Consider the following 144,179-nt stretch of genomic DNA (forward strand, 5'->3'; position numbering starts at 1 on the left):
ACACACACGTACGTACGTACGTACATACATACATACATACATACATACATACATACATACATACATACATACATGATCATTTATTCATTCAGTAACACAGACTCACACTTATACTTCTGGGGCAATTCCCAAGCCACCTTCTGGCATGTTTCTGGGAGGTTGGAGAAGATCAAAGAAGTCAAAGTAAAAGGGAGTAACCCTGTACCACCAGTAACTGAAGTATGGAGTGAATCAAGCTGGATGCAAAACACTGCACTGTCCTCTTATTGCACAAAATCACATGCTACTCAGCCACATTTTTCACAATTCTATTCATGTTTAATGTGAACATTAGATCTGAACCTTTAGATCTGTAGCTGCATAATATTATGTACAATATAATGTGCTGCTGCCACATCATTGGATGACTGGATATCTGAATGATTAAGCAGGTGAACCGGTACATTTACAGCAAGTTATTACATAAAATTAATACTCAGTTATTACTCAAACTTTCAGTGTTACATCATCATTAAAACATTAGACGACTTGATTTTGTGAATATATTGCTTATCTATTTGCATTACATGGTTATGGTGTCTTTATTTCAGGAGCTAATATTTTTAATCATTCAAAAATTAACTTCACCTTTCAAATTGTGATGGTGGTGAATCTCATTATTCATGCAGACTATATATATTGCACACTAATTTTTTGGAAAATCATTCAAGTGACAAAATACAAAAATACAAAAGATGCAGGTAGATTGGTATTTCATGCCAATCTAGAAATGTAATATACCTGTATCGTGCTGTGGTTTTTGTTGTGCTGAGAATGAAAAATACATTATGACATCAAAGTTGTATGATGAATGTAACTCTGACTAACAAGCTATGCGAGGAGTTTGACATTTCTATAGCATAGGAAGAACTGAGAAACAGACCTATTTGCCAGAGGCATGGAGTGCTATCTCAATAAACTCAACAATGTGCATGCTTTATCTGTGATGTGATCTTTGAAGAAAGTGAATAACATTATCTAGTAGAAACTGTAACATATACAAATGGAACATGACAATAACCATTAACAAACCGCAGTGCTTCAAGGAAAGGCTAGCTATGACACAGAATCCATTCTGATCAAAAGCGCTTTTGTCATAACTGTAGACAACAGTGGGCAGACTGCAATCATGACAGCTACAGCTCAGCCAGCTGGGTATCGAAAGAATTAAAAGAGCTTCAATTCTCAGAATACTCGAATTGGTTTTAGATTCAGAGCGTCTGTCTAGGGACCACCATTCTTGGTTTTTCCCCCAACACATCAGATTGGAAGCAATCCAAAATCAAATCTCTGATTACTTGAGCAAGCAAGAGTCAGCATAAGCTTAAGTGTGGGTGTGGAGCGCATGCCTGCACTAGCTTTTGCCATGTGTGTGTTCAAACTCTGATCACCTCTTGTTCAGCCGCAAATGTTTGATTTCCTGTCATAATTTTTAATATGACTCATGTTTATCACTCAAATCTATTTACACAACAAACGTCTTATTTCGAAGATGGGGCTTTTTCCCATATCTTCTACCTAGCAGTTCCAGTCAAGTAGGAAGCCACAGAATGATCATTCTCATCCTTTATAAGCGTTCATGATGTCAACATACAGCACTTTCCACTCTACCATTCCACTGACTTGCAGGATAAGCTTCCACTTAACACATCTTAAATAGGTGAAAACCATGGAGTAACCCTAATTAGTTCTTGGATCTGGGGAAATATTTTTCAAAGAGAATTTATCTATCAGCCATTCATCATGGAACTGAAACCATGATCACATAGTCACATTATATCGGTACACTATCAATTTGACTCCATAAGATCTACATTTTATTTAAACTCATTTTCATACTAAACTGTATATATTTGTTGTTAGGTCTAATACTAAGTGCTAGCGTTTTGTGCACGGTGTTGAATGTCACATATCAGAGTTAGTCGTTGTTAGTCGTCTTGTATTTTTTAAGTATGTGTAGTTTCATGGGACTTTATGGAGCAGCAAACTTCTTCCCAGGACAATATCGGTGCTTCAAGATACAATTATGAGAAAATGATCACATTTAAGATAACTAAAGCATGGATTACTTGACTAATTTGGTTAGTCTCGAACCAACCATTAGAACCACACAGTCCCTTTGGGATGCAGAATCCATTGACAGACAACATCAGAAAATCTTCCTATGTGTCATGCTAGCAGAGTTTCACAAGAAGCTGAGAGAGACAGGAAAGCCTTTTTCTCAGTTTCCACTCGGTGCTCTCCATTATCGAAATGGAAAACTAGTACAAACTGGGGCAGGGTATGAAAGATTAATATCAGCAAGTGTCAGCTTTCTCATTCTTTGACATACAACATGAGGCAGGTAATTAGAGCAAGTTACATTAAACTTTAACTGTAAAACAACAGCATTTGCTATTAGTCATATAGAGCTCATCTGGGACACCAACACAATTCTGAAATGTGGTTAGCTCCATGTTTACTTGCCCACACTTTTAAATACAACATCTTAATTTCTCAGACTGAAAGGTCACCCGGGTTACACCAGCGATCTTAAAGCAGAACTCAACCTGAATGAATACTGACTGACTGAGGATAGATACATTGACCCGCACCGTAAAATGCCGTACTCAAGCTCTAGAATGCACCTGCAACAGCTTAGCATTCATACTTAGCATTGTATGAGATGCACTGAAGTGGAAAGCTGGTCTGTTTGAACAGAGTGTGTAGATGAGGAAGTAAGAGAGCTGCAGAGACTAAAGCAATAGAAACACTGCTACATCACTATTAAGTAGAAATGACGCAAGTGCTAAATCAGCAGGTCGTCTAACAGCATTTTGTGTCTTACAGCATTGTGTTTGAGAAGCTGTTAAACAAATAAAATATACTTAGCTTCAGTTCTAATCTAAATCTTGTTAATCATCAAATGTACTGTGTAGTCATTCAGGGTGGACTTTTAGATGTATACCAGCTCCTCGTACAGGAATGCGCTAACCACGTGCAGGTTAAAGTGCTAGTTGCAATGGAATCTTGAATATTTGATCTCACATGTCAGGGCTGAGATTCTGGCTGGGAGATTATTGTGCTCAGCTCAGAAGGCATTCATGCACTTGCTTGTTCCACTGCACAGTGATTCATGGAAAATATTTATTCAACTCTCTGAACATTATACACTCCTACAGTGGATTAATGTTGTGCATGAGAATATAAAACATTTCACATTTATGTGACACTTCACAATAACTCTTAAATAACTTTATTTACTGTATCAGCAACCCACAAATAAAACGGAAGTAGAAAAAGAATTAACAAGAATTTGTTTTTATTATAACATAGTTATATGTTTGCCATATTTCTCACATCTGAAATATGGCAAACTAAAAGTGAAAATCATCCTATTTTTGAAACAGATGGTTTAGTAGAGTTGCTAGCACTAAAAATACATTGTGTGGTGTTTAGAGAACCTCCGGCAGTGTCAGGAGAAGACCTGGAAGTGCACAAACATTCCAGTGAGGGTCCCTCTAGTGGTCTGGGGGGCACCTCCAGGTGTTCTCTTGTGGGGTTTTCTACAGGGTCTTGGGGCTGTTTTGTCTGGATGTGCTCTATGAAAGTCTTAAATCTGTGTGGAGACAAGAATGCCATTGGAGTTTGCCCAAGATTGTTCATCTTGGCCGTCCCCCTCCCAGCTCACAAGGTATTGGAGGTGGTCACCTCTGTGGTGAGTCGAGCGGACAACATGTACCCATCAATTTCAAGTGGAGGTGGTGGATCAGAGTAAATAATGGTACCAGCTGTCAGGGTTTAGAGAGTCTGTCTCTGGTGACTATTATAGTGGTGTGGTCATGGGTGTTAGCAACGTCTGTTATAAAGTCTATGACCAGATGGGACCATGGGCGTTGTGGTATGGAAAGTGGTTCTAGAAGCCCCACAGATAGTTGGTGGCGTGTCTTGGTTTGTGCACATACAGTGCAGGCTTGACATATCTTTCCACATCCTGGGCTACGGTGGCCCACCAAAAGGTGTTCTGCATGAGGGTGAGAGTTTTATGAATACCTGTATGTCCTGAGTTGGGGACAGGTGAACCCACTGCATTGTATTGGTTCAGAGGTTGGTGGGTACAAACAGCCTATTGGAGTGGCACTCTGGCAGAGGGTTTTAGGTTTGAAGTTCTCTTTGGATTTCTTCCATGATGTCCCAGCACACTGGTACCACGATTATGGAGGACAGAAGGATGGGCAAGGGGTTTAGTGGCTTCAGAGTAGGTTTGTGTAGAAGAAACAGGGCATCGGCTTTACTACTTTTTGTTCCATGCAGGTAGGTTACAGTAAATTTGATGTGAGTGAAAAACAATGCCCAGCGAGCTTGGCGAGGATTAAGGTGTTCAGTGTTTTTAAGGTATTCTAGATTTTTATGGTCCATGAGTACCTGGAATAAAAATTGGGCCCCCTCCAGCCAGTGCCTTCTTTTATGGACAACAGTTCTTGATTACCTACAGCATTGTTGATTTGGGTAGGGGTTAGTTTCCATGAAAAGAATGACTTGAATATAGTTTAACAAGAGTACCATGTTGTTGAAATAGCAATGCCCCATTTCCACAGTTGGAGGCATCTACCTCTACCACAAACAAGAGGCTGGGATCCGGATGGTATAGAATGGGAGCAGTGATGAACTAATGGAAGCGGCTAGGTGTAGCGTACAGTGATGGCATTGAGTCCTCTGTGATCTATGCAAGGTCTAAATCCTCATCATTGAGCATCAAGGCAGGATACACCCTGGACAGAGTGCCAAACCATCGCAGGGCACACACACACTCTCATTCACTCACACACTCACACACTATGGACAATTATCCAGAGATACCAATTAACCTACCATGCATGTCTTTGGACCGGGGGAGGAAACCGGAGTATCCACACACACAAGGCGGAGGCGGGAATTGAAAACCCAACCCTGGAGGTGTGAGGCAAATGTGCCCCCTTCCTCTGTCTTTTTTTTTTTTTTTTTACAAAAAAGAAACCTTCAGCGATTGGTGAAGTTGATGGTTGAATTCTAGTCTACAGAAAGAATTCTACAGTGTCCTGCCTCAATGACTATCTTCCCATCACACTCACACCCATTGTAATGAAGTGCTTTGAAAGGCTTGTCATGAGGCACAAGACCCAGTTACCACCCTCTCTGGACCCCCCTGCAGTTTGCATATCATCTAAACCACTTCACGGACGATGACATTGCCACAACCCTTTAGTTGGCCCTCACCCACATGGACAATAACCAAAGACACTTACGTACGAATGCTGTTCATAGACTTCAGTTCAGTATTCAACACAATCATCCCTCAGCACCTGATTGAGAAGCTGAGCCTTCCTGGACTGAACACCTCCCTCTGCAACTGGCTCCTGGACTTCCTGATTGGGAGACCTCAGTCAGTCCGGATCGGGGACAGCATCTCCAGCACCAACATACAGGAGCCTCTCAGGGCTGTGTGCTCAGCCCACTGCTGTTTACTTTGCTGATCCACGATTGTGAAGCAATGCACAGCTTGAACCATATCACCAAGTTTGTCAATGACAAAACTGTGGTGGTTCTCATCAGCAAGAACAAGGAGTCAGCATACAGAGAGGAGGTGCAACATCTAACTGCCTGGTGTAGAGCCAACAACCTGTCTCTGAATGTTGATTAAACTAAACAGATGTTTGTTGACTTCAGGAGAGTTGACTTCCACTCTCCACTGAACATTGACGGATCCTCTGTAGAGATGTCAAGAGGACCAAATTCTCAGGTGTTCATCTGCCGGAGAACCTCACCTGGTTTCTCAAAATCAGCTCCATCACCAAGAAAACTCTGCAGCGTCTTTACTTCTTATGAAGGCTGAGGAAAGCACATCTCCCTCCCCCAATATACCTACGTTTTACAGAGAGACCACTGAGAACATCCTGAGCAGCTGCATGACTGTCTGGTTTGGGAACTGCACCATCTTGGATGCAAGACCCTGCAGCAGATAGTGAGGACAGCTGAGATGTTCATTGGAGTCTCTTTTCCCTTCATCATGGATATTTAGACAACATACTGCATCTGCAAAGCCAACAGCATTGTGGATGTCCCCACACACTCTTCTCCCTTCTGCCGTCTGGAAAAAGGTACCAAAGCAATCAGTGCCTTCACGACCAGACTGTTACAGTTTCTTTCCACAAGCCATCAGAGACCTCCCTAACTGAACTGAACTGTACTGAGCATAATACACACATAAGCACACTCAAATGTATGGATTGCACTGATCTGCACCAAATACACACTCTTCCAATATACATCCATGTACACCACCCATATCAAACTGTTTACATGCTGTTTTGCACACGCTGACTTGCATGATTCATTACAATACCTCTTATAACTGCTGCTATTATATTAAGTGTTTATTCCAGCATTTTGGAACATGTTCTATAGAATATACAGTATGACTCTGGTCGGCATTGCTTTTGTGTATTGATTACAGTGTCTTTTGTCTTGCACTGTTTGCACCAGGATGCACAATGGCCCCGGAGAAACGTTGTCTTATTGCATCACGTTCTGCGTCAGTAAGTATGAAATGAAAATAAAAGCTACTTGACTTGACATGCTGTGGATGCGGCCACCCGGAGACTATCAAGCCTTCTTTGAACCTCTGTTGCATAAATTAGCTTTGTGGTCATGTCTTCATCAGTGATCATTTGAAGACTTCCGCTCGAAGGAATTAGAGTTGGGTCTGAGGTGAACTCAGAAGTTCACTGACTTATTAGTTCCTAAGGAGCTCTTGGTTGCTTAACTCACTCAACTACAAACTGTTGTAGAAAGGACATTATTTACTGTCAACTGTCACCCAAATGAGAATGGGTTCCCATCTGAGTCTGGTTTCTCTCAAGGTTTCTCTTATATATAAGCTCAGGGAGTTTTTCCTTGCCACCGTCACCTCCAGCTTGCTCATTATTGATAGATGTTAAAGATATATAGTAACATAATTTTAATTTAAACCTTAATTAAAAAAAAATATATTTCTGTACTTCTGTAAAGTTGCTTTGAAACAATGTGAAGTGTTAAAAGTGCTATACAAATAAAGTGGGAAACAAATAAAAGTAAAGTAAAGGGAAATGTCTTAACTTGCCTCAACATGTCTCAAGGAAATTACCACAACTAGTGATTAACAAAGATCACAATCACACATGTACAGAAAAAAAAAGATACAATCCCACTCAATACAAATCCTATGATGAATGATGACATATAATGTACTACCTACAGAAAGGGCAGGTGTTGTTATAATTCATAGACAGCTTTCTTCATTTACTGCATCAGCAACCCACAAATGGAACATAAATATGTAAAAAATTACCAAGAGTTTGTTTTCCTTAAACAACAGTGAGTCTGAAGTCTGAAATATGCAAAGCTGTGCTTATTGAGTAAAATAGCTATAAAGTGTGACGTGTCATTCCTTGATAGATGAATAATTATAATAGTTGTCACATACCTGTGGTAAGAAAAGTAGAATAACAAATATAAAAATAGATTTAAATAATATGCTCTGATTATGCATGAATTATTTTTGTACAACAGCACAATTTTATATCCCAGTATTATTTGGAATCTTGAATCTATTTGGTCAGGAGGCAGATTCATATTAAGTTTAATGTGCTTCTTATTTTCTATGGCAACATATGGCCCAAGACTAAAATTAAACTAATTACAAACATGTTGTTTACCTCTGTGAAATGTACAGTCATGTGCTCTATGAAAGTCTTAAATTTGTGTGGAGACAAGAATGTTATTGGAGTTTGCCCAAGATTGTTCATCAGGGCCGTACCCATCCCAGTTCACAATTGGAGGTATTGGAGGTGGTCACCTCTGCGGTGAGTTGAGTCGAACGTGTACCAATCAATTGCAAGTGGAGGTGGTGGATCAGAGTAAATAATGGCACCAGCTGTCAGGGTTTAGAGAATCTGTCTCTGGTGACTATTATAGTGGTGTGGTCATGGGTGTTAGCAAGGTCTGTTATAAAGTCTATGACCAGATGGGACCATGGGCGTTGTGGTATGGAAAGTGTTTCTAGAAGCCCCACAGATAGTTGGTGGGGTGTCTTGGTTTGTGCACATACAGTGCAGGCTTGACATATCTTTCCACATCCTGGGCTACGGTGGCCCACCAAAAGGTGTTCTGCATGAGGGTGAGAGTTTTATGAATACCTGTATGTCCTGAGTTGGGGACAGGTGAACCCACTGCATTGTATTGGTTCAGAGGTTGGTGGGTACAAACAGCCTATTGGAGTGGCACTCTGGCAGAGGGTTTTAGGTTTGAAGTTCTCTTTGGATTTCTTCCATGATGTCCCAGCACACTGGTACCACGATTATGGAGCACAGAAGGATGGGTAAGGGGTTTAGTGGCTTCAGAGTAGGGTTGTGTAGGGTTATAACAACACCTGCCCCTTCGGTAGGTACAGTAATGCCGATGCTCTGTTATAATTCATAGACAGCTTTCAGCTTTCTTCATTTACTGCATCAGCAACCCACAAGTGGAACATAAATATGTAAAGAATTACCAAGAGTTTGTTTTCCTTACACAACAGTGAGTCTGAAGTCTTGTGTATGAAATATTATTTGGAATCTTGAATCTATTTGGTCAGGAGGCAGATTCATATTATGTTTATTGTGCTTCTTATTTTCTATGGCAACATATGGCCCAAGACTAAAATTAAACTAATTATAAACTTGTTGTTTAGCTCTGTGAAACGTACAGTCATTTTGGGGAAGACGTTTTTCTTAAGAGGTATTTAGTTAACCTTTATGGGAAGAAGTATCGGTTGTAAGCACTTTATAATAGTCCAAATTTCCCCGAGCAGGAAAGTCACAAGACAGAGATTAGACTTAGAGAGAGAGAGAGAGAGAGAGAGAGAGACAGAGAGAGAGAGAGAGAGAGAGAGAGAGAGAGAGAGAGAGAGAGAGCGCAGCAGGAAAGAGAAGAGACAGTCAAAGAGAACCAGACAATAACAGAGGAGAGAGAGAGAGAGAGAGAGAGAGAGAGAGAGAGAGAGAGAGAGAGAGAGAGGAAAAGCTTATGCAGCTAAAACAGTTAAATTAAGAAATAACTTGCATCTTAGATGTTGCACAACATTAACCACAAACTGATGAAATGTATGAGGTTGTATTAATTATAAAATTCTAATTAAAGAAATTATTAGATGAAATATAATAGTTGGCAAATTGCTGATGTATAAGCGGAATTACACGCTCCAAAAAACCATAAACTCTGTGTGTTCTTATAATGTGTTCGAGTTCACCACAAAACTGGACCACACTCCTGTTATACTAACTTACCCAAGTTATCATCAGCAGTTGTGTCTAAAATGTGTGTCAAATTTGTGTTAAAATTCCTTTCCTATTTCACTCCATAACTCTATCGATGAATGCAAAGAGTTAAATATAGCTCCTAATTTTTTAAATAATCATTTATAATTCACAATTAATTAAATACCTTGTGAGTTTGGTCCAAAAGTGACAAATCAGCCTATTTTTTTATTTTTATTGTAACATGACAAACAATTTTATGTATTTAACGGGGAAAAAAATTGAACATGACATCGAGAGACTATAGAATTTAACACAGTAACACAAAGTTTGGATTAAATAACAAACACAAACATTCAATCTGCAAGGAAAAGATGGGGATAGAATCATATCACCTACCATGAGAACTACAGAAACAATTAAGTGTGGATGTGAATCACGCTTCACATGAATGCAATTGGGCATCACTGAGATGTTTGCACTTCCACCAAAGGTGAATATTTAATATCATATTAAGCAACTGAAGCTGAAAACGAATAAGCGCAAGTGTTAATGTAAAGGGCAAAGGGTTTTGTCTTAACTTGCCTCAACATGCCTTAACATGTCTCAAGGAAATGACAAGTGTTTAAAAAGGTCACAATCACAGATGCACAGACACAGTGCCACTCAATGTAAATCCTATGATGACAGATGACATATAACGTACGTGTACAGAAAGAGCAGGTGCTATTATGATTCATGGACTGCTTTCAGGTAACTTCAGGCACCTACAGTTTCATTTTTAATCGGAAGAAAAAAAAAAGAGCAGGGTGTTGGGTGATTTTCTGCTGAAATAAGTAACTCAAGCTGCATCTTTTCCACTTCATCTGTTAGTGCATAATACAAAATGGCTCTCATTCAATAGTTCATTCAATATTCAAATTTAATCCATGAGCCGTGCAGTTTCAGTTTGTTTCGATGAACGAAGAAAAACGTATTTACATGAACATCAAAGAAAATACAGATCATTTTGAAGGGCCTTAGAAATGTCAAGTATAATAGCAGGGATAACACCAAGCCGAATTAACGGTCCACTGACATTAAACAGCAGTTGCGATGACAATCGTCATCTGAATCAGATTTCTATTTCTTGTGATGGCTTACGTTAAGTCACATTAAGTACAGAAAAATATACTTCAGATATTTATAGCAGATTTTGCATACTATTGTTTGTTTCAACAAACATATTGTATGATATTGCTGATATGATATCTGCCTCAAAGCTTTCCATATTCTCGTTTACGAATGACGACATTGTGGCTTTCTGTTGCACACCACAGTGTCTATATCACAACACGTACAGAATCACATCACCATGCGGAGCTCGATGCATGGTTCCGGCTTACCCAAGTTACATAAACAAAGAGACCCATTTATTATATACAGACTGCTAATTTTATGAGGTAGCTTTACTAGAATCACAGTTCAGAGAGCAGCTTTTTCTTCTTCTTATTATTATTTTATTAGGTGTTAGTATTATGATATTCAATGTTATCTTATAAGGCGCTACACATACAACAAAACTAAAGAAAGTAGTTTTGTCAATTTCATGAAATTTCCAGTATACCGACTTTAGTCGATTTCGAATAAAGTATTATTTGGATTAAAAAAAACCCAAATATCTTCGCTGACACTCACACACAGACATGAGACATACAGGACATTTTTTTCTAAGCTGCCTTAAAATAAAAGCATCTCAGAGAGCAGAATACGGCGTGAATATTTCAGATGTGACTAGATGCCTTCCAACACGACCTGAATAGACAGACAGCATGAATTATGTTTGTGAGACACCCTCCATTGTTCCTTTAGTGCTAATTTCCCTCACCAGCCAGGTCTCCATTATCACACGATGGCTAACAAACAATCACACGCTTTAACTGAGAAAGTGCTTTCTGCCCTCTTCCTCATACATGAGATCACAACTGGTGTTGCTGTGATTGACAGGTGAGGGAGAGCACAGACAATTTTGCTTACTTGACTCTTCAGACGATTGTATGGCAAATGGCAATTATATTATATGGCAAATAGCTTAAAATATGAACAGAGGCTATTGTTGTCTGTTCCACAGCTTTATAAACTAGACTATTACTTGTAATATTTAGATACTTGGGAGAAGAAAAAAACATTTTTTTCTTTGAGGCATACATTACAGGTTACATAAAATACGTTTTAGCCCCACAACATTGACTTAACTCCGTTACTTGAACACATTCACCCCTATTTAAAAGCCACCTGCTCAACAGTTTTATTTTAGTAATGTTGTGATATTGTGATACTGATAAAGTCAATTTGATTAAGTCCTAATTGACCTCATGAAATCATTTTGATGTATAGTGTGACAGAAAAGCTAATGCTAATTCTAGGCTATACAAATCAAACCTGTTACAAGAACACAATGCAGCCATTATCAGTATGAAATCAAAGCAAAAATGTTTTTTTTTTTAATTTTATATAAATGGTGAAATGCTGAAAACATTTATATGGCACCTCGGTTGTGAAGTCAGCCGTGTAACTGCATGCCCGCTAAGTCATTACCAAACACAGAGAATCTGATCAAAACAAATTTTATTATTGAAATCATTCACAGAGTTAGTTGTGTGGTTGTTTGCACGGTCTGCACTTTAAGACAAAGCCATAAGAACAGATAAATTTAGCCATCTTTCAGTGGTCACTGTGAGACGGTCTGAAGTCTACTGTGTGTGTGAATATATATATATATATATATATATATATATATATATATATATATATATATATATATATATATATATATATGGTGTCTCCCCATCGTACCAATACAATACAATAGCAGCATCTTTATTTACAACATAACATCTCTGTACAACATGTATTTACAGAATGACCACACCCCAGGTATGGGGGAGAACCTGAATGTGAGGAGCGAGACTGAATGTAGAGGATAATGCAAGATGGGACATGGGTTCATGTACACACTGCTCAGTGCTTCAGTGCTTTAAAGCTGCCTAAACCCAACAGTTTACTTGTTCTGTGATGACTGACTTTTTTTAAAAATAAAATTCACAAACCTATTTTTTTAATAGCTCTAGCTCATCTTATTTCCTCATTCCTTTAACTGACACAAAAACATGCCCCCTTTGGCATTTCTGACACTCTTCCCATCCACCACTCCCCCTACTCACTAAGAATATGTTTATTTCTTCACTTACTCGTTCTATTAGGAGCATAAAAGCTGGAAAGTTGCTTTAGCCAAACAAGCCTGACTCATTACATAACACTTTTTCCATGAGAGTGCTTCCACGGCTATGCTCTGAAAACAATTTTTAAGTAGTCAATTCTAGACTTTAGTGATTAACAATAGGAAAGTGAGGTGTCACTCATTAAAAAAATAAAACAAATCCCATCAAGCTGAACCTAACTTACTGCAAGACAATCATTTTGATGTATAGTGTGACAGAAAAGCTAATGCTCTGTAAAACAAATGCTCACTGGCCAGCCATGAGGGTCACTGATCCGCTGGTAGGGCCCCAGAGAAACAGTACCTGTTCTTTCTCTGTAAGGAAATAGAGTATGTAGTGCATGTCTGAGAGATTAGAGGGTAAGACGTGGCATGCGCGTTGCCCAGAAGCGATGGAAAGCTTTTCAGCTCTTGATTAAATACCTCCCTCTACAGTCACACCTATGGAATTGCAGCGATGAAGATTGATTCGAAACGAATTCGACTCGACTAAAATAGACTCGACAGCTCTTGCATATTCTTATATACACTACTTTTTTATATTATTATTAAAATTTATGTAATGTAGCTCATGTAGACATGCCATGTGTTTCTGTTTCACCCCATAGGGCAGTGCTCCAGCCCCAAACATCACCGCAGTATGGATGGAAATGGATGCCTGAGTACCGTCGTCAGTGTTAACACGTGGCTTTTGTACCTGCAACCACATGGCACAATAACTCATCTTTTCCTCCTTTGTGCAATTATTTTAAGCATCTCCCTTATCATAAGGTGTATATTTACGTGCGTAGCTTTTTCAGGACAATCTAAAGCATCAGTGCATGTCCGGTCCCACAACACCTTGGTTAAAGTTAAATAAAAAAATAAAATAAAATTTGCCGGGTGCTACAGACACACCCTGTAAAACCTGGCTGAGCTGCTGAGACTGGCCGATGGAGGCTGTCTCGCTTTCCACATCCTCCATTGTGCATTTCTTCACACATATGTGTGTCTACACTTCCTGTAAAACCAGAAGCATCAAATCATGTCCTTTTTCTCAACCATAAGCTGAACGTTAAACGAATAAAACCCTTCCTTATGGCAGTGTAATCCAGACTTGATTCAGTTTTACTATGCTAATTAGAAAATAGAAATTCCAACACGTATTTGTGATGTCATTTCCTGTGTGGGTGTGCATGAACGTTGGAACTGTAAAACATGTGACTTGCTAAATGTCACCATCGTTCCTGACCCAATTAAATATTAAGAGCCAGATTTTTCCTCGATACTCAAATACTCAATGCACACTCACAAAGAGAAATGCAATTCCAAATACAGGAGTGAATTATAATATTTTAATCAGCATCTCAAATTGATAAGTCGATATTATGCTACCATAATTCACTGAAGGTTATGTCACGGCATGTATAAACTCCCCGGGCTGTTGAGGGTCAGCTGCCCGTTGGAGGCCGCCTCGCACGCCTCATCATCCAACAGGCCTGAGGCGTCCGCGTTGGTCAGGCTGTCGTGGTAGCTGCTGAAGCTGATATTGTCCTCCTTCAGCTCGATTGTCCAGAAGGGTGCGTTGATCTTACGATTCTGGTACTGGCGGTAGGTGTAGATGCCACCTGCTGCTCCCAGAGATGCAAGGATCAGTGTGATGATGATGGCTAGAACGATTACATTGAACTGAGCCCAGGAAATCTGTTCATTGGAAGATGTGCTATTGGCAGAAGGGCTTGTCAGGCTGGAGAGGAGTGTCGTGGATGAGGTGGGGAGCCGATCAGTTACATTAGGGCTGGGGGTCATAGTGGAATAGAACACCGGTATAGTGGGCACTGAGGAGAGAGGGAGAAAAACAAAGATTAAATTGCCTTGTAAATACAGTAATAAATAAATAAACAAATGAACAATAAATAAATTAATGTAAGTTACTCTGGATGGGGGCATCTAGAATATGCTGTAAATGTTTAACCACAGCATTACCTAACACAGTCATTTTGGGTTGAGGGAAGAAGGGAGATAAAACAGAGAAGCCACCAGAGACTGTAAGTAAAGTGACAGAGGAGCACCTGTACAAAAAATGGACTCAATATCCGGCACTTTGTTTACTGTGTAAACAAATTGCCTCTGAATATTACATAAGTTTACCAGGCTGGAAGAATCGGGGTATTATGTATATAGAAACAAAGTAGGGATGTTTAATACTGGTAGGTCACCTCATTTCAGATCCTTATTCTAAACCTTGTTGTAAACTTTTTCCAGAGAAGACCAGGAGACTTGGATGTCCTTGTGCAGTAGTCTTTATTGTAGATACACGATGAAACGAGTCTGCAAGTCAGAGCGTACTGGCACGGGCGCTGCAGTCATCAAGTCTGACTTACAGTTGTAATACATGGTAAATATACACATTTTAGGGGGCAGTCCAATCAGATAGCGACAAAACACTCGGGTGACAATCAAAACATGAAAGGATGTAACAGCCCCCACACCAGATCCTGGACTTTCACCCTTAATCCCATTAACATAACAGTCTTTCTCAGACCCCTTCATTAACATAGAAACGAGTTCACCTCTAATGCTTGGCATTCCTTCTTGACTCGGACCTTGAATCAAATGGCCACCTTAAACAACGGGACAAATGGCACAAAGACACAAATGATAACCTGAGTTACCTTGCCCCTTTTCCTTTCATATTAATGAAATACAGGAACCACAAGTCTAATGTAAAGTTTGAATTTAACTAGCATTGTAACTTGATTGGGCTTCTATATTATCCACAGACATATGCTAGAACTAAAAGGAAATAAAACAATGACTTAAAAATTATTTTCCCACAACCTTCTCTCAGTTTCAGTCTTATGTGAATGGTATGTTGTATAATTATATTACATATAATGGTGAATTTCTCAGTTCAGATGTCTTGATTGCTGTGATTAATACAATATAATAGTGAAGCGGTTATTAGTAGCAATAACAGCACTGTTGGCGTCAGTGGTAATGAAGTTTTAAAATCAGACAGACTGATTTCACATGCATCATACAGGTTTCTTACAGTACTTATTAGAGCCGTCACATCAAATTGTTGGGTGTGTGTGTGTGTGTGTGTGTGTGTGTGTGTGTGTGTGTGTGTGTAAGAACACCCCACAGGCTTTTACTCCAAAACAGAGTGAGCAATTACAAACGCAATGATAATGTAAAAACATTAAAAAAAATTTAAGAACCTTCTCTTTTACTAAACACAATTTCTTACGCAAGGCCACTGTTTTGCTTTGGATCCATTAGCAGCTCATCTCGGTCAGTCCGCTCTTGAGGACTCAATTAGCATAAAAGCACCTGACAGCTGAATAAAAGCGTTTGTCAGATTCGTCTTATCATAAAGGCCAAGAGGGTTTTCTGACTCACACTAGAATGTCTATTATTTCCTGCAATCTGTTTTGTTTCTGTGGATTAGATAGCAGTTCGATATGTAATTGTTTTGAACCCCCGGTGGCTTACCGATGGCTGTGCAGTTCCTGGCAAGTGCGTCTCCGGTGAAACCACGAGCGCAGTGCTGGCAGTGAGTCCCGTTGGTGTTGTAGCTGCAGTTCAGGCAGTCTCCAGTGTCTGGGTGACAGATGCGGGGTGCGCTGCTTGGCTCGGCGTTCCCATGGCACTCGCATGGCACACAGATACTGTCGGCGTTGTAGTATCCATCCCGACAGTCCTCGCAGGTGAAGCCCTTGTACTCAGGTTTACACTGGTCACACACCGGTTGGCCCGTTTCATCTGTCAGAGCAAGAGGAAAATAAAGCAAGCAATTTTCTGTTCTTCTGATAATAATGTTCTGTGCCTAATGAAATGTTTTAATGATGTTTTCAATATTGTATACTGTAATCAACAATAAACTATGCATCCATACATATAATTTCAGTATAATTAAAAGTTCTGTGCAATGAGCTGTAAAATTATACCATGTTCCAGTACAACTTGCCTTGGCTTGAAATAAACAGAGGACTAAAACTGTTCTTTTTTCCTGTCAGTGTTAAATTTACCAAAGTATACCAGAAACAGTAAGAAGCTCATTTTGAAAATAAATTGGTGAGGCATTACAGATTATAGTCAATGCGTTTTTCTTCATTAAACATGATCTTTAATAAGTCATTTGTTTGGGCTTGCATAATGCATACATACAATCAATGCTATTGTGCATCTATTAACAGGGTAAAAGGAAAACCAACCAAATCGTTTTCTTCTTGAAGAATTTTCACATTTCAACTCACAGTAGTGAATTTCATTACAATCTTGAATTAATTCTACAGACATGATGTTTTATTTGTTTCAGAGCTTCAGACATAAGTTGACAGCTCAAAGCTGAACTGCTTTCCAATGACTTCCTTGATGTTGTCTTGAGAATAAGACACACTACATTGCACACTTTGTTAAAAGTGGATCATGACACCATTAGCTTGTTTAATTATCTAACCATCTTGACTTAATAAATACCTCCAGTTCCTGTGTTTTAGTTTGCTGGATGCTTACTCATGGATGCAGAAAACCAACATCTAATGTAAAGTAATACAACTTTTTTTAAAATAATGTACAGGTAAGAATGCAGGCAACTAAAAGGCAGGACTTGGAGGTATTTCCATGGTGGGATACCTAATATATTTCATAGCTGTCCATCCTTTGTAAGAACATTATAAACTCAGTCAGGTACAAAAGTCAGGGACCACAAATGAAAATTATTATATTTTGTGTTCTTTTGTTGTTTCGTTTAAAACAAATAAATCAATTTAGAAAATGTAGAAATTTCCTGATTTAATTTTATTATCATCTGTAATAGAAAGGAGATTCAGAATTTCAGTATTTGGAACATGGCCATTATTTTACTACAGTATAATGACAGCACATTTGATCTAGCATGCACTTCACTAGTTTGCAAATCCTGATGATTCATGTTGAGACATCTGAAAATGTGCTTTGATGGAACGGACTTGACCTTTTGTGCAAACCGGTAAGCAAGCTAAAGCTCACAACTATGCTTACATTATATCCGATACCTAGGAATAGTGCAGACGTTTGAATATATTCAGGAAACCATTTTATATCTATATGGTGAATAGTGTGAAATTTTACAAAATTCAAAAAATGAGTTTATTTTGAATTTAAGCCCCTGATTTTCAATCTTTTGGCCCTTTATGTGTAAAATAATAATAATAATAATAATCATATTTAAATGCCTTTGTTTGCTAGAACATTTTTCCCTACAGTGCTTTGTTTAAATGTTTTTCTTCATATCATCAGACAAAAAAACAAAACAAAAACCTTCCACTTTTGTCAAATCCGTTCACATTATTTCCAGTGACAGCATTTAAATTGGTATGCGACAGGAAATCTCTGAGAAAGCCTGGCAGGCTAAACCGAGATGATCTGGCCTAAGCGCTGCAGAATAACGATGTTACTTTGTGTTCTCTAAGGTAGCTGTAGTGCTGAAAACATGGCGCTGAACAAAGATGATAATCTTCCCTGAGCTGTCTGTATTGCATGAATTCAATGTTACAGTCTAGTATAATCTCTGCAGACAGCAGAAACGGGGCGAGAGCCATCCAGGTTTGCATTTCAAAACATTTCCCTTCACAACAGTAAAGGCAGTTCACAATGAATAATAAGGGCAGTAGACGGCTGGAGGGATTCCCCCGAGGCATACCGCACAGCTTGCTATCTCTGTCAGTGAAACTCTGTTTTCATGGAGCAGTACTTTTCTAAGAAAGCCACATTCATTGGCAAAACTTTAAAGAAATAGAGAAAGGAATAGAGGAATAGAGAGATAATAGTCATTGTGTAGCGGGTAGATTTGTTGGTATAATCATCTAATCGTTTCATTGTCATGCATAGGAACTTTTTAATGACAGTAAATAAATCAAGTGTTTTTGTAGTTCTGTTATGAATGGACAATTCACACGTGCTATTGGACCTCAGGCTTAGCGCTCATCCTTTTGCATGGCGGTCTAGGAAGTTTTATAAATCATCAGGGCCATTGGTCAATTGATTCCTGCTTCTCTCCTTGTGCTGCTGTGGATTTGCTGCAGTAGCTCTGACGGATAAGCGTGGACATCGTAACGGGATTGCTTCCAAATTGATTAGACTTCACTTTACTTCCTGCACAGTTTGAGGTTGTGTGTGCCATTTAAAAAAATAATAATAAAAAAAAAAAAAAAAAAAAAAAAGATTAGCAGCTTCTGGCCTAAATATAAAGGTGAACATATTATTGTGGACAAATTATTATTACTGGATATATTCTTTCTATAGTACAAACACGTTTAACGATACGTGTTCGTTTAAGAAAAAGTACAAATAAAATCAAAAGCCAGAAAAATGAGGAGAGCTAGCAAGAAAATGAGATATGAACAGGAGTAGAACAAACCCTCAGGTATAATAATAAAAAATAGATACAGTCACAACAGAGCATTTTTATTTATTAGTTTATTCTAAATATATTTACTGGATTATTTTTAGATATAGAGTCTGAGCTGAGTTAAAGCTGAGTATGCAGTGAGGATATTATACCTAATCATGCCACTATGGTGCTGAAGTATAACAAAGGTGTGTCGTAGTTACGTCTGATTTTCTTACACAAAATTGACACAATATTGATCTTTATTTTTCATTTTAAGTCCACATTTTCTATTCCTGACTTTTTTTTTTGGGTTTAAAACTGAGCATTTATTTAAGAAAAATAAAAACTGATGCAAATCTAAATGGAGAGAGCATTTAATCAGTCATGTAACCATGGAAACAAACTCTGAACACAGATAACTTTTCCCATATAAATATTTATTTGTTAAGTTTTTAAGACTCGCTGACTCTGAATATGACTCTGTGAGCACTCATGAAACTAAGCTGCAGAATTTCAGGATAGAAAATTGACGAAAACAAAGTTTGCCATTTTAATTCCTCATTAATTAGCCTCAAATAAGTCTAAAGCACAGTCTTCTGCTTGTATAGATTCCAGTCTTTTTTTTTTTTTTTTTTAACCAGGGCTACAAAAACTGCAAATCTCTATGGCTTTATTCTCTCTTCCCTGGCAATCATACTTACTAAATTAACATTGAACTGTGAGCTCATGTATGTGGAAGAGAGCAGAATGAACTTTCCTGCAGCAGTTTGAAAAGATACGATTGGCTGTATTTGTGTTTCTTGTAAGAAGCCTGTAGTAGCCTTTGCTCTCCCTGGTTGCTAGGTGTTGGGTGATATTAGAAAAACGGATGATGGGGAGCAATTAGTGACCAAACTATATAGAAGTTTAAATCTATAACTGTATAACAAAGCACTGGAAGTGAATATGCAACATGTCAAGGAAAAACGACATGTAGGTTGATATTAAAATAACAAAATCCCTAAAAACATTACTACTGTGAAAATGCGGAAGCAAGAACTTTTGGTAGTTTCAATATGCACCATTTTGGTTACACAATGACCTGAAGTAATCTTACACATGGCTTGTGTACAAACACACCCATAACTCTTAGTTCATACTCGGTTTACCTCGAACAAGGCTGTGTTATGTTAGCTCTCCTCCTCTGCACCGATCAGCTATGGAGGATTTCCTGACTTGCTTCATAACAGTGCTTTAGGGATTCAGGCCAGTCAATCATTAACCTTTGGAAATAGCTACTGGCAAAGTCTGCTGAATTTCCCCATGTGTCACTCACACGCGTATGCGCTGTCAGAACCCTTAACATGTTGTTCGCTTTACACTCGCACCTGCTGAGCAAAACGAAGGATTGCAAGCAGACCACATATCACTAATATTCTTCATTTCTTACTTTAAGTTCAGTCACACATCACCTAGCCGCTCTGTGGTTTTGGCTGTGTTACTGTAGAATGTATTGTATGGCAGCGTGACTGATGAGGAGATGAGTGTAGTAAGAAAACCAAGCGCTGATCGTGAACTAAACCTTACATAGCGAATCATAAAGGCTCATCTCAGCTCAACGCCAATAGACAAGTCTGAATGTTTACATCAACATGGCAGCTACAGAAAGAAAGAAGAGAATCCCAGTCGACTTCTACTGAACCGAGCGATGATTTGCCATGTTGTTTTACTAAACCAGCTGATTTGTAATGAACGGAAAATACTAATCAGATATCCCACTGAGTAAAATACTGTTTACTTTTATTTGTTTCCTAGTAACAATAAGGTTTCAGCCTCTGCTACAAATGTGTGGTTGTGTTACTCATCTCCATGACAGCCATCGCACTGTGGTCACATTAAAGCTGGTGTATGCAGTTTGAACAACAAACGATGGAAAACGTTATCTCCAATCAGTTTTGCTGACAAAGAAAAATCTAACTGACACCATGGATTAAAAATAAAAAAATGTTCACATTAAGGCGACGGATCAAAGTATCAGTCGATCAAAGTTTATCAATACTACAGTACCATAAAATAAAAAAAAGGTTGCAACCTACTTCCAGTACAACTGCGCTAATCTCTTTCTTTTAAAATCTAAAACTGTGATCAAAAATTGCTGCATCTCTGCTGTATAAGAGAGGAAGCCGATGAAAATAATAAAGAGGCGAGGCTTATCGTGCCATCAGTTAAACAACAAAACATAAGAAATCTCCTGCTTTGTGTAAGTAGGAGATATTTTCTCATGTGGAAACAACAGTATGTTGATACTGTGATAAATTAGGTCACTGTTTCAAGATATATTTAGCACCATGAAAGTTATTTATTTATTTATTAAATTAATTTCTGAATGTAAAAAAAAAAAAAAACTAGTTATATACAACTTTTTCTAGACTTTAAATAAAAGTACCCTCAAAAATCAGCATTTCAGTTTGCTGTCAGTTTTTTTAGCAAACAATTCAATCATATTCTAATGTACATTTATAGTGAGACATTAAAAAGACTACTGCAGACTAGATGAAGCCAATTCTACGGTCAACAGCACAAGATGGTATAAAAGACGTGTCTTTTGTTATTTACATTTACCTTCACCTTCAATAAAGCACTGGAATATTTTGTATGAAATGTACAATGTTGTTCATTCTAGTCCCATCTGTTCCTGAAGGAACTCTCAACATTGGTTGATTCAAACATCTTGATTGATAGATAGATAGATAGATAGATAGATAGATAGATAGATAGATAGATAGATAGATAGATAGATAGATAGATAGATAGATAGATAGATAGATAGATAGATAGATAGATAGATAGATAGATAGATCTATCTATCTATCTATCTATCTATCTATCTATATATATATATATATATATATATATATATATATATATATATATATATATATATATATATATATATATATATATATATATATCCAAATATGTTCATGTTTACACTTTCTAACTACCGGATTACTGAATAGAAGTAAAATCCTCCCTGATGCTCCTGATCCTCCCAAACAGACTGAATTATAATGGCTGCTTCGCCTGAATTATAAATCCAAACTAGTCGATTACCTTTTTGACTGAAAGGTAAACTAATAAAAATGTACAGATTCCTTTTTTTTTTTTTTTTTTACATCAAATATGCAAAACTTTACAATGTCATAGCATTTAAGACGCTCTATTTTGCAAAGTCTGGCAACATGGTTAAGCAAATCTGCTTGTAATTCAGAGAACGTGTCCAACAATGAGACCATGTGACTTAGAGAATTCTTAATATCTGTGAAAGCTTTGTCCGCTCGATTAGTGTGCATTTGTGAATGTGTGTCTGTATAGATGAAGCAGCTTCTTTCTTGTGTCGTTGCAAAATTACGGCCCGGAACAGAAGTGATAGAATTGTTTTGTGTGGCAAAATGGCACACATTAACATAACAATAGTTGGACAATTATCCGTCCTACATAATCAACTCGAGCTCATTTGCAGGAAATAATTTATTAAGGCATTACCACAAGCAACCATGAATTATTCACACAAAAACAAATCAGCTTTGTTACAAGCAAGCAAATAGCAGATATAAAGGAGAGTTGTCCAGAGAAGCTAATCAACAAAATGTCATAAAAACACTCTGGAAAATTTATTTCACAAACACATACTTAATACTTTAATACACACAACCTGGCCACAGGAACAACCCGAAAGGCAGAAACTTCTCTCTTAAACTCAATTCAAGAGAGGGAGAGAGAGAGTAATTACTGAATAAGTCATATGTACTGTATTATATCTAATATATAGTACATAATATATAAATTTTATATATAAATGCATTTATATTACATTAATATGGTATCTGTTATTTTAAAATATAAAAAAAGATAACAATAATAATATTATTATTAGTAATTATTATTATTATTATTATTATTATTATTATTATTATTATTATTATTATTATTATTATTATTAATACACCACGCTAATAAAATGTTTTAAAGTACATTTTTACAGAACCCTTTCACAGTCTTAATCAACCCGTCTGAAAAATATCTACTTCTGGTTAAATATTGCAGAAGTTTCTGTGTTTTCTATTGTGAAGAAAAATGGAAGCTTTTGGGGAGAAAATTTGATCATTGTGAAAAACACAATAACAATACAATGGAATGCGTAGAGGAGCCATAATGATCAGAGCTGCTTAATCATCTCCAAGAGTTCTGCTTCCTCATTAACATCACTGTACGGCATGTTTTGTTAGTTAGCATGCAGCACTAATACTTGTAGTTCTCTCCAAAATAGCACAGGCAGGAGTTCTATCCTAAATACAGCTTAATTCAAATCTATAAGCCACAAGAGGGCAGGCGTTAGTGATTTTATCAACTTTTCTTTTTTTAATATTTATAATGAACATCACTACAAAAACAGGTGCTGCTTGAAAAAACGGCTTTGATAAAAGAAAAAAGGATTCCGTTACTCAATGAATGGTAAGGTTTGTTATTAATATTAATAATTCTTAGATCTGATTGGTCAGTCGATGTGCATTACTCTGTACAGCAGCTCGGCCTGGACACTAGTTCCTGCTAGCTGTCCACTAGCTCTTAATTGAATGACAGGATAATTTGCTCATCCTATTGTTTGTTTCTATGGAATAATCGAAGACTGATAATAATAACACCGTGCTATTGTGAGCGCAAATCCCAAGACCACCAAGCTGCCACTGCTGGGCTCTTGAGCAAGACCTTTGACCCTCAACTATTCAGTTGTATTATAGAAATATTAGTCTATAAAATGACTGACAGGAGGCCCATCTAATAACAAACAAGCATTCCAGAGCAGGAATGAGGGTTTTTCTCGCTCGGACACTTAACTCACCTGTTCTGGGGTCATTTAACCATTCTCCAGCTTATTTAAAAAAGTAAGTAATCTAAAAAATAGACTGCTGAGCAAGGCTCTCACGCCTCAAATGCTTAACTGTATTAAAGAAATAAATGTTACTCGCTCTGTTACATCCTAAGTGTCTGAAGGAGCGATAGAGACGCTCTTTTCTCCCTGCTTCTATTAGAATGTACAATCAAAGCTGCTCTCAGTAAACCAGTCACCATAATACACACTGGTATTACTGTTTAACGTTAACAATAACAATAACAAAGTTATTTTAAACAACATGTGCAATAACAGAAATTTTGAAAAACGTGCAATATTACCGGTGTGCAATATGTCTGTTAGTGTAACTACTACTTGTGGTCTCTTTTTTCTTCTATGCATTTATACATTGTGTTGTGTGTATACTGTATACACATATATACTGTATATACATATATTATATTATGTCTCTATTCTTTTATATATTTGCATTTCTTTCTATTTGCTGCTGTAACAGAGAAATTTCCCCATTGTGGGACGAATAAAGGTATATCTTATCTTATCTTATCACTGCCTCCTGCCAAATGCTGTTAATGTAAAATAATAAAATAATCCACACCTCGATATGAAATACTTTCACATAACCTCACTGTATGGTATTCTACTTATAACTGATATTACCAATACCAACAGAACTCATTCACCAAACAAAGTAGTTGGTCATTAAGTAACCTAACAAGCAAATACAGGCCAGTGGTCCTTCATTAAGCATAATCATTTATTGGTTTATATCTGTTCAGTTACTGTGGTTTCTTCAATCTCTTATCTAATTTGATCTCAAATCAGTAAAAGTTTTCCTTTTCCTATAAACTAATTTAAAGTCAGACAGAAACACAGCTATTGCAGGAGAGCTGTACAATATTACTCTCTCGTCCTTAACTCTCAGTGATTTCTCCAGAGGACAGAATGAGCTCTACTGTTCAACTGCTGCTTCTGCTTCTCCCAAACAAGACTCGCTAATGAAGAGACAGGAGCTTATGGGAAAACAGGGATTAGCTCTTCTGCACCTGATCAGACCGCATCATTAGTGATTCACCTATACTGTGATCAGGCCTGCTTAATGCTAATTACTGGCTGTCCTGTGGGTGTAGGCTGTTAGCATACAATGAGTCCACAACTTACAGAAGTGGCGAACATGCAGTCATAGTAAATAGTAAGACACACGGACTACAGACATGAATCATTTCCGTGTCTATTTGGGTGCAATGAGAAATGTTTTTGTTACAGTTGTGACCTTTCATGTGAAGTAGCTAAATAACTAGCCAACAAACCTATTGTTCAAATTTATAATCACGTCAATGTCCCTTCTTAACAGATTTCTATTTTACAGCACAAAAACACATCATTTTGTACATTTATATATTTTAGCTAATAAAGACTTGCGCATTGGTACATTTTGTTAGTAGATGAGTCCATGGTCTTGTGTTTGTTACTCTCTCTCTCTCCCGAGTGGAATAACACACTAGACAAACTATTTATTTAATTACACTCCACAAGAAGATTTATATTTAGAATTCAGTCTCTAAATTCATTGTGTGCACCAGAGAGGAAATGTTATAGAAGGACTAAAAAAACAAAAACACTTGGAATTCTGTAGTAACCAAGGAAAGCAATAAACAAAAAGAAACTACATATTCACATATTCTAACCTCTGCAACTTTTGGGTTTAATATGTGGAAACTCTATTGAACATTTTAGGTAGTCTTTATATAGCTACAGATAAATCCACTTGCGCACACATCACCTGGATGTGTTATATTCTGACACAAGAAAGTCATACAGCGCCTCCTGGAACCTGTCTACAGGCACTTGGCTCTTCCCTTTGTTAGAACAGTGCACGGTTTCGGTATGACTGAGTGTGAAAATGAACACACTGTACAAGCCCCTGCCCTTTTCACCGGCTTGTGGGGTTTCCGCTCGTGGGTCCGTACCTGTACGAGGCTGCTTGGGAACGCTGCTGTCAGCACAAAGTACACCCACTCAAGAGGAGGGGTGGGGGTGGGGGGTGGCTAAGAGTTTGGGTGGGGGGATGGAGGAGGAAGATAAAAACCACAAGCGTGCACAATTTGACAAAAACAATAACCCCAAATGTACACACAGGGGTAAAATGAAACGAGAGAGAGAGAGAGAGAGAGAGAGAGAGAGAGAGAGAGAGAGAGAGAGAGAGAGAGAGATATTCAGAAACATAAAGTAAAAGTGAAGTAGTGAACAAATACAAAAAAAAAATGAAAAAGGTCAGGTGAGTCTAAACATATACACACCGCAGCCTCTACCTTCCTGCTTTCATAATTCATCAACAAACCTGAAGGCGCTTCTTCCACCCAAAGAGAAAAAAAAACAATCCTCTACTCAGTGTAATGGAAATACACAGCTTTTCGAAGCGCGAAATGAAAATCCACTGCATTAGCAGAAAACAAACCAGAATGACATCACACACATGTAATCAGGGGCAGACACAGAGATGATGTTAGATCTCAGAGCCTGGGTTCACAGAGAAGTCCTCCAGAGAATGATGGAAACTAGCAGGCTATGCTAGGCTATGCTAGGCAATGCTAGGTTAATGTGAGGAGGTAGAACAGGGACTCACTGAGTGTGCAGCTGCCTGAAGAGGTGACGCTGGAGCAGGGACAAGTTTCACATGACTTGCTCGGGCTAGAGCCACGCTCCCGGTAGAAGTTTGGCTTGCACTCGTTGCAGCTGGGACCTCTGGTGTTTCCCTGGCAGTTCAAACAGATGCCTGGGAGAAAAAGGAAGGACAGACAGAGAGAGAAGGAAGTGGGGGAGAGAGAGAGAGAGAGAACAGGAAGGGGAGAGAATGGGAGTTAAGTAAACAGCCTGAGAGATCTGACTGACAGGACTTTGGTCCAGTGATGTGCTTGCACACAGATGTGAAAGTTCAGCAGCGCAGAAGCGAACAAACGAAAAAAGGAAATTCATATATGTGCAACTGCAAGATTTTAAAGCAGGAACTTTAAGAGAGAGGAAGGTGGTTCTGAGAAAGCACATTCTGTAAATCGGCATGAAGCAGGACTGGCAAGGTTTCTTAACAAATTCAACTGCTGGAAAGTCATGTGATATTGATAGAAGTTGATGCATACTCTGTGAAATTCTTAGCATTGTTAAAGAGTACTTTCTGCAAAGTATACACATGCTGATGAATTCTTCACGGTGTAAAAGATGGAAAAAGCAAAGACATCTTGCATAACTGGATAGTATGCTGTAATGGGGGACAAATACAAACATGCGGTCAATGAAGACACAGACTTCTTGTCATCATGAATCTAACACTTCTTAGTTTATGGAGGAAAAGGACATGTTTATTTTTATTGCCAGGGAAGGTAGCAGGTTACCTAATGACTTTTGACTCTACAGATAGAGAAATGTGTGAGTTTCTTTTACTTTTTATGTTAATGTACAGTTCAAAACAGCGGTTTTGAGATCATGAAAAACAGAAGCATCTTCTGTCAAGAGAACTAACTAATGTTTTATCCAGAGTTGCCAGATCTATGAAAGGAACAGCAGCTTAATATCGAATCAAAATCAGTGAAAAAGCAAGTACAAATACCAAAACCTTTATATTCACTGATTTTATATACTTTTATTGTGAAATGTTTATTTAAAGAGAAGCAAGATATTAAAAAGTATTTCTAAAATGTATCATTTATATATATATGTATGTGTGTGTGTGTGTGTGTGTGCGCGTGAGACTTTCACTTAGTAAGAATAAGCTTAATATTTGAACTTCAATTGCATTTACTGTAATTCTTTATTATTGCTACTGATATGTCTGCTAATTCCCTTCAATTATCATTCAAAAAATGTAATGAATGAATGAAAAAGTTGGTAATTTGTTCAAGTGATACAGACAATAGGTTATACAGAAAGATGCACTGCATGGCTAAAAGTTAGTGGACTCCTGACCATCACACCCTCATGTGCTTGTTGAACATCCTGTTCCAGCTTTTTTTTCTCCTTTTGCAGTATATAATACTAAGCTCCACTCTTTGGGAAGACTTTCTACAAGATTTTGGAGCATGGCTGTGAGGATGTCTTCATTTATCCACAAGGGCATTAGAATAATAATAATAATAAAACGGCCCCCCCCCCCCCCCCAGAGGATTTGGAAACTCTGTCTCTGTTTTACATTAAAAATATTTCTAGAAAAGTGAGAAAAATGAAGAATGAGGACCTTATTCCAGACAGTAAGGGTGGAATTGATGAAATTACAGAAAAAAAAAGGACAATAATTTTGCTGAAAGAGAAAATGAGAAAAAGCAGGAAGGCAAAGAGATGACTGGTATCAAAGCATACAGACAGGATGCGACAGATACTTCAGCTATTCACATGCTGATGAACACCTGTGATAGGGATGTCTAAGTATATCCATGCAGCAGGTCACACTCTTTTCAAGCAGATGCTCATAATGAACAATTACTGAGAGAGAGGGAAAGAGACGGAGAGAGAGAGAGAGAGAGAGAGAGAGAGAGAGAGAGAGAGAGGGAGAGGTGAGAGTAAGAGAGAGAGAGAGATGGGGGGAGAGAGAGAGAGGGAGAGGGGGGAGAGGGGGAAAGGGAGAGGGGGGAAAGGGAGAGAGTGGGAGAAAGAAAAAGAGAGGGAAAGAGAGAGAGCGTTACAGGCACATAGGCAGGTAAACTCAAAAGCAGAAGAGAAACAAAAAATAAGGAAAAAGGAAACTAAATGAGTTAATTGGAAACACAAATACTCACTGACTCATAATTCAAAAATACAAAAATGTATGAACTCTAAAAATAAGTAATGACTTTCTATTGACCAATTTTAAGGGACTGATTCTCCTTCCCTAACCTGTTTGTTTCAGCAATGTATCAGATGAAAATGGGCAAGAGTTCACTTCTGAGGGCTTCTGTCATGCTGTAGAATAATCCTCTCTCAGATGAATCCTGAATTCATCTCCAGCAGACAGATGGCAGGCAGTGTGTGGGTCAATGTTTTGAACTGAGTGACCCACGGTACTGATGGGGACATCCTGTCAGCTCAAAATGGCCAGGGTCTTTCAATGGTCTATATACTCACCAGATATGTCACCCACTGATCATCTTTTAATATTTGCTTCTGCCCAGTAGGGTGTGAGTTCAAAGCCCAGCCCTGCCAAGCCGCTGTTAACACTCAATACTCAGTAACATCTGGTCTCAAGTGCATGTGACTTTGGATAAAAGGTCAACCAAATGTAAATAAAATTCGAGCCAGAGCATGCTGCTTCAGTGGGTCTACAGTCAACCTATTATTCCACTCCTATTATAATAAACACTAGTAATGTATTTAATTATGGAAATCTTTGCATTGGTCTGGATCAGCACATATGATAACATTTTCCTGCACCTACCAATCTCTGATACACCAGATATGAATATGAATATAGATATCTGACCAAAAGCGGTATTGAAATGAATAAAAGAGTATTTCAGCTGTCAGATTTCAATTTATCGATTTATTCCGAATATAAAACAGGTTGCTTGTTGTATTTAGATTTGTATCCCCCCTTTACTGCAAAGCTGTTAAATGTAGGTGCAGGATCATTACTGTTCAAAAGCATGTCTCTTGTGTGTGAGAATAAATGGTGTCCGCAGTGTGCAGCGTGTATAAACACTGACGGCGAGTCAACACACACTGGCAGCAGACAGGCCGGAAACCAGAGGAAGGCATTAGTAATCAATCTAGCGTGATGTGTGCATGCATAGTCAATGACAAGATGTGTGTGTGTGTGTGTGTGTGTGTGTGTGAGAGAGAGAGTGTGTGCGCAAATGAATAAATGTGCATCTCCTATGCTCCATTAGCCAAATGAGGTCTCTAAATCAAACTTCCTGAGACTCTTGCAAAAGTGTCACTCACTCTGAGGAAATGAACAGGGTTGGAGTGTGAACTGCACCTGATCTGAAATCCGTTTTAAGACGGTGTTTTTGTGCAAATAACACTCAGAATATCCAGTAGGTGGCGCTGCTGTGTGTGTGTTCATCTCGTGAGTGAGACTGCAGGGATGATAATGCAGCACAGCGTGCGTTAAAGCAGAGAGCTGTTGTGGGGTCCAATACATCAGGGGCCAGACACAAAGCTATTAATATTCTCAATGTGAGATCATGAGGCTCGTTTTAAGGCTTTTGTACATGTGAGGTTTGATTTATTTAGCAAATAGGGAAAACAGAACATACAATTTAGAATGCAAAAGAGACTCTTTTTGTTGAAAACAACTTTAAATATACGTCATTGAAAGATCAGTAAATATGACACGTCAGTGTACAGGTGATTGAGCAGTTGTTTGAAAATCAGAGAAAGACAAACAAATATCTGCAAATATCCATGATGTCTATTAGACTAACAACTATATCCATACATTACCAGTGATATTCAATTTATTCATGTGTCCATTTAGACATCTTTCAGCTGTGGCAGAAAGCAATTAGACTGAGTGACTGAATGACTGCCGTTGGTTCTTAGCAGTACCATAGGGAGTGCACTGAGTACAACAGAGGACACCCACAGACACTAATGAGAATCATCTGGCCACAAAAATATGCAGAGCTTATTACCGAAGCAGGCAGTTTTTGCAATTTCAGTTCATCAACTTGCTTTGGCTCAGATGAACAGCAAGGCGGAGATCCTATATCAGGCTTCTGTGGAATCAAAAATTGATGAAATGGCCATAACATTATTCATTCATTCATTCATTCATTTTCTACCGCTTATCCAAACTTCTCGGGTCACGGGGAGCCTGTGCCTATCTCAGGTGTCATCGGGCATCAAGGCAGGATACACCCTGGATGGAGTGCCAACACATCGCAGGGCACACACACACACTCATTCATTCACTCACACACTACGGACAATTTTCCAGAGATACCAATCAACCTACCATGCATGTCTTTGGACCGGGGGAGGAAACCGGAGTATGCGAAGGAAACCCCCGAGGCACTGGGAGAACATGCAAACTCCACACACACAAGGCAGAGGCGGGAATCGAACCCCCAACCCTGGAGGTGTGAGGCGAACGTGCTAATCACTAAGCCACCGTGCCCCCTGCCATAACATTATGATCCTCCAAAAAGCCACTGTGCTGTGATGCGCCACGTGCCCAAACGTTTGTGGACGCCTGACCGTCACCACCATATGTGCATTTTGAACATCTCAAATCTTCTGGGAGGGCTTTCAACAAGATTTTTTAAGATGATGTAAAGCAATCAGGCCTGCAGAGGTTCATGGTTATGTTCCCCAAAAACCTTTAGTGGTGCAGGGGGTGCTATTTGGGCTCAGACTTTTATCCACAAGACAGACTGTCTAACCAACACTGCCAAGATAAATGAGTGGGTTGATTGATAAAGGTCTGGCAGAGGAGATTACAACAAGTAATTAGTTTAGCCTGTGGCAATTTGGTCAGAATCAAAATCGGAATAAAAGTCTAATCTGGCCGGAGTTCAAGGCCACACAGTCAGTGCAGGTGATGGCTGAAGCAGAAGATGCCTGTTTTGAGCATTTAAACTGAGAACAGCGCTGAAGAAGAAAACTCAATGAAGGTTTCAAAGAAGAATCTGACTGGCAGAAGAATGAGAGGGAAATGGAGGAAAAGATATTCCTGTCTGGTACTTGGTGTATTACTAATCCATCTGATGTCTGTAGTGTGCAGTAGGTGAGAGAGTATGAAGTAAACCAAAAAAAAGTGGGGGGAAAGCTGAGCAAAATTAAACAGGGTGAATAAAGGGTAAATGTTGGGAGACTTAAAATCCAGCTCCAGTGCTGTGTACCAAATATTTCTACATGGTCAAAATTCTTAGGTATTTATGTCGTTATTAGGACATTTGTTCCTCACAAAGGGCTAAAAACATGCACACAAACTACATACGCATATACTTTTACCCACAAAGTCCTTAGATAAAAGCTGAAATTGTGCATGAGTGGTGAAACACTATCTATCCTACCCTCACAAGGGTGATCAGTGAGAATGGAGCACAGCACAAGTGTGTTCCATTGGGTCCACAGCATCGACCCAGACAGTGTGACTTCACGCTGTGTCACTCTAATCACAAATGCTGGCAATCAGAGTGCATCTGTATGGAACCGTGTATCCGTGTACTGGCAGTAACTGACACTGAGACATACTCAACTTTGCTTGACAATTCATCTCCTCACTTGGTGGTGGAAAATGCATTGTAAAAATAGATGGGTAATGTTAGGGAAAACACTGTAGGAGGTACATACATGGGGGAAAATGGATATGCACAAGAGCAAATGAAAAACATTATTGCAAGACCATCTACAATTCCTCATCTATAAAGATAAATTTAAAAGGGAGTTGTTTTCAAGGGCAAAGGCACAAAATGGCTCAATTATGACAATGAGCACAGCAGCTATAAATACGTTCATTCCCACTATTTCAGAGAAAGTGTGTGATAAGAGGCTTCATGATGATGTATCATTCTGAAGGGACAGAAGGAAGAGTGCAAATGATAGATAAAAATGTAAGTAAAGTTAAAGGAATACTGTATAATCTTTTACAATGCTTATAGACAGGAGCAGAATAAAGTAGATGAAATTCTTTCATTTGTTCTTCTGGATGATCTGCATGACAGCCATTACGTATTTAGTGCATGTTAGTACTTTGGTGACATAGGATTGCTTTGGATGGTTCTCCAAAATGACTGGTGGTTTAAAGAACCGCAATTTTATCCTCTTGATTACGGTCTATGATGCAAATTCTCCAGATTTTAAACCCTTGCTGAAGTAGCACTGTTACTAGGTTGGAAAAAACAACAGATTTGAAGAATAAGAATTGAAAGAATAATATGGCTGACATATATGCAGTAAACCAGGACAAGAGAGGACAGGAAGTCTGAGTGAAGATGTAGACATGAACAATATTGTGCATAAAAGACATTGTGTCTTTTGTTTACATAAGAATGGAATTAAAACTAGATTTGTAAAGTTCGCCGTGACAAACTTTGATGTTGGCATTGATGATGCAAGTATTCGCAAAGGCCGGTGCTGTTTGGAGGCGAGTGGACATAAGGGTCAGTGTTTCTTTTGGAAGCAAGTAGACAGAAAGCTAGGGTGCCAAAACATTTGGAGGTAAGTGGAAATGAGCATGTGACGTCATCTGAATACTCAAGTAAGTTCCCCTCATTGTGCTGAGTGTTTTGATATGTCACATGTCCATGTTGTGCCATATATTTTTATTCATGTGACGTCATGTGACGTGACCAGAAAACACGTGAGGCAGTTCTCCTCATTGTTCTGAGTGTTTTTGATACGTCACATATCAAAAAGTTTTTTGATTTTGCATATTTTGGGGGCGAAGCTGCAGCACAACCGGAAAGCCAGTCGGTATACCAGTTTAAAACTTTGTTCAGAGTATCACCCTAAAGGAGCTTGAAAGCTTGCCGAGTTATAAACCGCCAAATTTTATAATGGGAGTCTATGGGGGGAAAAAAAGCCACTTTGAGACCCGGTACAGGAAGTACCGCTACTCAGATCGCTTAGAGAAAAGTAAATCTTCAGACCAGGGTCTACAACATATCCAAATTTGGTGCATGTGGCTCGAAAACCCTAGGAGGAGTTACTCTGGATACATTTTTGTCTAAGCTTAAATAGGAAAACAAAGCCAACATAATAAAATTAGCCCTGAATATGCCTTAGTGAAACCAATGTTCAAGCATGCAATGATCTGCATTTCTATTTTTTTTTTTCTTTTCAGAACCTTTAAAAAGTGTATGAGGCTCTACAGAGGAAAACATTTGCTTTTCCTGCCACACTGAGAATTCAATTAAGTTGGACAGACCCTCACAGCAGGCTGTTCTCTATGAGGAACTCATAAAGATGCTGAAAAATAACACTATTCATCATCTGTCACTGACTTCAAAACTACAGAGTGCTACGTGTGTGCTTCACGTGCATTTGTGCACGCTATGTTGCTAAAAACATTACATCTGCATTAAGCAGCGAGCAAACAGGAGACCTGATTCAAACATTCACCCAAAACGATTTACTAGCTCACATAAAACCTCTTGAAGTGCAGCATTGTGTTGCAAAACAGCTAAGAGGCAAACGGCACAAAATTAGGCTTCATCTAAGTCGCGCTACAATAAATCGACTCATAAACTTCCATCATACACTGTCATGAGGGAATGATTTTGGCAGAGTCGTCAGCAATCTGCAGCAAATGTCAAAGAAATGTAGTGGTATAGATGAATTCATTTGTTACTCTTGATTGCAGTCAGGTGAAATTAGCACAATCTGTGTAATATATGACTGCAGCTGCTCAGAGAGAGCTGCCAGCCTGGGTGCGGAAAGAAAGAGAGAGAGAGAGAGAGAGAGAGAGAGAGAGAGAGAGAGAGAGAGAGAGAGAGAGAGAGAGAGAGAGAGAGAGAGAGAGAAGGAGTGGGGGTTGTTGTTGTGCAGAAGGTATTATAACACAACACCTTGAGAGAAATATTTTAACAGCACAGAGTCCTATAATACATAAAGGTTGGATGACATGGTGGAAAAGAAACTACTGGTTTGATAAAAACGACTCAAACAAAGTTTCAACAAAAAGCTTTTTTTACTGACCATTTTACTGAAACCCACCAAATAAAACCATTTATTGGTAAACAGTCAGGTCCAGAACAATTTGGACAGTGACGTGATTTTCCATTACTTTTCGTCTGCACACCAGCGCAATGAATTTGAAACGAAGCAACTTTCGGCTTTAATTCTAGAGTTGCGTCTCTAGTACAAGAGACACTGCCTTAACCATTTAGGAATTACAGCCATTTTTTTTTCACAGGCTAAAAAGTTGGACAAGCTAACAATTGTAAATATAAGGATTATTAAGTCTGCACTCCATGGATATCACCAAAAGCTGAGCTTCCTTCCCTGAGATGCTTGGTGGTCTTTACTGTAACTACTGTATCTTCAGTTGCTGCTTTTTTGTGGGACTTTATGCCTTCAGTTTCATCTTCTGTAAGGGAACTGGGCTTCTATTGCTGGATGCTTTGCAGTTCTTAAGCACGTGACTAAATCTGAGCAGAAAGTTTCTCTCTATATAGAATTCATCCTGTGCCTGCTATCAGAAGCCACATCATCAATAAACACCAGTGACCCAGTTCCTTTGGCATCTGTACAGTACACGCCCCTGCCGTAATACTGCCTTAATGTTTGACAGAGAATGCGGCACGCTTTGGATCATGAGCCCTTTTTTCCCATATTCTTCTTTTCCCATTATTCCCATTATTCCCAGAAACCTGAACATTTGTGAACTGCAATATTGGCCGAATAGCAGTTAAAGTTATAATCATCAGCAATAGCAAGGAGCTTGCAATTCCCTTCAATCTGTAACTGCTTTTATTAACGCATTCTGTTTAGTAATATAGTTCGCCGATTTTCACTCACTACTTAGTTCTATCCTATCGCATGACACCTAACAGCCATGAAGGTAAGTGCTAACACATGTGCAGCTCCACCACCACATCATGCTGCACAAGATGCAATTCAAATCACTCTAATCAACAGGGAAGATGGCTTCCATCTCTCGCACCCAGTCAGCAGGGACAATTTAGCTCTATTGAACTGCCTCTGGCTGAGGGATCATTGCAATTCAAACACACAATTAACAAATAATAGGATGAATGCTTTTCTGTTGAACCACTCAAAAAGTCTAACGATTCTTTATTTCAAGCACGGCAAAACGCCCTTCAAACGTCCTTATTAAACAGAAGGCGAGGGAAAGGGTTCAAGTCCTGCAACATTCGGCTTTTGAAACGAGTTGGATGCCTTTCAACCCTGCATGACTTTAAATAAATTTGTTTTTCTCACTGAACTGCAGACTGTGATTTGAGTAAGACATGAAATAAAAATGGTAAGTGTTCTATTTTACAGTAAATATACTTTCCATCATCGTTTAAAATTTCACCGTTAGTTTATGCAAATATTTATTAAAAAAAAAAAAAAAAAGAGCCAACTAAACTTTGTTCTCTATATATACACACCGATCAGGCATAACGTTATGACCACTGACCGGTGAAGTGAAGAACACTGATAATATTCTTCATCATGCACCTCTTAGTCGGTGTGATATGTTAGGCAAAAAGTAAACATTTTGTCCCCAAGGTTTGTGTGTTAGAAGCAGGAAATATGGGCAAGTGTAAGGATTCGAGCGAGTTTTACAAGGGCCAAATTGTAATGGCTAGACAATTGGGTGTGCCATGTATATCCTTTCATGGAAACGGTATTCCCTGATGGCTGAGGCCTCTTTTAGCAGGATAACGCGCCCTGCCACAAAGCATAACTGGTTCAGGAATAGATTGAGGAGCACAACAAGTTTGATGTATTGACTTTGCCTCCAAATTGCTTAGATCTCAATCCAATCGAGCATCTGTGGGATGTGCTGAACAAACAAGTCCGATCCATAAAGGCCCTACTTTGAAACTTACAGGAATTTAAAGGATCTGCTGCTAAACTCTTGGTGCCAGATACCACAGCACACTTCCATGGGTCTAGTAGAGTCCATGCCTCGACAGGACAGGGCTGTTTCGGCAGCAAAACGGGGACCAACACAATATTAGGAAGGTGGTAAAAATTATGTTATGCTTGATCAGTATAGATACTCCAAGTACACTTTTGCTTATAGTTGTTCAGAGTTTTGAAAAAAAAGTGTGTATGTGTGTGTACAGTATGTGTGAACATTCTCACCTGATAGTTTGTCACAGGTGTTGGAATGATTGTTGCATTGACACGCTTGGCACCCTGCGCTGCTGAAGTTAAAGAAGCCTGGAAGGCAGTCGTCACACTTGTCGCCGTACACTCCCGTTTTACACTCGCACACTCCTGAGCTGAGAAACACAACAAGAAATCACAGAAAATTTAGGCTATTAATACAAAACACAAGACGTTTGCTGTTGAAAAAGTACCATATGGCCGGAATTCATCTCCTACACATGATTAACTAGGATGATGGAGTTACACTGGTGAGGGTCTAGCACATCAGACTCGGAGAAGATGGCCCACTGCCTCGTTTCAGTCAGAAAAGTAGAGGTCAAATCACAACTGCAATATGTTGACCATAAAAGAAATCTGACAAAATCTGAGGTGACTAGATATTGTGGAACAAAAATTCCTAAAACGTGAAATAAGATGAATTTCCCATTTAAAGATTAGGACTTAAGATATAAATCTTAAATCAGTTATTATTTTTAATGTGAATTTATTTAAAAAATCCTTATCTTTAACTTGTCTTGTTATTGTGACAAGTAAGAGGCATTCGATTCTTTAGGGTTCTGGAGAAAAAATTCAATAGAGTAAAAAGATGTCACCAAGACAAGATTGTGTTTGATTTTTTAAAAATAATTTTATATATATAAATTTATTTAAAAAAAATCAAAAACACTCTATAAAGAGTCTACCAACGGTCTCCCCAAACAAGTCAGCTCTGCTAATGAGGTGCACACTTTAAAACACACACAGACACACAGTCAAAGCCAAGACAGCAAAAGCTTTATTTAGCTTTCAGGCTCAAAAAAAAAAAAAAAAAAAAACAAAGCTGGACGTTTTACCCTGAGCTGTCAAACTGAATGCTCGCTAAATCCCCAGACAATTTTAGTTGAACTTTTACTCGCTTCAGACCTGGCTGTAGTTAGTCTGTTTCACTGATCTGGGATCAGTTTCACATTTTCCCCCCTGCAGCAGATAGGACTGCTCCGAGGGACGCATGTAAATGCAAACAGCTTACCAGTTAGCCCTTTCACTTTTAGAACATCAAACAGCCATGACTTGAAAAAGAAACCCCATTTTCTCTCTCTGGCGGCTTGATTTTTCCCCCCTTTCTCCTAACAAGAAAAGCCGCTTTCATCTTGCTCGGAGTGTGGGAAGAGCATGGGAAAAATTCAGGTCTTGTTCCTGAACCTGAACATCTGTCACTGATAATGCTCTACACTCAGAGTCACACGAGGAAGCGTTATATCACAGCCAGGTTTCTTTGATAGGATCGTCATCCAGTCTCTAGAAGATTTTTTTCCCTGACACTTTGTACTTTCTGCAAATAAAAAAGATATTTTCTTTCTGAAGTCTTGATCTGGCCCAGAGGATGTTGCACCACAGCATTAAACATGCATTACACAATGAGTTTAGAGTGGTCTTGATTTCTATGGGGGAAACACTAAACATCTTGTTGAGTGTGTATGCATCTAAAATTACACCAAGGAATACACAGTACAGAAATCAGTCTTTATCATGGAAGCCCTTGCACTCCGTCTAAAAGCTTTTATGAGTTTCTCAGTAGGGCCACTCAGTAACGATAGACTGGTGAAAGGTACGTACTATTAAAAACTAGTTCTGTTTAAAACTATTTGAATAAAGTCTGAAAATGGAGAGTGAATGTTCATGCTCTGTAAGCAGTGTGATCAGTGAAACAACCCTGATCAAAAATGTACATATCCTTGAATGTTTGGCCCCATTATAAACACACCGGTTGACACACAAAGGTTTAAATGGCTATTAAAGGGAAGCTTCCACACCTGTGACTCATTGTTATTGTAATTAGTGAATGTATATATATAGTCAGTGAGTTTCTCGGCTCAGGAGGTGATGCACTGACTTGGCTGCATACTGTGATATGGGGAAGACAAAAGAACTGCCAATGGACCTGCGTGATAAGGTAGTTAGACTTTATAAAGCAGGAAAAAATGCCAGTCGGTGCTGTTCAAACTCTGATAAAAAGGTGGAAAATAAGAGGTTCTGTTGATACTGACATACTACTACCAGAAGTATTGTTCGAGAAGCAAAGAAAATAGTGATGTTTCAAGGAGCACAATAAAGAGGTACTTGAACACAAATGACCTGCATGTTCGGGGTATTAGAGAGAGAGAGAGAACCCACAACGTTAAAATCCAATTTCGTTCTTTTGTATTTGGACGTATACATTTTTTCCAGCACCTAGACAAGCCTCACAGTTTCTGGAGTCATTTGGAGAGATGAGACCAAATTGAACGCTATAATCACAATTATAAACTATGTTTTGAGAGGAGTCAGGAAGGCCTACGGTGAAATGTCAAAATCGTATAGTCATATATTGTACAGTAAAAATTGATGGCAGGATGAATGCAGCATGTTATCAGAAAATCTTCATTCTACAGCGCGAAAGCTGCACGTGGGACGATCTCGGATGATTCAAAGCACAAGGCAAGGTTGACCCTGCAATGGCTACAGCGAAAAAAGCTGAATGTTTACAGTCTCCTGACCTCAACATCATTGAGCCACTTTTGGGGAGATCATAAACGTGCAGTTTGTGGAAGACAACCAAAACATTTACAGGAAATGGAGGCATTTTGTAAAGAAGAATGGCCAGCTATACCAACTGAGAGAATTAAAGACCTCATGAAGAATTATTACAAAAGACTGCATGCCATCATTGACGCTAAAGAGTGCAATACACGATATTAAGAACTAAAAACATGCAAACTTTTGGACAGGGATTAACAGGGTTTGATGATTGTACCATTGTGTTATGCCTTACATATTAACTAGAGTCCTATGAGAAATATAACATTTGTTTTGCCTTCTCACTCGGGTTGTCTTTAAAAAAAACAAAATGGTACACGTTAACGTTTGTGGGACGGACAAAACAACTTGCTAACGTTTACAGCAGCTGTAAAGTAAGCCATAGCAAGAACTAACTTCTCATAAAAGTTCCACAAGATTAAATACAACACATTATACAGTTAAAACTCACAAGTTGCCAAACTTCTGTGTGGAATAAAACTCTTTATTATGTGTTCTGTTATAGGGAAATAATGAACTTTAGGCATCACAGCACTCTGTCATACTTTAATTCTTTTGTGTTTTTAACATGGAAAAAAAATGGGCTTGTTTTCTGTTTGTCTGAAGAGTTTGGCAGAGACCAAATGTTCAGAGTATTTCTACCTAGACGGTCATTAATGACATGTCAATTTAAAGAAGAAGAAGAAAAGGACAGATCTGATCCTGGAGCAACAAGCAAACCTATGATTAACGTAAGACACTTCGGTTATTAGAAGCAGAACACTGTAGTGGTTTCTCTACAAGACTAAGAGGCTCATAAAACTGTGCAACATCTGCAATTATTTCTCTCGCTCACACACACAAATAACTTTAATTTAGTTCCCTTTAATGCACCTCCTGTAAACCCCCCCACTCCCCACCCGTCACCCCCACCCGCCCTTGGGTCCAATCATAACCGTGCATTCCCAAAACCCCTATAATTGGCCTACCTACTGTTGTGCTGAATAAGTTTGATCTTTTCTCTCTGATTATAACCTTGAGACTAAGAAAAAACATTCAAAAACATGGAGGAGAAAATTAACCACAGAGCAAGATGGAATGCGCAGCGGCTCCTGAACTCGTCAGCAACATCTTCATTCAAACGTGTACACATGCAAAATTACTTCCTGTGCTTAGAGAATATTAACAAAAATCAATAAATTAATAAATATAGATAAAATAAAAGGAAAGAAAACAAACAAAAAAAAGCTTAGTTTATTTAAGATTAGCAGTTTGGGAAACAAAATAAGTGATTCCTGCATGTGCCATAATTCGGCCGTTTGTTTTTCCTCCATAGACATAACTTTCTTTTTTTTTAATAGAAAAACATGACAGAAAGAAATTCTAATGGAAATACACATCACATGATAGGGCTGTTAGTTTCATTTTCAAAACAGGATCTGAATATTAATGATCTTAATGATTTTGTATTGCACTGCACTTGAATCCTTAAAATGGGGGGGGGACCCAAAACCCACAACGTTAAAATCCAATTTCGTTCTTTTGTATACGGACGTATACATTTTTTCCACCACTTTGGTATCCAATCAACTATTTTCTGTGTTTTTTTCTCCATGGTATCAGATCAGTGCCATCACTAATAGAAATAAAAAACCCAGATGCATCACCATGAATAAACAATGACTTTATAATCACACTGTGGCACCGTGAATCAACATCAAATCAGTCGGTTGAGATTCTTATCTCTATATAATAACTACGCTATCGGCTTATAAACCTCTAATCGTTTGAACACAGTTAATCTGCTTTATTTTTAAGACTACATAAATCCTGGGTAAAAAGCTTTAAAAGTGTGAAATTCATCTTTCTGAACTGATGCCAAAGAGTCTAAGAAAGCTGACTCCCTGCTCGAGGCTGGCTTCTGTGCCACAGCTGATGACTGACACTATAATCCTCTACAGCAACAATCTGAAGCTTTGAAGCATCACTGCGTGGTCTCGCGGTCAGAAGAAATATATTAAGACGCAGATACAGAAAAGGGGATTGGGACAAAGATGGCTGTGGTTCATAATTTGTATAAAGTGTATACACAGAGAGAAACAAATCCCAACATGTAAAGAAGCCAAGAAGCTTTGTGTGAATCAGTGTTTGTCTATAAAGACCTTTTTTCCGACTCGATAATCTGCGTCACTGCTTAAACGGTATTCTCTGTGTTAAGTAACGTTGTAATGGCAAAACAAAACACTTCGAGTGATTAAATACCATAACACTCAGATACCGTGTGCCTCTAAATATACACAGTTTGACAAAGCTCTGGATAAGCGACACCTGAACATGACCGAATGGCAACAGTCTCTTATTAGTTATATTTGTGATCAAATTTTGTTTCACAGTGGTGCTTTATGTTAGCACTGTTAACTAGAAACATGGGGAAGAATACACAAAATACTTCTCTATTGTTTTCAAATTGTATCAGAGAGATTACATAAAAGGAAATAGTATGAAAATCTGGGCTAATGTCTGCAGCCCTGCAGCTCGTCTCTGTTCTGATCAGCTGCCTTCAGTAAATTTGCACAATTGCATGTAATTGCCCACAACAGGCAGCAATGTTTCACAGTTAAAACTGTGAGTCACTGAACTGCAGCTTCAACTACAGCATATCTTCCAGCTAATACAGTATGTTGCTGGATCTGCATTCAGACTGTGAATAATGCTCCCTTTAGTCAGTACTGCTGATATTATACCTAAATTATAATTGTATATAACTGTACATTAATCACTCACACTGGTTTATACTGGTTTATGTGTATTATATGCACATACACTGTATATTTCTTGGTTACTGTTGTACATACAGTAACATTGCATATTATATTTTTACACATATTGTACTGTCTATACAACTTGCACAGATACCTATTTTATTTGATTGTTGTACATATATTTACATATTTAATCACACTTGCTCCATTTTTTACTATTTGCACTTCGGGTAGATTCTAAACAGCATTTTGTTGCAATGTACCTGTACTATACAATGACAAAGATCCATCCATCTATCTATACATACTATGCAATGACAAAGATCCATCCATCCATCCATCTATCCATCTATCTATCTATCTATCTATCTATCTATCCATACTATGCAATGACAAAGATCCATCCATCTATCTATCCATACTATGCAATGACAAAGATCCATCCATCCATCTATCCATCTATCTATACTATGCAATGACAAAGATCCATCCATCCATCTATCCATACTATGCAATGACAAAGATCCATCCATCCATCTATCTATACTATGCAATGACAAAGATCCATCCATCTATCCATCTATTTGTCTATACTATGCAATGACAAAGATCCACCTATCCATTCATCCATACTATGCAATGACAAAGGAGAGAGGGGGAAAAACAAACAAACAAAAAAAACAACTAAAAATGTAATCAAAAAATACTTTTCTCTGGACTTCACAGAAATAAAATGATTAATTAATAGCATCATATTTACATGTATATATCTAACTGAAATTTTCCCAGTGTATTTACAATGTATAAAGCATGGATGGATGCTGTGGTCAGTATTTCCAATGTCACAAAGTTCACAATAATACATCACTCAGTTTTACTCACACACCTCATATTTGTAACTCTCATGCAACATCTGAATAACACAAAAGGCTGGAGTTACCCGTTAAGCTAGAATATATTATAGTTGCGTTCAATCTCGATTCAAGTGTAGAGATACAGAAATTAAAACTTGTTCTAACAATGGATATGAAAGCTTAACTCACGATATATCATGGAAACTTTTACGAGTATGTGGAAAGACAAAAGCAAACCACGAAACAACACATGAAAGGATGAAAAGAACCCAATGAGCAATGGCAGACAGAGTGGAAAAAACACACACAAGGCCAGAAGGGAGACAAAACACAGCATTACTGTAGACATCACTGACACTGTGATATTATCCAGCTCCGTTTATCCAAAAGACTTAACTGATTTGATCTAAAAACTCTTAAGCTTACCACATTACCCCACAAAAAGCCCTGCGGAGGCATGTTTCCATGGCAACAACCCCGAGAAATGCAAGCGTCTATGATCAGAGTGAAAGTCTGATGTAATCACAACAACATAAAAAAAAGGGAAACGAGGAATGCCACATGAGTCAGAGCTGAAGCACCTTTTGCTCAAACAGAAACAAAATTGCTGTAAAGTTGTGGTGCCTCCTCTTCGGAAATGACAAAGCGCTTCACTGGCCTCGAACGCCTTCACAATAATGAACACATCTGCAAAAATGGATCCAGTGTCTCCAGAAACAATTAGGCATAATTAGTGGATAAAGACTGCTGATTGGTCTTACTGCCACCAGAGAAAAAGCTCTCAGAAGTTGGAAAAGGTTAGCGCTGTAAGAAACAGGCCTGCTGTGAGCGCTGAAATTAGGCCATTTTTTGCTTTTACAGCTTTTTGCTGGCGTTTGGGTCTTTTCCAGATCATTAAGAAATAGGCACACGCCCCCTGAGTCTTGCATCCAACTCACTCAGTTCCTGGGTATTTCCTAAGCATTTTTTTTATTTGAACAGGAATGTGTAGAACAGGAATATACATATATATGAAGATAAAATGATTTATGATAATTACAGATACAGTTATAGAGACAGATATAATGTACAGTAAGTATATAGCAGACTGATATTGGTTGGCAAAGCATATTTGTCAGCCAAAAAATTCCTCTGCATTTTAAAATGATTTCCATCACAGGAAAACAAACAAACAAACAAACAAACAACCAAAACAACCAAAAACAAAGCTTCTCTTCCCAGAAGCAAATAGTGCCAACAAATGGCAGTCCATGCCAACCACCTCCTAAGCCCTGATACCCATGGAGAACGCATCTGCTGCATCCTTATCACCTTCTTAGAGCAAAACCAGCAGGACTGGGATGAAGATCAGGGAGTACGAGTTGCCAGCAGAGGCCCATCCTATAAGCTACCCATGTCTGCACATTGAGCAGGATAATTCGCATCCTTATTATCATGCTGTAATGCTATTATGTCGACAAGATTACATCACTTGAAACATCAGTCCCACAAAACTGAATAATGTTGATTAAACAGTGGAGTCTTTTTAAATACACTGTAAGCAGAAAGATCAGACAAATTGGGATTGAGTGGCAAATATCAGCAACACAAATATTAGCTTTATTAACAAACTGTGGAAGTGAAGCAGCACTTACCGTGTTACTCTCTGTATCAAAGCTTAATACACCAATCAGCCAAAACATTGAAATAACTAACAAGTAAAGTGTTAAAAGGTGAAGCAGAAATAAATCTTGGGAAATGGGTTATTTTGACAAGGACTATACTGTGATGGCTACACAGCAGGTTTTGTGGGATGTATCCAGTATACAGTGTTTGGTACCTACTAAAAGTAGAAGGACAACGACAGCCACTGTGGGACTGTGACAGGGACATGAACATCTGTCCAGCTCCTATAATGTGCATGTGAGCTTCAGAACAGGAAAATGGAGCAATAGAAGAAAGTAGCCTTGTCTGATGAATCCTGTGGTTTGTTGTTTTTGGTTTTTTCACCTGGGGAAGAGATGGCACCAGGATGAACTATGGGACAATATCTGCCAGATGCAGTGTGATACTTTGGGCAATGTTCTGCTGAGAAACCTTGGGTCACCACCACCTACCTAAACATTGCTGTAGATGACGTACACTCTTTCATGGTAACAGTATTCCAATGACAATACAGAAAGTGTTTTAAGTTATCAGTGAAAGGTGGTTATTACATTTCTGAAAAATTTGGGGAGATTAATCCACATAGATACAAGAGTCACACAGACGAGACAGTCTTATTCATCTCGTAATGCATCAAAGACTGAATAATTACTGGAATCTGCTGAATAATGAATGTAGACAGGTTTGCCTTTAAATGTTTGCCATTTATGTTAAAAATAGCCACAAAAAACGAACAGTGAAAAACATTGTTTTTTTTCGAAAACTGTCAAGTGAGCATCAAGCTACATTAGAAGAATGTGTCAATCCAAAAAAAGAAAGAAAGAAAAAAAAAGAAAGAAGCTTCAAACAGAGGTGGCTGAAAGTGTTGGGTAAGGCAGTGGGCACGATAAACAAAGAAGCTCTGTACTGAGAGCTGAGCTGGAAAGAACCAACAGCCCCTCCGTCTGCATGCCAGGACTGGTCTGAGTGAATGCAGAGGACTGACCGAGAGAAAAAGAAATGGAAGGAATGAGGGAGGAGAGCAAAAGTGCTCAAAAAAAAATATGACTCAATTTGCATCTGTATGATCATTCATCCCGAGAGAATTTACAGGACAGTGTTGTATCGGCCGCCTCAAGCATCACTCAATATGATGACTTAGACTAAAAAATATCATGGTATCATGGGTAATATCATGGTATCATGGCTATGATCATGGCTGGCATCATGGCTAATATCATGGCTATTATCATGGCTATTATCATGGCTATTATCATGGCTAATATCATGGCTAATATCATGGCTAATATCATGGCTAATATCATGGCTAATATCATGGCTAATATCATGGCTGGCCTCATGGCTAATATCAAGGTATCATGGCTAATATCATGGCTGGCATCATGGCTAATATCATGGCTATTATCATGGTATTATGGCTAATATCATAGCTGGCATCATGGCTAATATCATGGTATCATGGCTAATATCATGGTATCATGGCTAATATCATGGCTGACATCATGGCTAATATGGCTATTATCATGGTATTATGGCTAATATCATAGCTGGCATCATGGCTAATATCATGGTATCATGGCTAATATCATGGCTGGCATCATGGCTAATATCATGGCTGGCATCATGGCTAATATCATGGCTGGCATCATGGCTAATATCATGGTATTATGGCTAATATTATGGCTGGCATAATGGCTAATATCATGGCTGGCATCATGGCTAATATCATGGCTATTATCATGGTATTATGGCTAATATTATGGCTGGCATAATGGCTAATATCATGGCTAATATCATGGCTATTATCATGGCTATTATCATGGCTAATATCATGGCTAATATCATGGCTAATATCATGGCTAATATCATGGCTAATATCATGGCTAATATCATGGTATCATGGCTAATATCATGGCTGGCATCATGGCTATTATCATGGCTAATATCATGGCTATTATCATGGCTAATCAACCGTAAAATAAAATCCATTTACCACAAGTAAAAATGTGCCGTTAAGGAAACAATATAAATTTCAAACAATCTCTGCAAACCATCAAACCTTAATTGTTTCGTTCAGTTTGGGTGAGTAATGTCAGGTTGAAGTAGTGTAACATTCTTACAACAGTAGCTGATTATACAGACGAAGGGTTTTCAGTGCCGCCGTGTCCCCTGTGCAGAAAAACAGAGGTTGCTACAGAAGCTTTTTGTGAAATGCAGCTAAAGGTAGAAAAACACTTAAGTGAAGTCTTGATTGGATAAAAATAATAGATAATTGACATAATACATGAAAAACAAATACATTTTACTTGGTTTTTTTTTTTTGGTTTTTTTTTTAAATCAAAGGTTAATGGTGAGAAAACCAGCTGATTACACAGTGTAACAACCCCAGTGGCCATAAACACTCAGAAATCTGTAATGTATGCAAACTGAAATCGCAAGCCATTTATTTTCCAATGCTGAACAAGAATAGACCTTGGAGGGTCACTTGGCTGGGGTTTAAGAGATGCCAACTCTTCTGATGGATGAACCTGAGTACACTTGTTAAAGCTTTTTTGGATGCACAACAAAAAAAGGTGACATTTTTTAACACAATGTCACATCTCATTACTGCTTCGGGACCACAACGCAAGGCCATGTACCAATCGAGGGCTTTCAACAGCTCTAGGAAATGAGAGTTTGATTGAGTGCAGTCACAAAAAAAAAAAGTCTACAGATGAATGCATCCATGTCGCAATGTTATTGATCAGGACTGTCGTTATACTTTTGAGCTGAGGAATGGCCTAGATCTCCTATCATAAGCTAATTGAAAATAATCCAGACCGTGTATAAATCTTATGTATAAATAAATGTATGTGGGTTCAAAAATTCAACAGAAATTTGTTTTGCAATGCCGTTTCAGAATTCACAAACCAATCTGATTGTACATAGCAAATAAAATACTCTCTAAATGAAGATACTCAAAACATTATATAAAACTATTTCATATTTTTACACATCTGGAACATTCATGTACTAGCTGAAATGTTTTTAACCCTGTTTCTTTTCTCAGTAACACCTCAAACACATTAAACATCTGTTCTCACTGGGTGAAGTAGCAGGAAACACGTATCATAATAATTGAATAGCAGCAACATCCTTTCAGTGTACCTCCTCCATTAATCGCCTTGTCATAAGGACACAGGGAAAAAGGTTTTCAGGTGTCCATGCATGGCAGTGTTTCAGTGTTGATGGAGATGGGTCAGGGTAAAGGTCATGACAAACAGTCATGGACAGTGGATGAGTTTGTAGAGATAGGAAGTTACAGCATGGATCGCTGGAGATCTAAAGAACCATCTGGTTCTCAGCATGGACCGTGTATGAGGAAAAATGTTTTAGCAGAGACAGACGGTCAGTCGTCACCGGTAACCTAGACACACTGAATCCACTTCATCTGATGGTTTTAAAAAAAAAATGCACTTTTCTCTAACTAGAGTTTTATAACAAATCAATCATTAAATAAATTTTAAATCTCGGACAACAAAACTACACAATATGCACAAAAGTATGCAGATGCCTGACCATCACATCCATATAAGCGCCTTCCTCTAGTTAAAGGTGTGGGGTCTCCGTTGTTTGAAAGCATTGTTGACATTTGAAATTACAAAAACAAACATGCCCCTAACCCAAATGGGTCGCACCCCTGTATTGATATCTCCGCCCACACATACACCAGACAAGTATAACCCAAGTATAACCCAGACAAGTATTATGGCGGAACCTGTTGGGGCAGCTGACTGAGGATATATTTTTATCAATAAATGAACTTAATGAATAATAGTATGGTAACACAGATGTGTTTTTGTAGTACTGTGTGTTGTACCGTGTAAGGTTTATCTCTGTTTCACACGAAAGACGTTCAGTTCTCCTCAGCGCTGGAAAGCTGATCCTATATTAAACACGTCCTACTTCTTGCCTTATTGTAAGCCTTTCTTCGCATTCTTTCTTTGTTTTTATCCTCCATGTCAATGTTAAAACCGCTTTCTTCTAATGTCACACATGCGCACTGAACACTCTCTCCACCCATATGGGATGTGGTAGCCTAGTGGATAAGGTGCTGGGCTACCAATCGGAAGGTTGTGAGTTCCATTCCTACGTCCAACAAGCTGCCACTGCTGGGCCCCTGAGCAAGGCCCTTAACCCCTAATTGCTCAGTTGTATAAAAATGAGATAAAAATGTAAGTCGCTCTGGATAAGGGCATCTGCTAAATGCTGTAAATGTAAATATTGACAAGACCTGCCCCTTTCTGCTCATTGGCTACTCATTAGTTTTGTTTTTGTTTTGCTTGGTGGCCCGATGCAGTTTTCTGAAGCATTTCTCAAACAACGGAGACCCCACCTTTAAAGTTGAAAGCACAGAATTGTACAGAATGTCTCTGTATACTGCAGCGTTATGATTTACCTTGACCAGAACTAACAGGAACAAATCTGTTCCAGCATGGTAATGTGCATGTGCACAAACCCAGCTTCATAAAAACATGGACAGAGCACTGACATTTCACACATGTAGGTGTACTAGTGAGATGTCCACATTCTTTTAACCATATAGAATGGTTGGAGTCCCTGCATGGTAAGCCTCTTAAAGTTTCCATTTTAATTTATCTTTTAAATTATCTATAGAACTGTAATGCAGGAAGGAGAAATAATGTTAGGGTTAGATTGTGGTCAGTGCTATGACAAAAATAAGCGGAAAGGAACTTTTTAAATGCTCTGGAAAAAACAAGTGATAATGACGAGGGAACAGCAACAGAGCCAAATTAGCAAATGCATTGCATCATTTGTAGGAAACACCAAAAAATTCCCTGTTTTAAAGTGGATCCAGTTTTAGGATAGAAACAGAAAACACAATGAGAGCAAAAGAATATCAAAAGAAAGGCCAATTATTATTAAGGTATTATTGCTATCACCAAAAGGACTTGGTTACTTTAAAAAAGAAAAAAAAAAAAAAGAAAAGAAAAAAAAAAAAAAGATAGTTGCCTTGATGAAGATTATATTCGTCTACAATCTGTCCACCCCTGATATTTATAAAGTAGAGGTAATTAGATGCAATAATTCTTTAATAGTACCCAGAACATGAAAGCCCCGTGTACTTTCTATAATAAGACAGACGCTCTTTCTTTCCGAGACATTTTTCTGCAGGAATGCGAATAAATTTCTCATCTAGGATTTATTTTAATAGCAATGTATGCCTTGGGGTTCTGCTCTCTGAAGTCAATTTTGTTTAAATGTTTAATTTACCTGAGATTAAAAATCTGGATATTGCTTTGCATAGGTAACGACACAGTAGGGGCAGTGAGCCCGAGGCTGAAGCTGAATTACAGACGAGCTGCTAGAGGAGAGTTTTAGTGTCCCGTGAATGCCCGCCCTACATTTATCAGCGGCTGGCCTGCCGATAGGATTAGAAGCTCATTCTGTCAGCCCACGGCTTCTGGCGACTGGTTACTTCTGAGCAGTCTTGTCACAGCGAGGGGCGGAAGAAGGAAGTCCAACACAGGGGAAAAGAGAATTATCCTTGTTTTGGATTGTGGTTCTGAAAGCACTGTTCGTTTCAATAAAAAAAACGTGGGCACATCAGCAGGTGGTGTGCTGACTACTAAAACCATGTGTTTACATTTACAGTTTGACGCACACTTCATCCTAAAGAGCTGACGTTTGACACGATTAGAAACCAAGCTTTCTTGAACAGCTCAGGCTTATGGGTCCAGTTCAAGTGCAGTTCGCTTGCAGCCTTAGGATTTGAACTCATAACTTGCTAATCACTACAGCAGCTTATCATATTAAGCATGGAGTATTCTTTATACCAGAAGCACTTGTTTACACTTTAAATGGTGAAGAACTAAATTTCTCGAGTACGCTTCGGTATAAAATATTTATTGTCACAGAAGGCGGGTGCTTAAGTGTTCCACACAGATGATCCCTCAGAGGGGTTTCTGTCGTTTTGGTGCCAGTAGTGAAAGCGTTATGCAAAATTTTGTCTCATAGAATGATTTAAACGTGTTTAAAAATGTTTAAGTGTTTAAAATTCCACACAGTTTTACACTGCCGTGGCATCCAGTGGAATTACTTTAATTATACTGTTTTACTAGATCTACATTTACATGTCCTTGACTGGTCCCATGTTTGCTTTTCTGTCACAGTAAATGAGTGTTTCATACATGAACGTGAAATAAAACCTAATATTGGATGTTTGACTTGGCTAACATCAGAGTAGCCGATAGTTATATAGTTAGGGAATAAAAAAAAAAAGATTTTTTTGTGTAAGCAAAAGCGAAAGAAAAAAAAGGAAAGAAAGGAAAACAAGGAACAAAGATTCAAAGGTGATTAGATGCCATAAATAACACTCAGTACTCAGACACATTCAAACGCTTACAGAAGGTGAAGAGTGAAAATGTTGAGCATTTGAAAAGGGTTACGCTGAGTAACATACTGTGGTGGTGGTTTTTTCCACTGTTTACTGCTAAAGCGCACAAAAATTGTGATTATTTTTGGGTATAATATTACACTCTTCCCATTTTCCTTTTATTATTATTATTATTATAATTTTTATTAAATGATTAAATCAAGGAGGTAAAAGAATTGCACAAGCCTAGTACGTAAAACTACTAATGCCTCTGAAATAAACTTTTCTGTATCTGTATAGTGTAGTGTATAATGACGAGTGAATCTAATGTGTACACAGTGATCACCCTTTTCTAGTCCTTAAGACTAAATATAACCCGATAAGCCAGAACAACAGAAGTGATGTTTCCCTGAATTATTTTCAGTCAGTTGAAGGTTAGTGACACCCTGCTTATGTTTCTAAAATAACAGTGCAGTCAATGTTTGCTCTGCTTAGGACTGAAAGAAAAAAGGAAACTAGGCCTAAGATATTAGACACGTTATATTTTCCCTACAACCTTTTTTCATTGCACGCCTGGAGAATGTTCTAGAGCTGCATCTGGAGCAGGTCTCGCTATGACAGGTTTAAAGAACTTTTCTTTCCACACACACACACACACAAGTAAAGGACGTGTTTTAACTTGTTCAGACTGACAGATGATGACTATGATGAAGCACCTCTAAGTGTTCGTTCCTAATTAAATGCTCCAGGACAGATTTAGAGTAAAGCATGTGCATGGCTTCCAAGGCATGTGCGAGTGACATACCGTTCATTTTTGCTGACTCTTATCGTGCCTGGTAGGTCGTATACACAGCCGAGGAGGAGGAAGAGGAGGAGGAGGACGAGGAGGAGAAGAAGGCTGTTTGCAAGATTTGTTTTAAGATGCAAGATTTGTTTTCAGAAGTAGTTTTTAACAGAGTCAAGTCGTGAAATGTTCACATGCTTCTACACTGATGTAGTGCTGAAGAAACATGATGAAGCAAATCAGCAGAAGGCTACATAAAAATTCAGGGCTGATGATACTAAAGATTTTTCCTTTTTTTTCCCTTCTTCTTGTGAATGTACATTTTTATCCCCAAAAGATATAGCTATAGATTGTTTAAAAAAAATTACATTAAAAGACAGGATAAATAAGACATCATTCAGAGTAAAAAGTGGTTATGTGTACATTATTTTCTGTACCAGGCTTCATACAAGCCTCATTAGCAGATTCACACAGCAATCTGTTTATTTCCTTCTAAGCTTAAATGGATACAAGTTTCTCTTCCTTTTTTTTTTTTTTTGCTAAACATGTAAAGCAATAGAACTAACCGAAGATAGGAAGTGGGGAAATATTAACATGTCAGACCACATTTGCCATATATGGCACAGAATTTGTCACTTCCATGCGTCATAAATAACTGTCATAGAATAGTAAAAAAAAAACAACAACTCGATTATAGAGATTCTGAGAGGCAGAACAAACTGATCATTCTATAATTTGAAGCCTGCAAGATTAAATCCTGATGAAGTCACGTGTGTTCGTGTCTGAGAGTCGTAAAAAGCACAAATAGCATGTTCACTGTTAGGAGGGATGGCATTCTCTCTCTCATGTCAATCACGTATGTGGAAGAGGTCTGAGAGCACTTCTCTTTCACTGAGATATTTCTGCTGCCTTGTGATGCAGCAAGAGTAGCATTTCCAAAAATAAAAAATAAAAACCATGACGGTGACTTCACAGGTCTCGAATAAAGCACATGCTAGACATCACCTTCCTAACATTTTAAGTAGCTCCTGTGAGATAGGAAAGCAAGCTAGCAGTTGGGAATTGAGAAATAAGCAAGGAATAAAAAAAAAATTCAATCACGTTCTGATTTACTCCCACTGCAAAATACGATAAAAAAAAAACAAAAAAACATTTGTCGCAGATTCGAGCCCAATCTGGTAACCCTGTATGGATTGTAGCTAGCACTAAGGGTTAGTTTAATTCTGCTTTCTTTGGAAACGATTACAGCATCATCAATGGGTCCAGTGGTAGTGTGAAGAGCGAGTAAATCAGAACGTGATTGGTTGGAGGTAGACCGTGCCACGATTGGTCAGCGCCACGAGACCGTTGTCCGATTGGCTGGAGTAGACGGTGGGCGGAGTCCACCTATTTGTGGATTCTGGCGCACATCTTGATGTTAGAAATGTTTCAAATCCACAAATGCACAGAACGCAATCCACAAATGCGTGCGGTGATTCACAATTGCACCGAACGGGATTCACAAATGAGCAAGAAGCCATTCACAAATAAATACAATTAAATATATATTTATAAAAAAATTTTATTTGCAAATCCCATTTTATTTATTTGAGAATTTCATTTCTTTTTGTGAAATTTGTAACATGTTTATGGTTTGCTTATTGTGCATTTGTTGATTTAAAAAATATTTGTGAAACTCTTTATATTTATTTGTGGATCATAGTATATTTATTCAGAATAACGAAACAATTCTGACCCCATATGTATTAATCAGCAGAAATAACTGGTACTAAATGAGTGTGTGAATAAGAGTTGCATCAGTGGTGAGGATGCTTGGGAAAATCTGGCCCATCTGGCCCATTACCCATGGTTGGATCCATGGTTTACTCTGTCAGAACCTGGGGCAGGAGAAGAAGAAAGCTTCCCAGAATGAACCAGTGTGCCTCATGATGATTACTGCTTCATGACATCATCAGGCCTTCAACCTCCTGCACTATACAGCAAGCTCCAAGCCCTAATTTCCACACACAGATCCTTGAATGACTGCAGATCGACTTTCCTAACCCGTATCCTTTAGTAGCGACAGTGATAACAGTGCACCGTTATCTACGTTTCATTTCTGAACACTGTGGTTGTGGGCTGCTTTGTGGTGGTGTTGTTTACAAGCCCAGTTATCTCTATCTCTCTCTCGGTCTCTCTGTGTGTCTCTCGGTCTCTCTGTGTGTGTCTCTCGGTCGGTCTGTCCGCGTGTCTCTCGGTCTCTCTCTCTCTCTCTCTAGGTCTGTCCGCGTGTCTCTCTCTCTCTCTCTCTCTCTCTCTCTCTCGGTCTGTCCGCGTGTCTCTCTCTCTCTCTCGGTCTGTCCGCGTGTCTCTCTCTCTCTCTCTCTGTCTGTCCGCGTGTCTCTCTCTCTCTCTCTCTCTCTGTCCGCGTGTCTCTCTCTCTCTCTCTCGGTCTGTCCGCGTGTCTCTCTCTCTCTCTCTCTCTCTCTGTCTGTCCGCGTGTCTCTCTCTCTCTCTCTCTCGGTCTGTCCGCGTGTCTCTCTCTCTCTCGGTCTGTCCGCGTGTCTCTCTCTCTCTCTCTCGGTCTGTCCGCGTGTCTCTCTCTCTCTCTGTCTGTCCGCGTGTCTCTCTCTCTCTCTCTCTCTCTGTCTGTCCGCGTGTCTCTCTCTCTCTCTCTCTCTCGGTCTGTCCGCGTGTCTCTCTCTCTCTCGGTCTGTCCGCGTGTCTCTCTCTCTCTCGGTCTGTCCGCGTGTCTCTCTCTCTCTCTCTCTCTGTCTGTCCGCGTGTCTCTCTCTCTCTCTCTCTCTCTCGGTCTGTCCGCGTGTCTCTCTCTCTCTCTCTCTCGGTCTGTCCGCGTGTCTCTCTCTCTCTCTCTCTCGGTCTGTCCGCGTGTCTCTCTCTCTCTCTCTCTCGGTCTGTCCGCGTGTCTCTCTCTCTCTCTCTCTCGGTCTGTCCGCGTGTCTCTCTCTCTCTCTCGGTCTGTCCGCGTGTCTCTCTCTCTCTCTCTCTCTCTCTCTCGGTCTGTCCGCGTGTCTCTCTCTCTCTCTCGGTCTGTCCGCGTGTCTCTCTCTCTCTCTCTCTCTCTCTCGGTCTGTCCGCGTGTCTCTCTCTCTCTCTCTCTCTCGGTCTGTCCGCGTGTCTCTCTCTCTCTCTCTCTCTCGGTCTGTCCGCGTGTCTCTCTCTCTCTCTCTCTCGGTCTGTCCGCGTGTCTCTCTCTCTCTCTCTCTCGGTCTGTCCGCGTGTCTCTCTCTCTCTCTCTCTCGGTCTGTCCGCGTGTCTCTCTCTCTCTCTCTCGGTCTGTCCGCGTGTCTCTCTCTCTCTCTCTCTGTCAGAGAGTCTCTCTCTCTCTCTCTCGGTCTGTCCGCGTGTCTCTCTCTCTCTCTCTCGGTCTGTCCGCGTGTCTCTCTCTCTCTCTCTCGGTCTGTCCGCGTGTCTCTCTCTCTCTCTCTCGGTCTGTCCGCGTGTCTCTCTCTCTCTCTCTCGGTCTGTCCGCGTGTCTCTCTCTCTCTCTCGGTCTGTCCGCGTGTCTCTCTCTCTCTCTCTCGGTCTGTCCGCGTGTCTCTCTCTCTCTCTCCTCTCTCTCTCTCTCGGTTTCTCTGTCCGCGTGTTCTCTCTCTCCTCTCTCTCTTTCTTTTTTCTGTCCGCGTGTCTCTCTCTCTCTCTCTCCGGTCTCTGTCCCGCGTCTCTCTCTCTCTCTCTTCTCAGGTCTGTCCGTCGTGTCTCTTCTCTCTCTATCTCGGTCTTTCCACACAAGTCCGCGTGTTCTCTCTCTCCCTCACACCCTACTCCCACGGTATCGTAGTCACAACCCAAGCGCCCATCGTCTCTCTCTCTCTCTCTCTGTCTCTCCGTGTCTCTCTCTCTCTCTCTCTCGGTCTGTCCGCGTGTCTCTCTCTCTCTCTCTCGGTCTGTCCGCGTGTCTCTCTCTCTCTCTCTCGGTTCTTTTGTCCCCGCGTGTTTGTCTCCTCTCTCCTCTCGGTCTCTGTCCGGTGTTATCTCTCTCTCTCTCTCTGTCTGTCAGCCGGCTCTCTCTCTCTCTCTCGGTCTGTCCTCGTGTCTCTCTCTCTCTTCTCGGTCTGTCCGCGGGTCTCTTCTCTCTCTCTCTCGGTCTGGTCCGCGTTTTGTTTCTTCTCTCTCTTCTATCTCGGTCTGTCCGCGTTGTCTCTCTCTCTCTCTCGGTCTGTTTGCGTGTCTCTCTCTCTCTCTCTCTCGGTCTGTCCGCGTGTCTCTCTCTCTCTCTCTCTCGGTCTGTCCGCGTGTCTCTCTCTCTCTCTCGGTCTGTCCGCGTGTCTCTCTCTCTCTCTCGGTCTGTCCGCGTGTCTCTCTCTCTCTCTCGGTCTGTCCGCGTGTCTCTCTCTCTCTCTCTCTCTCTCTCTCGGTCTGTCCGCGTGTCTCTCTCTCTCTCTCTCTCTCTCGGTCTGTCCGCGTGTCTCTCTCTCTCTCTCTCTCTCGGTCTGTCCGCGTGTCTCTCTCTCTCTCTCTCGGTCTGTCCGCGTGTCTCTCTCTCTCGGTCTGTCCGCGTGTCTCTCTCTCTCTCGGTCTGTCCGCGTGTCTCTCTCTCTCTCGGTCTGTCCGCATGTCTCTCTCTCTCGGTCTGTCCGCGTGTCTCTCTCTCTCTCTCGGTCTGTCCGCGTGTCTCTCTCTCTCTCTCGGTCTGTCCGCGTGTCTCTCTCTCTCTCTCTCGGTCTGTCCGCGTGTCTCTCTCTCTCGGTCTGTCCGCGTGTCTCTCTCTCTCGGTCTGTCCGCGTGTCTCTCTCTCTCTCTCTCGGTCTGTCCGTGTCTCTCTCTCTCTCTGTCTGTCCGTGTCTCTCCCGGTCTGTCTGTGTCTCTCTCTCTCATTGGTACACAACCCATTGCCAAGCCTGCTTCACCCTTGTTATATGATATAAAACCAAACATTTGTTCCAACCAACATCTATTTTCTTGAACAGTTAAGCGACCATTCCTCATATTTGTAACGTACTTGGTAAAATAAGATTATGATACGGATAATATGATATTAATGTATGATATGGAGTCAGTAATTATAAAAGTAACATATTATAGAAAATATCTAACAACAGCAATAGTAACCCTTCTAACGCCAACTCGCGCAGAGCTGCTCAATCGAACCGAGTTAAGTGATCCTGAGCCTCTAGGCTTTCACTCCTACAGACCTGGCCAAGTGTGTGAAAATCTGAATAATCAAATCCCATTTCACTCAGCCGTTATCAAATATGTGACTGTAATGAGACACTGGAGAATTGTAAAGCCTTCAGTCAAACTTAATTCCACTCTTCTGATTTCATTTATTTTTCCCTTCGTCTGCATTTCACAGCTCCAGCTTCTTTTGCTAATCATCTGGAAAACCAACCGCCTCATATTAAGCAATTAAAATCCTGTAAAAGTGTGCAAGAGGCTGAAGTTAACATTTGGCTGCATTATCCACGAAGAATAATCTTTTTTTAATGATTTTTTGTACTGCTTTAAATAGAACAAAAATAAAGATTAACCAAAGCAGTTTGTTGAAAACATGGCAGGGAAAAAAAAACAATGCTCTAAAATACTTTTAAAATGTATATACACATTTAAAATTGAATCCAAATCAGGTCTGGGGAAATTTCATATAGAGAATTTCAGAGTTCTGCATCATTCCAAACATTGTGTTATATAATATCAATATTAGGTAGTGAGTGTTAAATCTCACGTCAGAATGCAACAATGCATTGCCCCAAGGACTGCTGCTGTCAGCCAGATTAAACATCACCGAGCTGGAGAAAAAGAGCTCAAGTGTTTCTCAAGTGATTCGCACAACAGGAAAATATTCTTACAAAATGTCAGGATATATGATTCATCCTGCTGGAACTTGAGTAATGCAGGACCACAATGGACAAGTACTGGAGCAGCTTGCTGGTGATATTATCCCTGTGGGTGTGGAAGGAGGGTTGCCTGGCTGGAGGGTGACTCCAAAAGGTCAGATATTGACCAGTCTTTTTTTTCTGGTCAGACATGAATAAGGCCTTTTTCGACGATCTCAAATAAGGCCTGTGTTTGCATGCAGCCGTAACGGGCGTGGGCCGCTTAAAGACATGGGTAGGGTCACCGCCTTTGCCAACATTTAGTCCAATGAAAAGAGCTTTTAGAGCTCAATGATGAATAGATCATATGAAGACAAGGGTGGGGCAGAGGGTGGAAGGGGGAAAAGGGATTGGAGAAACAAAGAAAGGCAAAGAAACACACATTAGGGCTTTTAGTGGTAGGCTGCATTAGCTGATTAAAGGGAAAGATGACAAACATCTGGCCTGCCTCTCAGCCAAATAGACAGATAGTGTTATTAAGCTTGTGCCATATTGTTTCCCAGCTTGCGATCTAGCATTCGAAGAAACACAGTAAACTTATTAACCGTCCAAAACCAACAGCCTTTATTACGAAAAAAAAAAGAAAAGTAAAGCGATTATTTCTACAACTTTACATACAACCAGAGTATGTGGTAAGGATCTTAACAGCTGTGTAGTTGGGAACTGCTTGTTGACATTTATGAAAATTCAGCTGATTCTTCTTCCGATTCTTAAAGCTTAAAGTGCCTGGACATGTCTGAGTACTGACCATTTCATTGGGTTATAATCATTACCGTGAATTATGAATCACCTCAGATTTGACAAAATTCACTGTACACCTGGCTGATACATTCTTTTTTCTAGAATATTTCAGTTGTGTCCCTAATAATATAATTCTGGTGATATAATCGGTTAAACCCACGTTTACAGCAACAAACGTTTCGTGCACAGCCAGGCAGTGATTTGGTCTGCAGGACTGACCGGTTTAACAGATGCTGCTGAAATAGCATTCTTGGGAATTTCTTTCTCTATTTCTAAGGAACTGTTTCATGTTTTATGGGACTAACAGAGACTTGGGTGAACTTTCATCATGTTTTCTAATCGTTTTAATCCTAAAATTGGTTGAAGCTAAGAAAGATATTCTAGATGTTTCCTCCAGACAACATAACATTTTCTTCTTTCTCTCTGGTTCTTTACCAGCTTGTGTAATAACCCTTCTAGAGTTCTTCCAGTGTACGTGGAAAATTCTTCTCTGCTTATTTTCATCTTTGTATTGATCGTAATTCTGATTTATTCCAGTCATTTCACCTTGCATCGAAGCTGTACTGGAGCTGTTTGGTCCTCTGGTGTTTTTTTTTTTTTTTTTGAACAGACAAATGTGTTCATTCTACCTTCATAACCATATTATTCATAACCATAACTTCTTCACAGGAATATAGCTGATGCTGTACATGAAAACAAGTTTAGGCATTTGCTGTTTGCCAGGGTATATTTACCTCCTCTCTCTGAAACGGACATTTCTGTCAAAAACACCAGAAAAAAAACTGAAGAAACGACTTGAAGTTTGGTCATTTTAACTCGTTTGAAGCCCATGGTATATAAAGCCATCATCAAGCAAGTTTAACAAGCTTGGTAAATACTTGAAGAATCGTAAGCACCTTTTTTCTTCACCTATCTATCATTAGTCATGTATGTGTAAATGTTTGGTCTGTTTTGGTAATTAATAAATGCAAGTTTCTTAGCATTACTGCCTTTTTTCACTATTCCCAGCAGGGAATTAATTTACATGTGCTAATAGGTTTAGTACATCACCTCCTATGAGTGTCATGGCATCTGCATGTGTGTTAAAATGTCAACACTTGACAAGTCACAGAAGCAGAAGCTAACAGCTGGCATGGGACCAAGAGGCGGGTGTAGAGCACAGGGCAAGAACTACGTCCCTGTGCAATCATGGGCCTGCTAAACTCATCTTCGTGATGGTTCATGGAGGACACTTAAAGAAAGAAAGAGATAGAGGGAGAAAGAGATATGCAAAAAGACAGAGAGGGAACAACTGCATTCGAGAGAAAGAGAGAGAGAGAGAGAGAGAGAGAGAGAGAGAGAGGGGTAAAATTAACAAATGTCAGAGCTTGGACTTCATATGAGGTGATAACTCTGCACTTGGCTGCTTGCCATTGCTCAAGAAGCATAATCGTCAGCAATGCTACAATAAAACTGCACCAATAGCACAATAGAGGAGAACAGAACAGTCCATCATTCCCCTCACCTAAACCTTGAACCTGCAATAAGATGAGATGCAGAAGACGACGACTGGTAAGGCAAATCTATACACATCATGTGAAGTGCACTCACAAACAGAAAGAGCTTCTTCTTTCCCTTCCCTTCATTTCTTCACTTCTCCCTCAGCCCTGTAAATTCAATTTCAGTGATTAAAAAAAAGAAAAAAAAGAAGTGTGTATGTGTGTGCATGCGCGTGTGCGTGTGTGTGCGTGTGCATACTTGGAATGAGTACTCAGTGTTCTGGAGTGCAGTGGGTCTCTGCTGTACCTGAGAAACCCGGTGACCTCTGTATGACGGCGCATCACAGAATCACAACACAAGGATTAATACTAACTCTGTTTCCCGATTAAAATACTAATGACCCCTAAACACCAATCACGTTTGTTCAAATCTGCGTAATGTACAAAGCATACAATAAGATTTCAGTAAAAATAATAATTGGTGCTGTGATTAGTCACCTTTCTTAATTTGCTTCACACCACTTTGCGTGAATCACTTTTATAAAATAACCGTCACTGAGCCGCCAAACGAATCGCTGACGATCGGTCTGAACATGCTTCTAATAAGCACCAATTTCCATTCCATGCTTGATGCTGGCTTGATATCAGACCAACATTACATTTACTTATCCTTTTCAGTTCTAAACTCTACCTGTTGCATAGACATGACAAAAAAATAAAAAATAAAAGCAAGACAGAGCACTGAAAGCATAATTAGCTCATAATTGAAGCTCTCTCAGGTCAATGAAAGCAGTTAAACTCTCTGCATGTGTGTCTGGAGAATCTCAATCATTTCATTACTTCTAGCTGAAGACTTCAGGTCACAGTGGTCCGTCATCTCGGTGTGTGCTGATGAATGAGCAGAGGTGTGTGAGAACAAGAATACACCCTATAGACGGCACCATACACATTGTCAGCTTGAACATATTATAGCTAGTAAACAAACTACACTAAAAAAACACTTGCTTATCCAAATCAGCCAATCGTGTGCATTCACAGAAGCATAAAATCCTGCAGATACAAGTCAAGAGCTTCAGTTAATATTCATATTAAATATCAGAATGCGGGAAAGTGCCAGATCAGCCACAGTAGTTTGAGTATTTCAGAAAATGAACACCTGAGAGTGAGAGTGATCGGTCTCTGGGGTTTTCACAGGAAAGCAAACCAACAAACCAAAACCATCCAATGAGCATTAGTTCTACTTGGGTAAAAGGACTTGATGTGCAAGAAGAGAAGATTTAGACGGATTCAAACTGTCATAAAAGTTAAGGTGACTTAAATAACCACTTATTACAACCATGGTGAGTAAAAAAGCATTTCAGAAAGCAGCAAAGCATATGTGAAAGCATTAACTAACAGACATAGTTGTAGGTGTTAATAAACAGACATCTAACAGAGTGGTGCACAGGGTAGCACTGTCTCCTCACATCGCCAGGGTCCCCGGTTCAATCCATAGCTCTCGTTACGGTTTGTGTATGTGTGGAGTTTCACATGGTATCCCTGTATCCGTTTGGGTTTGAACTGGGTTCTCTCCTTACAGAACCACTACAGTACAGTAGGTGGACCGACTATGCTAGATTTCCCCTAGGTATAACGGAGTGGAAAATTGGGTCTGCATTGTGTGTGAAATCTCCAGTATTGCACCTAAGGATTCCAGGACAGGCTGCGGATCGAGGAGAAAGTGTTTAACGAAAACCACGTTCGTTATAACATTCTTGTTTACGTGGCTGAAAAAACTGCAACAAATGACGACAAAAGTAAGAAAATAAAATGTCTACATTTTTGGGAGACATTTCCAAGTTCTGTCCTGCTACAACAACACTGTAACTCACACAAGGAATTACCAAAAGGAGATCAATTCCCACTGAATAAACATCTGCAGGGTGGTCTATAGGCATTCAAAGGCCACTGCACTGTTTAGCTAAAACAGAACTCTAAGCTTTAATCAGTATGCCTTTCGAACCTAAAGTACAGGCACAAGACTTTGTTTTTAACGTGTTCTTCACAACAGACTTGAGAAATGGAGAAGTGTTATGTATTATGTTTGGTCATAAACAGCACAAGTTTCTCACACAAGTAGTAAAACTCGTACGTATAAACTACTAGTTTTATTTGGCTATAAACTGTTTTATTGGTCCTGTTATTCATTGCAGTTTTTTTTTTCGTTTAGCATGTTTTTCTTGACTATGCAGTAAAAATCTACAACAAAAATGTCTATTTATTATAGATTATATGTTTATTACATATAAATGTATAAAATTCACACGGAACACTTAGTTCAAAGTTAAATGTGTGCTGAGGATGCAGAAAATATAATTAACGTAGCCGATCTGGAAACTGCACCATATCTCTAACGTTCACATGTCTGCGTACTGCTTTCACAAATACAGACATTTTGACACTCTCCAAGACTAATTCCAGGAAAATGCTCTTACTACATGGAAAGTTATCCAGCATTATTGTGTTTGGCTCAATCCATTAAACCCTGTTACACTTTCCTTTCATATACAAATGTTTTTCGCCTTCGAGTCCAATCAATTTTTAGGTTATGTTTAAGTTTTAAAACTGAACGAGGGTTGATCGCGCCACCGACGTCTCAACTTGTGGGCTGTTGATATTAGCTGATGTATAATATTAGCAGATGGCCAACTGCTGAAAAAAAAAAGCAGAAGGAAATCATTTTGCAGTTCTCCTTTAAGATCCTCTAATGCCTTCTCCTCTGAAGTACATCAAGTGAAGGAGGAGGAAATGAGCTCATCTGTTCTGTGAAAGAGTCTGTAGTGCTCAGTAACTATGCACAAATAACGTGCGAGTATCTGCCAGCCTCGTAGTCAACATACACAGTTTACATAGTTAGTATGTAGCATGTCTGGGACTACAAGGTGAACGTGTATTTGGAAACACACCATGCATTGGTATGCGTTTTGTTGTTTTGTCTGTTCAGGAAACTAATTTTTTTCAATACAAGATTTCTTCACCAATTCCTTTGTTAAGCATTAGTCTTTGCCCCATTACCCCCACCAACCCGCCCTGGGGGAAGCTCTTTCATTAGAGGTCCTCTAATGATGCCTTTGGACATAAGCCAGTGCATGCCGACTGATTAGAGATCTTTTTCTGATTTCCGACCCCCAAACTCGATCAATGCAGCAATCGATGCAGTCTGTCAAGGCTCGGACTTACGAGGTCGGAAAACCAGAATAAACAAATAAAGTGTGTATTGACAATCACATCAGAGCCATTTTGTTCTTTACAATCGAAACCATTAGGCTGGAGTCCAATGACCACTGTAATGCTTTGATGATTTGATATTACTGTTATGACGAGCAACGTGGAGATCGACCAAATGCTTCCTCCTGACGAGGTCAGAATGTGTTACGTCTCCGACAACGTGATTCACACCTTCTACAGTGAACCACCAGAATAAACCACTCAACAAGGAGTCTCTAAAGTGAAGGGCTTCCAATCTTGTTGTATCCAGACACCAACATTATGCACTAATAACCATTTGATTCAGCACTGCAGAGGCTAATTACCTCCAGTGTAGCAGTGCTGCTGATGGCTCACTGAGTGTGGAAGACGGAGTGGAAAGCACCAGGCTGGCTGTCTACCGATTCATACACCAGAGGCTTATAATGAATTTCTAATCTGCACCCCAGGTAGGTGATATACATCAAGCTAGTCCTCATTTCATGCTTGGCATGTACCCAGGAGCAAGAGAATGAATAGAGTAGGCTAAGAAATAAAGGTGGTGGAAACAATTGTTTTGTGCATGTTGTTATTATAAGAGCCTTAAAACACTGAATTGGTTCCCACAACAGGATACTCAGGTGGGGAGTAATGTATGACTTTTGACTACGGTTTGCTTGGTTTCTTAGCTGGATTGGATTTGATGGAAATATGGTTTTCGGACACAGGGACTATAGAGTAGAGAAGGCAGGAGAGAGGGGAACGTCATCGCTCCCATACCCCCCAAACCCCCCCGCTCCCCCGCCCGCAAGAGTACGGGGGCTGTTTGACTTCTGCGCACAGATTTCATCGTTGTGCTGCTGTTCTGACAGGGTTTTGTGCAAGTTTGGGAATTTTAGCACTTGTATAAAGTTTTTGTCTTGTCTACAGCCCATGTTTTTACTTACTGGAGTCTTCTGTTAAATCAATGTGACGCTGACATCTTGATCATTCACAGTAGCTGTGAAGCTGTTAACAGAGGCAGGTTACTTGTCGTAAGTAGTAGAGTCTGCAAGCTTTGGAAAGCTTGGGTGTCATTCCAGATCAGGGTGATGTGTCCACGGTTTGCGTGTGTGTGTGTGCGCGCACACATTTGTAGGCTTTCATATCTTGGAAAGCATCTTTCATTTAAAAGAGTTAAAAGGTTTGCATTTGGTTACTGAGGTTGAGGTTAAGGTTAGGGTGTGTATGAGTGTGAAAGAATAAGCGAGAGCAAGAGAGCGGGAGCGAGAGAGAGAGCGAGAGCGAGAGAGAGATAGACCAGTGACACTCTGCAGAGAGCCTATTGCACGAATCTTGCTTCTCTGCAGCAACCTGACTAACATTTTTTCACATACTCCAGCACCACCCACCACAACCCCACCACAAACCTTGTTATTGCCACAAACTTCCGTATTCCTTGATCAGAAATAGCACAGCTCGTTTTCTTTTCAAGCATTCGGTCACACGATACCACAGTAAATCATACAAAAACATACAAACAAATAAAAAAAACAAAACACTTGTCCACAATTTTTCATAATGGTAAAAATTGGTATTATAGGTTGCACAGCTTTGTTTTATTGTTTGCTTTTTTTCCTGCTGAAAGTGTTATGAAAGGCATGGTGCAAGACAGAGACCAAGGCTGTTAGGTGGCTAATCAGGAAATTGCCAAAGGCATCAGACATCCAACAACAGCAGCAGTTCACAATGAAAAATGAAAAGGCACTCCCACGACACGACACGCAGCACAGAGACGTGCCTGCTGATTCATGTAGTGAAGTAAAGGTGAACTAATAAATTACAAAGGTATGAATAAGCTAAACATACTTTTCAGCTCGGAGCTGATAGAATCAATGCACTTACAGTACAAACTAAAAAATGAAAATACAGGACTGTAACTGTGACTGCCATTTATATTGAGCACACCTGTTCTCAGAGCACATGAATGGTGTCCCGGGCAGGTAACAAAAGACATGTATACACATCTATTCAATTTCTGTACATAATACTGTTCTATTGAATGCCCATGTACAGTCTCAGTGACACCAGTGCAGGTGTCACTATTTCTTCCTCTGAACTGCCACGGGCTTTGGGAAACACCTGGAAACCAACATGCAAACAGAACCCGAGACCTTATACGAAGATGCATTTGTAAACAGATGTAGGTCAAGACGTGCAGACACAGGACTGGTCCATGTACTTATTGTCAGGTTGCCACAAACAAACAAACAAACAAATAAATAAATAATCATTTGCTTCACCAAGAGTGCCACTTCAGATTTCTGGGCATCACGACACGCTTTGTTCAGATTAACATCAAGCTGTCTAGTGCTGTCTAGTACATCTGGCAGCAATCATTGAGCAGGTGAATCCTGCTCCACATGACATGTTGGTATAGGTTATCCAGGGATTATGCACCGCTGGAACTCAGGAGCCAGGTTACATCAGAACCTGCCTTGGCTTGAACAGAAAGGTTCTAAGGAATAAGTGCCATATTATGGGAGTATTTGTTGCAAATACCGCATCAGATCAGATCTTGGCATTTGTGTAAATACGCACAAGATGTTTCTCAAAGTGTTTCGTACTGTCCTTGACAGTTCTCCAGTGTTCATGAAACTGCAGTATATGCCAACCTGGGCCAGATTGGACTGAACCAGTGTGTAAATCTGCCAGCTGAGCGTGTTGTGGCAACACTGGCATTTCCACACAGTCAGACACAGTGTCCTTTAGAAGGTCACATAACTGACGTCCATTTCTAGCTTCCTAGAGATACACACACCGACTGCATACGTATATGTTTTGCAGCATGGTCAGCTTTGGTTATCCATTCGGTACAAAGTGATCTATTGGGGAAATCTGACCCAAGTGAAAGGAAAAAGCGGTGCATTTTGTTGAGGAAAAAAATAACAACAACAACAAAAAAAAAGAAACCAACCCCATAGCCCCAGGATTAGCGGAAACCCAGCTAATTTCGCACAGTCGGCATACTATGTCGAGGGAAAACCACTCAACCATGCTAGCAAAATATATTAGCCCCATATGGATCTTTAAATCTGTGCTTTCACTGAACCATTGGGAGCAAAAAAAATATCTCTGCACAGTGGATTCTCTCAGTCAAAGAAATGGCTACACATCTACAAGTCATGTGTTCATCTCCAAATAGCAGATTTTGTAATTTGACTGATAATAAAATTTAAAAATGGATGAAAATTAAAAAAATTCTGTTGCACAGACAAAGACCAAGACAAAATCCATATCAGTTCCCCTGAAACCTTACATTATGAAAGCAACCATGAAAATGTCAGGGTAAGAGGAGTTCAACCTGCTTTTGACAACAGTTTTTAAAAAGCATGTAATCAGCAGAAGAAATGTCTTGGCCTTTAAATGACTGTCTTACTGACAGCGAAGCTCCTCGTTCATTATACTTTTCACCAAGAAAGCGACACTTATTTCTGAACTTGAATTTCTAAAGCCTAGTATCATCAATGTAACATGGCTTTGGTAAGATACACGCTAATTCTAAACCTGCTTTCCCGAGCTTTGTGTTCTTGCCGTTAGCTACGATGTTTAAAGTTGAATAATAGCTTGGTCCTACCAGAAATAAAAGTTTTTAATTTGAACTTTGATTGGTTGCCAATCTACACCACCAGGGTTAAATCTGTAGTAATAAATATAGAAATGTACAGAGTAGGCAAGAAAAATATGAACTTGAAGTGTTGAATCCGTCAGCAATTTTCGCTTTTTCCCCTTTTCCTGCTATTGTAGGTATTTTTCTTTATTATATAAGAATGACATTATATTCATTATATAAAATTAATCTCTTGTCTTCCTAAAGAACTGCTGCGGGCTTTTAATCATTTCTACGTTTTTCTATGTTATGGCTTTGAGAATTGGGAAGAACATCATAACACAATAGTAGAAAACATTTTACGATGCAGGATAACGTACCACATTGTGTAGCTTTGCTAAACCTAGCCAGTTTATGGAAAAACGAGACAGAAAATATATATAAGGAGGAAACAGAACGCACGTGGAATAGATTTTAACCCCTTCAGCCAAACTGTGCTGAAGTTTCTCTCGCCGATACTGGAGTTGGATACAGGTACAACAGAATTTATTAAACAGTTGTGTGTGCCATCTAAAAGATCATTAAACTGTCAAACAATTGAGCTTTCGGATGCTATGGATAAGCTCTTCTAATAAGTCAAGAGGATGCTGCATTTATACAAATAAATAACAAAACTACATGATAAATAAAGGACGTTTAAAACACTTAACATGAAGATTTATTTTCCTGTGTAGAACAAACCGTGTGATAACAGTGTGTCAGGCTGTCAGGAGTTTCACAAACTGCACTGCCACTGCAAATCATCCAGCAATGTAATCAAGATTGAAAGTCATAGGCTAGGTCAAAGATCTAATGATAGCCCCTGAGACAATATAATCTAGTAGGGCTCAGGAAAATTTGAGACGTGTAACCGTCAGGTTGTACTTGAATGCGATCTTTCTATTAGTGGCCATTTTCCTGTGCTGCTACTGATGAAGAATGAAAGCAAAAGTAATTTGTCGATCTGGTTTCACAACCCCAAAGTGGTATTAAGGGTACTTTTCCATGACTAATCTGCGGGGCAAGTCAATAAGCAATGCTTCATAAGTCTGGTCTAAACAGCAACATACAGTTCATTTTTACAGTTCTAGTCAAACATACAAACACACACAGGCACGTGAATGCGCACACACACACACACGCCAGTAGTTTAACACATAGCCAGGGGAAGGATTAATGTGGGTGACTAATGTATGACAATACACACACACACACACACACACACACACACACACACACACACACAGAAGGCCTTGAACCCTTTTGACTTCATTTGTGTGTGTGTGTGAAGCATTATTATTGAGAGGAACAGTTTAATGTCTAGTGTTGATTTACTCTTTATGTATATAAATAAATATATTTATAAACTCAAACAGTCTGAATGGCCTCTATGTCTGTTACGGAATGTCAACTTTTTAAGCGTTAGCAGTCAAAAAATCGTAACCGCAACTGAATTAAATTTAAATGTATTTCTGATTATTTCTAGGGATGCACCGATCCAATATTTTGGATCGGTATCAACACCGATCCAAGCATTTTGAGTGGATCGGGTATAGGTGGTGTGTGACTGATCCAAATGCAATACCCGTGGTGGTTGATTAAAGAACAGCAAACATCATAGACTATTGCTTGAACTTATAAGAAAAATATACTTATATATTAAATTGCAGTAATGAAAATAAATTTAATACATTTTATAGGAAATATGTTACACAACCGCCTCAGTGTCTTAAACATGTCGCTCATTTGGAAGTATTTTACGCTTGATTCAGCAGAGAGTAGCGCTGCAAATTGTAATGTCTGTAAAGCCAAAGTTTCAAGAGGTGGATGTAGTATTTCGAATTACAATACGACAAATTTAATCCAGCATTTTCAGAAGCATCATGCAAAAGAACACATGGAGTTCGCGCAAGTTAAGCGGAAAAAGGATGATCCGTCAAAGCAGATGACCCTGACGGATGCTTCTCAGAGTCAAAAACAAATGGCACAACAGAGCACAAAAGCTATAAAAATAACAGAAAAGCTCTTGGAACTCATTGTTCTCGACTACTAGCAGAGAGCAGAAATGCTAATATTCCTAAAAAAAAACCCTGACAATAATGTTTATCAAATGAATCCTGAAACAGGTTTATGTCATTGGTGACGTCTATATACCGTACTTAGACATGGTTGTTCCATTGGCTGTTGCAATGTTGCATTGCACTATTTTTTTGGATGAGTGCAAGGTTTACTGTTTAATACATTTTGCATTGTGTTTCAAGAGTTCTAATTTAAGATTCACTTTAAAATATTGCCTTTTCTTCAGTAAATCATTTAATTTAATAATTGCAGTACATATGGTTTAGATTGTAGGGGTATAAGAAAATATCGATACACTTGAGTATCGTAATATTTTGTTTGGCGATCTTATATCGATTCTCAAAAACAAAATATCGATATTTAGAAAAAAAAATTTAACATTAAAAAATGTATACAGATTCATGGCAGTTTCATTTTGTTCCGTTTATATCCCAACCGCTAGATCGCAGTCTTCTTATCTCTGAACTTCCAGTGACAGGAAGTAACACGTTAATGGAGATTTAGGGATAGCTCCTCAAGGTTAGGCCCGCGAAAATAAGGATGGAGAACTCACAAACGTTTCACTCAACGGTTTATTCCTCCGTACACAGGAAAAACCTCCGTAATAACATGTTACTAAAACAAAAATACTCATTAGTATGAGAAAATGAAAATAAAAGAGAATATCGGTTGCAGCATCAGACTTCCACACACATGTGGTGTTATAACTGAAGCGTGCACACTTTTGCGCATGCGCACATCCAACTAGTATAACAGTAATAAAGCAACGGCGCATTGCTCTTAAAGGGGTAGCACCACTCCACTCGTTACAAAGTACTAGCATAACGGCGCGCTACTAATGTTAACGGTAAAATAGTTCGCTATATATGAAGATGCGCATAGAAGTGCCCTGACATCTGAGCATATTGACCAGCATATCTTTCTTCAGAAAAACCTCGACATTAAATAAAAAGATAAATATAAATACAAATGAAAGAAACCTGTAAAATCCAAGTTTAAAGGTTCTGAGAATGTTCAACATCTGTAAATATTTTATTGTTTATATTTGTTTTGTTTTCTTTAGGAATCCTGCAAGCACTTTATTTTTTCATTGATATTAAGCAGATATAATTCTTTTGTTCAGATCAAAATGTTAGGACACGGCATGCTACAATTGTAAACTGAAACTGTGAAGCTTTAAAGGCAGGGTCTAAAAATATATAGTCTGTTTATAACAGCTAACATTTAATACATTTAAGAAATCCTGCAAGCACTTTAATTTCCCCCCTTTATTCATACTGCACATAAAGTGGTTCATTCAAATGTTACAGGGGCTAATTACTGCAAATGCTGTGTGTTCCCAATGTGTTCTGGTTAAATAAGAATTTTTTTTTTTGCTAAGGTTTGCATATGGTGGTGTTCTTCACAGCTTCCCTAAAACTTTATCCTATAATTAAAATAAGAAATATCCCAATATATCGCCTTGCTTACAATATCGCAATGTATCGCAACATATCGTATCGCAACCCCGTATCGTGATACGTATCGTATCGCCAGATTCTTGCCAATACACAGCCCTATTAGATTGTTATACCACTAACTGTTAAAAGTACTGTTTGCTACTGCATTAATACCTTTTTTAAGGTTTCTTGTGTTTTCATTTTTTATACAGTAATGGGCATTTTTGTATTTCTTTGCCAGAAAAAAATAAATCTTAATAACTAAGCAAGTTGTATACTGCTATTGTCTTTAGCTTTAAAGGTAGAAAAGAACACAGACGTCGGATCGGTATTGGTATCGGCCGATACAGGCAAACTCTGGTATCAGAATTGGATCGGAAGAGAAAAAGTGGTATCAGTGCATCCCTAATTATTTCACAATTTCCCAAGAAAAACAATAAATAAATATTAAAAATAAATAAATAAATGAATGAATGAATGAATGAATGAATGAATGAATTAAAAAAAGGCCATCAGGCTTACTGGGAAACAGCATATAAAATAAAAATGAGACTTACTGGTTAAATATTATGTCAAACTACGAGATATTATGTGGAAATAATGATCTGATCATGCAAAAGAAGTAATTATTAAATTGCAACTATGACAATGCATTGAAATAACAGGTTATTAACTGGAAATCATGATGTAATTTCTGTGGCTTCTGTGTGCAAAGCACTTGGTGGTTTAGAAAACTGGAAAGCTTTAAAGTGCTGTTGGAGGTCGGGGGGTGTGAGATGGCTGAGGGATTATTCGGTCATATGCCTCAGTCTGTTAATCAACTGTAGTAAAGCCAATAATGTTAAACAGATTTGAACCTCTAAAAGAGTTTATGTTAATAGCATCAGGACCGCATATCTCACCTTACTTGAAAATTGGGTTCTTAGGTAACCAAAGCTCCAAGGGGCTTGTCTGCAAGCAAAGATCTCTAAAAACTGCCAACGGTTTGTACCCAAGATGGAAATAGAAATTTCCATGTCATGTCATTCATGACCGAGCACATTTCAGAAAAAAATTGGATACAGCAGGCCTTTAAAAGTCATCACTCGCTATGCTAACATGCTAAAATTTGTCTTTTAAATTATGCCTTTTAACAGAACGATCAAAAATGCTAAAGCTTTGAAGAGAATCTATTAAATAGGTGTTACAATTATGACTTTGAGCAGCCTAAATATACATCATCGGGTATTCGTGGGTATGCGTACAGTATTTGTTTAAAAAGTGACGGCAGTGACAGGGACGGCAGTGACAGGGACAGCAGGACGGTGATTTGTAACTCTGGCATGAAAGTTTAACTCACACTGATGTCTCACCATATAAGGCTCACATATGAAGGTCATACACTATCACGTCGTCTCTGTAAGATGACCCAGCACAGGAAGCAGCAGAGAATTACTGCAGATGATCTACAGAGCACTAAATAATACCATGCTTATGGAAAAACCCAACAATTTGCGGCAACTTCTCAGCTATTCTGATGTCTGAGCTGAGCAATAAGGAGGGTAAGAGGCAACATGTCTGTTTCTGAATCATAAACTCCTTTACATCTGTTTCTCACTAATTTTGTTGCAGGTTCTTATTATGGAGCCCCAAATACTACCAAACCCTAAACACGCAAAATCTGTGGTGAGAGGGGAAGCTGTTAGGATTACTTTCACAGATGGTGGTCCTGCATATTCTACACTTTATCCTTTGTCTCTCAGAATCTTTTTCACTGCTGTGTCCCAATAACAGCTGCTAAAAAATTATAAGTAAGAAATAATTCTAATACTCAAAAAAGTACTGAAACTGAAAGCACGATTACTTCCTGCGTGGTCTTTTTTGCACTAGTTTCTCTTTTTGTCTCAAAAAAAAAAAAAAAAACGGTCATGGTACTAAGAAAAAAGGTATGTGGATATCAGTTCATCACACTTTTACTGTATATGTGCCTCTTACCCCAGTCTGTAGCCACAAAGACGGAAGCACACAACTGCACAGAATATATGTTGTAGCGTTATGATGATTTCCCTTCACTGAAGCGAAGAGGCCCAAACCTGTTCCAGCATGACAATATGAGCTCCATGAAGACATACTGTAGTTTGCCAAAGTTGGAGTGGGAGAATTTAAGAATCCTGACCTCCTAACCCCACACCTGATCTCACTAATACACTTGTGGCCACAGCCACACTCCAACATGTTTACTTTCAGAAAAGTAGAGGTTATTATACCTGTTCGGAACAACTAAATCTAAGTTGTTTGATTGGAAGATCATGGTTTAGGGCTCAGCATTACCAAGCTGCTACTGTTGGGCCCTTGAGTAAGGCACTTGACCCTCTATGCTCCAGGGATGCTGTATCATGGCTAACTCTATGCGCTGACCCCAACCTCAAAAGATATGCAAAGAAAGTATTTCACTGTGCTGTAATATATGTAAAAAAAAAAGGCTTCTAAACATGGAATAAGATCCTCAAAAAGTGCATAAATAAGGGTCGTCAGACATCCACAAATGTTTGGCCATATAGCAGAGAAAGTGTGAAAGTCCTGTGGTAGAACCTTGGTGCCTGTTACAAACCACTGACACCAGAGTCTAGTTTCATAAATGGTAAATAATCAATAACAGGTGAATTGATTGTTCACGACTGGAAATGTTTTTTCAATGTTATATTAAAACATTTTTGTAAACATTTCCTTCCTGTGATCTGAATTACAGTGGGTACGACATTCAGAGCAGCTGTTGTAGAAAAGTAACCAACATCTTTGTCCAATCAGATCTGAGAATTCAGCAGTGTTGAGTAATATGAATTTGTGCACAAATTGGTGCCCTTTCTTTAAACCCCCCAATAAATCTCAACTTCCTTTTTATAAAAACCAGTCAAACATTCACACACTAAAACAGACGCACGCACACACACACACACGTCTTGCTGTGTGTTGCTTTTCATTGGCCATTCTTCTGACCCATGTGGTCTGACCACATCCAAGTTGTGTCTAGGTTTGCTGCTATATTCATGATGAGTGACCGAGTGTGTGTTTTTGGCGCAATTGTGAAAATCTCATTATGGCTACTGTGGCTGACCGGCTCAAGGCTTGGCCCTCAGCTTTATTTATATCCAAGTCTGACAGACAGATCAGGTCTAATCAAATCAGGACTCAATTATTACTTTAGAGATCATGGTTTGAATGCTGATGTATTGTAGTATTGATGTATTATGTGTGTGTGTGTGTGTGTGTGTGTGTGTGTGTGTGTGGGTGGGTGTGTTACAGAGACTAATGGACACTGGAATGGTTCTGGCTGTTTTTAGCATGTGGGTTTCTGCAGTATGTGGTGCAGCATGATGTAAGTAAGTAAACACATCCATCCGGAACCATGAATGCATCAGTCCTTAAGGTCATCTAAGCCATATACAAGACCATAATTCGTTTTCTGTATTAAAAAGAAAACTGTTCAGGATGCCTTTTCAATATATACCGTGTCATTAGACCACACAGCAACCGAAACATACTTTTAAATAAACATGGAACATATGAGCACCCGTTCATCGTCCCCTGATAAAGACAAATGGCATTTTGCCTACAGGCTGGTTTCCTTCAGCTTCATATTAAATGGGGTGCAAGCGGCACAACTACATCTATATTCAATACAGTTTTCCATACATCATTTACTACCAGGTAAACACATGATACCTGAGAACACTGGTCTTCCTGAATTTCCATGGATGTGTGTTTCATAAAGCTAAAGTCTTCAACCTTATCAAATGAATTGTGAAGCAAAATATGGCACATTCATTTTGAATTAATAGAGGATAAACGATTCATTCAGTATCCGGCCCACCAGGGTTATGCATCACCCAGTCCTATGGTTTGATGCCCAGAAATGTAATTATCTAGGTTAAAGTGTGTTAGCGATCATAATGTAATGAAGTATATATATAATGAAGTAGATATTTATCTAGTTAAATGAATTAATACAGACACACAAAAGTGTATAAAAACCCCTTTTCTGTTATAGTGTCTGAAGTAGGATTTTTTGCCAAGGCAACAAACGTCGCCGTGCCTAAATCACTGTAATGCACCTTTAATTTAAAAATGCCTACTAAATAAATAAAAAGGTTATTTTGTTAAAATCAATGGTCAATAATAATTATTTTGTCTTCCTTTGGCTGACAGAGAAAAAGGTACTAAAGAACTTTATTCACAAACATGAATAATAATAATAATAATAATAATAATAATAATAAACTAAACTATGAAAGATAAAACATTTAATTAGAATTTCTGCAATACATAGTGTTTATTTTTTAATCGTGCCAGCTAGAGATATTAGCTAGCTAGCTATAGCACAGTGACGCTGTACTTTTGCCGAGCACAGACATGGATCTCTTGTTGTATCATTTAAAACAGTGGCTCTCCGATTCTAATTCACAAGTCACTGAGAAGCCAAAGTTAGCTGCAAGTAATAATCTAGAGCTGACCATCTAGATCATCTAGAGCTGACATCTGACTTTTCAGATATCAGCGAATAAAATACGGTCTTACCTGCGGAGTCGGCCTAAATTCTGTGCTTTAGGAATTGCCAGGATTCGCCAAGTCTGGTGTCAATTACATTACATGAGCACTGCTGATTCTCACCTGATACAGATTAATGGCAGCTACGTAATTTTAGATTTTGACCTTTTTCTCCCAGAACATTGCAGTGTTGAAATGCTGGCAGCTCGCGTCTGCCCCTCTCTTTCTCAGTCTGTCTCTTTCTCTGTCTGGCTCTCTGTCTGTCTGTCTCTTTCTCTGTCTGTCTGTCTGTCTGTCTCTTTCTCTGTCTGTCTGTCTGTCTGTCTCTTTCTCTGTCTGTCTGTCTGTCTATTTCTTTCTCTGTCTCTGTCTGCCTGTGTGTCGGTCTGCCTGTGTGTCGGTCTGCCTGTGTGTCGGTCTGCCTGTGTGTCGGTCTGCCTGTGTGTCGGTCTGCCTGTGTGTCGGTCTGCCTGTGTGTCGGTCTGCCTGTGTGTCGGTCTGCCTGTGTGTCGGTCTGTCTGTGTCGGCCGGTCTGTCTGTGTCGGCCGGTCTGTCTGTGTCGGCCGGTCTGTCTCTCTCACCAGTTATGCAGCTGGACTTATTTTGTGCCTAAAGCAGGACTGCTTTCTAGTGAACACAATCCTCTAGTGTGTTTACAGAAATAATATTATTGTTACCGACAGTTTTTGTGGCACATTGTGATGATTAACAGTTATCTGATCCTGACAAAAGTAAACTGAACAAACACTATCAGTTTCCACAGGCTCTGGACTTAAGGTCTCTACAACAAAATAAATGTTTTTCTTCCTGTAAACACATGACCGTGGGAAGCTGAGGGTTTCTGACAACAAGGTGATACAGCTCAGTTTACTCACTCTACTGCAAAATAACTTACAGTACACCAATTTAGTGACATAGGAAGCATGAAGTGATGTGACTAAGTCACAATCTTTCCTGTACAGAAGTATTGACTTTATTTGTCCTTCCTAAGCATGGCTACACGAATTGACATTGAACCTTCACAGGTCATACCACCACAGAAGCTATTACCAAACTGAAAAGCATTAACTACAGCCAGATAGGATTAATACACAGCAGCAACTAAAACCTAAATAATGGCTGTTAATGGTAATGGGATTTTTGTCAGGTTCCAGAGTGTATATTTGACCATGAAGGAAGGTGACATGGGGGTTACAGAGCAGAAGGGGCTATCAGTCAGGATGATGCATTACTTATGAACCGTCTGCGTTCAGTCTAGAGAAATAGAGAAGAGTAAACGAGTGATAGAGAGAGTGCGGTGATAATGGATCAGCTTTGCTCTTTAGATTCTAGTGAACAGTGAACTTGTGTAAAACTGTTTACCGGACTTCATCAGCAGATATAACACAATATTAAAGCCTGGTGATAATATGGCAGGAGCAGCAGAGGTCGCAATGTAGCATGGCTACTACATGGAGACAGAGGGAAGGGGTATGCAAACTTTCTGGAGAGTTGCAGGAATTACTGAAGTAGGAAACTCGATCTGGTTGATCTGTAATAGTCTGTATTTTAAAAAAAAGTCAGAAGTCTAATTATACACTGTAGCTATGAAACTGAGAAAAAACATCATAACACGAAGGCAGACAAAAAGCTTCTGCTGTTGGTTCTGCCTTCAGATTATAAGGTGCTATAGCCAAGTACACAAATGTGAATGGTCTTTGGAGCTCGATGTTCTGTATAATGACAGCTAATGCTGACTAACCTTAAATACTCATGCAGGTTGAAGGTCCTAACCTAGTGTGTAAGGTCAGTCAGTAGCAACAGCTGTTCAGGAGCATTACTGCGATGCTCTTTTAGGAGCTGGCAAAATGTATTCGTTCTACTGTTGGTGTCTCAGGGGAGTCCAAAAATCTGCCTTCTTTTGCCTTCCCACCTTTTCTCACATTCGAGTCCAAAGAGTACTTGGGAGGTGTTTAATTTCTGGACGAACGTTTCTTCCGATGCTCAGTGAGAATGAAGCAGAGCCGATCTGAGCCGATGCCTGGACTCAAACCGAGGCAGCTGTGTGCTTTGTGCCATCTCCAATCCAAACAGTAGTGAGAGGCAGAGGCTAGGCTTACTGTGGTTTCCTTCTGCAGGCGGTCTGCTGCTTCCAGACTATAATTACTCACACTAGTCCCAGCACAGCAGAGCAAAGCTAACTTCAACCTCACGCTGCATATATGCAACACATGCAGAAAAAGATGAATGGAGGAACTGTAACAGAAACCCCCGATTTGATTTGGAGCAGAGACAATCTTAGCCCTGAAAATAATAACTCCAATAAATATTAAAAGTCCACAGCCATTAACATGGATTTGTAAGCAAGTTTCAGGTCAATCCTACGATTACACTAATAAGTGACAAGTACTTTGGGTGGCTTGCTGTTTGTCTCTTTTTGGCAAGCGTTAATTTAATTTAGCGACATACATGCAGACAGATTTAAATACATAGTTACCTAGTTAGGTAAAACTAAGCTACATTAACAAGACATAACCAAGACATTGTTTTTCCTCATTTTGCATAAAAACAGTGCATTGTGTATTGATTGTGTAGTAATTAATTGAACAATGTACAAAAATTTAATCAATTGCCTTTTTTATTAAAACATACTCTGGGTCTCACTTAGCATATAATTATGAAGTGTCAGTTACAATTGTTGCAAGTCTTTCAGTCACACACAGCAAAGACACAGGCTTAGGTTGCCATTTGCATTTGACCTGCATTTGCATTTTGAACGGCCGGCATTCTGGTGCTTTTATGTTTCGATTATATTATACACATATTACACGCCAAGTTTACGCTTCATGGTGTAAGGAACAACTCGGGACAAACCGGCCAAAATAACGTTTTACAATCAATCCGATGTCAAAATGTGGTGCTCCTGCACATAATGCCTAAATGTTGGCAAGTCTGAAATTATGAATATTATGTAGAAAGGAAGAGAGTTTTGGCTGCCAAGTCTAAACGAGTCTTGGATGAGTAGATTGAAAATCATCGCCTGTTTCTATGGAACACTGAACGTAATTAATAGCTTAATATATTTATGGACCCTTGTAATGATGTGCATAATGCATTGGCTCTGATGGTCTGTAAGCTACAACATTTTTAATAATTATTCCTGAGCTGCAACGAGGTCTTGAATAAAGACTGTGACTAAATGTGACGGCTGTGCCCTGTATCCAAGAGGGTCTCGATTATGTGTGTACCATAAAAATAATTAAGACCTAATGAAACAAATTTGAAAAAAGTGACCAGAGTTCATCCAACACTGCCAGAATATATTCCAGGAGATTTGTTGGCAGCATCTAACGATGAGTGGTGCCATATCATGGCGGAATCCCGCCAAGCTTATAAAATCTTGAGCTTCAAACCAGTGACAGAAATACATGCATCACTATTTTGAAATGCTCATGTTTATTTTCTTTGAAGAATTGTGACAGTACTCCTCGTCATTCACCATAACTGATGAAGCAATCCAGTGCTGCATCCAAGCTGTTTGGTTTCGGTTTGGATCCCATTTGTATTTGTTGTCAACCAGCAGAACAGCTATCAAAAAAAAGTTACTCAGTCGTTTTATTGTGCCACAGTTTCGGTTTGCTGAAAGCATCAAAGACATAAAAGATGCAGGATGACAAGAAGTAGGCTCTTTTGATCGGTGAAACAGAACATGAAGAACCTCACGTGACCTCCATGACCACAATGACACAACGAGTGTGTATGAAAATGCTGAATAAAGATGAGGATTCTTGTGATATGTGGCAACGTTTAACTCCATCTTCATTCAGCTACAGATCATCAAACTTGAAAAATTTGAAGTAGCCTCATTGTGTTCAATTAGTGGAAGTTGTTCCATTTTAAGTCACCTGATGTGACTATTCTGTTGTGGTTGCCATATTCAGAACTGTGAACATTACAGGAATGTAACTAGAGATGAATGAGGGCTAAAGTTTATACGCCTTATGTAGGATATCTGTGAGACAAACATACTACAGTCAAACTCAATGCATACTGCATGCCCTACAAATACAATGACTCACCTCAGCTTTTGTACTTTTTCCACTTATGACTCCTCCAAGGGTAAACATTCATGCAAATGAGCATTTTACACTGGCTTCAAAACATGTAACAGGGAACAACCGTTTTGGCAACTGCTTTGTAAGATGCATCGGTGTGCTCGAGGGAATCCGGGCTGCTGGAAAAGCTGCCAGTGTTCTATTGAGGGGAGGAAAAAAAAAAAAAAAGAAGAAAACCTCTCTCACTTACCTATTACACTGCGGCCCCACTGCTCCAGATGAGTCACAGTCACATGGCTGGCAGCCACCTGTGCGGTTTCTGAAATAGCCGCTGTAACACTGCTCGCAACCGAGTCCTGAATACCCGAGCAAACACGTACAGCCGCCGGTGAGTGGGTCACAGCTGTCTGGGCCCACCGAGCCGACTGCGCTGCAGTTACACTGAGGTCCTGAGAGAGAGACATGAGAGAGAGAGAGAGAGAGACAGAGACACAAAGAAGGAGAGGGAAAGACAGAAAGTATATTTTAAGGGAGACAGACAGGGACAAAGAGAACCAGAGGAGGACAGAGATACAAAAAGAAAAAAGGTAAAAGAGAACCAGATAGTGACCGAAGAAAAAACAACAAAAATATAAAAAATAAGAGAGAAGACAGACATACAGATAGAGAGAGGGAGAGAGAGAGAAAGAGAAAACTACATTATCAACTATACAAATTCTATAGATTTTAAAGATGCTAATTCCTCATTTTGCAATTTTAAACAAATTTCCTGATAGGCAAAAGAAAATGCAAATGAATCTGTTCTATCATTTAAAATAATGCAAAATTTGCTAAATATCTCGATGCAAAACACACCGGCCATGTTTAACCTCTGCATATATAATTCTGAAATGTGACTTATTGCCTTCTACCTCATCATATATTTGAAGTCATCGTTTATTTACATCACATTCTTGTACCTGGTCTTTATTAATATACCAACTTTTCCACATCAGCCAAAGTGTAACATCCTTTTTTGCAATATCTAGTTTTTCTAAACGTTTGGAATTTTATTCACTTGATCAGAATCGGAACAAAGCTGCATAATAATGTTCTTCCCACATTGAACTGAGCGGAGATGCAAAAATCACAATTTTTACAATTTGTATAAGAAAAAAATATTTTCCTATAAACACTATATATCAGGGTTTCCTGCAGCACTTTGCAGTTCGGGCGGCCCGACCAGGCTGGGAAACCCTACCGCCTTAACTAGGTCGTCCAAAAAAACATTTCCACTGCACAAAAGGCCGTCAAGTGCATCTCGGAGAATAGCGCGGACGAGCTTCACACCGCAAGCGTGCGTCACAAGGCCGAAATGAGAGAAAGACGTGGTCCGTCACTGTCTGGAGGATAACTAGCCAGTTGATAAAACACGTGTCTGTGAGAACTGTAAGTGGACTTATGTATTGGGTTTATTTAAACCTGTTTTTAATAATTGTTAAATGTAGTACAGAGTCTGGGGTCTCTCTCACAAAGAATGATGATGATGATCGAGAAGAGACCAATTCCAGCTAACAGAAAGTCTACAGAAGCTCAAATATCCACTCTTTACAACCGCAGTGAGCAGAAAAGCATCTCAGAATATACATGCCAAATCTTAAGGTGTCTGAGCTACAACAGCAGAAGACCACATCAGGTTCCAAGTTCCAGAGTCTGAGGCCCAGTTCACCCAAACCCAGACCAGGCGATGGTTTTCTAATCTTCTGAGTAAAGTCTGGAGATGGTGTTCATGTACAAAATGAAGACATTCTTGCAGAAACCCCGTACTTTCCAAAAGATCTTACAGATGCAACCTTTCAGCCTTGTGTGTTTTAAAGACACGAGTGGAAACTCTGAATGCATTTAAAGTAACACCGGGAGGATAGATTGCCCTGTTGCTCTGTTGTCCATTTCCTGTGACTGCCTGCAAAAATTGCAATAGTTTCAACCACATGGTGTGCAGTGGCTAGCAACAGGGCCCCACACCTCATATATTAAAAACCTTTGTGGCAATGTAGGACAGAAATATTGTCAAGCAAAGAGAAGTACTAAGAATGTCATCAAATGTTAATGACTATTCTCTGTTGGTGGGGCATTTTGTTGCTGTCCAGGGCATGTATATCTCCTAAGGCAAGTTGACATGGCGAGGAAAGCAAAATTGTACTGATTAAAAAACATGAAGAGTAACATATTGTTTCAAACCGTGTACTCGAAATTCTGAACTCATGCACTGTTATAAGTTCATTCAAGCATGTTATCAGTGCCCTGAAGCTGCAGATAAACTGCTCTCTCTTTCTGACTGTTCTTTACAACTGACTAACCTTAAGATTATTCCCCATCATGCTAATCAATGAACAATCATCAATAAGCTTGCGTGTGTTAACACTGGAGTACACCAGCATGATTCTTATCCTCTACTCAATAAAAAAAAAGAGCAGACGAACGCCAACAACATATTAATCTGGAATGATTGACGGTTGTGGTATAACTCTCCGATATTAACTGATACCCCAGGAAGCCCTCCACCCTTCCCCCGTTTCAATATAATCCATTGGCTGCTACTTCTTTTCTTCAAAGATTTTTCAGCTTGACAGATGCACTGACACGGAGTCAGTAGAGAGACCTAGTTTCTAACATTAGCCAAGTATGGAGTTTCTATCAGTTAATTATATTTATATTTATAAGGATGCACCAATGATTCAGTCGGCCAGATATTTTTTACAGACTGATAAATTGGCCCAGAATGATACATCAAATCAAGACCTGCCAACTTTTATGCATGTTGTGTAGAAACTGTAACGCGTTTTAACATCAACACAAGCTGACAGAAGTAGTCACTCAAAAACATCTAAAAAAGAGCTCCCCTTAGGTAGATGAGCCGATGTGCATGTGAATCTGGAATGATTGGTGGCTGTTTGGAATTCTCGGATATTAACTGGCACAGTGTAAGTCCCTCCCCTTTCCTGCCATCCCAGTGAATACTACAGAGAACAGTTAGAAATATATTGAGAATGCACTGTTGCCTATGTTTGTGTTGTTACTGCATTTTTAGATGTAATACATTTTTCTCAGGACTCCATCTGAAGTGTAGTAATTCAGTGGACGACATTTACCCCATAACTCATCTGAACATGCCTAAATTGAACAGGCCTCATTAAACTACGGAGCAGTTCATTTTGTTGGCTAATCACAGCAGTGGATCACACAGTGGTACCGGTAGTCTGTTCTCACCTCCGTTTCAGTCTGGCCTAGCATGTGTCCTGCTTCTAACTTGTTCAACAAACAGGTAACACTTTGTTGCATGTGATGTGATGTGATGATCTGTTACTGAGAAGTGTGTTACCTGTTCGACAAACAGGTAACACACTTATCAGTAACAGATTATCACATGCTCATTAACACATATGCTCCATGCGATACAATCTTGTTGTGAGAGCTCTTACACTGTGTGTAGGAATAGTAATAGTGAATAGTGTAGGAATAGTGTAGGAATAGTAAATAAATAATAACTGTTTGCTCAGCACCATTTTGTTGGGGTCATAAAAATTTAAGATGGCACAATTAATCATCGCTACAGAAATAACAGCGTGATTAATTATAGTGCTTGAAGAGTAATAATATACTGCATAATATAAGGATGTGACCCAATACGAAACTATTACACAGAATGAACAGATAATGTGTTCTAAAACAGATAAAATCATGCCAGGTTCACAAGGCTGAGACTGGAGGTATGTATTGAGACAGGGATGGTGCAGGACAAAATAGTCATGCAAACATGAAGCTTGTCCTCTACTGAGGCTGAGAATCAGCAGGCAGTCTGATTCACTAAAGAGATTTTATATTTTCACACTCTCCTCTCTGATGCAGTTAGATGTACACTACTGTATATTAACTGTGAACGGTGTTGTCATGAGGAGAAAAAAATGCTGCAGAACATTTTTTTCCCCCGAAGATGAGCCAGGTGGTATCTTCTGGAGGAGATTATTATGGGAAGTCAACATGAGCTAAGAAATGGAGAGAGAGCGAGAGAGAGAGAGAGAGAGAGAGAGAGAGGGTGAAGCAAGGGACTCGGTGCACACATGCTGAAAGAAAGCCACTGGCAGGCAGAACTGTGTTGGAATGGTTTTCGGAAACTGCCTACGCCTGATTGTTGTGCTTGGCTGGAAGGTCAGAAAGTAAAACACGTGAGTGAAACGGCCCTCCAGAGACGAGAGCCTGCTGCTGATTTTGCCGCATAATTCATCATTATAAAACTGTGAATGCCTGCTAGCATGATTTTATTGCGCAACACACAAATCAAGCGGCATGCACAGAGGCTGACACTTTTCTGCTGTGATGCTCTTTTACAGTAAACCGGCACTGAAGTAATTCATGCTACAGTATATGCTCACGATCTTTGATAGAGGGAGAGAAATGGAGAGCAGGGATATATATAGAAAGAGCTCACAGCGAGTACGGTTCCCAGTGGAAGACAGGGGACCGATATGTTTGTGGACTGGAGGTGACCTTGCTAAAGATAAGATTACACAATGGGAAAGCTGAGAGACGCACACCATTGCGCTGTAATAATACCGTCCACCTGGTTCAACTGGAGGGACATGTTTTGTTTTTTTTAAATTCAGATTTCTTAAAATGTAAAATTAGATTTCCCAAAACCTGAGCTTCAGTACATGATGCAAAACGGAAAAAAAAAAGAAACTGGTAAAGAATATAAAGAAATAAAAATATGTACAGTATAACTGAATCCTGTATGTATAACTGAACTATTATATATTATGTTTTCTGGATTGTTGCAGCCTTAAGCTTCATGACTATTAGCACAACAGTAAAGCATTCAACTTACAGTATAGAGAGATTCAGAGTTTGAATCATGGTGATGGAAGGAGGTTAATTTCTTATTTAACACGATGACATCTTTATTCAACTCTATAAACTCAGGCTCAGAATATTGTTTGATTGTTTCTAATTTACCTCATTTGTACCCTTTCAGTACCATGTAAATGCACATGATATCATCTAAACCTCATTCTCCAATTTTCTGCCTTTTTTAGTTAAAACTCATTAACAGAATCTTGAAAGAATACTGCAGCCTCCAAGGACAGAGAGGAGGGGAGGAAATGATGTACAGTCTTCACCTGAACGCAAGTCCCTTGGTGAGTATCTGTTACTGAGCCACGCAGCTAACAGAGGAAATGAAGACATCTGAGCCTCCAGCCAACCGGGCATCTGGCACGGGAGCAGAAACGAGGCACTGAGTAAATATCGTGGTCCGTATTTTGAGTTGGTCTACACCTGTGTGACTATACATGTAGTTTGTGGCTGTTTACCAAATGATTATGGCCCTGAAAGGAACAGCTGAAGTGCGTACTTCACAGACAAGCTCTAACGAGTGGGTGATTTAAGGGTCCACGTGATTAATGACAGCTACAAATAAAGAAGTTGGAGTCATCCACGGCTTGAGATTTTGTTCGTCTCACACTTGTCACCTGTCCCCCTGCAGGAGCCCTCAACACTGTCAGATTACACACAGAAGGGAGTTTGACACTTGCTCAGACTGATGAAAGCCCTGCCAGAGCCCTACACATGTGGAACGAAGCCATCAGCCATCAACATCTGCACATTTTCCTACTGCCTGCCAGGAAAAAGAGACAGATAGTGAAAACTTCGGAATAGTGACATTTTAAATTTAAAAAAAACTTTCTTAAAATAAAGCAAAAGATAAACCCTGAAATTGCTGTCCATGTGGATGTTAGACAAGTTATTATTTTTTACTCTCTACCTACACTACCTTATGCTCCTTAAAGCTAAAAAGATAAAAACACATCTTGCCCTATCTTTTTGAGGCAGTTAATTCAGTTCTTCGTGATTAAATGGCTCACTAAATTTTTTTAAATGGTTACAAAAATAAATAAATAAAAACAATATGCACAAGCAGATTTCCAACTAATTGAACTGTCTTGCAGACGACACCTTGTAGACGTGCCTGTGCTTGCAACACAGTGCTCCAGAATGTATACTTTCACAACCCACCCTAATAACAACACTGCAGCTCTGTCAGTGAGAAAAATGAGATGGCAGTGCCTTCCTATCAATATTTATACTCAATACATGATCTTAAATTAAAACACTTCATGGACAAGTTGGTCTGTTTTCACAAACCTTCAATTTGCATGCGAATACAACCATCGGCGCCACCGTACTTCATCTTTAGGATCATTAACTAGCTGGATCAACTTGCTGATGTAACGTGTAATACGTGTTGCATAGCTGCTTTGCATTCTGAAAGCCCATAAATATTCTCTCAACATTTTCTTTCAACGTTATTAATATGGAAACATCAGAAATATTTCAAAATAAACATGTTTTTTATATTGTCGGTGGAGATTTCACGAATTCATCTGCAGACCATGTTACACTGCCTTTTATGTTACAGAACAAAACTATAATGCGCATTGTAGGATTTGTGGATTTTGATGTCAGGATTTTGTTAATACCGGGTTAAAAGCCCAGGGTCTGCTAATGGTTTAGTGGCTTTGACACTGTTACATAATGCTAGAGGCTGATGATACAGTGACAGTATGTAATTCAGTCATGCTACGTGGCTTCCTGTCACCCTGCATTGCTGCTAGCTCTGCAGAAAAATAAACTAAACCAGCTAAAGAAACAACTCCATATGGCAGATGATACTCTAAACCCTGTTAGGCACAAACTCCCGTGTGATGTTTGCACAGCATATGGGCTGAATGCTCACTGATGTGTGCTTGCTTCGTATGCTGATAGAAATTCTGCTTTCCGCACCTGATACTTCAGATCAGAAATTCATCGCCCTCGAACTAGCACTGAAACAGACGGCCATGTCTGGCGTCAGAGCCGTTATTATATTCGAGCGTCTATTTTTGTCTCTCTGATCAGTTCAATTCTGCTTGGCCGTTTACGTCACCAGTCTAGATTTCTACCTGAGAGCTGGGTAATGAGCACAGAGGGAAACGGAGGCAGGAGGAGAGCACTCATGCGCCTCAAACACCTGTGAATTGTTAAATTGGACTCTAATAGGCTGGATTCATATTCAGGCACCGCAAAAAAAGCGAGATGTCAATCAGTATAGATGATATAACTTGGTTGATTGGGAGAAAAGAAAACCTTGTAATAAACAGGTGGAGTTCAACTCATAAGCTCACACAAACACAGCGTACAGGCACGACACCCAGAAAAACAATTAAATGTGGTTGCATTCATCCATTTCCAAATGCTCTAAGTCTTTTTAATTATTCTGATCATCATGTTTAATATTCTTAAGTAAACTCTGCAATGGTGTCACTGTGTAATAATTTATTGTGTTAGAAAGAAAGTAGGTTACTAAATGAGAGGATATGACAAGATAATGAACAAGAGGATGTGCTAATTCTGCAATATCATGCAATCTAGTTCATTTAGCAGAAACGGTTTGAGGGCCTGTAAATAAAATCCATTACTAACTCATTTTCTTTTCTTTAGAAATTATCATTCATTTATTTATTTGGAGAAACCGCTTCATCTTGGTCATCCTGCCAAATTGGTTCGGGCTGATCGCAGGAGCACTGCAGGATCTGGATGAACACATCAATGATGGGATGCCAGTCCAGTTCAAGATGCCATGCACACACAATGTTTCATCTAGAAGCAATTTTAGCATAACTGATCCGCTGGAGGAAGGAAGGAAACCAGAAAACCAGAAAGACAACCCATCAGATTATTCCACCTAGGATCGGACCCTGGAGCCGTGGGACATCAACGCTAGCTGTGCCAAAGTGCCAGCAGGGAATTGATCGTTTACAATAAAAGAAACACAACATTGAGCTTATTGCTTGATTGCACGGTGGAGTCCATTCATTCTTTTCATGGTGTAATAGTGCAGGAGACCACAGTGAATCTGAATGTTTAAAAAAGTAGAATGGAGTGAAAGAATCGTGGAAAAATCTTGAAGTGAATTTTTCCCCCAATGACTGATAATAATATACCACCAGATTTGCTGTCAGATACTTTGCAATGTTTTGGCAGCCTAAAACCTGCAGATATGATTAATGGATAAAGCGTTCTGCAATTTAGGCTCTTTTCCGTGCTTTCTCCCCAGCAATGTGTCCGTTGCTCTATATATGGAAGCAGCTCAGATTGCCTCAAAACAAATTCCCTAAAGTGCTGAAGCAAGAGAAAGCAGCGTCTCTGCTTTTAAGCGACTATTTCACACCGAAGTTCCTGCTGTGTTCAGAATTTGAGACTTTCTTTCTCCTTGAGACAGTGAACCGGAGAATCCCCAGGAGGTTTACAGTACAGATTACATTTGTTGAAGCATTTAGAAATGAAGTCACAAATCGTCTTACATGACTATGTTTTTATACTGATACATTGTGTGCAGAAACAGTAAGTAAAATTAAGATGTTAAGTAATAATGCAAGAGAATGTCTGATGTAATTATTATTCACACTATTTCTGTATAAATCACAGAGAAGGGAGAATCTTCATAAATATATGCATGGTTGTCACACTAAAAATATCTTGCATACGTTTCATACTTTTATTTTAACTGCTAGCTAAAGCGCGAGTGGCCATGATGCATTTTAGCATTTGGTGGTCACATGACTAGAGGCTTCACCTAAATAGCTCAGCTAAAAATCCCAGAAGCATCACTTCTCTGCTAAAACTCTTTAACCCTGTCTATATGTGAACGTTCTGCATCTTGAATTTGGCTAGTTAGGGTTCGCTTTCATTGGGAGACAAGCATGCTTCCTGGAGTTCTTTATACTGAAAAAAAGCACAACAGTTTTCCCACAGACAATAATGGTCTCTTTACCTTTTCCATGCCAAAGTTGCACTGAAATGCTGTGGAGGATGGAGGTCTTTACCAGAGAAGAAGCTGGGGAGGGGAGGATTAGCTGAAAATGTCAACATTAATTGAAAGATGACTTTTGCTGAAGGAGTTTCTGGCATGCAGCCATTTTCTATTCACACACACAAGATGAACATCAATCCCCAAACTGCACCTTTCAGTATCTGTGTGCAGGATAGCAAGTTAAAAACAATCACTTTTACAAACAATAGAATTAGAAACTTACAACAAATCTAAACAACAGCTGGACAATAATGAGGGAGGCAAAGGATTTTCTTTTGTTAGAAAAGAGAATGTCAGAGCACGGAAAGCTTAAAACAGAGCTTATATGCTTCGATGAAGAAGGTTATTAATGAAGTTGAAATGTAAATAAACGAATGATGGAAATGTTTTTTTGAGTACATTATGACACGCAAGACATATGTGCCGACTGTATATCTAGATAGATCTACAGTTATAGATCTATATCTAAAAATGGCCACAGAGTACACTCAGACACTGTGTGAACAAAGAGGCTTTTTTTGTTTTTATTAAAGGAAAGCAACATCTCAGACCTTGAATAGAATAAAGTGTTGAGTAATGATGGGTAGATTGATGGATGAATGGATCTTAAAATTCCACCTCTCCATCACATTGCTGTTCTCCTGCTCTCTTGTTTCCATACCCAGCCAAACCCAGTTGTGTATTTTGGCTAGTGTTGTCTTTTCCACTCATTTTAATGTCATCTTCAGGACAGCATGATATAGATTTCTTCTTTTTTTTTTTTGCAGACATTGTCCAAGTTTTAAGGCAAGTACAGCTATTCTGAGTGGTAAGTGACGTTAATAAAACAGTAGGTCTGACTGCTGCTTAACTCAATCTGTCTGTAACCGAACATGAAGTCGTTTCTGCAACGTCTTTCCAAATGGCAAAAAGCAGCTGACTTCCTCTTTTGTCTTTATTGACCCATTTGTTACAAGTGTCCTAAATGATTCATTCATTATAAATTGTTGCAATCGAGGCAGGAAAGAGCAGCAGGACTGTGAGACTAAAGAGGGAAGTGTGATAGAGGGAAGTAGACAGGAGAGGACAATTTCCAGTTTGTCACAGGGACTCTGCTACACAGCCTGCTGGAAAAAACAGCTTAACACTGACCTTGCTTCCAAAGGACACAATACGTGAACACCTGGTGGAAGTTAGAATGGAGGCAAATTGCTCATAGATTTTCTTTATAATAATAATAATAATAATAATAATAATAATAATAATGCTGGCTGTCAAAGAAAACAAAATAAAAGGACCATGCTCAATTTAAAAGGTTTGATTTTGCAATTTTCCTTCCACCCTTTTGCCACGTGACTGAAAGTCTAGGACTTGAAGGCACCTTGACGCGATCTTGACAGAGTCACAGCTCATTATTATTCCATACATGCACTACAGATGATCACATCTTGAAAGATGTCTTCCTCCGGCCAACAAGATTTGGACAGTAAAGTATTACATGTGCCTTGAGGTCAAGGTTTGTATCGGGTCATCCTGTCTAGGGCAAAAGAAAATCTGATGCGCATGTTCCCATTCCACTAGTTAGAACGAGTAAATAAACAATTCTTACAATAACTGTGTACACTGACACAGTTCCACTGCTCCGGTTTGCTTTTCCCATTCGCAGGTGCGGAGTCAGTTCACTTAAGATAACATTTCTGGTTTCGCTTGGCCCGTGAGCAGAAAAGTCAAACAGAACTCTTTCAAAGAACAGACATTACTAAGACATTACTTTGGACTGAGAGGACATATCACACCCTGATTAATACATTTCCCAGAAAAGACTGAAACATAAACGTCATCTCATAATCATGATCATCGTGAGTGACAAGGAAACATGGGGTAATGACTGACGACCAACTAAACAGCCTTCATGGACCACTGCAGTTCTTAATTATGACGACTGTTCAGGAAGCAGTACAACAACTCATCCAGACACCAGGTACTTACAAATGAAATACATCTCCCTAATGGCCACCCAATCAGATTGCCAGCTTCTCTGGAGAGGACAACGATCAAAAGTCCAAATGGTGCAACTGTGTCAATATCCAATTGTCCATTCTGAAATGATGGAGCTTACAACAAAAGAAGGAACGTCTACAGTACAAAAGTCATATGCAGGAAAGCTCCAAACTGAATAGATTTAAAACATATATTACTAAAAAAATATTTATATGCTTTATTACTGAAAGTATCAACTGATGGACAAATTGATCATTGGAAATCTTTGAACTGTGCTATGACAGCTGGTTAGTTAATCTATAAATGAATGTCACACATTTGACTACAAAAAAATATAAAATAGCTAAAAGGTAATTCTGATGAAAGTAAGCACTACCTCGGGTAATATTCCATGTAGTGTATTTATGTTGGCTTTGTAGAAGCCAACATTCTGTTTTCCTATTTAAGCTTAGACAAAAATTTATCAAGAGTAACTCCTCCTACAGCTTTTGAGCCACATGAACCAAATTCGGATATGTTGTAGAACCCAGTCTGAAGTTTGTTGCTGTTACTTTTCTAAGCAAGCCGAGTACCGGTACTTCAGGTACCGGGTCTCAAAATGGCCTTTTTTCCCATAGACTCCCAATATAAACTTTGGAGGTTTATAACTCGGCAAGCTTTCGAACTATCTAGGCCAGCTCCTTTAGGGTAATACTCTGAACAAAGTTTTAAATTGGTGTATCGACATGCCTTTCGGTTGTCCCGTAGCCCCGCCCCCAAATATGCAAAATCAAAAAACTTTTTACAACATGGACGTGTGACATGTCAAAACATTCAGCCCAAGGAGTTGAACTCGTCACAGGTTTTCGGATAATATCACATGCTCGTCTCCACTTGCCTCCAAATGTTTTGGCACCCTAGCGCTCCAGTAGATTTCACAAGTTTTATGCCTACTTGCCTCAAAAAGTAACACTAACCCTTATATCCACTTGCCTCCAAAAAGCACCGGCCTTTGCGAATACTTGCCTCGTCAAAGCCAACATCAAAGTTTGTTGCGACGAACTTTACAGATCTAGATGTAATTTGTTTTCTTTTGCCAATTCTACAAGGTCAGATTAAATAAACTGGGAAATGAAAACTCTGCTATTCTTACAAGTCTATTGGTTAACTGTAAGAAATAACATGCTTTGGGATGCATTCATATACACATGTGGTTTGTCAACTAGTGTCAGAGCTGCTTTTATAAAAAATTACACGCCTGACCAATCAGATTTGTGAATTCATGAGGCAGCACTTTCTAGGGCACCTGTATAGCTGTGGTCCTGGCAGATTTGTATTGCTTTCCAAACCTCACGTCTGTATCATGTGTAGTTTAAATGCTTACAGTATGTCAGAAGTAAAACCCTTGACTACGAGCACTTTCTCTGACCCTTTCAGTTTCTGCTCTGTTGAGTATTTAATTCCTGCAACTATACTTTAAATTTTCTTGATCATTGGGTCCTCGCTGATTATTGTCTGACGCTTTTATACTCCAGTTACATTCAGCCTAATTTGTCCCTTTTGGATTTGGATAAAAGTGTCTGCCGAACAAAAACATGTAAATGCAATGTAAATGTATTCCTTAGTACAATACTGAACATGCCCTCAGCTTAGGGAGATTTTATAAATGGTGTGGGTAAGTGGAGCAAACCAAACCTCAGCTCATTAAGTTCGTTAATTTAAAATAATAGTTTAATGAACTCATTTTATTAAACAAGGCCATGTTTAATCTGGCTTTAATATCTGGAGCAATCATTACTCCTGGAGCCATTGCCAATCAGGTTTACTCTCTAAAGGCGTGACACCTAATATCAACAGCAGACATGTAAAAACATGATGAGCAACGGTCGCTAGCTTGCGATTTCCTGAATACAAAAGGATGGCGTGCAATGACTTTCCAAATAAGTGATTAACGCAAAACTGTAACTGTGAAGAGAGTTCAGATATTGAATTACAACAGATGGCTTTTCCCATCATCTTCATTTGTCTTCAGTGGAAAAGTAATCCTAGATGAACTTCAGGTAACTTCTGGACTCCTGAGAGACCTACTAAAGGATAAATGAGGTAAAAGGAGGTGTTAAAGACAGCCGTTTCCGGGCCTTCCGCTTGTACCGCACTGAACAAACGTTGAAACATTAGGAGTTTCTTTTACAAAACACCTCAATCACTGTGAAGGTACATAAAGGTGTGTCTCAAACAAAGGCCAGGGAAGTTTTGAGCTTCATACACTCTTTCACTTTTAGCCATTAATTATTCCCAGGACAGCAAAACATTTCTAGTTCTACCGCTTTCAGCATGGAAACGCATCCTGCCGTCATGACGTGTTAGTACATGGCAGACAAATTTAACGTATTCCAGACAGGAAAAAAAATCAGAATGTTGAACATACAGAACAGGAATTTGCCTTGTGTAGTTTTTGTTGCCTCAGGAGTTTTGCAGGACATGTTCATGGCGGAGGAATATCCAGGTTTTAAGATATGGGGTAGACAATACACAAATGTAGAATACTGAAAATGGCTTTATCTTTGTTGGTGTATGGCTTGCGGGTTCAGAGTCGGTTCACTTACGTTAATATTTCCAGAAAGGTCAAACAGAACTCTCAGATAAAAGACATTAATTTGGACCGAGAGGACACGAACGTCCAAGAAAAGACTGAAACATCAACGTCATGTCATTGTCACGATCGTCATGAGTGTCCTTGAGGAAATGACTGATGACTGATGACCAACTAACCAGCCTTCAAGGACCACTACAGAACTTGATTTTGAAGACTGATCAGGAACTTCACGTACTTATAAAACAGAACACATCTCCCTAACGGCACCAGAAGTCCAATCTGAACGATGGTAACAAGATCCAATTGTCCATTCTCAAATGGTGGAGTTTAAACTGGGCAATTTGTAGAAGGAACATCTACAAAAGTATAGATAAAATCATATACACACCTCAACAAAAAAAAAAAGATTAGTTAGTTTCTAATAATCAATGGTTTTGGTGGAAACATTGAGCTAAACATAGATGAATATAATTTTTAGAGAATAAACACAGATATATTAGTAAACACTTCATTCAGACCTACTTTTAAAGAAAATAAACACACAATGCTGAGTGAAAGGAGTTGACTTTTTGGTGGAAGTTACCTATTTTGGTGGTGAAGTCAGATGTGATGTAGCTGGTGGTTGCGTTGGTAAAATCCGTTGTAGTTGTGTTTTGTGGTGAACTCGACGTTACTGTAGTTAGGGAAATGTTTAGGTTTGTCGAGTTTTGAACCGTTGGAGCCATTGTTTTGGGTTCAGGAGCGACTGTGGTGGTCACCATGTCGATTCTGCTGCTGTTCTCTGGAGCTGAGGTCAGCACTGGTAACGTCTCCTCAGGTAACTGGTTTGAACTGGTTGTGGTGCCGAACACCTCCAGCTGGTTATCCGAAACGGCACGCGCGTGCCTCGCGACGCTTGTGCCGTGTGAGCGGAGTGCACGAGACGAGCCAGCCGTGCACGCGAGCACGAGTAACTTAAAGAGCGGAAAAACTAACATTCTGTATACACTTTAGCTCCCCATGTGAAAGGTTGTAGAGTAAATCCGTTTGTTGTAAGCCCAGCTTGAACGGGTCTACTTTAGAAGTCGTACACCGTGAGATCTGCTGTTCCACTCCAACTACTGACAGTTCGTGTACCATTCGTCTACTACTAACACTCTGCCAACCAATCACAGCCCGCACGCGACGGGATTACCGATGACAGACGTCCCTCTGAACCAATCACAGCGCGTGGACGAGGCGCTTAAAAACTGGCTCTCTAAATGAACTGTCATAATGGAAAAGCTACTATTAAACCGCCAGGAACTGTTCGATTCCTGAAATTTTGGGAACCGACTCCTACTCCGAGCGTACGGAAAAGACTGAGTCGATTCAAAGAATCGGTTACACTCAAAAATTTTAATAGGATACAGACGAGTTACAAAGGGAAGGAATGAGTGGCTCTGTGATGTTTTGTGTGGTTTTTGTTGACATGATTTTTGGCCACGTGTCCCTTTAGAGGAGACCATAAATAATTACAAATTATTTTGATTAATAACCTTGAAAGACAGACAGACAGACAGACAGACAGACAGAGAGACAGATAGACAGATAGATAGATAGATAGATAGATAGATAGATAGATAGATAGATAGATAGATAGATAGATAGATACTTTTTTCATCCACATAGGAAATTCACAAAATTCACAAGAGAGTGGTCTTTTCCAGGATGGATAAACTCCCAAATAAATTTTCATGAAAGGTTTGGTTACCATGAAATGGTGTAAATCATATGCTACGGCCTTCACAACCATCAGATCTCAATCCAAGTGTCCACTTATGAAACATTTTGAAGTTTGGTGTTAGCCAGCATTCTCAAACACAACTCATAATCAAAATACCAACTCATGGAATATCTACCAGAGACTTCAAGTTGTTCTGACCACTCTTGATAGCCCTACACTTTAGTAAGACGTACGTCATCATTAACAATATCTATTGCACAAATTGTCTACACAGTTAGGTAACAATATGTATATATTAGAAAAATAACACAATGTAATGGGATTTCATATTTGTCTTAATTTTGATCATCTTCATTCATAATGAAATGCAAATTAAAGGCAGGGTCTCCGATTTTTGAGAAATGCTTCAGAAAACTGAGTCGGGCCGAATAATAAACAAAAATCAAAACAAAAATCAAAACAAACGTGTAGCCAATGAGCAAAAAGGTGCGGGTCTTGAAAGCAGAAAGCGGTTTTAACATTGACATGGAGGATAAAAACAAAGAAAGACAGCGAAGAAAGGCTCACGATACGGCAAGAAGTAGGACGTGTTAATATAGGAGCGAGAAGTTGGCCGCATATTCACAGATTGGAGTTTCCCGAGTCAAAAACTTCTGAGCTAAACGCTGTTACTACACAAATAACACCTTTTTTCTATTGTAGTAATGTAGAGAGTCAGCTACAACCACGTTTTGTGTAGTAACAGTGTTTAGCTCAGGAATTATTGACTCGGGAAACTGTGAATATGTGGCCAACTTTACTTAAGACGCCGAGACGCTTTTTTCCTTCTCGATAGGTGAGTAACGTTGGTTTTGCTTTGTTTCACAGAACTAATATATGCCTTTGTCCTTTACATGATTATGCTTGTGTGTCATTTTTGCTTGTTTCGTATTGTTCTTCCCTTCAGCTACGATAAAGACACATTTCTTTTCGTTAGTTGCCTGGGTTACGTATGTATGTGTTGGCGGAGTTATCAATACAGGGGTGGGACCCATTTGGGTTAGGGGCGTGTTTGTTGTGGTGATTTTATATGTTTTAACCCTGCCTTTAACTATGAACTGATTTGAAATAAATGACTAAAACTTAAAGGTTCCACAAAGAAAACATATACACCGTATAACCAAAAGTATGTGGACATCTGACCATCCAGATCCATATATGAGCCTTCACCAAACCTTTGCTGCAAAGTCAGAATCAAAGAATTTGGTTCTAGAATCTCTTTGTATGCAGAAGCACTAAGATTTCTCTTAATTGGAACTAAAAGGCTCAAATCTGAGCCAGCATGACAATGCCTCTGTGCAGATAAGCCAGCTCTATGAAGATATATATTGCCAGGGTTGATGTGGAGGAACTCAAATGGACTTAGACTTGGGTTGACCTCAACCCAACCTTTATGACAATGTTTTGCCCAAGAAGTGTAAAATGATGAGTTGTTGGCGCCATCTTGTGTCAAACATCCACCTTTTTCACATTCTGGTCTTTGAATTTTAAAAGATCATTATAGATCCCTACAGCACAGGTAATACACTTTTTATAAAAGGTTCAGAATAGAAGGTCTTTGAGAACTTTTTGACCTTTCATACAACTGGACGTCCTGCCAAAACATGTCATAGTAGATTAGCATTGTCTTAATAACAATTTTTTAAACCTGTTTATTCTTCTGTTTATTATTCTGAGAATTGCTTAAATGACAAACATTGAACACTGAAGTGCACGAGCTGCAACAGAAGACCACATCAGGTTCCAATTCTTTTAGCAAAGAACAGGAATCTGAGGCTGTGGACACAGACTCACCCAAACTGAACTGTTGATCAGACAAATACCTTGGTCTTCTTCCAGGCTTTATCTGTAAAGACTGTGATTGCGCATCCTTACTGGCAACATGAACCAAATTGGCCTTTGACCTCTGAAATCATTTCCACCTGCAGAAATGGTGCAAAAAAATTGCACCATTTCTGCAGGTGGAAATGCCTGTGTAAACTCTATTTTTCACTATTGTGTGTGAAAATCCTAGGCGATCAACAGTTGAAGGATAAAGTCACAGTGATCACATTTTCCCAACATTATTCAGATGTTTGTTGTAAATAATGTTATGCATTCTGGTGCTGCCACATGATTGGCTTATAGAATAATTGCATAAACAAGCATGTGTACAGGTGTTCCTAATAAAGTGGACGATGAGTGTATAGCAGAGATTTGTTATACAGTAATTCCACAGTGTTGTTGCAGACCTTTCCAATGCTTTAGAGGTGGCTTATCATAGCTCAGTAGTTCTCCTTTAAACCTTTTGTCTGTCCAGTTTGTCCATGTGTCCCAAAGTGACAAATTTCTCCTGCTTATTCTGTAAAAGTTAGTACAATCGTCAATGCAATGGACTGTAAATGTGACAATGCCGGACTTGTGTTTTGGCACCCTATCTGAAATATAAGAGTTTGTCTGGGATTATGAGTTGATGCAGCTGAAATAATATTTACTGAAGATCTTCACACAATGTTTACTGGAGATCTTCTTGGCTTTTCCTGACGCCTTGCCATATAAGGTAGATTTTGCGTTGCTTGTAGCTTGTGTGTTCTTTGCCACTGAAATAAAACATGTTTAATAAGATGAATAAGCGGTAGAAAATGGATGGATGGATGTAGTGGATATTCTAACATGCACCAAAAGCTACAACAAGGGCTAAAATCTAGACTTACCAAAAGCAAAAACTGTTTTCTTAATCATTACTACAGATAGCAGTCATATGGTAATTTGTCTATACTGACAGAAGAATCCATACACAAAAATAGCATTGATAGAAATAAAACACTGGAAATATATTATACAGTAAACTGTGCAAATAGTGCAGGGGTCAATATATACAGTACCGAAGCCACTGTAAATAGTGGATTTATCTCAACATGGTAAATCCACTATTTACAGTGGCTTTGGGATGTATTGACCCCTTCACTATATGCAGTTTCCTCAAGCCAGCGAGTGAATTGCTATCTCTCATTAATACAACATGCTTCCTGTGGTGTATTTGGGCCATTCTTTACACAAATGTTCACATTCCAGACAGAGAAAATTTCTTTAAAAAAAGAAAAAAAAAAAGGCCAAACTGGGCAACCAAAAAACTGGCCAGTTTAACAGTGTTTGTCAAACCAGGCAGGTGAATTATTTAGCGCACATCAATGAAGAGCATCAGCCACCATCAGCCAAACAAATACCACAGTGGTCCTTTTCCTCAAAAGCTTTTACTGACCCAACCATGGAGGCTACATCTTGTCTACCTTGTTCTTATAACCTTAAGGTTTTTAGCATGTGGAGTAATTGAAACTCCATGTGGTAGCTTAGTGGTTAAGATGTTGGCCTACTGATAGGAAGGTTAACCCTCAATTACTCGTTTGTATAAAAAAGAGATAAAATGTAAATAGCTGTGTGTAAGGGTGTCTGCCAAACGCCATAAATGTAAATGAAACAGTATGCAAAGTTGCTTACAAAGCCCACAAGGACATTTTTAAATGAAGAGGTACATGCTCTAACACAGACTACCTAGAGACACACTTCTAGGAATATGGAAACTTTCATAGTGGTTAAGGTGTTGGGCTACCAATTGGGAGGTTGTGAGTTCAAATCTCAGGTCCATCAAGCAGACACTGCTGGGCCCCTGAGTAAGGCCCTTAACCTTCAATTGCTTAGTTGTATAAAATGATATGAGAAAATGTAAGTCACTCTGGATAAGGGTGTCTGCTAAATGTCTTTGTAAGACACTAAGCTGGGTCTTAATGTTTAGGATGTTTACCTTGACCCTCCATGATTTTGGGTTCGATTCATATATGGAGCTTGAATATTTTCCCCAATTTTTGGCAGTTTCCTCTGGATAATTTGATTTTCTAACCCAGTCCAAAGGCATAAATTGTAGGTCGATTTAGCATCTATACAGAACTGTCCATAGTGTATGAATGGGTGTGTAAGTGTGTGCGATCGTGTCCTGAGATGGATTGACACCCCATTCAATAAACTACAGAAACATTTTTGTTTGTATTTGTACATACAATGTCAAAAGATGTGTGTAATTTTCAAATGGGATTAAATAAGAAAAAGCAGTAAATGAATAATTATTTCCCGATTTACACCATATACTAAGCAGAACTGTAAATGTGTGAACTGTTGCCCTCCATTATTGGCAGAAGTCACACAAACTTTACATCTGATTAAACACGTGACTCATATAGCCAAGTACAGTAAAGCTGTTGGGTGAAGAGACCTGGGGTGCAGTCAGTATGTTGGAGTTCAGGGCTCTGTGCAGGTCTTTAAATAGTCTTTTCTACATACAATTGCCTTCTATTTATTTAAAGTCGACTATAAATAAGAAGAATCAACTTTAAATATGTCGATTTTTGTCACATCTGCCACCAGAGGGCACTGTCCACTGACTTCTAATGGAGAATCTTCTGTTGTCACTTTAACCACAGTACATAAAGAACATTACCACTATGATTTGATAGTTATTTTGCATATGGCCTTTGGCTATATTGATTTTTTTTTTACTTTTGGCTCTGGTTTAGTGAATAGAAGAATAGAAGCCTTTATTTTGTCACACATACATACATATTTTGGCACAGCAAATTTCATTCTTCACATATCCCAATTTTTTTTTCTTTTGGACTCACAGGGTCAGCATGATACAGCATTCCTGGAGCAGAGAGGGTAAAGGGCCTTGCTCAAGGGCCCAACAGTGGCAGGTTGGCAGTTCTGGGGCTTGAAGCCTGATCAACAACCCAGAGACTTAACCGCTTGAGCCACCACTGCTATTATTGTACCTTTACAGAACTTTAAATGTGATTAACGACATGACTCATGGGTTCAGTCCCTGATGTTTGGTGCAGAGGCCTGAGGTGTAGTTAGTGTTCCAGTTCATCCCAGAGGTGTTGGGTTGAGTTCTGAAGTATTTCCTCTTGCTGCAGTATATAAAGCACATGGACATTTAAACAGCTGGAGGTTTACATAATAAATCACATATAATACCAAGTAAAGTTCCCAGTGTCTAAAATAAAATAACGTAAAATAAACATATAGAACATAAAATAAAATTAAATAAAAATGAACAGAACATACAGATGATTTCATTTTCCAGAGTATCAAATACTTCATAAATAAGAATTAATTCTGCTCCTAAATTTAAAGTTTTGATAGCATTTTATATACTTATATACTTATATTCTCTTAATCTCATCAATAACAAAAAATACCAGATTTTTGGATTATTTCGCCAATTTGAAGGTGATCATTTAAAAATGATCATTATTCATATTCATTTAGTTTACTTGATTTATTATCACCTTTGTTTTCTTGGCAGACAGGAGTGATTTATTATTAGTTTTATTATCATTAGATTAGATTTTTACTTTTGTAGTTTTTTATTATGTCTCACTTTAATCTACCTCCTTTTTTGCACAGCAAGGTTTCAATAAAACAGATATATATACAGTAATATATTTGCAATGTATATTAGCCAAATTTTCACCATTGTAATAAAATTGCAGACCGCCTTGCAGGTTCCCAGAACCTACGAAATCCCTCGAGAGCCAGGAGCCAAGAGGCTGTTTATCTTCTGGATTGTTCTACAGAAATTGCTGTGCAATTTGGCATTAAATTCCAAACTGACGTCTTATCTTTCCTTTGTTTTTATAGCTGAGGTTTGCTTCCTTGCATTTTCTAGAGTTGCCTTGAATTTTTTATTTACTTTTTTTTTGCATGGAATTAAAAGATTATTTGCATGTTATTCATCCTCAGTAAACGTGTTCGCCTGACGTTTTTCATTTTGTTTCCTTTTTTGTTGCTATTGTTTTATTTGTATGTGCATCTCCACTTGTATGTAACTGTATGGCTTTTTACCAGCTCAGAATTTAAACACAACCTTACATAAAAAGTGCACCATAATTTATAACTCAGGACTCCAGCATAAAAAGTAATTTATGTCTTTAAAACAATTATTTAAAGCCAAGCCAAGTCAAGTCAAGTCAAGTTTATTTATAAAGCACTTTTTTTTTTTAAACAACAAGTGTTTATCAAAGTGCTGTACATAGAGAAAGTAAACATGGTTTATTAATACAAACACACAAATAAAAGAAAAATACATAAGAGACAATAAAACAATAAAAAAGAAAGCAGCTCTCACATGGCATCGTACGCCAGACTATAAAGGTAAGTTTTTAGGGCAGATTTAAAGACCTTTCTAATATGGAGAGGCAAAAAACCCTACGCTTGTAGCGTTTCATATTTTTGAAGCAACACAATGAAATTGTCTAGAATCAGAGAAAATGCACCTCTTAACACCAGTTACACTATTTGAGATGGCACCAGTATCAGTATCTGTTTACATGGTGTGCCAGTGTTGTCAACCATAACACCCAGTAAATCAAAGAACTAATGGGACTCCACAAATGAGATAATCTCTCCTAACACCTCAAATCCTCCTCTGAAGCTCCTCAGATCGTGGTGATGTTCTATCACTGTTCCATTGCACCACTGTGAGCTATCATAGAACAGAGATATGATAATGGTCTGGTCGTATCATTGGACCAACGTTGCTCAACATTAGAGGCATTTATTGAAAAAAATTGCTTATAGTAGGAAATATTTTCAAGGACACCTCACATCTCCACCAGGGACTGTCTGTATGTCTCCCGTGAGAAGAACTCTACAGATGTCAGCACAAAAAGACTTATGAAAGACTCACCTTATTTCATTCAGCTGGACTAACTCTAAAATCTAAGCTTTAACTACCATCTTCCACCCAATAACTAAACATCAGACACCATTACACACCACACTCTATATATTTTGTTGTACGTTATTACTTTTATCTGCAATTATTTACAAGCGCTCACACTTTACTGCAGTTATCTGTCATTAATACAGCTATTTTTATTAGCCTGTTATTTGCACATCAAAATGTACTGTAATCACTGTGTGTGAAAAAACTGTATCCTATTACCTTGCCTGTATACTGTTAATCTTATTTGGATAATTTAGATGATCTGATATTTGCACTACTGAGATTCACTGTGTCTGTATTTGATTATTGAAATAATCAGAACTGATAAATTTATATGGAAATGGTAAGAAAGATTGAGGTAGTATATCACATTACATGTGAAATTCATTGTCCATTCATTGTCCAAATAAATTATGCTTCCTTAGTCAAACAAGCACCGAGTGCTTAGGCTTTTGTGACACAATAAGTTAAGACAGATGCTAACTCAGATACCAGTCGCATTCCTTCCATTTGCTTGGTTTTCTAACGATAAGGACTGAGGTCTGCTTTTGTGTGTGTGTGTGTGTGTGTGTGTGTGTGTGTGTGTGTGTGTGTGTGTGTGTGTGTGTGTGTGTGTGTGTGCGTGCGTGCGCGTGTGTGTGCGTGTGCGCGTGTGCGTGTGCGTGTGTGTGTGTGTGTGTGTGTGTGTGTGTGTGTGTGTGTGTGTGCGTGTGTGTGTGTGTGTGGTGATATTGTGAAAAGCATTTGAATGATTGTGCCATATGCAGACTCGTGTGTGCTTCTCTATTTCAATAATCTTTTGCATTTGTGGAATTAATATTAATAAAGTATAGATGATGCATTTATAAGACTACTGTAAAGCTACAGTAGTGTACAGTGATTGTTTCAAACAATACACACATATATTTAGATATTTTAAGTGATGTCAGGTGAGAGAATGATTTATAAAACAATGTAAACTTATTGAAATGGAAATGCTTGCATGTCTGACTGATGTGATTATTTGAGTATCCATGTGCTGGAGGTTCTATTAAGCAATACACTTCCGACCCGGTTTGATTCCCGATATTGGTTTCAAAATTTTGATTCAGTTCCATTCTCCGAATATTTGAAATAAACATTAACAATGAAAAATTACGACTGAAAGACTATTTTTGAATTTTGTTGCTGAATCATAAACAATGCAAATCGTTGCGTTTGTGCGTTTATGTCTGTATAAATCTAAATAAATAAAAATGACTACAAACAGAAGTTTAATAGTGTAAGCTACTATATATGTACAAGTTCACCATATCTTACAGAGTCTATCTTAAAGAGTCTATTTTAAAAAATCTATCTTAAAGAGTTTATTTTAAAGAGTCTGTCTTATCACTCTTATCACTCATCTTATCACAAGCTACAACATGGCCGACATCACTCTAGTGGACAAGACTTCTTACTAATGTCTTTTTAATTAGCCCACGTTGTATGATTTTTTTTTTAAAGAAAATCAAGTGCTTTGGACTTTATTGACCATCAACTGGGAAATGGCTTATATGTCCAGTTAATAAGAAACTGATAGTGTTCTATTTGAGGACTTACGACCCCTATAAAATACATACACTAGACAGTAGAGTACATAGTGCATGGTTTAAGTGTGTAGTGTGTCATTCGGGACACAGCTTTTAACTCTTTGGGATGTCCAGATTGAGACTGCAAATGTATTATATGCAGAATAATATTCCACAGTCGAATCACACGTTTCCATAAATCCTTTAATAATAAAATGCATAGATTATTTTTTCACAATGTGTCATTACAGGGTGAGTCAAAACACAATCAATGAACAAACATAAGAATAGGCAGAGAATGTGGCAGGGGTCAAGATACACAATAGACAATAAGAGGATACGTGGCTCAGAAATTCGGTATTTGTGCACCTTAAAGTTGGCAAGACTTGAAAAGATGAGGTGTTTTTATATAGGGGAAGGTGCAGTGATGTAGCGTAGTGTCACATACGGATGTCTTTTAATTACTGTATATGGTTATCAAATAGTCGAAGAGATAACCTCCTCTGTCGGTCGGTACTCAGTGTGTTTACTCAGTACTCAGTGTGTTTGTGAGTTAAATTGTGTTTATTGTAGCAAGAGGAAGTCTTTAGAAGAACGAAGGAGGGGGGAGAGAGAGAGAGAGAGAGAGAGAGAGAGAGAGAGAGAGAGAGAGAGAGAGAGAGAGAGAGAGAGAGAGAGAGAGAGATTACAATGCCTCTGCACTTTCTCTTTCACACTCACCCTCTCTCTGAGAGCTGAGAGAAGAGTCTTGGACAGTAGAGTTTAATCTTCAGACTTTCAGACATTCTGCAAAAATGAGGAACTTTATCAAAGAAGCTCTTTCAGACTTCTTCTTTGAGTATGAGACTCCCCGGCAGGTGCTGGTGAGAAACCCGAGGGTGGGCATCGCCTGCAGAATCCTCCAGCTGGGGGTGCTGGCTTACATTATCGGGTAAGAGCTTGGAGGTTTGTTTCTCCAGAATCCTTTCAAATGCTTTAGAGTGTAGATACATAACTGGACATGTCTCAGCCTGTATGAAGGGGATATGTGTCAAGAATGTGTCATGACAAATGAGTGCAATGCAATAAACCGGTTATAACATCCTGAGGCATAAAGGACTGATAAAATAACTCAAAAATTTGAATGATGATTCGGTTCAAGAAACAGTGCATTTTCCAAGTACGTGGGATTGTTCAGATTCCTCGGAAAGAAAAGACATAAACAATGACATCAGGGATGAGTTGTAACTTGAATGTGGTGTATGGGTTTGTGTTATACAGTAGGTTAAATGTTCATAAGGATGTGTGTAATAGGTCATAAATCCCTAAAAAAATAAAATAAAATAAAACAGGGTGCATATGAGACCAAAATGAGACCGAATATTTTGGTCTTGCATATAAGTAGCATTTTTGTTGCTGAAACGGAATGTTAGCACTGGATAGAAGGAGTAAAATCTGCTGGTTGTTCTGTGAAGCGCTGGGGTCTTTTTGTGCCTTGGGGTTCAGGGGCTTTTATGAAGAATGATGGCTGATTATGAAATCAGCTCTATAACTGCTTGCCTCTAACCGAGGTTTAGTCTTGAAGCACAGATGAAACTTTAAACCCAATGAGATAATATGTAAATATGTAGAATGTTTTTATTGTATCCAGATTTAAACCCTACTGAAACATTCAGGTCTGAATTGAAGACAAAGGTGAATAGACTTGTCTTAAACTTTGTAAAATTGTACTTTGTCTCACCAAATAACGTCTTGTTCAGGTTATCTTTCAGCATGCACAAAGTTTAACCAACAGTAACTCATTCCTCTCGAACCCAGCCGAACCCAGCTAGATTGGCCTCAAAACCTTTCTCATGACATGACTTGACTTTGATCTCCTTAAGCCCTGGTCTTAATTTGATCTCAGCTAGTCCTGGGCTTCACTTCAGACTTAGCGGTGAACAAACCTGTGCACAAACCTATGAACATATAGCACCTTACAATGGTGTGCATATGGAGGCATGGACCAGGAGCCCATATAAAAGTATCTCTAACATTGTTAGATATTACAGGATGTGACACTGCGCTGTTATTCTTTCCTATGCCACCCTTTTTCTGTTGTATGACATTTAAAAGCTTATTTACCACATAGCTTTGTAAAAAGTATCTGTATTTTATTTTCTTGTATAGTTTATGGGGATTGGGGTGGACATGGTGGCTCAGTGGTTAGCACACCTGACCCATATCTCCAGGGGACCTCCGCCTTTGCACTGTGTGTTTAAAGTTTATATGTTCACCGTTTGCCTCAGGGGATTCCTACCCCAGTCCAAACACGTGTGCTGCATCCTGCTTTCAAAACTGTCTGTAGACTCTGTGTGTGTGTGTGTGTGTGTGTGTGTGTGTGTGTGTGTGTGTGTGTGTGTGTGTGTGTGTGTGTGTGTGTGTGTGTGTGTGTGTGTATGCGTGTATATGTGTGTGTGTGTGTGTGTGTGTGTGTGTGTGTATGTGTGTGTATATGTGTGTATATGTGTGTATATGTGTGTGTGTGTGTGTGTGTGTGTGTGTGTGTGTGTGTGTGTGTGTGTGTGTGTGTGTGTGTGTGTGTGTGTGTATGTGTGTATGTGTGTGTGTGTGTGTGTGTGTGTGTGTGTGTGTGTGTGTGTGTGTGTGTGTGTGTGTGTTTGTGTGTGTGTGTGTGTGTGTGTGTGTGTGTGTGTGTGTGTGTGTGTGTGTGTGTGTATGTGTGTATGTGTGTGTGTGTGTGTGTGTGTGTGTGTGTGTGTGTGTGTGTGTGTGTGTGTGTGTGTGTGTGTGTGTCCTGCTTTTGGCTGGTACCCTCCAGGCTCCAGATTTACCACAACCCCTGTGTAAGAAAAAAAGTACAAAAAAAGGATGGATGGTTTATTCCTCACATGTTAATTAAAGGAATGCAGAATATTTCTGTTTCGTCTACTTGCATTTACTGTATTTTTATCCATTTATTTTTACTTTCCGTATGGATTTTGCTTTTTTAGTTTTTAGAGGCAACAGTGTACCTGCTATAGCTTAAGAACATAATAAAGGGCTTTAGGTCCACCACCCATATAACATCAGTCCAGTAAAGGTTTTATATTCTTACATTTTCACTTCTAGATGGATTTAAAGTATAAACAAAATATAACATGTGGATGACAAATTAAAGGGAAAAAAAACACTACACAGCGACAGCTTTAATGCACTTTAGTGTATATGTTACAAGTGGACAGATAAATAGTGTTCTTACTTGTTACTTGGGTTGAGACATAGTCATTATAAAAGAAGACACATATGATTTACAAACGTTTCTCACTCTTGAAACCATTCGGTGGGTATGGGCGGAGTCATCCCGTGAGAGACCACTCCCACCAGGATAGGAATATGAGATCATTAAGAAGAACATTGGACTCATTTGCTGTAATCCTTCTCCCTAAGTTGCTCTTAATTTCACGTTAATTTGACACCCAAGTGTATAACAGGAGCATGTCAACAGCTCATTTTCCTCTTTGCAAATTCAGATTGTAACATGCTCTTCATCCAAGTCCCACTAAAGCTTTCTAGAACATAAGAGACAGTCAGTCTTCATTTCTCCATGTACAATGATGCACTTCCTCTAGGGTCATCTTTGTTATCAAGTTAGAGAGTGTGTGTAATTGGGTTTGTCTGTGTTTCACATTAAATACCGAAATGTGAGAACAGCATGTAGACTTTTTTTCTGAAAAAATGAGTGAGTGACGTGACCCATACTCAGAATTTGTTCTCTGCATTTAACCCATCTAAAGTGCACACACAGCAGTGAACACACACACACCAAGAACACACACCTGGAGCAGTGGGCAGCCATTTATGCTGCGGTACCCGGGGAGCAGTTGGGGGGGTGCCTTGCTCAAGGGCTCCTCAGTTGTGCCCGGAACGAGACTCGAACCCACAACCTTAGGGTTACGAGTCAGACTCTCTAACCATTAGGCCATGACTTGAATGTGTTTAGAGAAATGTCCAAATCTGTGTTAAAATTCTGCTGTATTGTTAATCTTCAGCGTTTATCTTCAGCAGTCATTCATAAGCACATGAAGGGTATGTGTGAAGGGTACTGATAGAGAGGCAGACAGAGTGAGACGTAGCAGAAATAAAAGGACTTTAATTGGCTTGACAAAAATGCCTGTGGATGCGTAGATGTTTTTGTCACTTCTGATGCAGTTTCTTAATTAAAAAACCTTAAAAAAAAAAAGCATAAGAAAGAAAAAAGTTTATGTGAATCTGTTCTTTTCATCTGGGAAAAAAGATTATCACAGTTAAATTGGCAGATATTAACTGTGCCTTGCAATAGTGTACTGTACACACACACACACACACACACACACACACACACACACACACACACACACACACACACACACACACACACACACACACACACAGTTAAGTGACATCTCAATCTGTATCTTATTATTACTTCTTATCGTTATAGAGGTGCATCATAGACAACATAAGCCCATGTCTGATCTCACACCAGTAGAGCTTTTACTGCATAACACACACACACACACACACACACACACACACACACACACACACACACACACACACACACACACACACACACACACACACACACACACACACACACACACAGCAGTAGAGATATAATGCAAGCTTTCAATCCCACACACTGCATGCATGGCTCTTGGATTACATTAACAGCTGAGACCTGCGCTGCACTGACATACCCTTTATCTTGGTTCTTAGTGTTCATTATTGACACAAACCTGTGTGCATCTGTGCAAACATGACTGCTATGAAAATGTTTACAAATTGAAAAAACAAAGAAGGAGCGTAGAGGATTTGGGACATGCCTGACAAAATCAATATTGCCTAAAGCCATTTCCAGGTCGTGGTTTTAACTGAAAACTGCCGGTGATGGAATAGACGTGGTGTTTGCATCCGAAAACTTAAATCCAAATTGGAAATAGAGCAATGATTTATATTGAATCCTGGTGCATGATCGGCACATGATTTCCAACACCTAGGATAATTATTAGAATAAATATTGTCTTTCATTAATTGGTTTAAACTCACATCGGTACAATAACGGTTCCTATCCAGCATAAACGTTTTAATTGGTTTGTGGGAAAAATCATTGATATGGGACAAACAAAAAACAAAAACATGGAGCAATAAGCTCAAGGCAACGAGCTAAGCTAATGACAAAATGTGCACGTAGGTAATCCTTAATAAGAAAGGTAAAAACGTAGCACTCTAACTACTGTATGTTTCTTTACTGAAAGAAATCCCATGTCAGCAACAGGTGTAAATACTTCCAACGCAATCTCACACTCATTAGCTATTAGTTACAACGAAGCCGTTTGGATATCTGGATAATAAGGAGTTAAATATTAACCTAAAATCATCAAATCTCCTGGTTAAGAAAAAAAGATTATTTTTTACAATATGAATTCATGTGTTTGTTGCATTCAAAAATATTTCTAATATTTTAATGAATCTAATTAATCTAATATTATAATTGCATTCATTTTTTAAATTGTGACAGTTTGATGTAGCTTTCTGCGGACTTCAGACTTACCCATAGATCTTTAACATATTATAAATGCACGGTTTCACCCAGAGCCTAAAGCTTACATCCGGATGATGAACGTAAACATTACCTTTAATAGAATTGTTTATGTATCTGCAGAGTTTAGAATGCATGCATGACACACAGATAGATACACAATGGTTCATAAATACAAAGTCTAAAAATAACATCTCAAGTCTAAGTATGTATTAAAATGGAAAGTCGTAAGTCACATGGCTGCTGGCGAAGAAGCTTAAGAGGCAAAGGCCCGTGTTTTATTTCACTGAAAGATGCATTGCACCATCACTGAGAACCATGCTACTGTAATGCTACCATGTTACTTCATACACACCTTTCTTCGCATGCCGGACCTGCGCGTACAACGACTCATACGTCAGCGCGCCAAATCCTAATAACACAAAAACCTCCATAGGCAAAATAACCCCACAAAATAAATCTTACAATATGTTCAGCTAGAAGGTGTAGATAAAGACGTGTAAAATGTGCACATTATACTATTTCAAGCCTCAGCCTTAGCCGTTTCAGGTGCAGCCCAAAAAACAAACACTCATAGAAAAACAGGAGGTTAAATAAAAATCCTCTGAGGTTGAGATGTAACAGGAATCAAAAACATTATTGAGATTGAACAGATAATAAGCTGTAAATAGATACAAATACAGATTGTTGTGGAGCTCCAGATGTAATCTAGAGCATGGATTTCGCCTTGATCTTCTATACACAAAGCATGAGTTCTCATTGTGGATTGAGTGCATTGATATATCTATTGCTTTAATCAATGGCAGGCACGTTTATCTTTCAGTTTCTGTTCATTCCTCTGTTTGCGTTGTTTAGTGCCGGTCTTGGTGTCTGCATCTAAGCTTGCCTGGAATCTCAAAACATTCTATCTTCTTGTCAAAAATGGCAACAGCGTCTGGGCTTTTTGAGGAGCTCAGGTTGTTTCTGTGATCATGACAAACTTGTTGAAAGCATCCTGACAGTATGGTACAACCGCTGCACAGTGTGTGATCAGTAGGCATTACATCATGTAGTGAAAGCTGTCTAATACCTTACTGGAACACAGTTGCCTAACATCATGGACATTTACCAAAAGTGACTTACCAAAAGCAGAGAGTGACATGTATTAAATGACTGCCTATGTGTCTCCGATCAGGAAAAACGCAATAGATGTCTGCACTGCGGTGCAGAAAGACTCATGCATGTCTCACCTTATTCACTTATTCACACGCTCACACTTTACTGCAGGTATCTGTCATTAATACACTTACAGTATCTACACTAGACACATCACTGCCACTAGCAATCCTACAGATCACAGATGGTATGAGTGCTGAGAGCCTGATGCAACACGACTACGTGAAACGTCAATGTGATGCTCAGGGACTGATCTGCGATTTGGGGATAAATATGGCATATTCACTATGTACCCACTGTATCATATTGCATGCATCATGTTGTTTACCTCCACCTGTATACTGTTTTGTCAGTTTATTGCACCATTATTCTTTTTTTATTCCAGTTAACTTTTGCATCACTGGTACACATGATATTGTTTACTTTTACTCGTACACTGTTTTCTTAACTTATTGCACCACAAACAGTTTTTTTGCACTAATGGTTAGATGCTTCGTTGTCTCTGTACTCATACTCATGACGATAACAGTAACCCTGAACCGTAGATTTGTATTTAAATCAAGTTAAGATGTACTTAAATCAAGTTAATCAATGAAGTTAATTTCAGTTCTATTTCAGTTATTTTGTATTATTAATATTATTTCTTTATGTGTATGTACACTGTGAATCTACACTGTTTCCAACATCGTGTGTATCATCATGTGTATTGTCTCGTATTGTTAGGTCTCTTGTACACAATGTCCCTTGTTATCTGTATAAGTTATTGGTCTGCTTAGTATTTTGAGAATGGATCTCAATGCATTCTCTCAGACTATACACCTGTGGGACTATTTAGAAGAGCAAGTTCAATTAAATGCTATTGAAGTGAACTCCTATTATGAAAAAGCCAAAGTTAATAAGGTCTTAATTTCTTGGTCCTAACTGTAGATGGGTGTTTATCTATGAGAAAGGCTACCAGATCCAAGACATGGCTATAAGCTCTGTTTTCACTAAGATGAAAGGATTAGCTTACACTGAAACAAACGGAGAGGAGAGGCTTTGGGACGTAGCCGATTATGTGTATCCTGATCAGGTGAGTGGTAAAACATCCAATTATTTTATTGCAATAATAACAATAATAATAATAATAATAATAATAATAATAATAATAATAATAATAATAAAAATAACTAATAATAATAATAATAATAATAATAATAATAATAATAATAATAATAATAATAATAATAATAATAGTAATTGGTTTTTGAAAACCAAATTTTATACTCTGCCCAAAGTTAATAATGCCTGGTGAACAATGCACTTTAAAAGGATGTGGAGTAAAAGAAAAGAGAAGGTTTGCTTTGTGGATTTGAAAAACAAACCCACCCTGTACAGTTATCATGCTTGTCTCTGTAGAACGAAACACGCCGCAGGTGCGATACTCAGATCCAAAGAGATGCGTGCCACGATTAGTAAATAAAATACAGACTCATATCTAACAAACACAAAACAGAAGAAAAAAAATCTCACCACAAAATGTCACAGATGAACAAAGAAAGATGTGGCTATAAAACTTTTCATATTTGAGTTATATGATCCAAACGTGCCATTTAGATATAAACAAAGGAACACAAACTTTTACTGATTATCTACATGCTATTTAAGAATACATTATTTATGCAGAATGCTGCTGATTCCCTGCTCCATAACCTCCTTAAGTTCATCACACCCTTAATTAATACATTTTATTTATTTTTTTTTAATAAGTACCTTTATTTTATTTTATTTTATTTAAAAGGAAAATGAAAAATAAACTGCAGCAAATGAAGATGACACAGAATAGATTACTCTCAGGTGACCTGTTGGAGCAAGAACCAAATTCATGCCATTTGTACACTTCAGGGCTTAAATGGCTCTAGAACCAGTTATTTAAGTGCAACGGTTCACATATACTGTACACATACAGCGTGGACGCCAGGGACGAGTATCTTGCGTGCTAGTTTTGGAGATGACAGTAAAAGTCCTACTACATCAGGTTGACATTCATGACACTTGCTAGCACTGCTCGACCGGGCCAACCATCTCTCAGGGTACAAAGCTTTGCTTTAAGACTTTTTTGTTTTTTTTTTGACTGTTCAGGCACCTTGGTGGTGAAATCGACTTCCCCTAGATGTCTGAACAGCTGAATAACTGCCTGTCTTCAAATAAATTAGCCCTGAAGATTTGTGTGATTTTCATGATATATGTTTCCTATCCCATCTTAGACTGATGGTGTATTTTTTTCTTGTCTATTAAAAGGGTGTCTCATCTTTTGTTGTGATGACCAATTTCATCATGACTGTCGGCCAATCACAGGGCAAATGCCCGGAGGTATGGAAACAAAACATGCTCTCTCTCTCTCTCTCTCTCTCTCTCTCTCTCTCTCTCTCTCTCTCTCTCTCTCTCTACCTGCCTATCTTCACTATCCCCTCCTTATATAAGTATTTGTCCATTTCCATGGTTATTTGTCCTCTCTGCACGTAAACATCTCTCACCAATACACTAATATAGGATATATAATTCAAAAGTCAAAAGTATTCCCCCCCTCCACATTTCGCATTGTTACGACCTGGAACAGAAATGGACTTAGTTCATAGTTGCATCATATTTTTTCAAGTTTTATTTCTTTTGGCAGCTCGCCAGTCTGCTGTTTATTAACTGCTGTGTGTTAAATAACGTGACGCCTTCATACAATTTTGTACACACATAGACACTATTCAAATAGTTATAATACTTCTCGCTGCAACTGGTTGCCTAGTTGCCTACACACACACACACACACACACACACACGTCAATATTATGGGCTATATTGTTTAGATTTCATATATTCCAAAGTAAGTCCATTTCCATTCCAGACAAGAAAATGTGAAAAAGTTTAAGAGGGTCAATACTTTTGCAAGATACTGTATATGGGCTGTGTGGTCGGGATTAATGGCTATAACTTTTCTCAATTTACACTCAATAAAAACTCATATCTGATCACAGAATTCTTTGGTAAATCAGACTGAATATGTGACCAGTGTAAAAGATCATGAGACATGAAGACATATGAAGTTAAGGGTTAGCTGTTGACGAGAGACACTGAAGGCATCGTGTGCCATGATGAGGAAGTTGCTCTGTCATGCTGGTCTGCATTAGATGTTAGGCAAATATTACGGGAGACACCAGGACATGTCTTGAACAGCATCGATGCAATGAATCAGCAAGTTCCTCAGAAATCTAAAGACAGATTTTATCCTGTTCTGACTGATCTATGGACTAACATTAGTTTTATTATTATGAGTCTGATTATTTCTAAATGACTCATTCTGAAAATAAACATTTAAACAAGAGAAATTTGTAGAAATCAGATATGTTTACAAGCATAGAATAATGAAATGCAACTAAACTGAGCAGACAGCATTCTTAAGGAATAAAACATCTCTTATCCTTTATCAATGATGAACACAGTATATATAATACTGTATTGTAAGAACTCCCTTATACAAAGATGTAAAGTTCATTTGGATGTTACATTTGCATCAGTCTATTCAACAATGCAAAATTATTTCTGAAGCCCATTTGAATAGTAATATAAGACCATGGTACTCAAATCGATCGACAGCTTCAGATGTCAGCTCCACCCCTTCACACGAACACATGCACACTCACATGAACCCTCACATTGTGTATGAGGTCCCTGTAATAGTAGTAATGTGTCTGTTTTTCAGCTGCCGGATGGATCTAACAACTGCACTACGGATGCAGATTGCAAGAAGGGCGAATATAAACGTACAGGAAATGGTAAAACTCAGACCGAGACTCCGGAGTCCATTCGGGAGAAATCTGCATGTTCCCTAAATAAATAAATAAATAAATAAATAAACAAACAAACAGATAGATAAATAAATAAATAAATCATGGTGGCAAAGCAACTAAAACTATTATGAAAGAGTGTGTTAATGCAAATCATGTAAAGGTCATAATTCCTTTCTAATATAAAGCTGTGTTATAATCAGTGAAGGCTGGTATAAATGGACCAAAAGAGATAAAAGACATTAGTACAATATTGCATTTTTAGGGATTTACATCAGATTATATTCTGTTTCCTGTCTTTCGGATTTTTAGAGTTTTTTATGGGATTTAACAACCTTTAGTGGAGAAATTATATTGCAGACATTATGTACGGTACAAACTACAATTTTAGACAGAAGTTTTTTTTTACAGAAGTAAATATTTAAAGCGTTACAGGCTTTCAGTTTGCCTGCAGGTCATTATTATTATGCCCTCGATGAGACCTTGTGATATAATTCATTGCTCAATCCTAATATTCTCAGTGTTGAGTTCGATACTGTAAACATTATTAAGAACACCTGCACATCCATGCAGTTAAGATCTCCGGCTCTGCTGATACAAGTCAAGAGCTTAAACTGCAATGTTCAAGATTTGAAAAAACACTGTGTGTGAGAATGCCAGATCAGCATCTCAACACTTAAACCAACCTGTATGGCACCAGTAAAAATGGCACAAGTCAACGGGATGACACTGTTCCCCTTTAAGATAACTGATGAGATCATTAATGCTTTATTGTATGCACCCAATTAGCTGATTAGAGGACTACATGAACGAGCAGGTGTATGGGTGTTTCTATTAAAATGGCCTGCTTGTGAATAGCTCATATTATATTTTAGCCTTCCATTCTATCACAACCAGCCATCACTGGTTATAACAATCCATTAAAGCATACAATGGTTTATATATACAACAAGACATCAGAGACACAAGAAAAGACATTTTAACACAAAATGTCATCATCTACAAGTTTATAGCTGCACATCAACTATCATTATGTCATTTCGGAAACCAAAAAAAACAACAAAGTTTACAATGACGAAGTTGAAAGTTGAAAAGATGTTTAGTTTCTCTGCCCCAGTATGCTTAGCTCCAATAGACAATTATCATCTATATACTATATTCATGATAATCCAGCATTACTTTGCATTGGAAAGCCAATGCAAATACATTAAAGATTGGAAAACAAATACATTCAGACTGGTTGTGAATTGAGGGTTTTCTCACATCACCTCTGCTCGAATGTTGCATGAGTACAGGCACAGAGGGCAGATCCAGCTCGTCTTAGCGATTGCACTCGCTTCCTCTGGGTTTCCTCTCTCCTTCAGCATGAGTTTGCTTTACGCATATGCTTATGATTTTGACTGTCTGACAAAAGTGTGCCATGATATGAGAACCGTTTTAGACCGTTTTAAGTTTTCTATCCAAATACTTGTCATGAAAATGACGGTTCTTTGTTCTTTGATACCAATCATGAAAAATTTGTTGGGCTCATTGTGGTAAAGTATGCAAGCATTTCAACCACAGATTACTCATCCTCATTGTCATATTTACATAAGGACACATGTCATATTTACAAAAGGTGTCTTCACAGCCAGAACTTTAACCAACATCTTTCTATTCAAATAACAACCAGAAACATTATCTGATAAACTTTCTGAATATCTACCTACTGTATGTTATAACGATCATTGTTTCCCCTGAAACATTATTCTATTGAAATATCCAGGCTTATTAGATTTTACATGACCACTCGAAGGTTTGATTTTTAAAATAACAACAACGAAAAAAAGAAAAAGTTCATGTACCACTTTTCATTACCACTCTACAATTATAAACAGTCGATCAAACTGAAGCGTAAACAGAATGAGAAACAGAACAATTAAAGATATTGCAAAATAAAAATAACAATATAAATGAAACACTAAAGCTACATATTGGACTCACACTAACACTTTATAATAACAATACATGAATAATCGTACACTGATACCTGGATTAATACTTATTATATTGGAACTAATGATGAATTAAGACATGTACTAATCACAAACTAATCATAAACATCCATCTTAAGTACATAGTGTTAGTTAATGTATGAACTGACATGTAGACTAAGTCAAATATGCTCTATCTATGACTTCAATAATAGACATCAATCTTACAGAACAGTTGTAATAGTTAACTGAAAATCCTATCTGGTAACAGGTTAAAGTGCAATGACTGATGTTTATTATTAGCGCGTATTTTTACAGTCGATAATCAGGATCAATGGAAATGATGTAAATAATCCAACCCCATCCAATGCAGCTGCGTGTGACAAATCGTATAAACTATTTGAATATACAGGCCTTTAATTCATATTTGATTGAGCTTAACCCTATGTGTTAATTAATACATGAGCTAACAAGCATGTACTAAGATGACGTTGTAGTTATTCACACTTAAAAGTCTAACATCGTAGTTAAAATTATTCTTCAGTAGTTTGGGATTAGTACATGAATCATCATTAGTAGGTATTAATTCAGGTTTTAGTGCATGATTATTCATTCACTGTTTTTATAAAGTGTTGCCTAACTTACAGAGGCTTCATCCTTTGACCACCATTAAAGCCGTCATTACGGTTCCGTAGATATTAACCAGATGAGTATTTTTTTAATTAATCCCAGCGCAATTAATATTGATCAAGTAATATTGATCTAAAATACAGTCGGTAAGTAAATGCTATTTCATATTAATAAGGTATGTACAGTATTTATGTGTGTTTACCCTCATCCCCTACCTCCCTGAATAGAGCATAATCTAGACACGGTCAGCTAATTGAAAAAAGATTTACTCGTAAATAAAACAATCTTGCTTTACAGAGAGCTACAAGACAGACGCGACCATTCAGCCCTTTGAAGATGAAGTAGGCAATGCGAGAGGTTTGTGGCAGTACCACACTTCACCGAAACTGAGTGAAATGAATGTAAACATGGAAATAAAATCTCAAAACCAAAAAATTTTAATTAAAAAAACTTTAATCAAGCAGTGGTACTAAAGTGGTCTGAAAATTTCAAAAATAAACAAAGAAAAAAATGTAAACATCTAACAGCTGAAAAAATGGGGATTACTGCTGATGCTCATCTGCATAAATAAAAAGTTCTCTAGACTTAAAAATGAGGAAATATACTGTAGGTCTAAACGGTTTCATTCATGTTGCTAGACAAACTAAGGATACGGGTGTCCAATTTTTTAACAAACATGCAAAAAGGACACCAAAAAAGGAGTAAGGATGATACTCTCTCTGAAATATAACCAAATGTGGATATATTTGCAGCTCATTCCCTTTTTAATGCACTTTTCTCTTCAATACTAACCACTCAAAGGGCGCACGTGTTCATGTGTGCATTACTAATGACGCTTTTCTTGCTTCCTCAAGCATAAAGCCGAACTCTATGGTGTACAAATCTGCCAGAATTTCCAGAATGTTCTTGTTGATATGGCACTCACTTTGTCCTAGGGCGCATGACTGGGAAGTGCTTAAACAAATCTTGTGAGATCCAAAGCTGGTGTCCTGTACAAGATGACCGCGTGATCCCAAAGTAGGACTTTTCCACTCGGTGTTAATAGAGACTTATGTTACTCTGAGAACCTGCTTGTATTCAGAGTTGAGGATATGATGGCAAAACTGTTCACATCGGGATTCATTTCACACGTAACTACATTTAACAACAGTTTAGAGCGATACATAAGAGTAATGCTTGTGGGTTGGAGCCTGTGTGAAACAAAAAGGAGTGTCTTAGTTAATCCCGGGCTGATGTCTATAACTACTGCTGTTTATCTTGGCAATAGACTAGACTAACTGTAAGATGTTTATGTCAATGCTTGCCACCTTCTCTATCTAATATCATTTACAGTATATAACATTTTTAATTTGCATTCTCTGTCCAATTCCTTATACTTACATTCGTTTTCATTGTACTTGCTACTGGTCATTTAAACACTATAGAAAAAGCCTCTGCAGATTCTACTGCAAAAAAAAAGGGCAACATTAAAGGTAAATTCATGTACATCACCTGGGGATCCCAGATAAAAGTATTAACACAGCTAGCTGCATAACCCAACTCTGAATACACCAAACTTTGTCTGCATAAATATTGACATAACATTTGGAAATAAATGATCAAATTTGAATACAATTACATTAAGTTTTCCATTTGTTTTTCTCTCTTTCTTTCCAAGTCCTCCACTTTTGGCAGCTGCTGAGAATTTCACACTCTTCATCAAAAACTCCATTTCCTTCCCTGGGTTTGGTGTAGTGAGGTAAATGAAATAGATTAAAATGGATTTTTATCATAAGCTTGACTATGTAATATGAACATTGATTTATCTACAGTAAGCACCCTTAAATGGTCAGGTTGGATCCAGAGTGTACACTAAATGGCCATACATTTGTGGACACCTGATTTGACCATCACACCAAAGTTTTGCCACAAAAATGAAAGCTTAGTTTTATAGAATGTCCATAGTTTACAGTTTCCCATCACTGGAACTAAAAAGCCTTAACTTGAATATAAGCCTTTAATTTGTCACATATAAAGTACAGCACAGTGAAATTTCTTCGCATATCCCAAGGATACAGGGTCAGCCATGATACAGCACTCCTAGAACAGTGAGGGTTAAGGGCCTTGCTCAAGGGCCCAACAGTGGCAGCTTGGCAGTGCTGGGGCTTGAATCCTGAGCCTCTAATAAACAACCCAAAGCCTTTACTGTTTTGGGTTAGCCACCACTGCCCATAGCCTGCTCCAGCATGGCAATGCCCCTGTGCACAAAGCAAACTCCATGAAGACAAAGTTGTCAAGAATGGAGTCGAATAACTCAAGTGACCTGCAATGAGCCCTGAACTCAACCCCACACAACTTAATCTGAAACTCTCATTCACCAACATTCAGATCTAGAGTTGATTCAGAGAAGCTACTGTATTTGACCTTCCAGCATGTGTTTTGGTCAGTAGGAGGAAACTGGAGAACAGAGTAGAAACTCATAGAGACATGATGGAGAACATGCACATAAACTCTGCACAGCCATTAACCTGAGTTTAAGATTAAATCAAGGTCCCTGAAACCTTAGTAATTGTGCAAATCATGATACTAACCATGGCTAAGCCAAAGTACTGGATCAGTTGTAGATCAAACCCAATTAAAAGGTAAAATCCCAGTGACAGCTGTATGGTGTTTAACTCCGCCTCTTTCCTTCTGGCTTCCTGCAGAAGTAATCTAGTGGAAAGTGTGACTTCAAGTTACCTCAAAACCTGCCTGTTTGACCCGGATAAGCAGCCACTGTGTCCCATCTTCAAACTCGGCGACATCGTCAGCCTCTCTGGCTTCAGGTTCTCAGAGATAGCTCAAGTGGTAAGTCTCATATACACATATAGGCTTTGTTCAGAATCTGTTCTGGTACTTTCCAGTTAAAAAACGTACAATATTTGCCAGTGATGTTTATATCAATCCCGTTAAATATTAGGTTGATTGGCATCTCTGGAAAATTGTCCGTAGTGTGTGATTGCGTGAGTGAATGAGAGTGTGTGTGTGCCCTGCGATGGGTTGGCACTCCGTCCAGGGTGTATCCTGCCTCGATGCCCGATGACGCCAAGTGTGACACGAGGTAGTTCGGATAAGTGGTAGAAAATGAATGAATGAGTTAAATGTTATTAATTATTTTAGTGTAATTAATTATGGTTGTAATTAATGAGGATTTGAAGCTAGTGGGTGCAAGTGTTGAGGATGCAGAAGATAGGGATAGGTGAAGAGAGATGATTCGCTGTGGCGACCAAAAGCCGAAAGAAGAAGAAGAAGATTTTAGTGTTATTAATATTTGATCTATTATATGTATTTTATAAAAATAATAATAAAAAAATCAAGTTTAAGTACAGTACTTTCTGCCATATAATGTTAGATAAATCTAAGTAGAATTCAGATATTCAAAATTCGGGATTCTTGCTAAATATCTTGAATATGAAGAATAATAATATTAATAATATTTCAAATCAAAATTTCAAACCATATTCAAACCAAATGATTAGAAACAAATAAATAAGAAAATCATTAATAAGATTTTAACTAGGAGTTTTTGGACAGAAACATATTTAAATACAATTTTTGATTTTTTTCGCTTAGATTCTCTGAAAACTGCGATTCCTTTTTCCAAAAAGAAAGGCACTAAAGTTATAATGTTAAAATGTTTTGGATGCTTAAAATTCTATCTGGTTTACAACATATCTAGAAATTTAAAATGTTTAAACAGTGACAGCTACTAAAATCAGGAATTAAGAAAGAAAACATTAACCTGTTCTAATCTCCGGCAGGGCGGATCGATAGGGATTCTGATCAAATGGGAGTGTAATCTGGACCTTCGTATTGAAAAATGCATACCCATATACAGCTTTCAAGGCCTCTATGGAAACAGTTCGCAAGCATCAGTGGGCTACAATTTCAGGTGGGTAAAATAAACAGGATAGACATCAAACACTTTGCAGGCTTCTGATTCTGTTTAGTTCTCTTTTTTGATCAGCCACTTTTTAGTTAGCTGGTTGCTTCTGGACGTTTGGACTTTATAATACTACATAACTTAAAAAACATATTATTATGAATATTATATTTAGTATAATAAAGAAATATATAGCACTGTCGTTTTTGTCACGAGGTGACACGGTGAAACAAAAGCGGGTGAGGATCCAAACGCAGTTTTAAGGTTTTTAATAAACAAAACACGAACAAACAGGCAGGCAACGCGGAACAAGCAGGAAACGGGAACACGGACATGCACACGGACATGGGATGTGGTAGCTCAGTGGTTAAGGTGTTGGGCTACTGATCGGAAGGTCATGGGTTCGAACCCCAGGTCCACCAAGCTGCCACTGCTGGGCCCCTGAGCAAGGCCCTTAACCCTCAGTTGCTCAGTTGTAAGTCACTCTGGATAAGGGTGTCTGCTAAATGCCGTAAATGTAAATGTAAATGCACACACCAACAACGACCAACAACATTGAAGTGAACAGACAGAGTATATATGGTGAACGAGAACCAATCACAAAACAGAGACAGACAAGGACTAAGACAAAACACCTGGGGAAGAGAATGAATGTAATTAGTGTCCATGGTAACAGATAGGTGGGCGGATGTGACAGCTACACAGCTACAGATGTGACTGCTACCCCACTCCACGTCTCTGATCATCACCTGGTATCCTTCACCATCACTCTACCTATCTTACCTAAAACTACCTCTCACCCCCTTGCTCTTACTCGCCGCAACCTTCACTCTGTCTCACCTTCATCTGTAGCTTCTGGCACTCTTTCTTCCCTTCCTGATGCTAAGTCTTTTTCCTCACTACCCTTAGACTCAGCCACAGATACTTTCCTCTCATCTCTTTCCTCAACTATGGACTCCCTCTGCCCTATGTTCGCTAAACCCAAGAAAACTTCTTCTTCTGCTCCTTGGCTTTCAGATGTGCTGCGCAACAATCGAAGAGAGCTAAGATCATCAGAGAGAAAGTGGAAGAAATCACAACTTGATGCAGATCTTGATTTTTACAGAACACTTCTTGTCAAGTTCTCCTCAGATGTGACTTCTGCCAAGACTTCCTTCTACAAGGAAAAGCTTGAAGCTTCCTCACATGACCCTCGGAAATTCCACAACATCATCTCTTCTCTGCTCAACCCCCCGGCTCCACCTTCTTCATCCTCCCTGACTGCAGAAGACTTTGCTTCTTTCTACCAGGAGAAGATTGAGGAAATCTGCCGGACCTTCACTTCAGCCCCGACTGCACTTACATCTCAGAGTATGGATTCCCCTACACCTTCGTTGTCACATTTTTCAACTGTGGCAGCAGAAGAGATTCTACAACTCATCCAGTCCTGCAATCCTACCACCTGCCCATTGGATCCACTCCCTACCACTATGCTCCAGACCATCTCACAAGACCTCTTGCCCTTCATTTCTACTATCGTCAATAGATCCATAGCATCTGGTCAGGTACCAACTACTTTCAAGAGAGCAAGGGTTATTCCCATCCTAAAGAAACCTGCTCTGGATCCATCAGACATCAGTAACTACAGACCGGTATCACTTCTCTCATTTCTTTCAAAAATTCTTGAACGCATTGTCTATAATCAACTGTCTGTCTATCTCTCACAGAACAACCTCCAAGATCCCAAACAGTCTGGCTTTAAAGCAGCTCACTCTACAGAGACAGCCCTTTTGGATGTCTCTGAGAAGCTACATACTGCTAGATCAGCCAAACTATCATCCGTCCTTATCCTCCTTGACCTTTCAGCAGCGTTTGATACGGTCAACCACAAGACTCTCTTATCCTCCCTCAAGAGTCTTGGGATTTGCGGATCAGCTTGGGAATGGTTTGCCTCCTACCTGGAAGGACGCTCATATCAAGTAACATGGAGGGGAGTGACATCTGCTCCACGCAGACTCTCCACTGGCGTCCCACAGGGCTCAGTACTTGGTCCTCTTCTTTTCTCCTTGTATACTCACTCTCTTGGTGAAGTTATTTCATCACATGGGTTCTCTTACCACTGCTATGCTGATGATACACAACTTATCTTCTCTTTCCCACCCTCAGATGCCACAGCTTCTGACCGGATCTCAGCATGTCTGGCAGAAATTTCATCATGGATGACTGCTCATCAGTTAAAGCTCAATCCTAGCAAAACTGAACTGCTGTTCATCCCAGGTGATCCATCCCCAGGTCACGATCTTGCTATATCCTTGCACAACGATCTGATCTCCCCTTCAGCCACAGCTCGCAACCTTGGGGTAACCATGGACAATCAACTGTCCTTTTCCTCTCATGTTGCAAATGTGACTCGCTCATGTCGGTTTCTTCTCTACAACATTAGAAGGATTCGGCCATTTTTGTCCACACAGACTGCCCAGGTACTTGTTCAGTCTCTTGTCATTTCTAGACTGGATTACTGCAATGCACTGCTGGCAGGTCTACCTATGAACGCAATCCGTCCTCTGCAAATGATCCAAAATGCAGCTGCCCGGCTTGTTTTCAACCTGCCAAAGTTCTCGCATACCACCCCGCTACTGCGATCCCTCCACTGGCTTCCGGTAGCTGCACGCATCCGGTTCAAAACACTGATGCTGGCCTACAAAGCCAAAAATGGACCAGCCCCCTCTTACCTCAAAGCCCTCATCATTCCTCGCACTGCACCCCGCAACCTCCGATCTACCAGCACTGCTCGACTGGTTCCACCATCTCTCAGGGTAAGAGGCAAGTATACTACAAGACTCTTCTCTGTACTGGCACCAAGGTGGTGGAATGAACTTCCCATAGAGGTCCGGACAGCCGAGTCACTGGCTATTTTCAAGCGGCGGTTGAAGACCTACTTATTCAGGAAACACTTCAACTAGCACTTCTTTCCTTATCTTTTGCATTTAAAAAAAAAAAACAAAACAAAAAAAAAAAAAAAAACCTTTGACACTTTTTCATTGTAACTTTGAACAAATGTTTTAAACTCATGGTATCTTAAGTATGTAACCTAGTGAACCAGCATTAATGTATTCAGTGTTAGAGATTTAAGCACTTATGTACGTCGCTCTGGATAAGGGCGTCTGCCAAATGCTGTAAATGTAAATGTAATGTAAATGGGGTCAACAATTAACATCAGGGAGAGACGGCAGACAGAAACAAGGGGAAAACACAGACAGACACATTACAGTTTTAGACATCTGTGGATCTGTGGCACTTCCAACAAATTTTTGATGTTTAAATAAAATTCCATTTGAATAAACAACTTAAATTAAAAAAATATACATTAAAATCCTTTTTGAGAGCTATTAATTATCTGAAAGAATCCTGAAATTAAATCTGTTATCAGTTCAAGATCGGAAAATTGAGTCGGTGCACATAAAACCCTGAGATAAATATTAAATAATAAATGGAATTCTACAAACAGACATTTTAATCTCATACCAATACAACAATTAACAAGAAAAAATGTATTATTGTTAATATGGAGACGTGTTCTACAAGAAGGTTAGTGAGCATGTTATGAGGTTAAAGAACTTTGAATATAACTCGTTTTTAAAATGTAAACAAACACATTAAATAAACTAGGACATCTTGAACTAATTATAGGATTTTGTAATTTGTGACAAACATTGCAGTATCAGAGGAATAAAGCCTGTTACATTTACATTAATGGCTTTTGGCAGATGCACTTATCCAAAGTTACTTATAGCAGTGTCAACACCTAGTCCAACACCTTAAACACTAGGCTACAACATCCCACACCTTGTTATGCTGCTTTAGGTAAATAATCAACAGTAAATCAATCAGACAGTAACCTTGTTTCACATCGGGTTGCATCACACCACCCAGTCGTTGATAGTTTTCCTGTCACAACCTACAGTAACACATTGCTGAGTTTTAATGCTCAAGCCAGATTTATTTATATTCCAGAACGGCTAAATATTACACAGAGGACAAAATCCAAAAGAGAACACTCATGAAGGTGTTTGGCTTATACATCGAGATCATCGTATACGGCCAGGTAAGCTCACACACCCGTACTCTGTACTATTTGTATTCTATAATCATCATTGTGAAACGGCTTCTTTTTTCTTCTCAGGCGAGTAAATTTGACATCATCCCGACGCTGACGGCCATAGGGTCAGGAGTAGGAATCTTCGGAGTGGTAAGTCTCACAGACAGTCATCCTGACCGGAGACCGTCTTTAATCACACTGCATACATCATCTACACCTCCTGATGTTTATAAACCAAACGTCAGACATATTTCAACTGCTCCTTATTAAGTGCAGGCAGATTGTAGTGTTTCTCTGAATGAACAGGGCCAATGTGCATTAAAAGTGATGGATATGCTGTAATATGTTCTTTTATGTGAGGTGGATGTTACTCGGCTTCCTGCGATAAGATACTGAACAGAGATAATAAGAGAGAGAAATAAGACAGAAGTCTGGATGCGATATTGGACCGGTGCGTGACTTTGACACGATGGCTTACATTTTTCAGGCAACCGTCGTGTGTGATGTGGTCATGCTGCATTTAGTGCCAAAGAAGGATTTCTATAAAACCCTGAAATTCAAATCCATACCTGAGCATGACAAGGTAAGCGTTTCATCAAAACAATGAGGTAAAGGCATCAGAAGTCTGGAATTTATTTCCACCTTTTAGGAGCATGGGGATAAAAATACATGGTGTAAAATATGGATATGTTTTGGGGGCTATATTGAAGCTAACGATCTACAGGGATAATATATTTCACAATTTCACACAATATCCACCAGGTTTTTTTTTTTTTTTTTTTTTAAACCCAAAACCTTGTTGCTTCTGCCAGGAGGTTTCAAAAAGGTTTCAAAATATTTTGATATAAAATCTCACTGCTAATATAATTACCAATGATCAATGCATCGAATACAATTTGTGCTTATTTGTATCGAGGGTGGGGGGCACGGTGGCTTAGTGGTTAGCATGTTCGCCTCACACCTCCAGGGTTGGGGGTTCGATTCCCGCCTCTGCCTTGTGTGTGTGGAGTTTGCATGTTCTCCCCGTGCCTCGGGGGTTTCTTCCGGGTACTCCGGTTTTCTCCCCTGGTCCAAAGACATGCATGGTAGGTTGATTGGCATCTCTGGAAAATTGCCCGTAGTGTGTGAGTGAATGAGAGAGTGTGTGTGCCCTGCGATGGGTTGGCACTCCGTCCAGGGTGTATCCTGCCTCGATGCCCGATGATGCCTGAGATAGGCACAGGCTCCCTGTGACCCGAGGTAGTTTGGATAAGCGGTAGAGAATGAATGAATGTATCGAGGGTGTCAATACTTTTAGAATTTCCTGTATGTCCATCTTAGTAAATTCCATTCCTTTTTTTTAAGCGCATCTAATGAATTAAAGCTTTTGATTATTTCGTGAAAAATTTTGTACAAATCATTTAGCACATTTGATAAAAATGCACTCATTTGGACTCAGAAGCATAAAATACAGAAGGTTAGTTCTTCCTAATTCTTCCACAGTCCACAGGATGGCACTCTGTCTACATGTACAGTAGAAAATCACTTCTTCAATTTCAGTCCTGCTTTAAAACACCTGTCAAATCATGAACTGTAACGCAATAAGGTTAATATTTGAGTCAAACCAAGTCCCAATCCTCTGATCCGTTGTATATCTTTATATATAAACCCAAAAGACAAGATCCCTTTGGTTTCGTCATGTCACCTCAGGGAGTTTGTCCTTGTCACCGTTACCTCTGGCTGGTTCATTATTATTGTTCACTACATCTACATACAGATTTCTGTTAAGTTGCATCTAATGTTAAAAGCACTACAGAAATAAAACAACTCAAATTATCTTTGGACAGAGAAAGAGATGATGTCCTGGATAAATGAAAACCTAAACAACCTGATATCTCAAAAGGATGTAATGTAAGGAGATAATGGCTGAAACCTACCTCACGACTACACTGGCCTACAGTAAATGTTTCTTTTTATCGTGTCAGTATGTTGCTGTTATACTGTACATGTACATGATGTTGCAATTGTGAACAGAAACAAAGTGAGGAAGACTCATGTGAGTTAAAGAGCTCGGCACGGTCATATCTAGTGATTCAGTGAATGTGTAAGCATGCACAGCAAGATACTCTATATGCAGAATAATGAGGTGTATAATGATAGGAGCATATCATATCATATCATATCATATCATATCATATCATATCATATCATATCATATATCATATCATATCATATCATATCATATCATATCATATACCATATCATATATCATATCATATCATATCATATCATATATCATATATCGTATATCATATCATATATCATATCATATATCATATCATATATCATATCATATCATATCATATCATATCATATCATATATCATATATCGTATATCATATCATATATCATATCATATAACATATCATATAACATATCATATCATATCATCTACTGTTTAGAAATAATTTATGGAAATCCTGGTCATAAATTGTATAAATGTGTTTATGGCTGAATGAATTTACATTTATAAAAACGCTACGCTTAAAACAAGCACATTTAGTAGCTTTGAACATTCATATGAGCCACTTGGTGTTTCTGAGTGGTGTACTTATCATATTTAATGCTAATGGGCTTTTAAGCTGTGAGCTCCTTTAAACCTGCATTAAAGCGTCTGTAGATAAGGGCCGTTTACAGCTAAATGTACTGTTAGCATTCACTTAATATTTTGTAAAAATATAAAGTTTTTTTGACAATAAGAAGAAGCCTTTATTTGTCACATATACATTAGAGCACAGTGAAATACACACACACACACACACACACACACACACACACACACACACACACACACACACACACACACACACACACACACACACACGCCAGCTTTGGAAGTAGGGGTCAGAGTACAGGGTCTGGCAAGATGAATGGATAGATGGATATAAGGAAGGGAGCAAAGGAAAGAAGGAAGGAAGGTTAGATGGATGGATGGATAGATAGATAGATAGATAGATAGATAGATAGATAGATAGATAGACAGACAGACAGACAGACAGACAGACAGACAGACAGACAGACAGACAGACAGATACTTAAGTAGGATAGATAAGATTATTTTTTTGATGTTTAGAAGGAAACTAAAGATATCCCTGAATTAAAGAGGGTTAAGTGGCCTTGAACCTCCAAGCTTCTGATCAACCCAACAGCCTTAACCATTACATTACAACTACTGACCCAGTAAAGTGCAGTGTTACCTTAAGTTGTACAGTACAGTGGGTTTGGGTTCTGAAAGATTCAGAAAACTCCACTCTGGAGGCTGACTGGTTGGTTTGTGTGTACAATACTGTATATGACCACACGTGAACACCTGACCTAACACACATTTACACTTGTAGACTTGTCAAAAAAAAAGAGCAGTATTTAAACAGAGTTGCTTTCCTTTCCTGCTATAACATGATGTTGGATTGTAACAACAGGGATTTGTGACCACTCTTGTGTCCGCAAGAGCGTTATTGAGGGTCAGGGTCTGAGGGTGAGTGAGAAGACTGTCTAGCTGTCTTGCATTCTAGTTTATACCCAAAGTGTTCAGTGAGGTTAAGGTTAAGGGCTCTGAGTGAGTCACTCTTCATCCTGTGCTGTGCATGGAGGCATTGCCATGCTGGAAAAGTACAGTCGGGTCATATTATCCAACATATTATGGATATGAAAGTCAGGTGTCCACATATCTTTAGTCATATAAACCTCAAAAAGATTTCAGGTTAAACAGAATATCCTGTATTTTTCTCTCCCCTGACTCAACAGACATGCTTTGCTCATTTTTAATAACAAAAACACCAATAGGGGGCACGGTGGTTTAGTGGTTAGCACGTTCGCCTCACACCTCCAGGGTTGGGGGTTTGATTCCCATCTCCACCTTGTGTGTGTGGAGTTTGCATGTTCTCCCCGTGCCTCGGGGGTTTCCTCTGGGTACTCCGGTTTCCTCCCCCGGTCCAAAGACATGCATGGTAGGTTGATTGGCATCTCTGGAAAATTGTCCGTAGTGTGTGAGTGAATGAGAGTGTGTGTGTGTGTGCCCTGCGATATGTTGGCACTCCGTCCAGGGTGTATCCTGTCTCGATGCCCAATGACGCCTGAGATAGGCACAGGCTCCCCGTGACCCGAGAAGTTTGGATAAGCGGTAGAAAATGAACGAATGAATGAATGAAAAAAAAAAACACCAATAACAAAATAAAAATCATATGCACATCACTATCAGGAAAAGAATACACCTAGAATTGACCTATTAATGTTGCTAAATAACCACAGCACATCTTAATGAATTAACATCAAATATGTCACCCTCTACACCAAGGGTTGCTAGGTGTGTAGGTGTTATGAGTGTTTGTCTGTGTGTGTGTGTTTGTGTGTGTGTGTGCACGCATGTAGACAGAAATTATTTCTTTAGCCTCTAGGACATGTAACACAAAAGCTTCCTTGGAAACCCTCAAGCAACAGTTACCGTAGCAACAGAGCACTGACAGAACCCATCGTTCTCAAAGAGAGACAAAAGTGGGAGATCAACTTAACCTGCAGAACGTAGAGCAAGTCCACTGAGGGGAGGGAGAGGGGGAGAGGGGGAGAGGGGGGGGGAGAGAGAGAGAGAGAGAGATAATGATCTTGTTTTCTTATTTTACTTGGAAATCAGAAACATGAAATTCTGGAAAATGCAAATTCTTGTAAATCGTCTTGCATTCAAATCCCCCAATGTCTCTTTTGTACAACATTACACTTTCTCAGCTCCTGGTGTTCAGCACGTGCTGCTTTTCAAATAACTGTGCTTGTGAAAATAAAAGCTCATTTCTGCTCCTCCACAGGACCCGGAATCTGTGAAGATGGACCAAGCAAAGGTAACACACATTATACAAATGGCTTCACGGCCACAAAAACAAGCTAATTTCACATTTCATTACTGTTTTTGTTTTTCTTTTTGAACAGGAGCCAGAAAAAGAAAATTGAAGGACTTATCTGCAATGAAAATCAGAACAAAATACATATATACTGAGCTCACAGCACATGACCAAGAGGAACAAATCTGATCTGCATCAGAGACCTGCTAATGAACATGAACAAACACGGCATAAAATAAAGATACGCCATTTTCTCCGCTTGCCCTCGCCAATGAAGTGCAAAGAAACTGTAACATTTAAATAAATACAGAGGGTTTGCGGGCATGCGGTAGCCTAGTGGTTGAGGTGTTGGGCTACCAATCAGAAGGTTGTGAGTTCAATCCCAGATCCACCAAGGTGCCATTGTTGGGCCCCTGTGCAAGGACCTTAACCCTCAATTGTATAAAAAAAATAAATAGATAATTTAAGTTGCTCTGGATAATGGTGTCTGCCAAATGCTGCAAATTTACTGAACAGGAAACTGTTGAGCAAGTATTTTACATATCTACAAAGAGCTCAATGTGTAAAGCTAAATTCTGAACATGTACCAAAACAAGGACATGTAGATTTACAGTCATTCTGTGAGCTTCATGACAATTCAGACACCCTGTTAATTTTCAGCTAATTCATGTCAATATTCTTAACTATGCTACATTTCTTTACACATTTAAGTCATTTACTTTCATGAACAGCAACAACACTGGCCTCAAGGGCTGAACCATATCAAACATTATAAATACAGTGTTTATTTCCAATCCCTTTTACCTACAGTAGTTACCTTATAGTTTCTAGTTAGATCTGCAACAATTACAAATTTTTCTTGTTAAACAATCACACATTTTATTTTTCGATACATTTACAGCTATGTTTAATGTTGTGGGATATGTAGCGGGATGTTCACAAGACAAGCTCTTGCTATAATACGTTTTCATTAGACAGTCGTTTCTCTCTTCTTTTCTCCTGTAAGTTAAATATACAAGAATCCAAAAAAAAAAAAAAAAAAAATTAATTTAATGAATATAGATTAAAATGTTTAAACTCTTGAGTCGCTATGTCTGAAATCTTATGAAAATGTACCGTTGTACCTTTTACTATTACAAAGTGATGACTGTCTTCTTCTAGAATTCACCATATTATATAAACACTTACACATGTTTTTAATCTGTTTATGTGGAGCATCATTACAAGTCATGGTGTACGTTAATAGATCGATTCAAAACAATGACGTATTAGAGCTTATTAGTTTATTATAGTACAACAGGATTGTTACAGAAAATCAACCAGAATCCAGAATTCATCAGTATTTTAATACAAATAAGAAATATATGATGCAGAACATCAGCACTGTGAGAGTGAGATTGCTTTTATTCGACAGTTTTAATGCTAAGGATTCACTATTGAGTAAGTGTGTCATTTCACACACAATATGGCGGAATAAAAAAACTTTATTAGAAAATAGATCTCACTAGTGGCACATCAGCTCGCTGGCCAGCAAGCTCACAACGACATCTACACTTTATTTAAAGGTTCAATAGATGAAATTGATTCCCATCTTCCTTTTCATCTTCATAACTAAATATAATAACTCTTGGAAAGCTGCTTATCCAATTAAAATACTGGACTGTTAGAAGCATAGAAATGGATGCCATGTAAAATTCCACCTTTGGAGACACAGAGACTGTTACCATATAAATACTGTTATAACTCTCGTCAAAAGCCATTGATTTGTTTGCCTTTCTAAATTTTGGAAAATTCAGCTCCATGGAATTATTACACCTAGTGTTCAAATATGGGAACTACAATAAGAGCCCATTGCGGCCGGTTCTGCACTGCACCCGTGCTAGCTCTCTGAATGCTCTTTAAGTTTGGGGGAGGGGCAGTAAACAGGACATTTAATGACAAAACCTCTTCTGTGTTTGTCTCACACACAAACAATGGTGATAAATGCACCAGCTGTATCCAATACAGTTCATGTCTTTCTTAAAATATCCATTTGAACTCAATGTTATCTATAGTTTTCTGTCATTGATGGCTTGGACAATTCCCTGCCAGAACACCAGAGGGCGATCCAGCAGGGTTTGTTTATGTTCTGTGCCATGTGCTTTTGCTAGTTTTGCGTTCTCATCTGTTTGCCCCGTCCGATCCTTTGCTTCTCCACAGAATGCTTAGAACCACATGCTTCACTAATTAACTTCCCTATTTATACCTGCTGTTTTGGGTGTGTTTTTGCTGAATCCTTTCCACATGTTACCTGTTTGTTGTGTCCTTTTTGATTTATGCATTTATTTTCTCAGTTTTTTGGCTTTCTGTTTGCCTTGATCTAGTGTTCGTATTTTTGTTGCCTTTGTTTGATGCCTAGTGTTTTCTTGTACCTGTTAGTTTAGTTGTTATATTAAATAAACCCCACTTGTCTTCTATCCCTGCATTTGGGTCTGGATTCTGTTTCCATGGATACACCTGAGAGTTTTCAATCTTCCCAGTTTACTTTGACTATAAAAGATGTTATTAGCACGTTTTATTACACTGTTATCTAGCTGGCTACATAAGTAGCCAAGTCAAATGCAGTGATCGGAACCAAAAACCATTCCCAGTTGTTTAGGAAATTAGGTTTGATTCCCTGTGGAACACAATAGTGCATTTGCAACCTCACCAAGCTTACTTTCTTCACAGAGGAGGAAATAAAAACCACAAGGAGCAGCTCAATGTCCAAGATGTTTGGCTCGATCAGCTTTTTTTTGTAACAGACGAGGTGCCTGCTTTCTGTTCTCTCACTGAGTTCATCATCACCCAATGGTTCACAAAACAGTATCAGGAGGTTTGTGGGAAAACTGATGCTAAATCTTTACCCAGTGTCGTCCTGCTGAACCAAAATCAGGTGTAATTATGTGATGCTGCACCCAAAAATGCAAATTAATGTTGATCTATTTAATTATCCTAGAGTTTCATTTTCCTAATGTTCCATTAGACCTATAATTATTCCAGCTAGATATCATTTGTAGTAATATGATAAATATTCATTAATTTGATTTAATGTATAATTTCTGATCAATGATTTTATTTTTTGTTAAATCATTATGTGGATCTTTTTTTGCACAAAACAGTAAACATCAATTTGTAGATTTACACAAAATCACATTGGTTTTCAGCTCTTTATTGTCCTTGAATTTGTCTAAATGTACAAAAAGCATGCAAAAAATAGCCTCTTTGTATATTTTTGGTACATATGTACATAGTAATAAGCTGCATTCAATATTTTTTTGTGCCATGCTTTTTTTGTGACAATTTTAATAAGTACATTCAGGTTAATGCACAGGAATACAGACAGCCATGTAACAACCGACAACAACAGTCACACAAGCAAAGAGAAATTAGACAATTATATATGAGAAATTGCAGTTCTTAGTATTTAGAGATAAATCTCTCTGAAACTTTGTCTTGCACACACTGAAGAATAGAAAGATATCTACAACCATAAATGCTTTGGATCCAAAAGACCTGTGCTGCATTTCAGTACCGTGTTCAACACACCCTCGTCTGCTAAAGAATACATCATGGGTAGAATTTAATATGGAAAAACGTAGCCCTTATTAGAAAGCACGATGATGGTGAATTATATTTATTCTTATCGACTGAGCTATCAAGAGCGAGGCTAAACAAGTGATACGTTAATTAGCTGACGTTCTGAGTAGCATGCTATTGGTTTTGAGAGTATTGGAATAAAGATATCCTAGCTATTAGGTAACAAGAAGGCTCAGAAGATTATAAGACATGTTTGGCAGTGAAGTGTATCTGTTTATCCATGAATCCATTCTCCACACCATGAATTCTACTGGGTCACGAAGAATCCCAGGAGATTTGGGGCACAAGGCAGGGTCAACCCTGCACAGGATGCCAGTCTATCATAGGGAACAACCACACACACATAATGGACAATTTAGAGAAACCAATCAGCCTATAGTGCATCACTTTCAACCGGAGGAAACAGGGACAACATGCAAACTCCACACAGAGGCAAGATTCAAACCCCCAAAACTGGAGTTGTGAGGTAAACATACAATCCGACATTTTTTAGGTTACAGACATTTGCTCAGTATCCTCTCTGCTCTCTCATTCAAGGCAGACTCCAGAGAAGTCCCCAAACCCAATTTGTAAAGACCACTGAATCACCACTCTAAAAAACAATGGAACTGTACAGAGTAAGAAAACAGCAACATTAAAATTAACAACAAACAAAAACATATTCAAACTCAATTTAGAGTTAGAATCCCAAATTGACTTTCATTACTAATTTAAATTCTCACTAAGTAGCATTAAAGTGCAAGCTTATCTGCAACAAACAAAAGCCTGATTAAACCTAATTTATTCAGTTAGCTAATAACTGCCTACACTCTGTTTTACATGAAGCTACTGCATGCAATCAGCTGATATGCTAAATCAAAACAATGTACAATTTAAATTTGTGTGAACTGGGAATGATTATGAACCGAACACAAAGAAAAAAATTTAAATGGTATTGCTTAATGTGTCAAGAGTTTGAGTGAGGAGAGCGACCACAATTCATACAAAGTCCTCTTCAAAAGGTTGCTGTTATACTTTTAATCTGTCAATCGATTATCTCTTGACAATGTCACCTAAGTGGAAATATGGGGGATGACCGAATAACAGGGCTTAGTGCTGCAGCCGGGACCTGGCAATTGAATCAATCCCTCCAACTTGTCATCTAATATTTTAATTTACCTCTAGTTTAATTGTCTTCTTTGTCTTTCTGGGGAACATGATCTTAAAAGTGGACTAACATTTACAAGGACAAAGCAGGGACAAGGATAAGGGGAAGTCAGTCAGGGTGTGTCAAATTCAGTATTGGAATGCAGCCTTAGTCTAGCTAACATAAAAAGTGACCAGGTGCTGAATCTTATTTTACTAGCAAAAAAATTAAAATAAAAAAATTGTAAAAACAATGTAAAGCATCCCAAAGTATGTTTTGTAATAATGTAGTGTTTCCCAGTGCAACTTATGGAGACACCATGCACTACGCACATTTATTCTCCTCTGAACTCATAAGCTAAGAATGTACAGTTCATGATGTCACAACTACTGTGACGTGTGTGTGTGTGTGTGTGTGTGTGTGTGTGTGTGTGTGTGTGTGTGTGTGAGAGATATGTAACTGAGGCACTGCACAAATGTAACCTATGACTACATAACAGATCACTGTTCATTTTCTTCCACTATAAAGCATCCATATAAGAATAATAAACATCAGAGCAGGACACACACATTAGCTTGTCATTATGTGTTAAAGGGATTTCTTTTTTTCATTATTATCCTTGAGTCATACCATGTTAAGATACTTGAGTCATATCACGGTTATTAGTATACTGCACCTGATAGTAGAGCTGATTTTAAATGTTATACTGAGGTCACGGACATGCCGTATGCCACGTACATACACAACGTACAAACAACATATGAGTGCATAGTAAACATTAACAAGAAGGGGACACGTGCATTACGTTTTTGGAACCCACATGCTGTGTTCTGGTAGGAGATTTTAAAGTGACTTCTGTACATTTCCATATGGTGCATCCAAAAACCACTGGAGTGTATGCGTACCTGCTTTAGCTGCCACACACACACACACACAATTAAAAGTGTCTGAGTGACAGAAAGAGAAAGAGAGAGAAAGTAGGGTGTCAGGATAATGGGTAACAACAGGAAAACACCATCTTTTAAGGAACACCAAACACAAGAATCGATGTCATCCAGAGAGCCAAGGAAACATGGAAACTCACACCTCTCCAACAAATATCCAGTGAGAACAATACAAAAGATTGTTACTGTCACAAATGTATATAACACATCAATGGTGGCCATAACAAATCATAAACAAATATATTGTAACTAGGGATAATATGCAGGCTTTCTTCTCTATCTAACAACCGACAAATGGAGTCCAGAAACCTCAAGGCATTGATGTGGCGTTACAGTAAGAAGTTACAGACATTGTCTTGGCTATCGTTTATGCACCTGCCAATTAATGAGCCCATATTAATAGATAAAGCAAATTTGCAGTGATTTAGTGTTATGACGAGGACTAGCGATGCTGCACTACACTTCTAGTAGACTAGACTATTAGATATTCATTTCAGTGGTGTTCATCTTCTCAATCATTCATCGGCTTATTGATTAAAATCCTTCTGCAGTGATTCTGTTCAAGAAAAACCTGGCAAACCGAAGCCCAGGGTTAAAAATAATATTTGCCTAAGACAGGGCAGGACTCAGAGAAAACCTTCATAAGCTCTGTAGCTTTAAATGTAACTCCAAGTAACTTTTTCTTAATGTATTATTCGAACCCTAGTCTCAAACACTTGAAGCTTAAAGAAAAACTCCTCGAACCCCAGTGTATATGTTTATACATGCAGTCTGCTTAGTGATGTTGGTGCTGTTGGTTGGTGCCATATGTTTGTCAGCAGGGAGATGTACTGTAGCTACAATACAGTAAGAGACAAAATGTAAACGATCTCAAGCATAAGTGATCATGGATTATTATAGAGCCGGCAGGTTTTACTGTTAGCTCCCCGAAGCAAGAGAGAAAGTGTTTAGTCTCTCACTCAGCATTCTGCAGCAGTGTTCAGTGTCACATTACTGAGAAATCCAGTAAGTAGAGGTGACAGTAATCATCAGTTTTAAATTCCTGAATGCATGTAGCTAGTGGCTGAGCTAGTTGGCGATTCATGAGATGACAAGAACGATGTCGCTAACGCCAGGATTAGCATTAGGGCATTAAAGATGAAGTAATGGAACAGATGAGTAGGAGGTGAAAGAGCTGGACAGATAAGAAGTGCTGGACAGAGGACTAAAGCCCTGCTGCATTGCTATCATTGTGCAATCAAACATGGGTCATGTAGTGAATCAAAGTGATTTAAAGTGGCCTGTATCCGTAAAATTTCTTAGTGCAAAGACTTGCTGAAGTGAAAAAATTCTAAGCAAATTCCCTTAAATTTAAAAAGCAGATCCTAGTAAAGATAAAATTTATACAGAAGTTAACGCATCTCTAATACGATCGATCACGAATGCAATCCTTACACGATGTAACCTCAAATATCTTAACATAGAGACAAAGTAAGGGTTTATAACAGACCAGATTTTAAAAACGCTTCTATTTTGTTTTTATTGGACAACCAATCACAGTCTTCAAAAGACTGTGTCATACCTAATAACGTGTTAAGTCCCGCCTCCTCTCTATTTTCCTTGTTTAGAGTTGCTCTGAGATTGGTCCTGAATCACTCTTACGTGCCATCTTCATCAGGTGACGTTCAAACTCATAACAATATAATGAAAAGTGCTGTTATTAATAGTGACAATTAAACAGCAAATAAATATGTGGCTACACCTTGATCTGATGTGTTTAATATTTCGGGTCAGACGTCACTGTGATTACTCTGGAAGCGGCCCCTGTCTGCCGAAAGCTTGACAACCCGCTCTCCACATTATATTTCCTGGGATGAATAGCCTGCTTTTAATTATGCAGAAGTCTAACAGTTTATAATAAAACAAATCATGTTGAGAAAACATGCACACTGTTTAATTATCAGTTGTTATGACTGGCACCATCAAGGGACATCACTGCAATATTCATTTGATCAGGAAAAAAAGGAATTATTGCTTCTTAACTGCATGGAATCCAATTTAAATGGCGGCCAATTAAAAATGGTTGATTATCAGCAGCCTGCTGTTCCTGTGAAAAATGATTTCATTTGTTGTACAAATGTAATCCAGGACAAAGAGAATGCGTTAATTTTGAATAACAGGCGATGTGCTGGGCTGGATGTTAATCACCATATTCAGACTCAGCAACAGTGTGTGTGTGTGTGTGTGTGTGTGTGTGTGTGTGTGTGTGTGTGTGTGTGTGTGAGAGAGAGAGAGAGAGAGAGAAAGAGAAGGAGCAAGAGCGAGAGAGAGGGGGGGACAGAGAGAGAAAAAGCCTCTCACTTTGTGACACATGATATGGATTCTGTGATACTAAATGGAGGATTTGCAACATTCACCATCATCCATTGTGCTAGTGATTTGTAGCTCTGTGTGTGTGTGTGTGTGTGTGTGTGTGTGTGTGTGTGTGTGTGTGTGTGTGTGTGGAGCCCTCTAACGCCTGCATGTTAGCCCTATTCTGAAATGTGTGCTTGTGTGAGAATATCATAGCCCTCTCATAGTGGCTGAGTTTTGACCACTTGAATAAAAAACACAATCTTTAATCTGTGTGTATGTGTGTGTGTGTGTGTGTGTGTGTGTGTGTGTGCCAAAATGGCAAGCAGTCCAAAACCGGCCCTGTGTACAACAAATATTCCAGCAGTATGCAAAGCATAACAAGGCAGGACAACATCAATATTACATTACACATGTACAAAATGCTTCTCGTCCCTTCTTTCACGTCTAAGAAAATGTCCTTAGAGTTTCGATCCCTCTGGCTGTCCATCCGTAATGTTTGTCCTTCGATCATACCATCAAAAAAAAAATTTTTTTTTACCATTTAAGATTTCAATCTCGATTTGTGAAAAATGGGCAGGAATGTGTGCGTAGAGCATAAGGGAAAAAAGAAATAAAGAATTTTGTGAATTGTCTTTAAAGCTTAGCTATAAAACAAAACTGGATGTTCGTTAAATGTTCCGTCAAATTCTCTGTGCCACACTGAAGGTGGCAGGGGGAGTGGCTTTGCACAGTGGGTGTGGCAAGAGGAGGAGCAATACTCAGACAAAATGCTAGGATCGATGTGTTAATCACAAAGCAGGATCTGGCCAAACCACCATCGTCAAAAGGCTTTGGAATAAGACACTTCATTAAAGAATTCGAATGCAGTTGGGAATAAATATATGGTGGTGTTGGTGCTCATTTAGCTTCTCTGAAGGTGATGTTGATGTGACGTTGAAGAGAGATTTACATCTGTCCATATAGTAGGAATGCGTAAAGGGCGGGATTTACGGCTGATAAACACATACGCTTATGAGCGATCGTCAGAGGAGGCCGGCTCATCTTCACGCAGGTCCTCAAGCTCCACTTCTCGCCCAGCTTCACCGCTGCTACCTTTTCTGAAACACACAAACACAGACTGGGATAATACATTTAGCTTTGATTGTAATAATTACACTTCTGAACAACCACAGGATGTTTTCACACTTGAGACCCGATTCTGGGTTTGTTTGGCGGAGGAGCTGATGATCTCAGGTTTGTGGAAGTCGTTCTTTCTGAAGTGTGCGTATCTATTTCTCTCTAGCGTAAGCAAGGTCCCAAAGCAGTAATCACTGGGTTCCAGTGATTGCTTTTATTTTTATTTTTGAAGAATGGGATCTTTTTGAGGAATGGTGAGGAACTGTGCAGGATTTCCTCCCAACAGGGAGCTGTTATAATATAAGAAATTTTTTTAGACATGCACAAGGTGAGCTGTTTACAGTAACTGTGTTCCAGTGCCGAGAAAGTGTGTGCTTTAATACCGTATATATAAATTTATATATTGATCGCGTCTTCTACTCCACTGACCAGAATGACCCTTTAACCACCATCAAATAAAAAGGCTGTAATATGACAATGATTGAACCCGATCATGCTACTTAGTGCATCATACCGAGAGAAGATCATTTCCACATACTGTATGGATTACTCCCAGTTTCAACAGTAGCTCTGAGGCACCAAAAACACCTACTGAACTCGTACGTGGCCTTAACTCTCAGGTGTGAAATTCTCAGGTGTGAAAACAACCTCAAAGTAAAAGAAATAAACGTCGTTTCTTTTTAGTCAGACAGCTTTACATCTATCTCTGTGTTTAAACAAAAGTTTGGGTGATGAAACGATGAAGTCATGAGAACAGACAAAGATATCTGAGCCAGACAATAACATCCACAATCAGACATAACATATTCTGTAAGTGAATAGATGAAAAAAACAAACAAACAATCATGTGCTGGAGTTTGTTTGGGTTTGTTTCCACCAGAGAGCAATGAACACATGGTTAAACTGGGGGAAAGAATGTCACACAGTGGACAGGATGGACATAAAGGACATCCAAGCATCAAAACCCACAGCTACTGTAACACAGCAACATCAGCTAACAACAAACCTTTACCTTAAAGAAGGGTGGAGTTTAAGTGAGGGACGAAATGGCCACGAGTCCCTGCAGCGGAAAAAGACAGAGTGAAGCAAAGAGTGAAGGTCAGAAGTCAAAGATTCTCAGTGGGGTAGAAAAGGATGGCAGGAATTGAACTTTCACCTCGAAGTAAAAGAGCATCATAGCTTATAGCTTTACGCTTATCAGAATGTGACATTTATGTCAAAAGAGATTGGGGGAAAAAAATCTCTCAGTGATGTTCAATCAACTCATCAGTCAGTTTAAACAAATGAATTATTTTAATCGCCGCAAGTCTGATATACTGTGTGTGAGTCAGGACTCTGTTGGATTTCAGTGTGAGTCATGTGTTATTCCCTCTGTTGGGATAAACTTACACAGAATATTTATTAGTGGTTTAAGAGAACGCCTTCACATTTTAGGAGGTTTATGAACAAGCACTTGGGGCATCTTACAGAACAGGGTTTGATATCAGCATTTACTGTACTTTAAAAATAGAACCATCTGTGGGGAAAAAAAGCTGTTTCTATGAACTTTTCTTTGAATATATTGGTCTTAGGCTAAATAAAAAGCAAAAGAAAAGCAAATTCTTAAAACTCTGAGTGTCTCCTTTCGTATGAGCCGTTAATCATTACTGTGTAGTGTGACATGACAGAGACATTCAGTACTGAACATTGACAACAAAACGGGTGCAAATTCCAGTTTTTGGCCTCTGTAATAAAAAGAGTAAAACATAATCACAGATATGTGCTAATGCAGTGCTAGCTAACAGCTACAGCCAACATTTTCACCTTTATATATAAAATAAAAAGTCAAAAACAGTCCCTGCATTTTTAAATCGCACCGAAAGACTAGCCATTTGCTTGAAATTTTCCACATCATGAGAATGAAGCAGGACCTGATGACAATATTTGTCTTTTTTGCATAAAACCAGGGGGACCTACAAATCGTTTCTACATAAGAACTTTACCCTTATACCTATGTAAAAAAAAAAGACTGAAGTCTTATTCCAAAATTGTATTCAGTTTCCTTGCTAAAGAACGAATAAAAAAAAGAGACACCGATAAACAAAATATCTCCAGAAGTTTCTTTGAGCTCTGTTCATTTTCAGACTTCTGACCTACAGTAGATAATAAATACGGATACAGTAGATAGTAAAAAACATGTAAAACCTCAGATATAATTTGAGGACAGCGAGTGGATGATGGGAATATAAATCAGTTAATTTTATTAACAAATGCTATGTATATTATTTGACATCAGAGGTCTACTGCAAATCTGAAAGTGGGAACATATAGACGTGTGTGTTGAAGGTTAATGAGAGCAACACGGGAAGAGTTTAATGATACTAATGACTCAGAATTATTAATGAGAAGCAAATCTGGTCATAGAAAGTGAATTAAGTGGACAGTGAATTAAGTGGACAGTAGTGTCGGGATGTTTTCTCCACCAGGGTGAGCTGTTGTGTCTTTCCTTTTCCTTGATAACCTCCCACTAATATATGGACAACTGGATAATAAACTAAGTACCAGGCCATTAGTGTTGTTATGGATGACTTTGTATTCAATTGGTTTAATTTGCCCAGCAATATGGCTGTGTGGAATCTTATACAAATAATAATAATAATAATAATAATAATAATAATAATAATAATAATAATAATAATAATAATATATTTCTCCCACTTATTTCTCTTCCCACATATTTCTTAGTTTTGTCAATATGGTGAAACAAAATTATTTATTTATTTAATTTTATTTTATTTAAATAAATGGTCTCACACACTTCCGAATGCTATAACTTCATTATCCCTAGCATACACATTACAGATCATTGTATATACTCTATATCTTCATTATCTCTAGCTACGAATTACAGATCATTTGAGGAAAAATATTTTATTTTAAAATGATGTTTATTTATCTAATTTATCAGACTGTCAGATTAGTGAACAACAAAACTGTCACAGTTGCTAATACTTACTACTTAACTGCTGGTTAACATGAGCATGTTGTCATTAATAACCTAGCTAAGGTACAAGGTTTAAGCTGCAATATCATGGCTTATCCTAGGCCTACTGCTTGTGATAGATCGGTGCATCACTGCCAAGGACTTCTGAACCGTTTTGGAGTACCGTGTGCACCACAAAGTTCCAACATTGTTACCTGAAGGTGGCGCCATGGATCAGGATGGATATAATGCACCAATACACACAGCAAGACTGGTGACAGAGTGGAGTGATGTACATGAAAGTGAGATTAAGGATGTCCCATGGCCTGTCATCAGTCACCAGAATAAAAATCTCTGAGCCAGTTTGGGGTGTTTTAGAGGAGCATGTCAGGAAATGTTTTCCTCCACCAGCATCGTGTAGTGGCTCAAGAGCTTTCTGGCCACTGTGCAGGACATGTAACTGTAACTGTCATTACTAAGACAAAGTGATGCTGAATTATTCTCAAATGCAAGCTCACCAATCCACCTAAGGCATGTTTTTTTGGACAATAGGACGACATGAAAAGACATTGACACTCTCAGACAAGAAGAATATGCAACGCTCACTAAGACACACAGGCAACGTGCTTAGAATAAAACCCAGGACTCTGGAGCTATAAAGCAGTAACACTACCTGCTGTACCACCCACAATTCCACATCATAATAAAAAAAAATCCTTGACAGTTACAGATAATATATTAGAAAGTGGCTGGAAGAGAAAGGTGCAGAGCATCATCAAGGCAGCACAGGCTGACTGACGGTAGAGGAAAATCACACCATGTCACGTCTACCTGCTGTCCTTGGGCAAAAATGTTCTGATGAGCTACATGCAGCTAAGGAGAGCAGAATTTACTGCTTACTGTCAATCTGCTGATAAGAGACACGGGAGTGGAGGGGGACAGAGTGAGAAAGAGAGAACAAAAGAGAGAGAGAGAGAGAGAGAGAGAGAGAGAGAGAGAGAGAGTGAGCAAGACAAAGAAAGAGAGAGAGACAAAGAGAGAGAGCGAAAGAGAGAGAGAGACAGACAAAGAAAGAGAGAGTGACAAAGAGAGCGAGAGAGAGAGAGAGACAGAGAGAGAGAGACAAAGAAAGAGAGAGTGACAAAGAGAGAGCGAGAGAGAGAGGGAGACAAAGAAAGAGAGAGTGACAAAGAGAGAGAGAGAGAGACAGAGAGACAGAGAGAGAGACAAAGAAAGAGAGACAAAGAGAGTGACAAAGAGAGAGAGCGAGAGAGAGAGAGAGAGACAAAGAAAGAGAGAGTGACAAAGAGAGAGAGAGAGACAGAGAGAGAGAGAGAAAGAAAGAGAGACAAAGAAAGAGAGAGTGACAAAGAGAGAGAGCGAGAGAGAGACAGACAAAGAAAGAGAGAGTGACAAAGAGAGAGCAAGAGAGAGAGAGACAGAGAGAGAGAGTGACAAAGAGAGAGCAAGAGAGAGAGAGAGAGAGACAGAGAGACAGAGTGCGAGAGACAGAGAGACAGACAAAGAAAGAGAGAGTGACAAAGAGAGAGCGAGAGAGACAGAGACAGAGAGAGAGAGAGACAAAGAAAGAGAGAGTGACAAAGAGAGAGAGACAAAGAAAGAGAGAGAGAGAGAGAGATAGAGAGAGAGAGAGAGAGAGAGAGAGAGAGAGAAAGAGAGAGAGATAAAGAGAGAGACGGAAAAAGCACCAGCAAGAAGCACCTTGATGAAAATGCCACACATTTCTATTAAACCATGAACTAATGCAGTAGGATGCAGTATGCCAACAATTTGAATATCTACTGTACATCAAATACGCTAAAGATACCTGAATGTTCTATGATGTACATGACATCCCATAAAACAATCAGTATCACAGTATATCACTATTTCACTATTTTTTTGTAAATAAAAACGGCTGGAAAACAGCAGCAACTGCACCTGAACATGTAAAGACTGAAAGAATATAGCTAACCTTAGCAAGTTTCTTATCTCATGCTAACCAGCAAGCATTAGCAACAGTGACAGCTTTGTTTATTTGTTCATTTGACTGTTCGTCTGATAAATGACTCAGATAAACACAATGTTAAAATGAACATTTTCCCTCGAATGATCTGTAATCCTTAGTTAGCGGTGACAGATTAAGAGAGACAACAGAATACAGCTATTTACGCTAGTCATTTCAATTAAGGGTAAAACATTTTACTGCCTTAAAGACCTTTTCTGCTGGAAAGACCTCTGCACACAGCTGAAGCAGTCTGAGTTCATTCTTGTAGAACTGCTTACACAGTTGTAGCCACATGACAATATAGAGTTTTACACCAAATTATGACCGCGATATCTGTGTACTATATTCATGGGTGTAATTTCCTGCTAGTCTCCAACTAGCAACTGCAACCAGCCCAATATTTACACCATGACCAACTGAAGCATATGTATAAGTTATTTATTTTGTAACTGCAGTCCAACTCTTCTGAATACTGACCAATCGTCAATGGATGATTCTCCATACCAAGTTGTTTATTGTTTTACTCTGTGTGAGTTTCTATGTGTATGAAATTTTCTCTTGTTGGATTGTGTTTTCAGATTTGTTTGCTACGTTGACTGCTCTATCGTTACCTGAACCCTGTCGGTTTTCTGACCACAATTTCTGATCATTGCCTTTAGGTCTGTTTACCTTGCTGAGTGCTTTTGAAACTCTGCTCGTTTTGTTGACTATATTTTTGGAGAACAGTTTTTGGATTGTGTGCTTTTGAATAAAAATCAGCATAATAAATCTACACCTTCCTCCTCTAAAGGCCCGTTATAGTAACATGACCCGATTGTGGGATGTGGTTAAAGCGTTCTATTTTCTAGTTGCATGTGCACAGACGGGCGCGCGGATTCCTGCCCCGAACAGAACCATACCGCCATCACTAACTGTATGCTATCATCTAATCAACTCTCATTTGACAAGTGGTCCTGACAGAAATGAGATAAAATGCAAGTCGCTCTGGATAAGCGCATCTGCTCAATACTCAATAACAAATGTGAGTGTCATAATAAATCGGATTAAAAATACTAAAAGATGCACAAGTTTGTAACGCCTTAAAAACTATTGCCTCGCAACACAGTGCTTATTGCTGCTATTTGTCTCTCGGAGTTAAGTAGCTACATTTTTATTCTAAATAAACTAAACAAATATTCTAAACAAGATTGTTCACACTGGACAAGATTGTTCACACTGGACATCGTATCCCAGCACATACATTCTGTTAACAGAATGTTTATTTTAGATCACTCTGTTGTCGTTATCTGAACATTCCGAGGTGACGTGAAGACGACTCTCCTCCCTACACTTTCACACACTTTGGAGCGCCATTAACTGAACATTTTTAAATGATATGCTTTAGATATAGAAATAGATTAGACAGATAAATGGATGATTTGATGTATAGATAGATAGATAGATAGATAGCAAGTCAGATACACAGAAGTAAATTATAAAATGCCTCATCACACTTTAACCCCAGCCCAATGTTCAAACCAAATCTACACCTGTGACTAAACTGTACATACTACTACAAGGAATATCATGGTGTAGTAAATACTAGTGTCAGGTATATGCCAGGATATAGACATGTCGTTTTGCATACAGATTCAGACAGTGTCTGAGAAAGAAATACAAAAGCGAGTTTGGGTGAGATGTGATCTTAATAAGGAAGACTGAGAATATAGAGGTCATGACATGTATTCGTTTTTTTCTCACCAGACATCCAGCCCTGCTTCTTCCATACCTTGTTAAAATAAAATCTTGGCTAGAAAAATAGCCCGAAAAAAAAAGTGCCATAAATAATTGACACACCATGAGTCAGGATTGCCTCTGCAGGGCACCATGAGGGGAAAATGAACTCTGAGAGCACTCCGCAGTTTCAACATGAAATGCTAAAGAAGAATAGAGGGAAGTAAATGTCATGAATGCTACTATGGAAACGCATGTAAGCAGTTTGAGGTTAAGGTAATGGGTGGTTATTAGTGTGGCCCTCCTGTATACCTCTTTAAATGGTGAAGTGAGGTGCTTCACATCTTCCTAGGAGAGAGAAGGGGTTTGAAAATGAGAG

At 38.8% G+C, this 144,179-nt stretch overlaps 3 protein-coding genes across 12 annotated transcripts in view; 1 reads left to right on the plus strand and 2 right to left on the minus strand.

The window, feature by feature from the left end:
- Positions 1-11,921: 11,921 nt before the first annotated feature.
- si:dkey-220k22.1 (multiple epidermal growth factor-like domains protein 9) lies at positions 11,922-93,091 on the minus strand. Of its 5 annotated transcripts, XM_027137775.2 has the most exons (8): positions 92,544-93,088; positions 78,769-78,967; positions 36,573-36,712; positions 26,467-26,616; positions 16,066-16,335; positions 15,141-15,191; positions 13,963-14,405; positions 11,922-13,588 (listed from the first exon to the last, which is right to left on the minus strand). In XM_027137775.2, the coding sequence occupies exons 1-7, from the start codon at positions 92,935-92,937 to the stop codon at positions 13,984-13,986; spliced, it is 1,626 nt and encodes a 541-aa protein (XP_026993576.2). In that variant the 5' UTR covers positions 92,938-93,088; the 3' UTR covers positions 11,922-13,588; positions 13,963-13,983. The 5 variants fall into 5 exon arrangements, with proteins under 5 accessions (XP_026993576.2, XP_047665202.1, XP_026993578.2 ...); XM_047809246.1 differs by having other exon boundaries at positions 11,922-14,405; XM_027137777.2 differs by lacking the exon at positions 26,467-26,616 and having other exon boundaries at positions 11,922-14,405; positions 92,544-93,091.
- A 9,607-nt stretch (positions 93,092-102,698) lies between these two features.
- On the plus strand, positions 102,699-130,435 carry p2rx1 (purinergic receptor P2X, ligand-gated ion channel, 1). 2 transcript variants are annotated; one of them, XM_027137822.2, is made up of 14 exons: positions 102,699-102,945; positions 109,639-109,783; positions 110,992-111,063; positions 112,445-112,517; positions 115,430-115,489; positions 116,068-116,149; positions 116,790-116,870; positions 117,817-117,958; positions 118,912-119,042; positions 123,027-123,117; positions 123,196-123,261; positions 123,599-123,694; positions 127,947-127,979; positions 128,068-130,435. In XM_027137822.2, the coding sequence occupies exons 1-14, from the start codon at positions 102,809-102,811 to the stop codon at positions 128,086-128,088; spliced, it is 1,230 nt and encodes a 409-aa protein (XP_026993623.1). In that variant the 5' UTR covers positions 102,699-102,808; the 3' UTR covers positions 128,089-130,435. The 2 variants fall into 2 exon arrangements, with proteins under 2 accessions (XP_026993623.1, XP_026993624.1); XM_027137823.2 differs by lacking the exon at positions 115,430-115,489.
- A 718-nt stretch (positions 130,436-131,153) lies between these two features.
- camkk1a (calcium/calmodulin-dependent protein kinase kinase 1, alpha a) overlaps positions 131,154-144,179 on the minus strand; it is a 103,687-nt gene continuing 90,661 nt past the window's right edge. For 4 of the 5 annotated variants that reach the window (XM_047809200.1, XM_047809201.1, XM_027137817.2 and 1 more), the window contains exons 17-18: positions 138,130-138,177; positions 131,154-137,098 (exon numbers count right to left, since the gene is read on the minus strand). In XM_047809200.1, coding sequence (XP_047665156.1) covers positions 137,011-137,098; positions 138,130-138,177 — 136 coding nt within the window. In that variant the 3' untranslated portion in view covers positions 131,154-137,010. The remainder of the gene's footprint in view (positions 137,099-138,129; positions 138,178-144,179) is intronic. The other variant, XM_047809203.1, reaches the window with a different exon arrangement.

Source organism: Tachysurus fulvidraco, chromosome 26, assembly GCF_022655615.1.
Source record: "Tachysurus fulvidraco isolate hzauxx_2018 chromosome 26, HZAU_PFXX_2.0, whole genome shotgun sequence".
NCBI classification, from domain to species: Eukaryota; Metazoa; Chordata; class Actinopteri; order Siluriformes; family Bagridae; genus Tachysurus; species Tachysurus fulvidraco.

Excerpts from the sequence above, each read along its gene's own strand:
- si:dkey-220k22.1 (XM_027137775.2), bottom strand. The coding sequence starts at position 92,937 with ATGTTAGTTTTTCCGCTCTTTAAGTTACTCGTGCTCGCGTGCACGGCT. Across the intron at positions 36,713-78,768 it reads GTGGGGCCGCAGTGTAATAG|CTCAGGAGTGTGCGAGTGTA; the intron begins GTAAGTGAGAGA and ends TGTGTTTCTCAG. Across the intron at positions 26,617-36,572 it reads CACCTGTGACAAACTATCAG|GCATCTGTTTGAACTGCCAG; the intron begins GTGAGAATGTTC and ends TTTTTCTCCCAG.
- p2rx1 (XM_027137822.2), top strand. The coding sequence starts at position 102,809 with ATGAGGAACTTTATCAAAGAAGCTCTTTCAGACTTCTTCTTTGAGTAT. Across the intron at positions 111,064-112,444 it reads CACAGGGCAAATGCCCGGAG|CTGCCGGATGGATCTAACAA; the intron begins GTATGGAAACAA and ends TCTGTTTTTCAG. Across the intron at positions 112,518-115,429 it reads ATATAAACGTACAGGAAATG|AGAGCTACAAGACAGACGCG; the intron begins GTAAAACTCAGA and ends CTTGCTTTACAG.